General features: G+C 33.0%; 10 protein-coding genes and 1 non-coding gene across 17 annotated transcripts; 3 read left to right on the top strand and 8 right to left on the bottom strand.

Moving 5' to 3' along the window:
* Positions 1–4,403: 4,403 nt before the first annotated feature.
* On the bottom strand, positions 4,404–9,782 carry LOC133291176 (uncharacterized). Of its 2 annotated transcripts, none has more exons than XM_061489389.1 (8): positions 9,590–9,782; positions 8,148–9,243; positions 7,607–7,725; positions 5,732–6,637; positions 5,342–5,651; positions 5,056–5,221; positions 4,812–4,917; positions 4,404–4,725 (listed from the first exon to the last, which is right to left on the bottom strand). In XM_061489389.1, the coding sequence occupies exons 2-8, from the start codon at positions 8,982–8,984 to the stop codon at positions 4,608–4,610; spliced, it is 2,562 nt and encodes an 853-aa protein (XP_061345373.1). In that variant the 5' UTR covers positions 8,985–9,243; positions 9,590–9,782; the 3' UTR covers positions 4,404–4,607. The 2 variants fall into 2 exon arrangements, with proteins under 2 accessions (XP_061345373.1, XP_061345374.1); XM_061489390.1 differs by having other exon boundaries at positions 8,148–9,147.
* A 21,066-nt stretch (positions 9,783–30,848) lies between these two features.
* On the top strand, positions 30,849–38,617 carry LOC133291167 (uncharacterized). The gene is made up of 19 exons (XM_061489373.1): positions 30,849–30,876; positions 31,065–32,002; positions 32,101–32,191; positions 32,285–32,485; positions 32,590–32,821; positions 33,251–33,361; positions 33,513–33,594; positions 33,676–33,735; positions 33,839–33,891; positions 34,543–34,709; positions 36,300–36,510; positions 36,740–36,794; positions 36,899–36,955; positions 37,040–37,288; positions 37,474–37,538; positions 37,630–37,686; positions 37,769–37,862; positions 37,998–38,138; positions 38,220–38,617. The coding sequence occupies exons 2-19, from the start codon at positions 31,124–31,126 to the stop codon at positions 38,298–38,300; spliced, it is 2,886 nt and encodes a 961-aa protein (XP_061345357.1). The 5' UTR covers positions 30,849–30,876; positions 31,065–31,123; the 3' UTR covers positions 38,301–38,617.
* Positions 38,618–39,570: 953 nt separating this feature from the next.
* On the top strand, positions 39,571–40,207 carry LOC133291214 (cyclin-dependent kinases regulatory subunit 1-like). Its single transcript, XM_061489440.1, has 4 exons — positions 39,571–39,616; positions 39,727–39,826; positions 39,916–39,976; positions 40,073–40,207. Exons 2-4 carry the CDS (start codon positions 39,774–39,776, stop codon positions 40,205–40,207), a joined length of 249 nt encoding a protein of 82 aa, XP_061345424.1. The 5' UTR covers positions 39,571–39,616; positions 39,727–39,773.
* A 375-nt stretch (positions 40,208–40,582) lies between these two features.
* On the bottom strand, positions 40,583–41,148 carry LOC133291181 (histone H2B.3). Its single transcript, XM_061489402.1, has one exon. It carries the CDS (start codon positions 41,102–41,104, stop codon positions 40,679–40,681), a length of 426 nt encoding a protein of 141 aa, XP_061345386.1. The 5' UTR covers positions 41,105–41,148; the 3' UTR covers positions 40,583–40,678.
* Positions 41,149–67,385: 26,237 nt separating this feature from the next.
* LOC133291152 (protein SENSITIVE TO PROTON RHIZOTOXICITY 2-like) lies at positions 67,386–68,612 on the bottom strand. The gene has a single exon (XM_061489360.1). It carries the CDS (start codon positions 68,610–68,612, stop codon positions 67,386–67,388), a length of 1,227 nt encoding a protein of 408 aa, XP_061345344.1.
* A 7,319-nt stretch (positions 68,613–75,931) lies between these two features.
* Positions 75,932–76,004, bottom strand: TRNAV-UAC (transfer RNA valine (anticodon UAC)). Its single transcript has one exon. It is a non-coding gene; the product is annotated as a tRNA-Val (tRNA).
* Positions 76,005–80,473: 4,469 nt separating this feature from the next.
* On the bottom strand, positions 80,474–81,397 carry LOC133291206 (zinc finger protein ZAT5-like). Its single transcript, XM_061489431.1, has one exon. The coding sequence runs from the start codon at positions 81,360–81,362 to the stop codon at positions 80,511–80,513; it is 852 nt and encodes a 283-aa protein (XP_061345415.1). The 5' UTR covers positions 81,363–81,397; the 3' UTR covers positions 80,474–80,510.
* A 15,579-nt stretch (positions 81,398–96,976) lies between these two features.
* LOC133291192 (superoxide dismutase [Cu-Zn], chloroplastic-like) lies at positions 96,977–102,053 on the bottom strand. Its single transcript, XM_061489414.1, has 8 exons — positions 101,762–102,053; positions 101,434–101,495; positions 101,127–101,166; positions 100,898–100,993; positions 100,778–100,809; positions 100,568–100,643; positions 100,254–100,307; positions 96,977–97,269 (listed from the first exon to the last, which is right to left on the bottom strand). The coding sequence occupies exons 1-8, from the start codon at positions 101,991–101,993 to the stop codon at positions 97,244–97,246; spliced, it is 618 nt and encodes a 205-aa protein (XP_061345398.1). The 5' UTR covers positions 101,994–102,053; the 3' UTR covers positions 96,977–97,243.
* A 2,619-nt stretch (positions 102,054–104,672) lies between these two features.
* Positions 104,673–112,273, top strand: LOC133291191 (uncharacterized). 6 transcript variants are annotated; one of them, XR_009748773.1, is made up of 7 exons: positions 104,673–105,218; positions 105,434–108,313; positions 109,052–109,105; positions 109,575–109,905; positions 110,730–110,865; positions 111,043–111,155; positions 111,762–112,273. XR_009748773.1 is itself a non-coding variant. In XM_061489413.1 (4 exons), the coding sequence occupies exons 1-4, from the start codon at positions 104,745–104,747 to the stop codon at positions 109,830–109,832; spliced, it is 3,666 nt and encodes a 1,221-aa protein (XP_061345397.1). In that variant the 5' UTR covers positions 104,673–104,744; the 3' UTR covers positions 109,833–110,359. The 6 variants fall into 6 exon arrangements, 1 of the variants encoding a protein (XP_061345397.1); XR_009748771.1 differs by having other exon boundaries at positions 110,730–110,898; XR_009748774.1 differs by having other exon boundaries at positions 110,730–110,898; positions 111,751–112,273.
* A 915-nt stretch (positions 112,274–113,188) lies between these two features.
* LOC133291218 (transcription factor FER-LIKE IRON DEFICIENCY-INDUCED TRANSCRIPTION FACTOR) lies at positions 113,189–115,167 on the bottom strand. Its single transcript, XM_061489446.1, has 4 exons — positions 114,646–115,167; positions 113,662–113,859; positions 113,397–113,570; positions 113,189–113,301 (listed from the first exon to the last, which is right to left on the bottom strand). Exons 1-4 carry the CDS (start codon positions 115,165–115,167, stop codon positions 113,197–113,199), a joined length of 999 nt encoding a protein of 332 aa, XP_061345430.1. The 3' UTR covers positions 113,189–113,196.
* Positions 115,168–134,370: 19,203 nt separating this feature from the next.
* On the bottom strand, positions 134,371–138,310 carry LOC133291193 (protein SOSEKI 3-like). Its single transcript, XM_061489415.1, has 5 exons — positions 138,076–138,310; positions 137,908–137,977; positions 137,480–137,595; positions 136,504–137,377; positions 134,371–135,099 (listed from the first exon to the last, which is right to left on the bottom strand). The coding sequence occupies exons 1-5, from the start codon at positions 138,263–138,265 to the stop codon at positions 134,799–134,801; spliced, it is 1,551 nt and encodes a 516-aa protein (XP_061345399.1). The 5' UTR covers positions 138,266–138,310; the 3' UTR covers positions 134,371–134,798.
* Between the last annotated feature and the right edge of the window lie 4,393 nt (positions 138,311–142,703).

Genomic DNA, 142,703 nt, shown 5'->3' with positions numbered 1-142,703 from the left:
TTGTCTTGAAGACATAATTTTTGACGTATTTTCTGATGTAGCTCAGCAACCGTTGAGTTCCGTTTAATACGTGATGGCCTTTTCTCCCCTACAAAAATAACACCACGACGACCTTCTTCTTTCCTACCGTTAAAAATAACACGAATAGTATCAGAATTCGCACTCATTTTTAAAATCAAGATTTAAAAAGATAAAACAAAATATGAGTAAACAAGTGCAAACTATCAGAGAGTTTAAGCATAACAATGAGAGAGTTGTGAAGAGTGTAGGGGGTGAGTGTTTAAATAGACTGCAGTTTAGTCACTCACTCCCAGATTGAGCGTGACCTTCCAGTGGAACACGCCTATGTTGGGCGTGTCTACCATCACAGCTCACGCCCCATAAGAGGTATGTCTCTTTCCTGCCACTCACGCCCTACATTGGACGTGTCCCCTTCAGTAGCTCACGCCCCACATGGGAGAAAAGAGGGCGAGGGACTTACATAATTCTTCAAAACTAATAAACATTTTAGTTCTTTGAATTTGAAGATTTCTGAAGGGGGGACTTAAGTAATCCTTCAAAATTGATAAACATTTTAAACTCTATAAATTTAAAGATTTTGGAGGGTTGTAAACATCCAAAAGAAATCAAGCTTGTTGCTTAACTTCTCTTCTTTCATTTTTCGTTCTCTCGTAACCCTCAAACATATATAATAAAAGGGTTATATTTTCTTTACCAAAAAAAACTTATATTTCTCTTATGTTATATAAGAGAAATAAATTTCCTACACACAAGGATAAATCTCATCTTTATTTTTCTATCTCCTCTTAACTGTGGATCTTATTTATAATTTTATTTTTATTATATAAAATAATTTTTTTCCTACAACATAAGAAAATTATTTCCCATAATAAAATACCATAATGGAATATTAAATATTGAACTTAAAAACTTTTATGGTTTACTTTTGTTATCAACGATTAGGGCGAAATTTTAGAAGGAAAAGATAGATCATGTAGCCCAACTTTCCATCAAAGCGAAATGAATTCAAATTGGATATATTAAAAAAAAGAAATGAGTGAGTAAATATTGGTTTCAACTTAAACTCTGATGCCTAAATTTTTTTTGTTATTACAGAGATACTTATATATGTCGCAACATAAAAACAAGGATATAAACAACAAAACAAAACAATCGATATCTCATCGCCATAGTGCCATCCCATCTCTGGGAGCCCAGGACCAAGACAAAAACCCATGAGAAGAACGAGAGCTTCGTAATAAGCATAGGTTCCTCTTACTCAGTAGGCTAATAGCCTCTCTTTTTTTAGTACATGGCTAATAGCGTTTTAGAATAAGGCTCTTTTAAAAATGAGTTAAAGCAACATTAATTTTTAATTTAATTAAAGTGTATTAAAATCCTAATAAAATTTAAGAATATACACATCCTTAATTTTTCATTTTAAGAATAATATAACACTGGCGGAGTGTTTTTTTTTTTTCCTGACATTTTGGATTTAAACAATGGGTTTTATGAGTATAATATTGTAGGATATAAGAAAATTTTCCTACCCTCACAATAAAGAAGAGAGAGAAAGTGGAATGATGTAAGAGAAAAAAAAATATGGATCTCACCTCTTAATTGTGTGTGTAGGAAAGTTTTATTGGATTATGTAACATGATACTAATAAAACCCTTAAACAATTTGTTTTGTGAATGAAGCCTAATCCAACATGTCCAGCGGACAAAAATGAGGGATCAAAATGATTTACCACTTACCACAGTCTAATCCTATGTAGCACCGATATCGACACGGGACGCGTGACACGATATGACACGACACTCCGACACGTTAATTTTAAAAAATGTTAGATTTCGACACGTTAGGACACGTTTTGATATTAAATAATATTTTTAATTTATGTAGTGTATATTGTATTTAATATTCAATAATTTAACAAAAAAATGAATCTAAACTTATAATATTCATAAATTTTGCAAAAAAACATAAGATATCCCGAATATTTATATTAAACTCAATAAAATAGTAATCGTAATCCAACAAATCTAATAGTTGGAACTAAAAACTCAACGCAACGCAACCTTTAAACCTTTTTTGAATTTCTATAACGCGTGTTGGAGTGTCGGGGAGTGTCGGGAAGTGTCGAACATGACACGTCAGGATTTTTGAAGTGTCGGTGCTTCATAGATCTAATCATCTTAACCAAAAAGTCCACAATTATCAATTAAGATTTTTTATAAGAAAAAAAAAATCAAGAAGAATATTGCAACACGCGACCCTTCTGTTGTTGTTAGGGGTGTGCATGAGTTAGGTCGGGTCAGATTTTTGTGCCGACTCGAGCCAACTTGATTTTTATAGGTAAAGTATTTTGACCCGACCCGACCCGACCCTTGCGAAAAATTTTGATGTAAATATTTTTCGTAATTGTTTTACGTTAAAACTTTTCTTTTAATGTAATTGTGATTTTCTTTTTCTTTTTTTTCACATAATCGGTGTGGGTCAAGTTAGTCAGGTCTAAAACTGACCCAAATAAAAATAGGTCAGTATTTAAACTCAGTTAAAACAAAAACATAAGTATTTATGGATCAAATCAAGAACAGAGCAAGTGAACCAAATTTTTTACACACGCTAGTTGTTGCACAGTGCATACTTAATACAAATTTCAAATATTTTTCCCATAAATTTATCTACGATGAATTTTCCCAATTATATATTACTTCAAATTACTTTTGCCTTTCCATTTTCTGATATTGTCTCTTAATTTCATTTAATTTTCATTTTTCGGGTTAAAATATTTTTCTAATGTAGGTATTATGAGAAATTAAGGCCATGTCTGAATACTCTTTTTTTTTTGCACATGTATTCTCTACGAGGAGAAAGTTTTTGGTGGAATGGAAATATGATGGTCCCCTTCCAAAATAGAAAAAAAAAATAAGAATTGAGAGGGAAAAAATCAAAAAGAAAGGAATAAAAATGGAAGAATTTTTTTCATTTATAAAAAAGGACCACTGAATAAATGGTGGGGCAGGAGCATAATAATTTTTTTTCTCTACGAGAGATAATCCTATTTAGGACAGATACAGGATTAAGACTTTGAACCGTTTCAAATATGATACTAAAGAAGATCGAAACATGCTCTCATTCCAACCTGTTTTTTAAAATATTTTTTTGTTTTCAAAATAAAAAAACTCATTTGATAATCTCTATTTTGTAAAAAAAAATTGTGATTTTTTTATTTGTTTTAAAATTAATTTAGAGAATATGTCTGAGTTGGTTTTATTTTATGTTTTGATTTTTAACTATCAAAATAAAAAATATAAGTTTTCATAACTATTCTACAAAACAGTTTTAAGGGAGAAAAAAATCATAACACAATCAAACTGAGAATATTGGATATTCTTGGAATCATCTTCTCAAGTCACATCAAACATTACAATAAGAAAAATATGCATTTCTTGACATATTTTAATAAATCATATAATCCAATACTAAAAAAAATAAAATCATAAAATACATTCTCCAACAATTCATTCTTCAAGGCTTCAAATATCAACTAGTTTAATAATCTCGCATGACGGTCTATTCTCCAAACAATCTTCTAGTAAATCTCTACCTGTTTTAGGTTATTTGGTAAAAGTAATTCTTTTTCACATATTCCGATTTTGTTGGTAAAATAATATAAAATCATGTTTATAATAGCTATATGTTGGGGTTATTTTGTTTAAAGTCTCTCCCAAATTCTGGATTTATGATGATGACCTAAGTTATGCATATGTTCACTATTAAAAATTAGCATTATTATACACCTATATAATTTTATTTTATTAATTTTTGGTAAATTACACCTATATAATTTAATTATGATAAAATTATAATATTATTGAGTAATTTATTTGAGAAAAAAAATAGAATTGTATTATGAACACATATGTTTTGCAATATTTTATGAGAGGACATAGAATTGCATCATTTTATTCAAAATTATTATGTTTTATGGTGAGAAAAACAAAAATCATTATGAAAGAAAATAAGAGATTTCTTTTTTCGAAGAAAGCGGGAGGTTTTTTTTAATTTAAATATTAAATAAATAATAATAATTTTAATTGAAATGACTGTCTTTAGAAGGACAAATAATTTTCCCATATTGTATAGAGATATCAATTATCCAGGTGTGAAAGTTTTCTGTTTCCAATCGGATAGTATACCAAAACAAAATGTCAATTAGTTATGAAAAAAAAAGTTTTTCCAGATAATATATGACCCGAGTTGAAATAAGCCATCACTTGTCAAGTAAATCTGCTTTTATCTGGGTAGGCTACTACGCTTCATTAAGAAAGGGAATAACATCTCAGTTTACAACATATTTTTTTTGTGAAAGTGAGTGGGTTTCTCAAACACACAAATCAAACAAAATATACTTTTATTCATTTCAGAATCATGGCCCCAAAGTCATCAGGTGTTCCATTGGTGCACTCGACATAAATACAGTAACCCACCCAAGAAACAGGAAAATTTAAAAAAAAGAAGAGAGTACCTGGAAACGTCCAGGAGATATAACTTGTTAGGATCCTGTAATTTGTAATAACTGCGACCCTTTAATGTCAAAATTATTGTATAGAATAAGCACGTATCACTTCCACCACTGGTGCTTGACACATTGGACACTTTCTTCTACCTTGGAGCAAATCATTGGCACATTTTGAGCATGTGCACATGTGCCCACATCTGCAAGATAAACACAACAACATGTAAATGATCAACATCAGGTACAAACTAGCTACTGATGCCGTCAAACTGACACCGAATTGTACCTGTACAACAAAGAATCAATCTTGCTTTCGCAGCATATACAGCAAAGTCCTTTTCTCACACATTCCCATTTAGATTTATCATCTGGTGAATCATGGTCATGCATTCCTGTGATGAATTTAACTTGGTCATCTAAGACTATCAATAGAGAAAAGTTATTTTTCTTAAAGATTAACATCACAGGTCAGGTAGAAAGGCTATGGAAAAAGGATATAAAACATGAAAGGGATAAAAAAAATTGCAGACCTGATGAACCAGTTGAGCGATTGAGGGCTGCAGAAACTTCCTGTCTTATTGAGCGCTGCAACTCAAGCTGCATATCCATACAGGCCTCTAGCATTCTCTGCATATTATTCATCCTTTGCTGTAGCCTAACCATGTCAATTCTCAAGTCATTAACAATATCCCACTCCTGCCAAAAATATCAAATCCGAAAATTATTCAAATAATAAGACGACTAGGGGACAACCTATTGTCAAGACCATAGCACATTAGCTAAGGAAAAGCAGTTATATCATGCAAATGAACATACAATTCCTAGCCGCTGATTATTTAAGTAATTCCGTGACCAGTTGTCATGACGTGAGTGTCGATCCCATAGAGGCTGAGGAGGAGGTGTTGGTGGCAAGGGGAGGTCAAGTGAACTATTAACAGCATCCTCTGGACCCACAATCCGATCCCTACTCTGCTGTTCCAGGTCTCGTTCTGCCAAAGGAGAAGATGGGGTTGTTTCTTGCAGCTCCCATTCAACGTGAGCATGACCTTGCCTTTCAACATATGTTTGTATCAATTGGTCAAGGCTTTCCCGAAAACTACTGTGAAGGAGGTTTGAGACACTTCTCCTGCAAAAGGAAAAGAAATGTTTACTATAATTTCATTTTAAAAGGAGATCTGCCGAAACTCTCTAGTGATGTCTACATACCTACTCAGCAGTTCCCTGAGTTCAACACTGTACACATTGTCATCTTCTGGAAAATAAAATCCATGAATTCTACCAACTGGAGCTACATCATGGTCAGAAGGTCCTCCCAACCAAATTTCCACAGCCTCTTGAAAGCCACCATCTTCCTGCCACATTTCGGGGCCTTCTTGCTCTTGCGGACGAGAATTTTCTCTGTCTTCATTTCCCAAGATATTTTGGGGCCATTCATTTGATGTGCTACTGAGCTGATTATCATCCACATTATCCTGGGTGCTATTTCTCCATTCAACGTTAGTTTGATGCCAATCACTCCCATCATTTTCAATAATAACATCTTCCTGTTGCTCCACATCCAGAGCAACAGTTTCAATCAAAACAACATCATCAACAATATTGCCCTCTCCATGATTGTTATGATTTGATAAGTTGCTTTCGTCATCAGTTATATCACCCAGCTGAGATTGCTGGGTTTGTATCTCACTTAGTTCTTGAATATTGTCATGCTCTGTATCTTCACTTTGCAAGCTTGGTAGGGTCGGATCATTAGCAATATCTACGGTTGGCATCATATCAACATTTTGTCCAGTGCCATCTCTTCTTTTAACCCAGATACTGGAAGACGATTCCCAATAACTTGTTTCTCCAAGAACAGTAGAGGCTTGACAATCTAAATTCTCACAAGTAGTTCCTTGTGAACAATTTTGACCGCCTGATATCCCAAGTCTGTCACTTCCCCTGTTATTAGGCTCTGATTGCTCAGAAGGTTCAGTTGGGAACATTTGTGAACAGCTAGCTCCAGTTTGTTCAGATGTATTAACATCAACATCACTGTCAGATGAGGTATCAGACAGGTTGGTGGTTACTTGACTGCAACCCAAATTGTCCTTTCTAAAAAAGAATCCTTCCCTGTTCAGAAGACAAGTTAATGTCATCAGCATAAAGCATATACATAAAACAACAAAAAAAGATGGAAGGAAAAAGGACCAGCAGCTTTAAGCAGTAAAGCTAGAGCAACAAAGAACAGTTACACTTCATTTGGTTTAAGGGAAAATAAGAGAGAGAACATTATTTCAACAATTTGGATGCATTTGACATAACATTAATTTTAAAATGATCCTCAAGCAGTGGTTGTCTTAAACCACCAATCGGTCATTTCCCAACAAAATACACACTATAAAATGTCGTAGTTTGTTTTTCAACTACAACAAATAAAACCTTCTTCCAGTGAACTGAAAAAGATATATGGACGAATACGAAACTTTCATGAAGCAAGGTCATGAGCAAACCTGAAGAAAATAAACATGAAAAAATTATTTTTGATATAAAAAGGATTCACCTCCTTCATTTCAATGCTTTATTGTCTTTCTTAGAAGAAGTTTTATAATCGCGTTAATATGTTTTAGATGATAATGTTATCTTATAACAATATTCGTGCTTTAATGTCTCATTTAGCAAAAATATGAATATGATAACACAAGTTATATCTTTTGTTGCAGCAAATTGAAGTGACCACATGCTTGAACAAATACAACAGATGTGTACCCATATGTCATTATACTTCAGGTTAGAAAGTGTAATATATATATATATATATATATATATATATATATATATCAAAAATAATTGAAACAACTCATTAGACATTCAAAAGATGGACAATTTAGCAGAATCTCAGTGCATGTCAGCTATAGATCTAAAATAGAAGAGAAAGTCAGCTGATGATGTTTGACCTATTTAAGCGAAAAACAAGGAAATTGGGAAAGTAATAAAGGTCACAAATATAAAAGTTGGGAGAGAAATAAATAAATCCAGAAGATTTCACATAAAAATAAAAATTAGTTTCTTCTCAACTTAATGGCAATATGAACTGCATACCTTAGACCTGATACAGTCTGCTTTTGCCTCAATAAGCCTAATTCACTTTCTGCAATGGACATGGACCTGTTATTATCAATCGATCTATCATTTCTCAAGAATCTGCCTCTAAGCAAGGCCTGAAAATATTTTAAACAAATAATCGTCAATTACAAGAGCAAAGCTTGTATTCAAATGAAGTCCTACATTTTAAATTCTTAGTTCAAATGGATTCAGATTCTTTCTTCTTTCTTAGGTTTTCTAAATTATTTGAATTTCAGATTATAGGAATGTTTCTTTTTATAATGTACATACTACAATTCTCTGTTTACTATGCGTACAATAAAATTGTTTTGCTTCAACTTCCCCTACAAATGAGCTTAAAAGATAAAACCAAAATGTTCACTTATGGTTGCTTTCTAACACTCTAACTCAACTAAAGCAAATATTTTACTCATCACATGGAAAAAAAAAGGTCCAACATCCACATTATATACCCATATTGTACATAAAAAGTAAATAAATATTATCAAAAAAGATATCAATCATTTAATGGACAAACCTGAATGCGATTGCGATGAGGAAAATGAGATACTGCCTGATGGTCCAACAATTCCTTAACTTCTCTTTGCCTTTCCATCTCAGCCTTCTTAAGCATATCAAGCAGAACCTGCCGGCCACATAATTTACGGATCCCCCTCCGTGTATGCTCAGTTTGGCCCTCATTCTGATTAACTACAAATCCATCACTAACACATTCGATTTGGGTACCAATTTCAGAAGACTGTTCTTCTCTATTTTCCCCAGAAGAAACACCTCTGTGCTCGCTACTCATCTGTACCCACTCCCTTATGATACTCACTCTTTCCTGCTCAGTTTCCCCAAGCCATTCTCCCCTTGAACCACTATTTCCTCGGGAAATATTTGATGCATGACCCCTAGAACCACTATTCATCCATTCCCTGAAAATTTGCCTCACTCTTTCCCTTTCAACTTCTCCTAAATCAGAAGAGTTTTCGAAGCTAGAATTGTTTAGTTCCTCCGGTTCATCATGGGACTCATTCTGACTTTGTGACTGTGACCACGCTTCAGATTCATTCTCACCCAAAACTGCATCTTCTATCATATGCCCTTCCCTTTGGTGGCTATCTGGCAAATTTTCCTGTGAGAGGTCTGCAACCAACCCATCACTCCTTTGTTGGGGTAACACTTCTCCAGGTCTTCCTTGAACTCGTCTCACCACATGCTCATCTTCAATCTCTCGCCACATTTGCAAGAGTGAAGATGACCGGGTGCCTCCCCTCCCTCGATCTCCTTGCCTCCCAGATGACTGAGAATGGGAATCCCCAAGGAAAGTAGATTCAAGCACAGCCACATTGTGAAGACCAGCAACAGCCATTTCTATATTAGTTTTCTTCTAACAAACATACAGATCTTTCCAACCCATCTGATTCAAATGCACTAAAATTTGCACAGCAGGTGGGGAAATCAAAGGGACTCAGAAACAGGCCATTTTACATTTCCATGGATTTGAATCACATTTTCCATCAACATTGCTCTCCCTGCTATCATCATCGTCAGTATTAGCCCCATCAAGGAAGGGAATCACAAGCATTTTCAAAATTTGCAATTGAAGATATTGCTGCTAAAGTGTTAGCCTGCCAAAATAATAATAATAATAATAACAACAATAATATTAATAATAAAGTTTTATTCAATTTTTATCTACAACAAAAATATAAGCTAAAATTTTCAGAGACTGTCTAAATAAATAGCTAAGCTACGCTAAAATTCTCAAGAGACAGGGAATCTCAAAATTTAAAGAAAATAGCAAAACGGCAACAAATCTGCATTGCAGATCATTCAATTTTCGGATAGCAAAAAAGTAAACAAAGAAAAAGAAAAAAGAATCCACACGAATCAGTAAAACACGGCAATTCAGTATCACATGCAAATTCAACATTGAAGCGCGAGACTGAGAGTGAAACATGAAAAGGAACGTACCAGAGGGAGTTCAGCTTTTGGTTTCGAAGTAAAGGAAAAGAAACCCTATCTCTGAACAAAAATCTGAGAGAGAGAGAGAGAGAAACAATGAAAATGGAAGACTCAATAGAGAGAGAGAGAGAGAGAGAGAGAGAGAGAGAGAGAGCGGCGAATTTACGAAGAATAAATGTGAACACGTCAGCGTCTGTGAGACTTTTCCATACAAGCAATCGTGACAGACACTAAAGTCTATGTTTTTTGTTTTTTTTTTTTGAAGCGGTTATCATTCCGGCGACACGCGGCGATCTCTCTTGTGTTCCGGACAATTGACGAAACGTTCCGAGTCTTAAACCGAACGTGAAGTTTGAGAGAAGGCAAAACAAACGGAGTTTAAATGACGTCGTTCCTGTATATTAATTCACGAACGACGATTTTCCTGTTAAAACTAAGATTATATTTATAATTTTTTTTTTTTATAACTTCTTACAACTTATATCTTAACTGTTGATTTTTGTCCATCAACGGTTAAGATTTTTAGAAATTAAATTTATTAATTAATTATTAATTTATAATAAATCTTAACCGTTGATTGTCAGAAATCAACGGTGTTAAGATATGGTTATAAGAGGTTGTAAGTATAACCTTCCTCTAAAACCAATCTATTTTTTGTCTCGTTTTCCCCACCAAACACAAACAATAGTGAAAATGGGAAAGGTAACGGTAATCACCTCCTACAGAATTAAATTATCTGTTTATTTTATAAAATGCACAGAATCTAGATTAACATTTGCTGATCAGTTCATTTTAAGGAAGAAATTTATAGTTTTTCTATAAGTAAAACTTTAGGGGACGTTTGGTACAGGAGAAATTTTTATTTGTCCGGGAATCTCAATTTTTAAAAATATAATTTTTACATTTAATTTATGATAATATCTGAAAATTTAAAATTTAAAAAATTTCAATTTCTCGAAAATCCGGAAAAAATCCGTGTACCAAATGGCCCCTTTAAGAAAATTAGATATTATCCTTTTTTATGGTTAAAGTATTACAATCGTACATGTAAATAATTTATCGCTTAAAACTTACGTAAATATTATTATTTTTTTCAGAATACTTTTTTATAGCTTCTCATTTTTAGGAAATGGACTCTCATGTGTTATTTAATATCACCATATCATGTAAGATAATTCTAATCATTCATAAGAAAAAATGTTAAAATGAGAAATAACAAAAAAAAAATCTTTAATTAAATTAGAAAGAATTAAAATTATTTCACATAATATAATTATATTAAATACCACATGAAATAATTTGTTTTGAATATGTTTATTATAATATATCTTCAATTATTTTATTTATTTACCACCATTGAATTAATATTAGTCAAGGAAAGTAGGCACTATAATTGGTGAGGGGCTAGGTTAGGTATCAATCGACTAGAATTTCCCTGGTAAAATAATTATAAAAAAAATCCAGGTGTAAAAAAAGAAATGTTATACAAGCTGAATTAGAGGAAAAGCTGAATCAACTAACTTTCAAACAGTATAAAATTATTGTCAATCATGAAGAGAGCTAAACTTAAATTATTTCCAATAATATATTGATTAGATAATTGCTGTAATCATGGGGTCATTCTTTATGTAACGCATCCAATTCTACAACTACTTCTCTCTTTATTGACAATATTGAGCATAACTAAAAAAGTTAGGCAAATTAATTATCAATGAGGGTAGCTACAGGTATGTAAATTTGATGCCTCGTCTCTTTCTCTTTTTTAATAAAAGTATGTTTGGATGAGTTTTTTTTTGAAAAAAAAATATCAATTATTTTTTAATATATCATATAAAAATTAGAATTATTTTATATTTGTATCAAAATTTAAAAAATATTTTTAAGTAAAAAATAAGGAAAAAGTATTTATCACTTTAAATGATATAATTTTGTGTCATTTTAAGTAAAATTACTGTGTTAGAGAGTTTTTTACATTATTTATCCTCCATAAAATCAGAAGGAGAAACAAGAAGAAAATATCGTGGAAGAGAGATAAGGTAAAAATCCATCAAAACACAATAGTTTCACTTAAAATGACACAAAATTGTGTTCTTTAAAATGATAAATATTTTTTCCAAAAGTAATATTATAGTTTTTTTAAGGTAGAAATCTTGGATTCCAAAAATAAAAGCATATCCTTATTTTTATTTTTTGACTTTTGTTTTTTTAATTCATATAAACATACATAAGAAATGAAAAATACTTTTATTTTTAAAATAATAACATATTAGGGAAAAAATCATCCAAACACAATACAATAAAAAAAAAAAAAAAATCATCCAAACAGACCCTAAATACTTAGTGTGACCCATTCTCATTAAGTTAGGGTTACATTGTATACAAAGAAGGAACTATAAATTTAGTGTGAGAAATTAAAACATGATAGGATTTTTTTTTAAATTTTCTTTTATTTTAACAAATATATTTTGAATGATAATATGAATTATATTATCTTTATAACTTTTTAAGGACCAAAAAATACTATATAAAAATTTAATTCATGTTATGGAAGTTATTAACTAAATATATAAAGTATTATATGACTAAAATTACTAAAGTTGTGGTCATCATTAAGTACACAAAAAGACTGCCTCCAACACATGGACATTTTTTTTTTTTTTTTAAATATTTCAATCGGTTCATTGTTTCGCAACTAATTCGATTCGGAGCGGGTCCAGGATTAAGGCTTTAAACCCCTCCCAAAGGTGGTACTGGGGAGATTCGAACATATGCTCTCATCTCCATCTGCTTAGCTTCCATGCGCCAACTGAGCTACCACCATTTGGTCACATGGACACTTTTGTGGACTCATATCTCTCTTTGGTCATTAATTGGTTCATTTAAGTTCCTAAAATCCACGGATAGATTTGGATATGTGTTAATATACACACCAAGTATAACTTGTTGAAGAAAAACTTTAAAAAAGATCAAGATAATATTCTCAAAAACATGTCTATCTAAAGGTGCTTCAACTTAATCATCAGCTTGCTTTATGTATAACATATACAGCATATGCCTCATTAACTTTATGACTTTTATCTTGCGCATTCACTCTTCTTTGAAACTAAAACAAATCCCAAAATCATTTTTGTTTGGCTCAATTTTTGCAGCCCCATCACCTACGCTTCTTTTTTGCTTTTGTTTATCCTCTAGTTTAGCCTATTTTAAATCTTTTTATCGAATTAATACAAATCCAAACAAAATGTATCAAAATAATGTGGTAAAATATATATGAAATCACGTGTGTTTAAGTTGTGCAGGGGACAAATTAGCATTTGTTGCAGAACACAATTTATAAGGAAATTAAAATAGAGGTATATTTATCTTATCTTGTAGAAAAATGGTTATCTCATATTATAAACAGAAAAATATTTATGCAGTTAATGCAGATAAGTTATCTGCATTTACTTCTAAAACGACGTCGTTTTGGGATTGAAAAATTAAAAAATTATAATTATAAAGACTATAATAACCCTAAAATAAATTAAAATTACAAAAACACCATAATTTTCGCCCCAAAACGATGTTGTATTGAGCTTACTGAATATAACTTATCTGCAGTAACTGCAGAAAAAGCGAATCCTATTATAAAAACAAAATTATAAGTGTGACTCATATATAAGAGGAGAAAGAAAAATAAATACAAAATCCATCTTCACTTTATGTGTGTAGAAAACTTATTTATTTTATCCAACATAACATAAATATAACCCATTAAAATAAGGAAAATATTAATTTCATGTTACACGAGACAACAACTCTCTCCTACACACTCAAAAAGACATGGGTCTCGCTTCAATTTTTTTCCTTTTTTTCGTGCAATGAGACTCACACAAAATTGTGAGTGCAATATAAGATAAATATCTCCTATTGCATAAGAAAATATAATCCCTTCAAATAATGCAAGTCGCATACGTTTTCATGCGCAATTTTAACAATCACACCCTCGTGTGTTGCAGCGTATGCCACGTCACAGACATAGATTTGTTCCTTGCGCAAACTTGCACCCATCCCCAGCTGGTCTCACCATATGATTTTGTTAAAATCTTTTGAACTACATCAATCCAATACAAAGTTTCAAATTTTACATTAAATGAATGAAAAGAGCTCTAGTACATTGGCTGAACATTCGTGGTTTAACCCATAAAATATCTACCCACTTCCCCTTCCCCCATTAAACTATGGTCCCCTGTCTCAGCCCCACCTTTTTGCCTCTGTTTTATGTTTGTCTTTCTGAAGTTACAAATTTCGGAACACATTGCATGTATACCCCAAAAAGCGCGGAATGATCAGGTTCCTCTGTCTCAATGTATCACTATCACTACTCAATGAGTAACTGCATGTAATGTATCATGTATGGGTAAACTCATAATTTTGGGAGAAAAAATTTGTGATTTTAAAGTAGGGAAAAGTGTCTATACTTTTAAATTACACAACTTACATCCTTTCACTCTCACAAAGAGGTGGGACCCACAACTTTATTTTTTTTTGTCAACTCTCTCTCCTCCTTTATCTATCTCTTTCTCTCTCTTAAAATGACACAACTTTACATCCTTCAAAATTATACACACTTTTCCCTTTAAAGTATGGTAATTTTAGTTAAAATTAATATTTTTTATTTAAAATTTAAATTAAAAAAATTACTCTCTTTCTTTTCCTGTGATTTTCATTGCGTATCCCTTTTTTTTCACTTAGTGCCTATTTGGTAGGTTTTTTTTTTTTAATTTCTAAATCTCCTTATTGTAGAAGCTAGGTCAAAGAAATCTTTACGAAAGTTATTATAATAAAAATAATTTTTTTATATAATAAAAAAAAAATTAAAAGCCAAAAGTTCATAACAAGAATTTTTTAAAAATTGTATCAGCTTTTTTTGAAATGTGTGTTTTTAAATAACAACTTTTAAATAATTTTTAAACTAAAAATTTTATACAATCAACAAACAGCTTGTAACTTTATTTTTAAAACTCTTTTTTTTAGCTTTAACTTGAAAGTAGTTTTTAACTTAAAAAATAAAGGTGTCAAAGAGGCTGTTAAAATGACACAGCTCTATGTCATTTAAAAAAATAAACACCAAATCCCACAATTTTATAGGCTTGAATTTTATTTCTTTGCAACTAAATTTAAAATAAAATAAATATCATTATCAATCTCTTTACTTTGATGTGCACGGACAATCTACCAGTTGCAAAATTAGAAGAATGGATTAGTGCATGAACAACCTACCAATGACCAAATTAGAAAAATGGATTAATGCATGCAAACTAATTCAGACATCAACTGACAGTAATGCCAAAAGAAAATGTGTTGTGGGTCTGTGGAATGCTCCAGTTTTTATTCACTCGTATTTCCTTCCATTGGATGCTGATAAATTTTTCAAAATAAATAAGATTTTGTAACATGAAATCATCTCGCTAAAGTGTAACTACCAACATTTTCCAGATCTAAATTCAATTTAGCATTTCAAATATAGGAAGTAAGATCAATTTAGCTTTGTAAAGAAAAAAATACCAACCCCCCAATAATAAAAAATAAGAATAATAATTTAAACCCTTAACCATTTGAAATTCACATCCATTTAATTTAGTAATAAAAAAAAAAAATGGCATCAATTTAGTTCTAATTTCGCGATTTGTAAAAAATAAACTTTTTTCTTAAGAAAAACTTCAGTTTCACTCATTGTGATTACAATAATTATCACTTATACCCTCGTGATTTCAAGCTTATCACCCAGACCCATAATGGCTATAGAATGAATCATTTAGCCCCTCAAATGTAGAAAATGTCTTTATTATATAAAATATTGATAATACCCTTAATAAATTACATTTTAAATTACAATTTTTTACAAAAAATAAATTCTGATTACAAATATCTAATTTTTTTACACTTAATTTTAATCTTAACCATTTTACTTAATTTGATTCGATGGTTGTAAATAAACACACTATATAATCAATAATTGAAAAAGAGTTACCTCCTAGATGAAAAGATGGACCAATAGTAAAATAATTGTACACATTAACATTCAATATTTTTTGAATAAGGAACAACCCTTCTTTTACCATGCTCACAAGTTTAGTAACTCCTGAAAACTAATCAAATATAGATTATTGATGTCACAATTGTTCATTATCAATCTAATGCATTTTGAATATAGAACCACCTTTCATTTAAAATGTCTCTTGACTTTGGACAATATATGTTACTGTCATTTGTGCATTCTCTAAAATTTGTCCTTCTCACGAAGTTGTAGCTTGGTGCTGCTTCTATTTGCTGAAGAGTTGTTTGTTCAATTTTTTAGTATAACATGGGCTTTGGCTTCCGAGTATGATATATGTCTTAGCTCTAATATAGAACTATCGCAACCCCAACTTCATTTAGTACATAATTATTCCATCCCTTTTGGCATTCCACTTAGTAGATAACTCAATATGATTATTTGAAGTCTCTAAATCATAGGACACTGGTTGAGGGTCATTGATATGCCTTCAGTATATAGGTTTTTCAGAGCAAAAAGAACAAGGATTTAACAGTAATTCATTGATAAAAAGTTGTATTTCTAATGAATCCTTGATAATTTTCCTTCAGACAAGCTTTCACGCTATTTATATGTTTTTACAGGAGAAAAGCATGAAAGCAAGTTAGGTTTCAGACAACTGACTCACGCGAATAGCATGAAGATCACGCTAATCGCGCCACAATCCAGGAAGGAAGGGAAAAATCCACTGTGGTCACGCTAACCGCGCCAGAAAGAGAAGTTTTCTTCTGGATCACTGCGCGATTAGCGTGGATCTGGCGCTAATCGCGCGGCAATGGGCCTTGCGTTTTCAGCGTGCAGATTTGGACGAAAACTGAAATGAAATCAAATCTTTTGAAGAGATTGTGACCTGATTTAGTCTTGGGTTATAAAAAGAGTCAGAAACCTAAGGAAAAAGACACTTTTACACAGAGAAGAACACGGAGGCAGAGATCAAAGCAAGCGTTTGGAGTGAAGATTGAAGCTTTCTTCTTCTCTCAATTTTCTGGCTATTAGTTGTATTATGAATTCTTTTCAACACTTTGTTTTGTCAGACATGAATATGTCTGGCTAGTCTTTTAAAATTGTGGTAAGGATCACAACTTTTGATGTGAACCCCTTGTAGGTTGGTTAATTTTAGATTTAATAATTTCATTTGCATTTATTGTATCCTGCTCTTCATCTATAATTCTTTTAGAATTGGCCACTCTATTAGGATTGCGAGGGTTAGGGTTTTCAATAGGAATATTGGGATTCTAGTTCCTGACAAAAGGGTAAAATAACAGTTCATGTATGCACTAGGGATAGGTTACATGAACTACAAACGTGGCAAATTCACTAGTTTAAAGGATTAACTTGAAAAAGGATTTCTAAGGGATTAGAATTCTAATAGGGTTAATAAAGTTAAGATCACTAAGGAATTAGGGCTTAACTAATTGATTAATAGATGGTGAATTGTTTGATCAATTGGGTAATTAAATGTAAACATTAATTAATATTACAAGGTGGGGATCGGAAAGGTGTTGGCGTCCTTTACTGCAATAGTTTTTTAAAATATTTTCTCAAAAACCTTTTATTCTAAGTTTTCAAATTTCTCTCTGAATTGTTCACAAAATATTGAATAGATCACAATTGTTACAAACACCATTACTCTCAAACCAACTCTTGTTCATCCAATAAGAAAGGAAAATTTAAAGTAAACTCGGTGCCTCAATCCTCGTGGGACGATATTCTTACTCATCTTTTATTACTTGGTACGATCGGTGCACTTGCCGATTTTACGCAACAGTCATCATTGTGCATATAATCTTATCCCCAATTTTTACTTGGAGTAATGCTTCCAATGCTTATTTCCTGACAATAGTTAAGGCAGAGTTCATGATTGTAATGCTTCCATTGCTTATTTCTTGGCAATAATTAAGGCAAAGTTTATGGAGATAATGCTTCCCCTCCTTATTTCTGCAACAACTAAAGTAAAAATTGAAGAATTATATAGATCACATATTTCAGATATTGAGTTTTTTCATGAACATGGATGTTTATGTCAAATGCCTAGAAGTAGATATAAAATATTTGAACAAGAGTTAACAATATATATATAATTCTAAAATTTGGACACCACAATAAATTAAACTTTAATCACTTATCTTGAACACTTATTCTCTCACAAATCAGTTTACCATTATCCTCGCAAATTGGGGTTTATGGAGAATTATTTTTTAATTCCTCTTCCATCCAAGAAAACATTGCACAACAACATGGGTAATTTTTCAATCAACATATTAGAGTATCAAAATTAGAAACAACTATGTTTTGTAAGTTGTTGAAAATATAGATTAAAAGGATGGATGGGGTACCTAAATGCAATTGTCATCACAATCGTAGCCAATGATGACAACTTCTTACTTAGAGAGAATAGCCTAATCCACTTGGTAGCAAGAATATAATAACCCTAATAATTAAATCATATTAAGCAGGGATTAATGTGTAATTAAAAGGTTAATTAGGTAAAAGGCCTAATTTACAACTAAAATCACTTTTCGGAACAAAGTGTAAATAATGAAAAGTGTAGGGTTAAAGTGAAACTTATGCACCATGGGTGAGATCTAAAATAATTGAATGTGTAGAATATTCACTTAAACCCATAAGATTAAAAGACTTCATTTAATTGACATTATTGGTAGAATGACAAAAGGAGAAAGGAGTAAAGGGCAAAATGATAAGTAACCAATTGAGATATTTTACAAAATAAACACATTTTCTTCCATCCATACTCTCTTTTCTTTCCCATCAATACATTCCCTCATCCCTCTCTAAGAAAAACCAAACTTTCCCCTCTTCCTCTTCTTGATCGGCCACCCCATTGGAGACAAAAAGAGAGCTTTTGCTCATTGAATCTTCATAAGACCATCATCTCTTTAATAACTATCTAGCATTTTCATCACTTAAACCCTCACGAAATTAACAAAGTAAAGAACCTTTTTTCCTTGCCTTGGGGCGCCATTTTAGGAAGGGAAAATAAGAGGATTCTCCACTCTTAGAGCTTGATTTTTCGTATCTCACTTGAGTTGAGAGCCTTTGAGGTAAGTTCCATGAAATTTGTTATGAAATGGGTTATTAAGGTTCTTATGGAAATTTGGGGATTTTGAGGTTAATGTATTGATAGTGAAAGTAACACTTAAATCCCATGACTATATTGTAGGAGTGTAGTTGAATGTATTGGATTTGAGTTAGAGCAACCTTTGAGCCAAGGTTGAGTGTTTTTGATATTTCAAGGACAAGGGTAAGTCCCAAAAACCATGACTTTGAGATATTGAATGTGTTGGCTAGATGAGACTAAAGGTTGTGGTTGATTTCATTATGTATATATGTGTTGATAATTGAAAATCCACCCATTGGTATAGGTAGGACTAGTGTGGATTGGTGTGGATTGCTTGAAATTCGCTTGTTTTGGCCAAAAGGAGCTAAAGAATAAAGCTTTGGAAGGTAAACTGTTGGACCTTGGGATTAATCTCCTTTGTCGTTCCACCATACTCCATGAGGAGTAATGGTTTTATGGATTGATATGCATTATGTGTTAAATTGAGTAGTGGTGCATAATATGATAATATATGCTTTGTATGAATGCATGATTAAGGAAGTTCTCTTGCCCCGAGAATATAAGATATGGACTTCCCTTGGAGCCAGAGTTGCGTGAATAAAACTCCTTGTAGTTAAAACCTAAGAGGATGAGCCCATTGGGACTTCTCTCAGAAGTGCCATATGAGCATTCTTGTATTTGGCAAGCTGGCTAATGGAATGACTTTAGTGCTATGTATATAGATATGTATATATGCTTTGATGAGTTATATTGTATCATGCTTGTTTAATGTCTGTATATCATTAAAGTGAACTTAAGAGTGGAGTAATCTCCAAGGACCCATAGTTTTCTGATATTGTATCTCACCCCGTGTGGAGAACTATATTTTAGGTACATCAAGTGATGTAGATAAGATCTCCCTTGGCAAGAGGCTAGCTTAGGGATTGGATGGCTTGACATTTTGATTTTGATCTTTTTTGACATATGAACATGATGGGATCATATTTTGAGATGTATCTTGCATTTTGTGTATTAAGAGAACTTGTAAAATGGATCATGGGTTTGCCTTTGTGAAAAGGAGTGCCAAATGGTTTTGTATTGTAATTCTGAGCGCAATGTAACATGAAAACATGATTATATATAAATTTATATTTTGATTGCTTACTTGTGTTAAGCATTGGTGAAAAGAACACATTGCAATGATATGATGGCTTGGAGCCAAGGATGATGAATGCATAAATAAATTGTGTATACTACTACTATGTATCTTTCATAAAAGATTGTTATATAGCTCATTAGGTACTTTGAGAAGTATGTAAATAACATGAAAAGGATGCAATTGATGTATATTGGTAATCATTTGAAGAGTAATGTAATGAGTTAATGATTAATGTCAAAGTTGGATAGCTAGGTTTATGCATTGTATATGAGGAAATGTCTATTAGGTGGTGGAGTAAAGTGAATGGTTAATATTAATGCCTAGAACACAAAATGAAACCATGTGTTGCTATTAAGGTGCATTAAAACGAGCTATATGAACGTTTTAATGTGCATAACAAGGGAAGAGTTTTGGCCACTGCCCTAGAGCGTTAAAACGCTATAGGAAGGTCATTTTAACACGCTAAAAGGGCGTTAAAACGCTCATATAGGGCGTTTTAATGCGCCACCCTTGCATCTTAAATTCATGTTTTACCCTTGTTGGCGTATGTAGACCACTTGTTATGGGATTGTACACTAATGTAGGATACTCCTAGCTAATATATAATTAATAATTAAGGGAATAAGCATCATTGAACACGAAACGAATTTATTTAGAAAAGGAAAATTTTATTCATGATTTTTCGCAATATTGTATAAAATTTAGCTACGCTTGATGCCATAATTAATAATAATATATCAGGTGCAGATGAGGTGATACAAAGGACGATATACATCTTTTCTAGTATCTTCATTCTTGATTCAGATATTATTTTTTGAATTTTTTAATTAGGGTTATTTTTTATATTTCAAATGTAATTTGTTATTTTTTTGAATAAAGGTATTATGGATATTTTATATAATAAGGATATTTTAGACATTTGAGGGGCTAAATGATACATTCTATAATCACAATGGGTCTAAGTGATAAATTTGAAACTATGGGAGCTATGTCATAATTATTGTAACCACACTGGTTGAAACTAAAGTTTTTCCTTTTTTTAATATTACTTGTTGAACTATATTGATGTATATATTTTCTGTGCTTAAATGACATCAACTCAACTTATAATAATGTATCACACTGTTTTACTTAATCTATACAAAAATATGAAATCCAACCACAAACAAAAAATTTCTGCAATGAGATAGAAAGGCAGTGTTCAAAGGTTAGTTTTTTTTATCACCAAGCTGGTGGATCAACTGATAAGGGTTGTTTTAGCTTAATCAATGATTTCAACTTCTAGTCCTTGGGAACACAAATGTTTTAAAATTTGATAGGGATAACTTTTCCGCTCATGTGATATTACTTGGCTCGAATCGAACTAATCAAGTAATCTACGAATTAAAGAATAATATATGGGCAATGTTTTTCTCATGTTGCATAAGAAAACATCCCTTGAGCCCAAAATGACATCGTTTTGGGATGAAAGTCAAAGTATTTTTGTAATTATAATTTATTTCAGGGTTATAATAGCTTTTATCATTATAATTTTTTAATCTTTCAACCCAAAATGATGTTGTTTTGGGAGTGAATGTAAATAACTTATCTACATTTACTGTATAAATAAATATATATATGTTAGGATCATTTTACACCAGTGTAAGTTACGCTTTTAGTCTTGACCATTGATCCCACATAAATCTAACGGCTCTAATCTTTTAGTAACGTGAACCATTGGATAAAAGTAGATCAATTGTCAGAATTGAGTGTAAGACTTCTTATTCTTACATTGGTGTAAGAATATTCTGCCTCATATGTGTGTATATATATATATATATATATATATATATATATGGCAAGATCAACTTACACCGGTGTAAGAATAATAAGTCTTACACCAAATCATAACCATTGATTTCCATGCATCTAATAATTGTAATTTATTGGGTCACACTAATTAATTAATTATTAATTTCCAATAAATTACAACCATTAGATGTACGGAAATCAATGACTAAGATTTAGTGTAAGACTTCTTACTCTTTGTAAGTTGATACTATCTATATATATATATATATATATATATATATATATATATATATATATAGGGATAGGATCCTTTGACACCAAATCCTAACCTTTGATTTCCGTCAATCAACAGTTATCATTTATTGGAAATTAATGATTAATTAATAAGTTTGATTCCCAATAAATGATAACCGTTGATTGGCGAAAATCAACGGTTAGGATTTGCTGTCAAATTTAAAAAGTTTGACACCGGTGTCAAAAGATCTTGTCCCGTATATATATATATAGGGTCAGGATCATTTTACACCAGTGTAAGTTACACTCTCAATCTTGTCCGTTGATCCCACTTATATCTAAGAGCTCTAATTTTTTAGTAATATGAGCCATTGGATACAAGTGGATCAATGATCAAGATTGAGTGTAAGACTTCTAACTCTTACACCGGTGTAAGAATATCTTGCCTCATATATATATAGGGACAAGATATTCTTACACGGTGTAAGAGTTAGAAGTCTTACACTCAATATTGACAATGGATCTACTTGTATCCAATGACTCACATTACTAAATAAATGGGATTAACGGACAAAATTAAGAGTGTAACTTACACCGGTGTAAAATGATTCTGATCCATATATATTTATATATGATTTCGATTTTCTCATGCGGTATGAGAAAATTTTCTCATGCTGCAGACACCTATGTTGCACGCACCGACACCGACACGGGATACGACACGACACGATAGTCCGACACGTTAATTCTAAAAGATGTTAAATTTCGACACGTTAAGACACGTTTTGATATTATATAATTTTTTTAATTTATGTAGTGTATATTGTATTTAGTATTGAATAATTTAACAAAAAAATAAAGCTAAATTTATAATACCCATCAATTTTTCAAAGAAACATAAAATATCCCAAATGTTTATATTAAACTTAATAAAATTATAATCATAATCTAATGAATCTATTAGTTAGAACTCAAAATGCAACACAACGTAACCTTTTGAGTCTTTGCAACGAGTATTAGAGTGTCGGAAAATGTCAGAATATCGCTGAGTGTCGAGAAGTGTTGAACACGACATCTTATGTGAAACCCGCATCTATTAAAAATAAATAAAAAACAAAAGAATATATTGCACGAAAATAAAAAAGTGACTAATAAGAAAAAATAACTATCCTACCACATGAAAAAATGCTTTCATTAGCTTTCTTTCGATTCAGTATTTTCTTATTATCTAATCGGGATCGGTCGAATGTGATAAGTAACGAAAAGATAAGTGATTGAAGAAACAGTGACTTTACTCTTGCAAGTCACCAATAACATGCCAAATTTTCCATATTGTATATTATCTGGATGTGAAATGATGTAGGCCATGGAGCCGAACCATCACTTTGGTTATGCTTGCTTTTAAGTTAGTGAGAGTTTGACATCATTGTCTCACTCTTCTGATAACAGAGTCCCCTTCCTCCCCTTCTTTGTTTTTTCTTTTGCTGATTGGAGAGATACCCCATCTAAAACCAAGGTTCGAAATTTTACGTCGGTAAATTTTTTGGGTGAATAAGTGTATATACAAGATATATATTATATCTCGTATTCTTTATTATTCACACATCTATATTATCATAATTGTGCCTTCAAATATACAAAAACAATAAAACAACAATCAAATGGAATTGCTTACATGAATTAGTTTATGTTATTACTTATTAGACTTTATCGTGATCAACGACGGAGGCAGAAAAATTTATAATTAAATGATGTTAACATCTTTCACAAAATCTATTAAATTAAGGGAAAATATTTATTCTGTAACATGAGATAAAATTATCTCTTATCATCCAAAAATATGTTATTTTGAGAGTTTGAGAATTAATGAAGTATATTTTAAGAATTTTATTTATTTTTTTATTGAGGAATGTTATACTTACATTTTTTTTTTACAACCTCTTACAATCATATCTTAACACCGTTTATTTTCGCCAATCAACGGTTATCATTTATTGTGAATTAATAATTAATTAATGAGTTTAATTTGCGAAAATCATAATCGTTGATTGGCGGAAATCAACGGTGTTAAGATATGATTGTAAAAGGTTATAAAAAAAAAAGTTGTAAGTATAACTTCCTTTTTTTTATTATATAAATTTTACCGAAACATCATTCATTAAGTTTCTCAATCCTCAAAACGACATAATTTTTGGTTGCTAAAGATAACTTTCATATCTCATTGCGACGGGAGAAACAATAAATCCTTAAATTAATACCTAATTAGATTTGAAGAATTCTCAAAATTTTCTTACTATATTAAGAATAATAAGTTCAAAGGCGATTGGCCTTCCCTGACTCCACCATTGATTGTGATTGGGGACAACAAAAGGGGTTACAACATACATAAAACCCTGTTAGGGGATGCCAAAGAGTCATTTTCCTTGAGGTAATTAGTATTGCTTTGCTTGCGAGACCTGTTTCCTCTCATCATTACTTGAAAACTTGGTAGAATTCAAAGAATTAGTTGCCACGGCCCACCACCAACTACATTTCGCCAGCAATGGATACAAACCACCATAATAATGAGGTTTTATGTTTCCAAGGCATTTATGAGAGCCTAGATCTAGATTTGGATTATTCTTCATGGATCACATTTTAACAATCAGCAAATGGATTCAGCCCAGATATTTGTACTTCCAATCGAAGCCCAGAAACATAAAATATAAAAAGTTTTCTTTATTGGAAAAAATGTTTCTGCAGTTAATGCAGATAAGTTATCTGTATTTATTCTCAAAACAACGTCGTTTTGGTATTGAAATTTTAAAAAATTATAAATATAAAGACTATTATAACCCTGAAATAAATTAAAATTACAAAATACCATGATTTCTGTTCCAAAACGATGTCGTATTGGACTTACTGCAGTAACTGCAGAAAAAAGCGAATCCTTCTTTATTTGGTCTGCATTGTTGTATGTCTTAGACCTTTGTTTCAAGGATCCGTTGACGGGAAAAAAAAAATTGCTAAAGGTTTCATTAGATGAACGAAAATTAAATATGATATTAAAGAAATCAAACCATCTAACCTCTAAGAATTGAAATTGAAGATGGATATGAAATTGCTGAAAAGGAAAGAAAAGAAATTGAATAGCATATTTAGCTGAAGTTCTAGCTAGCTCTGGCTAAGGTCTGAGTTATAAAGCATGGTGAAAGCATTGTAGTTTATGATTAGCAATAATCCTAAATACGCGAAACCACGATGTATGAGATAATTAATCCAAAACAAATACGCACCGAGTATATACCTTATAAGGTTCTTGGTATCTGCTTGTAATGTTAATGCATGACCTAAATCACTATCGCACCCATATATTCCATCCGTATATTTGATGACTCTCACATGTCAATCCAACTCCTACAAATCTTTCTTTATCAAATTATTTTACACCATTTTATAATCAGAACGTGGGGCGAAACTTCTTCTTAAACCACCCTTTTCACCTTTTTTTGAACTTTTAACAATTTTTTTATGGATTGCGAAAAGATACTGCTTTAGTTTAATACTAATGGAGAAAAGAAGTAAGGTTTAAGGTTTTATTCCAAGAAGCATATACCACATGCGCACCGAATTGTACGTGTTGTCTGTACCTAGATGCTGCTTAGAGATGCCCTTAAACCCTCTTTCAAATTTATATATTGCTATAGTTTTCAATGATTGTCATTTATGTTGCTTTTTATTAGAGAATAATATAAACCATTAAAAAGATCCTCATCCAACACCTTAAGATGGGTAGAAGTGGTTCTTTACAAAGTAAGAGAGTTTAAGTGACCACAAGGTCACAAGTTTGATCCTCACTGCCTCGCTTTATGGTGGAATTAAAATAAAAGCACAACAGGTAAACCAAAAATTGACCGTGTGCAATATCCACGCTTCAAGCCCAAAACCTCTTGCGTGAGGGGATGTGTTAGAGAATAATATAAACCATTGAAAAAGACATTCACCCAATGCCTTAAGGTTTTGGGCTTCTTCTTATATTCTTCTATTGTATATTAAATTTATGATTTCGATTGGTGCAAACCCAATCACTTTAATTGGCAATTTAAGATGAGAAAGACTTCCCTATTGGTAGCAAACAGTTATCCATTAAGCGGGGAAAATCATACTTCACTTAAAAAGTGGAAAAATTATACCGTTTCTTTTGCAAGAACAGAATGGTATCAGAGCCTCAGTGATCACAAAGTCACGAGTTCGATCCTCACTGCCCCCACTTTCTAGTGGAATTAAAATAAACACAAGTAAACCAAAAATTGAACCTGTGTAATATCCAGGTTTCGAGCCCAAATGGCTCTTGCGTGAGTGAGTGTGTTAGAGAATAATATAAATCATTAAAAGGTCCTCACCCAATACCTTAAGATTTTATGTTGAAGTGGTTCTTTACACTTTTGATCATATATATATATATATATATATATATATATATATATATATATATATGAAGATATTTTAATCTGTTTATCGCTTCGTGACTAGTACAATTCGGGGCGAGTCCCCAGATTAAGGTTTTAAACTTCTCCCAAAAATGATACTGGGGAGGATTGAATACATGCTCTCACCTCACCTTGACGCCGACTGAACTACCATCATTTAGTGCTTTTGATCATTTTACATATAAATAGAAATCGCCCCTTTCAACTTCACACAAGTCTTTAATTATGAATATCATCTATGTTTTTTTGGTCATAAATATAATTATAACTAATCAGGAATATTACACTTTCAATTTTGCCCCATCCAAAAAAAAATTTCGTGATAAGTATGTAAATTGAACTGTGTAGGATTATAACAAAAGAGAGAGAGAGAGAGAGAAAAGATTTTAATTTGGGGAAAAAGTAATGAAAAGGAGGGGTCCTCAAGTGTGTGGAGCAATGAAGTTGGTCGTCGCATATCCTATGGAAGATGCTGATATTTCAGTTACAAACCCTTTTGGATATACTAATCTCTTCTCTTCCTTTTAAACCCCTCCTACTGCTTCATGGCCTTCATATCCCGCTCTAACATCAGGTCCTTTACCAATAGTTTGAAGTTCAGCTAATTTTCTCTCTCTTGATTAGCACCTTCAAACTATGTCATCCCCACCACCCAATTTGGTTGTTTTATGGCTTAGTGTTTGTTGGGAGGTGTGGGATGGTGTTGGAGGTGGCTAGAAGTAACGGGATTAGTGGGTTTCAATTACCACCCTATCTCAATGTCTCTCTCAGGGCAACTTAGATCCTTTGGCATTTACCTCTTTCATCAACCTTTTCTTTGGTCTGTATATTCAGGTTTTGATGTATGACTTGAAGTTAGAACTCTTTTTATTTACTATAATCAGTATTGTCTACAACGTGGCAAATTTTATGTAGTTTGGATTGGTTTTGTGGATCAATCTGCTATTTGCATTAGTCTTCTGGCTATCATTAACACCACTAAATATGCAACCTCATCATATATGTATATTATGCTTAGAATTGATGTAGTAGATGTATTAATCGCATGTATTGGAAATTTGGAATCATAATACTATAAATCTTGAATGATATACGGTGCCTTTTAAAAAAAAAATTAAAAAAAATATTCCAATTGTTTTATCACTTTGTGATTTGTCTGATTTGGGTCTGATCCTAGAATTAAGACTTTAAATTTCTTATAAAAATAATACTGAAAAGGATCAAATACATATTTTTACTTTCGTTTATTTAGTTTACTGGCATCAACTGAGCTATCATAATTAGGGGTGTAAATGGGCTAAGTCAGCCGCCGGCCTAGCTTATATTAAGCCAGGCTTGACCTACTACAAATAGTTAAATAGAACAGGCCTAAGCTTTTAAAAAAAACCTATTTAAAAAACAGGCCATAGACTTTTATGTAAATGTCGGGCCTATAAGCCTACAGGCCGACCTATATCATATTATTTATTTTTTTAAAAATAAAATTATTATTTTAATAATTTTAAATAATAAAATAATATTATTTTAATTATTTTTTTAATTATTGAATGTTTAATAAGCTTAAACAAGCCAAGATTTTTAGTTTTTAAATATAAGTCAGGCCAGATTTGTAATTTGGGGCCTACACATGCTAACAGGTTAGGCCAGACACAACATTTTTTCACACAGACATAATTTATTTAAGTCAAAGCCTAGCCTAACTCAGCCTATTTACACCACTAATCATCATTTAATTGCAAGATTATTTTTAAATAGTACGCTTCCAATCAGTAAAATGGATTATTCATTGCTACTGCGCATAACCGTTGAATCAAATCAGGTATTGGTTGTGAATCAAATCCCCCTATGTCCGACACATGGCTATTGCAGGTTAAAAGAACAAAACAACAATTGTAATTAAGTCGAACAAGTTGTTCAACTACCAATCAATCTCTTTATATGACTTCGTAATACGGAAATTTCAACTTACAACAATACCGATCCGCGCCCTTTCATTCCGCGCTCGAATTTCAATTAATAAATTTTGCTTCTTTTGAGGCCAGCATAGCAATCCAGATAGTTTTATATTTCTTTAAGTTTGATCAATTCGTCACTACATCACTTAATTCACAAGTAGTTTAATTTAGTTTTAGTTAGAATCGGTTTGATTTGCTTAAAAACAAATTACTTATTGATATTTTTTCCCACAGCACAATATATTATTGTTTATTTATTAAATTTATAATCCAAAAATATGCCTCGCATATTTAAAGAAACCTTAATTCAAAATCAACTAGATTTCAATCAAAACCCGATTTAAATAAAGAAAAATAATTTTCTTATTTTATAAAAGAAAATTTTTTCATATGCTACTCACATAATTAAAAGATGGGTTCATATTATTTTTTTGTCTTCTTATTTTTTTTGTGAACCTCACTCATGCAGAGGCGGACCGGTGTTGTTGCCTGTGTCTGCACATGCAGACACAAAAATTTGAGAATTATTTTTTTAAAGGAGTGGGTGATTTAGATCAAGTAAAAAAAAATTAAGAAGATTGAAAAAAATAAAATAAAAATAGACCCAAGCCCAACCCATATAATTAAAAGCTTAAAGCTTAAACCCTACCCTATTGCTTTGTCTCTTTTTCTTTTTTTGAAACATAAACTTTATTAGCTCCAAACCTTAATGGATATCAATGATTCATGAAATTCAATCTTCATCAAGTGGAGGAGAATCGCATGGGATTTTTCACGTTTTTTTGTGAAGCAAAAGTAGTCAACTTTGGATCAAATAGACATCGATAGAGGTTGGTTTTTGATCAATTAACCACTACAATTAATACATTTAAAAAATTTCTTAAAAAAAATCTTCAAGGGCGTTGCCCCCGAACCCCCACCTTGAATGTGCACACATAAATTTTTTCTAAGTCTGCCACTGCACTTATGTATTGTGTGTAATGTAACACATAAATTTTTTTTATGTAAAATGAAAAAATTAATCTCCTTAAATAAAGTAGTAAATTTGATAGTCATTTGTTTGCAATGTATATATAGGGTCAAGATTATTTTATACCAATGTAAGTTACACTTTTAATTTTGTCTATTGTTCTTATTTATATTTAACGACTATGATTTATTAGATGTGCGTGAGCTATTAGATGTAAGCAAATTAATGACAGAGACTGAGCATAAAACTTCTTACTCTTATACCGATATAATAATATTAACTCAAATTTTGGCTTTTTTTTTTGGGGCTAGGGTTTAAGATTTGTTTTGAGCTTGAAATTATTGAGTAACCGATTGATTTAATTGTAATCAATTATCTTTATTTTTATAAATTTTTCGTGTTTTTAAAACACGGTAATCCTTATGTTTATAAACTTTTCTTTATTTTTTAGGATTTTAAATTTTGGGTTTAGTGTTTCTCGTGTGACGGATGATAAAATTATCCTATGTATGCAAGTTTCATATTAGAGTTGCTCGTCGAATTTCAGTATTTGGTATTAGGGGCTCGTGTTTTTTTTTTCTATTGGATTTTCTACTTAAAAACTATTGTGTCAATATCGTTCTATCCTTATCTTGAATTATTGTTTTGAACTAATTTTTAAGTGAAAAGTATTTCTGCAGTTATAGGAGATAAAGTTATCTTCAGTGAGCTCAAAACGACGTCGTTTTAGGTTATAAGATTAAAAAATTATAATGACAAAGACTAATATAACCCTGCAGTATATTATAATTACAAAAATACCTTGATTTCCACTCCAAAACAACGTCGTTTTGAGCTCATTGGAAATAACTTTATCTCTGGTGACTGAAGAAATCCTTTATCCAATTTTTAACTAGCAAATTATTTTTATAAAACTCAATTCATCATCTTTTGAGTTCATATGGGACCAACATTTTACTTATTTCTCTCATATTATAATATTAAATATTTGTATCGTATGTTTCTTTGTAAAATTTATGAGTATTATAAGTTTAATTGCATAAATTAAAAATATTATTTAATATCATAATGTGTCCTAATATACCAGAATTTAATATATTTTTTTAGAATTAACGTAACGGAATATGTGCGTATCCGGTGCAACATAATTTGCCTGTTGCATGAGACAACATAAGAAACATATTTAGCTAAGTATTTCATGATATAAAAAAAAAGGGAAATATTATTCTTATGCAACATAAGATAACATCTTTTTCCTACACACCCATTGATTTCCGTGTAGTTTAATTTGTAATTTTTTATTTTTTATAAGTGAGTGGACCCCACCTATAATTGTGTCTATGGTAGGAGATAACACTCTCCTACAACATGAGATTACTAAATCCCAAAAAAAAAATTCCTAAATTAACTTATAATAAAAAAATGGAAAATGGTGTATCAAACCCCTAAAACAAGAGAAATTTATGAGTAATACTTTAAACAGATTATTATGGGGTGTATAAATAAAGAAGGCAGAAACTAGAAATACACGAAACACAAGGAGAAATGGAAAAACTGGAGAAACCGTATCGCCATCATCGCAGGGTTAGTTTTGGCATTGGAGAAAAGAACAGGCTCTCGCCCTTCTTCAAGGAAACCCACCCCACACACCAAATCCCATCCCCTCCTATCTTTTTTTCCTTTACCCCTAATCCCAAATCAATTCTTCCTTATGTTTTTTTGAAAGCCCTAATTTTTACCTTCTTTAAATTCTAACCCCTCTTCTTATTCAGTTTTCTGTTAAAGTTTCTTCAAATTCAAGCGAACGAAGCTGTGGTGATTGAATCGATCTATGGCGAAAGGTGCGGATTCGGATGAGTTTTTGCTTCTTTCTAGGGTTCGGACGGGTCTCAAGAGGGAGTTTGCATTCGCCATGAAGGCTCAATCCGAGATCTGTGGTGGTTCTTTGGGTCGAACCAGGGCCAGTAAGAACCGGAATGGAGTTGTTCCGGTTCAGACCGCTCCGGCCGGCAAGAGGTCCAGGAAGTCCGGTTCTTTCGAGGGAGCGCTGGAAAATTCGGAGGATGTGGTTGATGCAACGAGCGAGGAGGAAGCTAAAAGCGACGTCGTTGATGTCACGAGCGACGACGAACCCAAGAACCAAGTGGGAGAATCCGCTGCAATGCCCGTATGCGAAGAGGAGCCGAAGAATGATGTTGTGGAAACTGTGATCAACGAAGAGGAGCCGAAGAATGATGTTGTGGAAACTGTGATCAACGAAGAGCCTCGTACGGTTGAATCTTTGAAGGAAGAAGAGGTTATGGATGGCATGGTGGTGCCAGTTTGCGATACCGTGGTCAAAGAGGAACAATGCACTATTGAGACAACCCCTGTTTCGGTTATTGTTGTTGCTGCTGATGATGATGATAAGGGGAAGAAAGTGTGTATGGAGAAGCCGCTGAGGCGGTTTACACGGTCAGCATTGAAGCAAAAATCTGATGAAACAGAGGTAATAACTTATGGGGAAAATGCTAATGCTGATGCTAGTGCTCTAGCTGTTGGAATTGATGATAATGTTAAAAGGGAAACTGAGCCTGCCCTTTTAAGAACCGTTCCAACGCCAATAAAAATGACCAAGACTACCTCGAAGAAGTTCCCTACAAAGCTAAAGGATCTTTTGGCGACAGGGATTCTTGAGGGGCTGCCAGTGAAGTATGTCAGGGGAATGAAGGTATTATACTATTATCTGATTTTCTTATTTCTTTCAGTGTTGATATTTGCGAATTTCTGCTTCGGGTGTGAGTTTTATGCATTTGAGAAAACTTGTAGGCACGAAGACCTGGTGAAACAGGCCTCCGAGGAGTGATTAGTGGCGCTGGGATTTTGTGCTATTGTGAGATTTGTAAGGGGGTTGAGGTAGGTAACATAAATTACGGTCATGTTTTGGTATCGTCTAACGTTTCATAGATTAGTAATGTGGTTTTTCTTTTTGTTTTTTGCTGAGAGTAGGTAGTCACACCCACTGTGTTTGAGCTGCATGCTGGTAGTTCAAACAAACGTCCCCCAGAGTATATTTACCTTGAGAATGGTAATACCCTCCGCGAAGTCATAAATGCCTGTTGGAGTGTTCCATTGGATACCTTGGAGGAAGCCATACAAAAGGTCCTCGTTGGCTTCACTATGAAAAAATCTATCACCTGTTTTGGCTGCAGAGGTTTGAAATGCATATGTTTGATTTCCTACCCTTCGCTCAACGAGTTTGCAATTTTACATTACTTATTTTCACGCTATGTTACAAGTAATTTTGATCATTTGCAGGGTCTATTTCTGATGCATGCAATGCTGTCTCAAGACTAGCATGTGATTCATGCGTGGGATTGAAAGACTCTCAACCTAGCCCCCCTCAAACAGCTGTGGCAAGCAGTAAAAGTGCTTCACCAGCAGTTCAACCTAGGTATCAGTTCAACCTAGGATTGAAAGACTCTCAACCTAGCCCCCCTCAAACAGCTGCAGCAAGCAGTAAAAGTGCTTCACCAGCAGTTCAACCTAGGTATCTTTTATTTTTTATTTTTTATAAAAGCATAATGAGTACATCCTAGTACCTGAATTTAGGATAAGCATGTGCTTCATCAAGGCAACTTTGCTTACCTTAAAATTTATGCAAAATCTTTGCAACACTTTTGCAGTATTTGTCGACCTTTTTACACCCTTCTGCATTTTACCTATGCTAAAAAACGGAGAGCTTATTATTATTTATTATAGTTTTTAATCCTTTCGTTAGTAAATAGTATCAGATGACAAGTGGTTTTATTTAATGTCACTTTACTTTTGTAGACTAGGCATCAGGTCATGTGCACCAAACTACTAATTAATAATTTAATACATTGCATGCCTGTATTTGAGTACACATACTTATTAAAGTTCACTAAAATTTCTCCACATATCATTATCTAATGCTTGCATGTTCCAACTATTTCAGATCACCAGAACCAGTTGTGGTTTCAAAACCAGTTGTCGTTCCAAAGTCATTAAACAATGGGATGAAGCACAGTACATCTCGTGGTAAGAGTCAAGGAAGACTAACTAGAAAGTAAGTGTTTGTAAAGGACTTATCTAAAACATTTGTTTAGGTTAGAATTTAGAAGTACATATTTTTTCATGTATTAACATATCATGTTATATCCAATCAGGGATTTAATTTTTGCCCATTTTTTTATTTTTTATTTTTAAAATTTTGAAAGGGATTTACGGTTGCACAAGTTGGTATTTGAAGAAGATGTGTTGCCCGATGGAACTGAAGTAGCCTACTATGCTCATGGAAAGGTTGTTTTGATTGAGATGTGTTCTGCTCTACTTGTTTTTATGACTTTTATCTTTTCTGAGTTTCTTTTGTTGTGTGGTCAGAAACTATTGCTTGGTTACAAAAAGGGATTTGGAATTTTTTGTACCTGCTGCAACTCCGAGGTGCTTTTTCTTATGATGTAGTATATATTGTGCGAAATTTTGGGCTTCATATCGATATTTGACTCCAGTGCTTTTTTATTTTAATTTTTTTTTGGATCTGCAGGTCAGTGCCTCTCAGTTTGAAGCTCATGCTGGCTGGGCATCTCGACGCAAGCCGTGAGTTCTTTTTTTAAAATTTATTATTGGATCTAGGGTCTATCTGCATTGTCTATCTAGCTTTGCATTATATTATAGATAAGTTTACTTATGATATACCATCAGATTGTATTGGCTGACTGCTAGTGTTATCCGAGTGTACTGCTGTATTGTTACTACTGTATAGCATGTTCTATAGAATCATAGATCTGACTCTGTTAGACTGATTAGTTATAGGAGTTATACTTTTTATATGACTCAAAATGACTATTTTTTTGAGAGAAAAAAGCAGCTTTTTTTAGAAAAAAAAAACCCCATCTAAACACCCACTTAGTGTTCTGTTGTCCAGCTCTATAAACAGAGCGTAGTCTATCTGATCAATTGTAATCAGTATGATAACCTTCAACATGAAGTTTTCTTACTGATTTTCTCTCCATAATTTTCTTTCACTTTCCTCCATTTTTGCACCACTTGTTTTTACATTAATCGCTCATCATACAATGAGTATTATCTTTTGTTTTATTACTTCTTTCTTTCTGCCCTTTTTCCATTTTTTGTTTAATTTTACAATTTCTAAGGTCTCCGTGGTTTTGCCACCATGAATTGAAGTGCGGTGTTTGTAAAAGTTACCATCATTTCCTTCCTGTTTAATGCTGATTTATTGTATTGCAGTTACCTTCACATATACACATCTAATGGAGTCTCACTCCATGAGTTGTCTATCTCTTTATCAAAAGATCGGAGATTTTCTAGCAATGATAATGATGACCTCTGCAGCATATGTCAAGATGGAGGGGATCTTTTGTGTTGTGATGGATGCCCAAGAGCATTTCACATAGGTGAAGTGTTTTTTGCTTTTTCGCTGTGTAAATTAGTTCTGGATTAATGTGTGTTGTTTTACCCCATCTTGTAATGCAAGATGGTACCTGATTACGCTGAAAAATGATGCTATTGTCAAATTGCTTGTTTTTTTATTTGAGTGGGATTAGTTTCTAGAATGGTTGTTAAAATACCTTTCGATACTCTGACTGGGAAGGACTATTATGTAAATTCTTAATCTTATTAATTGTAAGATTTAATAAACAAAGTAATTAATAACTTGTAATTGAAGGAAAGCTAGATGGATACCATTAACGAAATGTCTGATTATCAAATTTTGAATTTTCTCATCATTTTTTGAATTCTAATGTTGAATTTTTTCTTTGTTTGATTTTTTTCTTGATTCTAGCTTTGTTAAATTAATTTATGTACTGTTGAAGTTTAGGAAAAATTCAAGTATGTGTGATAGGAACCAAAACAACAGAACCAGAAAATATGAATGAAACGTATTTTATATCAAACTGCAGAATTACAAACTATATTGGAAAGGAAAGTGTAAGAAAATACAAGAAAATGAAGGAAACTATAAGCTAGAGCATTCGAGAGGCTCTAGTCTCTCCCAAATCACCCAAGAGGTGCCCAAAAGTTCCAAGTCCCAAAGATCCCCTATCCCCTCCTCCTCTACCTATTTATAACAGACTGGTAACAACCCCTTGCTGTCATTTCTGTTCACGTGACCACTCTAACCAATTCATCCTTCCACTGCTGACTCATCACAATTAATTAATAGAGATCGTGTCAATGTGGTTTAGTTTTTCCTCCCCGTTCTTCAAATTGTGGGATGAGTGACATACAAGCATTAAGTAAGATGAACAGAACATCTACAAGCAACTTGATACAACTAACGGGCAAGTTGGCTATGACTTTTTGCTACTCTAAAAAGAATAAAAAGAAGAGAGCAAAGAGCATCATAGTACACAGCCCTTTCTTAAACATCAAATGGGAGTAGACAGTTAACTGAGAATAGAAAAGGGATACAGGGATACGGGTCTCTACAGAATTTTACAGTTATGGTCTTAGAGTAATTCAAGGCAAGCTTGATGCTACCATATATAAATATGTGATATTCAATTTTTTCATCATCTTTGTGAATATCCCATATTGATTTCTTTCCTTATGAATTTCTTCCGTTCCTTTTTTCTTCTTATTTTATTTGTTTCTTGGTTCTAGTTTGATTATGTTATCTCATGTCTATTCTTAATAGCTTGAAACATAGAAAAGTTAACCAATAATCAAAAAGCTGAGGAACTTGTATACTTGCATTAAGTTAGATGAACAGAACATCATAACAAGCAGCTTGATATAGAAAAAGAACTGGCCAACGGTTGACAACAGCTTTTAGCCACCCAAAAAGGAAAACAGAGCACAGCAAAGAACACGTGCTTTGTATAAATTCTAATTTAATGCCTATAAACAAAATGTTTCTGGTTGATCTCATGATTTCTTTTTATTTTTTTATGTGCTTTATATAAATATATTTATATTTCTCTGCCATATTGAACTAGAAGCTGGAGTTGTATGTCTCATTGTTTTATGTTTGCCAATTCCAGATTGTGTTCCTCTTCCTTGCATTCCAAGTGGTACTTGGTATTGTAAGTATTGCCAGAATCTTTTCCAAAATGACAAACATGGGGAAAACAATTTGAATGCTCTGGCAGCTGGAAGGATCGCAGGAACTGATCCTTTAGAACAGATAAACCGAAGATGCATTCGTGTTGTCAAAACTGTAGCTGTTGACCATGGTGGATGTGCCTTGTGCAGGTAATGTTGTGTTATTTTTTCTGCAAGTTTTATAGTGATTTTACACACAATGTCTACAATCTTTTCTCCTTCTTCTTTGATATGATGGACATGTGACAGTTATCTCTTGCTCTGGCTTATGACATAAGTCTTTGCACTTGAATCTGTGTTTCTTCTTAAAGATGGCCATATAAAAGCTATATTTAAGAACATTATTCTCAGCCTCCTGATGCTTTGATGTGATGTACAGATGTCATGATTTCAGTAAAAGCTTTGGTCCTCGGACGGTAATTATTTGTGATCAGGTATTGCTTTATGTTAATTATAAATTGCCAAGCCTTAATATTCTGTTACTTTTAGTGATATCACAATGGGTTTGTTTAAAGCACTCATTGATGTGTTCTTGCAGTGTGAGAAGGAATATCATGTAGGGTGTTTGAAGGATCATAACATGCAGAACCTTGAGGTAACATAATTTATTTTTTCCTCTGATTGAAATTTCATTTGCCTTTTGTATTACATTCATTTTTTGACTGAGGTTATTTACCAGGAATTGCCAGAAGGAAATTGGTTCTGCAGTACAAACTGCAATCAAATTCATTCTACTCTAATGAATTTGGTGGCTTGTGGTGAGAAGAATCTCTCAGATTCCCTTCAAAGTTTGATTAAAAAGAAGCTTGAAGAAAAAGGTTTAGACAATGGGGTTGGTCTTGATATTAAATGGAGGGTTCTCAACTGGAAATTATCTGCTTCTGTTGAAACTAGGCAATTGCTTTCGAAGGCTGTTTCCATCTTCCATGTGAGTATATTAGTGTTTGTGTATTATTCAGTTTTGATTTTTGTTCAGTTACTTTGTCAGTATTGAAATTGAGAGCTAATTACAGTTGGCAATTGGATTTTTGAAGGCTTACCTTTAAGTTTATCATATGTTTAGCTTGAGCGATGTGCAATTTCATTCAGTGTTGGAATATTTTCTTTTTCCAGGAAAGGTTTGATCCGATAGTTGATTCTACTTCTGGTCGTGATTTTATTCCAACAATGCTGTATGGGTAAGCATTATTTGTTTCTCTGTTTTGGTCTTTTGTTTTGATAGTTATGGATGAGAATGATTTTTCCCTCTTGTTGGTTTGATTTCCACAGAAGGAACATCCGGGGTCAAGATTTTGGTGGAATGTACTGTGTGCTGCTCACTGTCAAGTAAGGATGAGTGTGGAATGATTTTTTTTTTCCAAGTGCATATTTGGCTTGAAGAGATTTATATTTTTTTATTATTTTGCAGTCAAGTTGTCGTGTCTGCTGGAATATTTCGTGTCTTTGGGCCAGAAGTAGCAGAGCTTCCGTTAGTGGCTACAGTTGCTGATTACCAAGGACAGGTTGTTTGATTTGCTTCAGTGATAAATATACCCAGCTCTCTAGTGTTTTTTAATTTGATTAATTATTTAAGTAAATGAAGATTTTGTGAATGTCAGCAAATATTTTTAACTTTAAATGATTTCTTTTTTATTTAGGGCTATTTTCAGTGCCTGTTTTCTTGCGTTGAGGGACTACTTGGATCTTTAAATGTGAGAAACCTTGTACTACCGGCTGCTGATGAAGCTGAATCAATATGGACCAGCAAATTTGGGTTTACAAAGCTAGACCAAGAAGAGGTGTGTAACTTCTTATGTTGTTTGCTTTTAGAGTTTCATTGGTTGCCTACTCATTAGACTAACTACTGTCCTCATTAACAGATAAACAATTATAAGAAATTTTATCACATGATGATATTTCAAGGGACCTCGGTACTACAGAAGCCTGTTGCTGCACTCTGAAGTGCTTTTTGCCACTCTGGAGTCTGTGTAAAGTTTTTTGGAAGTCTCCATGTGAAATGGCCTTTGTTTTTGGTTGGTTTGCTGGGTGCTGAACACACTCGTTTAGTATGTACAGGGTTATGCCTTTTTTGGTGTACAGAAAAACAGAGCACTTTCTCTGGCTGTTATTAATTTTTTTTTTTGTAGCAAAGAAATGAAACGAGTTTAGGGTTTAAAATACAGGAAACCGGGACAAGGGATTTTGAGAAACTTGCCAAAATTTTGGTTTATGTTAAATTCATTTATTAGTCGCCATAGAGCGGTTTCAACGTGATTCTGTTGGCAATCTAATAATCTGGATTTTTTTTATATTATTTATCGTTTAATTAGAGGCACGTCTCGGTATCATTTTGTATATTGTTCTCAATTTCCTTAGTTTCATGCTTAATCTGCTGTAATACATAAATTGGCAAGTATTAAACCTTGGTTTAGAATACTGAAACTCATTTTTATTTTTATTTTGAAAATACATTTTTGAAGTAATCAATTCGTGTTATATTCGTATCTGAATTGTACCGTGCTTATTTAAACAAGATTTTTTTTTCTAACTTTGGAAAACATAATTATGTTAAGGTACACCTAAATCTAGTGGATGTGTTAATACTTTTTATACTTTGCTTTAAGGAAAAATAGGATTTTAATTTTTTGACTTCTGTTTGTTTTTAAAACAAACATTTAAATATCTATTTAGAGTGAGAAACACTTCTTAAAAAAAGTAGTTTCGGGAAGAGTAAAACCCATCGAAGGAATCTAATTCCGTTAAGTTTATCACCCTTGTAAGTGCCAAGCATTAAATTAAATATTGGTTTAGATAATAAATTTTTTTGCGAAAATGCTTGTTTGAAGTAGGCAGGAATCTGTATATGCATCCTTGCTTAACCTAATTAGGGATTTTAAATTTTTTTAAAGGACGTATATATTATCCTAGTTTAAATATCTGTATATGCATCCGTAAGTTACATTATTTATGAAATGATTATCCCAGTCTTTTATATAGGGAAAGAACAAGTTTTTAATGTTGTAATGTGTTAATACGTAATACCTAACTTCGGTTGCGTACAAAATTCCGCGTTAAATGAAGCGGAAAGTCAAGCAATTTGAAATTTAAAAAAATAAGCATGTCCTAGAACTAGCCGTTAAAAACTTTTTGATTGTATATGCTGGCATTATTAGGGTACAATCGTTTTATTATAAAAGCTGTTACCGTCCATATATCTAATATCTATTCCCCCAAATCTCCATTTCGTCTCTCTGCGACACGCTCTCTGATCTCTCAGGTAAGCACTGGCGATGCAGCGCAATCAGATCTTAATTACTTGTTTTCTTTCTCTGAATTCAAAGTTTTCATACATCAAAGATTTTCACCTGCGAATATTGTGGTGGACAGGATAACCAGATCGAATTGAATCGAATCGAATCGAGCCCTTGTTAGTGATGGGTCAGATCCAGTATTCTGATAAGTACTTCGACGATACTTACGAGTACAGGTAACTTATCCACATCCACATCCACAATTCCTCCTTTTCCTTCATTTTTATTCATTAACCCTAACATCTTTTTTTTTCCTTCTGTTCAGGCATGTGGTTCTGCCTCCTGAAGTTGCCAAACTGCTTCCCAAGAATCGCCTTCTCACTGAAGTACGTAATGATTTTCTAATTCACATTCAATTTTTTTATGATTTTTTTTTTGTTTTGAAATTGAAATTCACAAAATATGTATGTTTTGTGATGCAGAACGAATGGCGTGCGATTGGAGTTCAACAAAGCCGAGGGTGGGTTCATTATGCAATTCACAGCCCCGAGCCACACATAATGCTTTTCAGGAGGACTTTAAACTTTCAACAGCACCACGAAAATCTTGCCAAGTGATTATTTATTTATTTTCTATGAGAGTGGATCCCCTCACGTGAAAAAGTACTTATGTGATTATGTTATTTGATCACAACCACTTATTAATGATAAGATAATAGAGAAAAAATGTGTATGATTTTTAAATAAATAGTTATGATCAAATAACATAACCACGTAACCATTGTTTCACATGAGAATGAGAAGATTCACTCCCTTTTCCATTCAAAGTGTTATATAATCTGTTGTTGGTGTACGTTTCCTTGTCACGTGCTCTGTTTCAAGTGTTTGCTCTCTTTTCGTTTTTGAAATAATGATCATGAGTTTGGTTTACTGGTTATTTATTAACTAGTCCTTAATTCCAGTAATTTATAAATTTCATTGACTAGCCAAAATCATAATTTTCATTACCAAGACGAGTCTTTACAAGAAGTAAAAATTCGAGAGACACTAAAATAAAACACACAGGAACGGAAAGAGAAACCCTAAACCCTAAGAACTAGTGAACTTTGTAACGGCCTTTGTCCCTTCAGAAACAGCGTGCTTTGCGAGTTCGCCAGGGAGGACCAACCTCACGGCGGTTTGGATCTCCCTTGAGGTTATGGTTGGCTTCTTGTTGTAGCGAGCGAGACGAGATGATTCCTGTGCAAGCTTCTCGAATATGTCGTTGATGAAACTGTTCATGATTCCCATGGCTTTGCTTGAGATTCCAATGTCAGGGTGCACCTGCTTCAGCACCTTGAATATGTATATCTTGTATGTCTCCACGTTTTTCTTCGATCTCTTCTTCTTCTTGTTTTCGCCGCCGGCACCGCCTTCCTTTGGAATCTTCTTCTCCGCTCTCGGCTTCTTCTCCGCCGGTGCTTTCTCCGCCACCGGCTTCTTCTCTGCGGGCTTCTTCTCCGACGCCTTCGCCATTTTCAGAGCTTGATTTGCAGCGATGGAAGTTGAATATATCGAATGAGTTGTGAATTGTGAATTGGGAATTGAGAAGTATAACCGATATATATAGGTTGTTTAGATGAGATTTAATTGGTTGAAGGGGATGGGGTGCGGATCGATGACGTGGACCGTTGGATCTTTGTTTAGTGAGTTTGGACGGTGTGGAATCTTTTCGCAATGAGCGGGTCGTGTTTTGCTTTCTCTCGTTTGCGCGCTCTCGGAAAATTTTAAAAGATCACAAAATGTTGTTCCCCCCGAATGAAATGTAACCGAGAGAGAGGGAAAGTAATTCTTAGTAGCATTTAAATAACTTTTATCCCCGAATAAGTTTTAATAATTGTGCTAACAATCTTGAAAAGTTTTTGGGAAAAATATTGATATATAATTGTGTAAGAGAAAAATATAACTTAATATTTTTTATATAAAATTTAAATTTAGAAAGAAAATCACTCATTTTTTGTTCCATTATTTTTATTAATTATCTTTTTTTTTCATTTAAAATAACTTAATTTTATATCTTTTAAAAATGCAAACACTGAATCCAAAGTTTTTTGTTATTTATATTGCCTAAAAGAAAAAAAAATCTCATTAAATATGTGAAATTTGAATAAATCTTGTTATGAAATACACGCTATTTTCGTCACATCTCAAATTTATTATAGGTATATTGGTGTCACTTTAGTATCCTTGTGGCTTTTTTATGGTAAAAAGTTTTAAATTTATATCGTTACGGTGAATCTCAAATTGTGTTTCTGTTGCCATGCAACAACAATTGATAAACAGGCTACATTAATCCACTCTATGTAATTAATTCATTGAATTAAAATAATTAAAATTTATTCGACATTAATGATAATAGGCATAACATTAATGTTATTATCATAAGATTAATATAATAAAAAATATGTCTATTATCATAAGATTATATATACTCAATCATGTGCATAAACTAATAATGGTTATTTTATTGGTGGTTCAGCCTACTTGAACAGTATAATCGATTAATTGAAGAATTGGTTGAAATTTTTAAAAGAAAAATAATTTAAAAATGATTATTTTTCAAATGATTCTAAATTTTTATTCTCACATTTTAGTATAGCCCACAATTTTCTATTTATTCACATATTTTATCCTTTTTATTAAAAAAAAAGTAAAATGACAATTTAGGGTTCTTTTCATATTTTTCATGTTTAAATTTAAATTTGTATACAAAAGCTAGAAGCATATCAACCAATGTTTTAAAATTCAATTACATTAAATTACTTAGCTATTCATATTTTTAAAGTATTAAAGTATAAATTATATGAAAAATAATGACATTTCGTATTAAAGTATTTTATGTTAATAGCCACGTTTATTATCATATTTATCGAAATTCAATCACATTAACTTATTTACAAAGTGAAGAAATACTCATACGATTTATAGAATAATATCGAATTAGCATCACTGATGAATTGTTTAAGAAAGTTTTAATCACGTGAATTAATCACTTGAACCAATGTTTTAAAATTCAATTACATTAAATTACTTAGCTATTCATATTTTTAAAGTATTGAAGTATAAATTATATGAAAAATAATGACATTTTCGTATTAAAGTATTTTATGTTAGTAGCCACGTTTACAATCATATTTATCAAAATTCAATCAATTAACTTATTTACAAAATGAAGAAATACTCGTACGATTTATAGAATAATATCGAAATAGCATCAATGATGAATTGTTTAAGAAAGTTTTAATCACGTGAATTAATTATGTGAGGTGAATTAATGATAAATCAAATTTAATTTTAATAAAATAGAAAGGTGTTGCAATGCAACCACTTACCACATACATGCTTAAGGAGATAGCGTAATTTCGTTACAAATATATATAAATAACTTATTTAGTTAATTAGGGGTGTAAATGAATTAGGTTGGCGTACGGCCTAACTTATATTAGGTCAGGTTTGTCCTATTACATATAATCAAATATAACAGGTCTAGGCTTTTGACAAAATCTATTTAAAAGGTATGCCATATGTTTTTTTTTTGGGTAATACTTCTCTCATTTAACATGAGAGAAGTTTTTTTTCCTACACTAATAAGAAATGTGGAGCCCACAAGTTAAAGAAAAATAAAAAAGAAAAGAAATTGCAAGCACGTCTTTTTATGTCTCCTGACATGAGATAATTATCTCCTGCAGTTGGAGAAAACTATTTCTCTTTTTTTTTACATGTTAAGCGTATGCCTACAGGTCGGCTTATATTATATTATTTATTTTAAATAAAATAAAATTTTAATAATTTTTAATAATAAGTAATATTATTTTAATTATTGAATATTTAATTTTGCTCTGATACCATGTAAAGAACTACTTCAACCCAAAATCTTAAAGTGTTAGGTGAAGGCCCCTTTAATGATTTATATTAATCTCTAACATACCCCCTCACACAAGAGCCTTTTGGACTTGAAGTGTGGATATTGCACATGTCCGATCTTTGATTTACCTTTTTGTGTTTTTTGTTTTTAATTCCACTTTAAAGTGGGGCGCTGAGGATCGAATCCTCGAACTTGTGACCTTGTAGTCACTCAAGCTCTGATACCATGTCAAAACAATGATGCCATATTATGAATATTTCTACATGTTTATTCTTCCTCTACTGGGATAATTATATACATAAATGAGGACTATTTCTCCTGAATCTCCTGTTTTTTATTCTAATATTATTTCCTCTCATGATTTGTCTATTTCTTCTGATATCTCTAATGACTTACCCATTGCTTCTACTTCTGATGACTTACCTATTGCTCTTAGAAAAGGAAAAAGATCTTGTCACAAGAAAACTTGTTCCTCCTGTCCCTCTTGTACTCAATACCCTATCTCCCACTTTGTTTCCTCTGCTAATCTTTCTGTGCAGCACAAAAGCTTTGTTTCAGCACTAGATTCTATTGCAATCCCAAAATCAGTACATGAAGCCTTGAAAGATAGGAATTGGGCTCAAGCCATGCAAGAGGAGATGAATGCTTTGGAGAAAAATAAAACATGGGAGGTTATTGATAGACCCAACGGAAAGAAAGCAGTAGGGTGCAGATGGGTTTATGCCCTGAAATATAATTCTGATGGCACTCTTGAGAGATATAAGGCTCGATTAGTGGCCAAAGGTTACACTCAAACCTATGGCATTGATTATGAAGAAACCTTGCTCCAGTTGCAAAGATGAATACAGTGAGAATCTTGTTATCCCTTGCTGCCCATTACAATTGGGATATAAATCAATTTGATGTGAAAAATGTTTTCCTCAATGGTGAGTTAGAAGAAGAAGCCTACATGGAAATCTCGCCTGGTTTTGATTCTGTGAAGTGGGAAAATAAAGTTTGTAGATTAAAAAAGGCCTTGTATGGATTGAAGCAGTCACCTCGTGCTTGGTTTGGAAGATTTACTAAGGTTATGATGACCTTAGGATACAGACAGAGCCAAGGAGATCACACTCTTTTCTTCAAGCACTCCCAAAATGGGAAGCTTATTGTGCTCCTTGTATATGTTGATGCTATTATTATCACAGGTGATGATTTTGTGGAGAGACAGATTCTGCAAGCACGGCTTGCCTCTGAGTTTGAAATCAAAGACCTTGGGAAACTGAGATATTTCCTAGGGATAGAAGTAGCTCATTCAAGCAAAGGAATTTTTATCAGCCAGAGGAAATATGTTCTTGATCTTCTCAAAGAAGCAGGAAAGCTCGGGTGTAAACCCTCTAATACTCCTATTGAGCAGAATCACAAGATGGGCTATGAAGAAGAGAGTCCTCCAGTTGATAAAGGACAATATCAACGGCTAGTTGGGAAATTGATATATCTGGCCCTTACTAGACCAGACCTAGCTTATGTTGTTAGTGTTGTCAGTCAGTTTATGCACGATCCAAAAGAAAAACACATGCAGGCAGTAGAGAGAATTCTTTAGTATCTTAAAGGTACTCCTGGTAAAGGATTGTTATTCCGACGTGATGGCAATCTATCTTTAGAAGTCTACACAGATGCTGATTATGCTGGATCCGTGACTGACCGTCGTTCTACCACTGGTTATTGCATGTTTCTTTGCGGTAACTTGGTGACATGGAGAAGTAAGAAACAAGATGTGGTTGCCAGATCAAGTGCAGAAGCTGAATTTCGAGCTATGGCTCAAGGCATTTGTGAGTTACTGTGGCTGAAAATTGTACTTGATGATCTCAAAATAAAATGTGAGGGACTTATGAAGCTGCTATGTGATAATAAGTCCGCTATTTGTATAGCTCATAATCCAGTCCAACATGATCGGACTAAACATATTGAGGTTGACCGCCATTTCATCAAAGAGAAACTTGATAGCGGGTTGATTACCACTCCATACATTCCCACTGGGCGTCAATTAGCTGATCTATTAACAAAGGGGCTTCCTTTAGACAGATTTCAAGAACTTACTAGCAAGCTGGGAATGATAAATATCTATTCCTCAGCTTGAGGGGGAGTGTTGTAAATAATAATTATTTAGTTATTATTTAGTCATTTATTTGTTGTATTGGGCCAAGCCCATTAGGTTAAAATTAGGTCAAATATTCTCTATAAATAGAGAACCCTTTGTACAGATTATTTACAATTCGATAATATATTAGAATACCCTTTTTCAAGTACAGTATTGTTCACCAAAATTACTTGACATTTTGTCTGGGTTCCAAAGTATTGTAGATTTAAGCAAATTAATAAACAGAATAAATGGATGGCCAGATGGGCATGTTGCTCTTAAACCTTGAGTTGACCATCTCTTTTTTCTTTTTTAACGTTTAATCTTTTTTTCTTTTTCTTTTTCTTTTTCTGTTTCATCATCGAGTAATTTTATAATTTGTCTGATTATTATAGCTGTAGGAAATCTTAGATTTATGCGGAAGCGGTTTAGGACCTAGTACATTGGTATGCTTACCGAATCATCCTTGTTTCACAATTACCTCTCGGTGCGCAGGTCTCGTGTAGAATCTTCCCTTCTAGGATTCCTCTTCACGAACAGCTCACCTCAGCGCCGCAGCACGAACAACCTCCTTGAAGCTGGACTGTGGCAGATCTTCCAAACTATCTCTCGAGGAGGAAGGGGAAGTGTGTGGGCACTGATTAGATTCTGAGCTTGCCTCTTTTTCACAAAAAAGACCTTGGAGGCTGATGACTTAAGATGTACTATTTATATGGGTTCCAAGAAACCCTAGCTCATTGGGCTCTAGGTTCCTTGGGCTCTTCTCATACTAATAACTCATTTGGGCTTTAGTAAAAAAGCAAACCCAACAATCTCCCACTTGCTCTTTTGGATACAAACTTGAGTCGTAAAACTCAAGATCATGTAACCCATAAGTTATCATCTATCCGAAAAATACCTCATCCCTTGTCTCAAGCTAGCTTGGGGATCTACCATCTGTTATTAATCAAGGCTCCTGATAATCAACGAATGATTATCTAATTCGGTGCTACTCCACTAAAAGCCCGAACTTGAACTCCAAGATTAACAACACTTATAACATGAATATGCATCGCCCCTTTGTAGAATGTCTATAATTGATTGACAAGTTTTCTGCAACTCAATCAATTATTTATTCCCTTGACTATGATAGTTTCTCTAATGGATTACATGCACTGGCCAGTGTCTTTAATATCCAAGTACCGAAACATATCAATGGGACATATCCTACAAATTCCATGTTATTTATCTCATAAATACCGATAATCAAATAATCTCACTCCCAAAATACCGAGTTATTGGCCGTCAATAGATCGAACCTCACCCGTTGGTAAATCAAAGAATGAAAACTATTTGATTACCTATTTATAATAAACTCAGGATTAAGAGCAATCATATAACTATAGTTAACTGGAGATTTGATACCTTATGACAGAAAAACAACCTTAATCAAATCTCTCCTTGATCCTTTCAATGTGAATGTTAATTCACACCAATATTTTACAATGATTCGGACAAAATCATTTCATAAAATATTGCAGCCTGAATAAAGTGCCCAACTTTATTTAACGGCTGTGACTCCATTCATCAATTATGAGATCCTATGATCATGTCCTCCATGAACGTATCCATATGATCATATACTCCACAATTTGATCCGGACCTTTATGTTTGTAAATAGTGCGCAAAATAAATAAATAAAACCTTATTTATGAAATTCAGAAAATGATTTTATTGTTTCATCGTCTTATTCCAAGAGCACAATAAAACCAATAACTCCCACTTGCTTAATGCAAGTCTGGGATCCTCCTAAGACCCAAAGAAGTAACATGCCTCTCGAACACAAGTTCAGGCAAACTCTTAGTAACTGGGTCTGCAAGATCCACCTCTAATGCTATCTGAGTTTAGTGAAAAACTCATAGCTCGAGGTTGATTTTCTTGAGTCAATATCCACTTGAAATAACTGAATTTTTGAAAACTCAGCTTTTCAAGACTCCCACTAGAATATACCAGCATATAATCTCCCGTTCTCCAAATATACTTGAGTACATGCTTAACAATAATCTAGTATTCCTCTAGGTTCAAAATGGTACTATCTCACTACTCCCACTACGTGACAGATGTCTGGTTTAACGCCCAACATGATATGCGTAAGTCTACCTTTGCCAAAGCATAAGATATCTTGCTCATGCATTCTTCCTTCTTAGAAGTCTTTGGTCACTCCTTAGGAAGATGAATTCCACATCTGAGAATTATAATTCTTCTCTTAGAATTCTCATGTTGAATTTTGGGTTTTGTCAATGTAAGTAGCCTGAGGTGATGCCAACAACTTATTCTTCTGGCCTCATAAGAGTTTTATACCAAGAATATAATTGGCTTCCCCAGTACTTCCATACCAAAACACTAACTTAGCCAACTCTTTATGCTTGATATTACCTCCACATTGTTTCTAATAAGGAGCATATCATCTACATAAAGTACCAGAAAAGCTACTGTCTTCCGTTGTATTCTTTACATACTCTTATAACAAGAAAACAGAACCCAGAACTGAACAAATCTTCTATTGATTCAAAATTAGCAAACTCGTACATCACGTTTTCTTAAGAGAAAGCAATACAGAAAAATTACTGAAGAAGGTGAAGTGAGTATGCCACCTATCCACCTAGTATGCTACCTGTCAACCTAACTATAGTTACAATCAGAAAAACAAATTCACTAACCAAGGTTACTACTAACTGTAGTTAGTACAAAAAGTAACTAAATAATAATATGCTTATTACTCCCCCTCAAGATGGACAGTGAATGTTCAACACTGACATCTTGGACATTAAAGAAGACAAGGCAGCAGCAGATAAAGCTTTGGTGAAGAGGTCTGCTAATTGATCTTGAGACTTGATAGGCATCAAGCGGATTTGTCCAGAAGTAACTTTGTCTCTAACAAAGTGACAATCAATTTCGATGTGTTTTGTTCTCTCATGGAAAGCTGGATTAGATGCAATGTGAACAGCAGCTTGGTTGTCACAAAATAACAAGGCTGGAGAAGAAATATGCAGACCAAGATCAATTAGAAGTTGAGATATCCAACTTAATTCAGCTGCAGTGGCAGCCATTGCCCTGTATTCAGCTTCAGCAGAACTTCTTGAAACTGTGGTTTGTTTCTTAGCCTTCCAAGCTATCAAAGAATCTCCAAGAAAAACACAAAAGCCAGTTACTGACTTCCTTGTATCTGGACAACCACCCCAATCGGCATCACTAAAAGCTTTGAACTGAAGAATAGAAGAAGAAGGAAATAAAATACCCTGTCCTGGATGACTCTTTATGTACCTGAGCAAGTGGTGAGCAGCCTGAAGATGAGGAGTCCGTGGCTGAGACACAAACTGACTTAACTTATGGACAGCATAAGTTATGTCAGGTCTAGACAAGGTCAAGTAGAGGAGCCTGCCAATCAAATTTCTATACTGAGTGGCATTTTCAAGAAGATCCCCATCTGTATTATTCAGATTTAGCTTCGGATCCATAGGCATGGAGACTGGTTTTGAAGCAAGAAAACCAGTATCTTCAAGTAACTGTAATGCACAGTGTCTTTGGGATAAAAAAATACCTTTCTTGGCATGAGCCAGCTCCAATCCCAAGAAGTATTTGAGTTGGCCAAGATCCTTGAGCTTAAAATGAGAATTCAAAAATGATTTAACATTCTGAATTATTTCAAGGGACGGTCCAGCAAGTATGATGTCATCAACATACACTAAAAGAACAATAAAGTTGGAACCTGAGCCTTTAGTAAAAAGGGAATAATCTGACTTTGATTGATTAAAGCCATAATTGATAAGAGCTGCAGAGAGCTTGGAATACCACTGCCTAGAGGCTTGCTTTAGCCCATACAAAGCCTTGTGAAGCTTGCAAACAGGTTTAGGAAATGAAGAGAACTGCTCCCCCTGAACCTTGTAGCCATTAGGTAACTCCATGTATACTTCCTCAAATAGATCACCATTTAGAAATGCATTATTAACATCGAGTTGAAAAAGATGCCACTTTTGCGAAGAAGCAACAGCCAGAAGAGTTTTAACAGTGACCAACTTAGCAACAGGAGAGAAGGTGCCAATGAAGTCTACTCTTTCTTGTTGGGTGTATCCTTTAGCTACAAGCCTGGCTTTGTGCCTTTCCACAGATCCGTCAGCATTGAACTTAATCTTGTATATCCACTTACAGCCTATGGCATGTTTCCCTGCGGGTAATGACACTATGGACCAAGTCTTGTTGTTTTCCAATGCTGAGATTTCAGCATGCATAGCAGCACGCCATTGAGGATATTTGACAGCTTGGTGGTAATACTGAGGCTCAAACTGTGTGGAAATATTGAGAGCAAAATGTTTGTCAGGTGAAGATAGGCTGTCATATGATATAACTGAAGCTAGAGGATGCATAACAGAATGTTGCACTTTGGTGGACTGAGTTAATAAATTGCAATGATAATCCCTGAGATATGAAGGAGGTTTAGAGGCTCTTGATGAATGTCTTAAAGGAGCAACATGATGTTGATGCCGAGGTTGATTATTAATATCAAGAGCTTCTTGAATATGTGGAGATTCAGAATTATGTGATTCTGAAGTAGAAATATAATTGTCTTGATTTGATGAAATTAAAGGAGGGGGCTGTGTGGACTGACGGGTGAGTAAGTGATCATCATGAGTTGAAGTAGATAAGCTATTGTAGGGTAGGACCAAATCTGGAAATGGGTTGAAATCAGAGTGTGCTTGTCCATGACAGTATGGAAAAATATCCTCATGAAAAATAGCATCTCTGGAGGCAAAAACTTGTCCATTATCAAGATCAAAGAATTTGTATGCCTTCATCCCCGGAGGGTATCCCAAAAAGATACAACGACGAGCTCTAGGTTCAAATTTGGTTCTATGAGCAGCAAGTGTAGAAGCAAAGCTGAGACAACCAAATACCCGAAAAGATGAATAGTCTACCTCCTTTTGGTAAAGAACTGAGTAGGGAGATTGGTAGCCAAGAAGATGAGATGTTGTCCTGTTGATGATAAACACAGCAGTGGAAACACAATCAGACCAGAAGTTGATGGGAATCCTTGATTGAAAATATAAGGCCCGAGCAACATTTAGGATGTGTTGATGCTTTCTTTCCACAACTGAATTCTGCTGGGGAGTCTCAACACAGGCATATTGATGAAGTATTCCTTGTGCTTGACAAAAATCAGTGAAGGCCAGCTCTCTTGCACTGTCTGATCGGATCATCTTAATTTTCTTTCCAAATTGATTATGTATCATAGTAAAAAACTTAGGAAAAACTGTATGGACGTCGCTCTTGGCTTTAAGCAAATATATCCAAGTAAATCTAGTGTTATCATCAACCAATGTAAAGAAATATCGAAAACCAGAATAGGAAGGGGTGTGAAAGGGGCCCCAAATATCGCAGTGAATTAAATCAAAAGGAAATTGAGACAAATTATTATGAGAGACAAAAGGAAGACGTTTTTGTTTCGCAATAGGGCAAACAGAACAATACATTTTATTATGTGTTGGCAAACTAGAAAGTTGCAATGAGTTTTTCATATAAGAGAGACATTTATGAGATAAATGGCCTAGTCTATTGTGCCAAGTATGAAATGATACAGAATTTACACAACTAGAATTCATATGAATCATGTTACATGAAGTATCAAGTACATACAGATCTTCAACTCTATCACCCCTGCCAATCATCTTCTGGTGCAAGTCCTGAATAACAAAGGACGTGGAATGGAAACTAATTACAAAACTTGAACTGGCAGTAAGGGCACTGACAGACAAGAGGTTAAAACGAAAACTTGGAACAAACAAAACATTCGTGAGTAAAATATTTGGTGTCAATTGAATGTCACCGACAAAATGAACCGGAATGGTGGAGTGGTCAGGTAGAGTTACCTGAGCGCTAATGACAGAACACAAAGAAAGAAAACTTGGGCGTCAGCACAAATGTGCTGTGACGCTCCGGAATCAAGAATCCATTTAGTAGGTGAGCTACTACTAGAGACAGAGGGAGGAAAAAATATACCTGAATCAGCAACAAGAGAGCTGGTCGCAGCAATAGCTTCTGGAGGTTTGTTGGAAGCCACCATATGAGCAGAAAGAATGGACATAAGCTGAGAACATTTGACCGGGTCAAGATCTTTCAAAACACTTCCCATAGCAAAATCATTTGAAACCTGATGAACAGAAGTATTGTTATTCTTGGTTGTTGTATTCCTCAGCCTGGACTTGTATCCCGGGAGATAGCCATGTAATTTGTAACACTTTTCAATGGTATGGCCATGGAATTGACAATGAGTACAGAAAGGCCTCTCCTTCTGTGAGCTCTTTGCTGGAGTATCAGATTTAACAGCAAATACCAAGTTGTTTGTAGAAGAGGACGAAGTCAGAGACATAGAACCGATTTGTCGTTGTTGTTCTTCTTGAGCGACCAAAGAAAAAACTCTATTTATGGAAGGGAGAGGATCGCTCAAGAGGATTTGAGCCCTAACATTAGAATATGAATCATTTAACCCCATGAGAAAGGCCATAGTATATTCCATCTGACAATAGTCAACAAGCTTCTGAACTCCACCACATGAACAATGACCACAATTACAGGAAGGGCGGAAATTGCTAAGTTCTTCCCAAATCGATTTTAATTTTGTGAAATACGCACTTACAGAAAGCTGATCTTGGGTAAGAGTTGTCAAATTGCGACGTAACTGAAAAATTCTTGGGCCATTGCTTCGTTGAAATCGATCTTGAAGATCAACCCAAATTGAGTGAGCAGAGTTTGAGTAAATGATGCTACCTGAAATTTCTTTGGAGACTGAATTAAGGATCCAAGATATAACAATGTCATTGTTGCGGGACCAGCAACGTTGTAGATTAGGCTCAGTATCAGCAGGCTTGACGATTGACCCATCGATGAACCCTAGCTTGTTCTTGACGGAGAGGGCAATTTTCATGGCTCGGCTCCATGAACTATAGTTATCGTCGGTCAAAGGTTGAGAAACTAAGACCAAACCAGGGCTGTCAGAATGGTGAATGAAGAAGGGACTCGAAGAATCGTCCACTGCTGAAGCCATGAGAAAAGCTAAAAGCGAGAACAGAAGAACGAGCGGAATGAAACACAAATCTCAAATTTCTCTTTGATACCATCTTATAACAAGAAAACAGAACCCAGAACTGAACAAATCTTCTATTGATTCAAAATTAGCAAACTCGTACATCACGTTTTCTTAAGAGAAAGCAATACAGAAAAATTACTGAAGAAGGTGAAGTGAGTATGCCACCTATCCACCTAGTATGCTACCTGTCAACCTAACTATAGTTACAATCAGAAAAACAAATTCACTAACCAAGGTTACTACTAGCTGTAGTTAGTACAAAAAGTAACTAAATAATAATATGCTTATTATACAAATACATATCATTCATCAAGGTTCTCTCAAAATCAAAATTTTGATAACCTGATCAAAACTGATGTTTCAAGACCTGGATGCTTGCTTATGTCTATGAAATAGACTTTTACAACTTGCATACCGTGTGTTCCTACTCATTTGCTATAAACCCTTTTGGTTGTTGTATGTAGATATCCTGACATCCAACTCCCAAAATGAAATCTCATAATTGAGACTTATAGCAACTAAGAGAATCTGGATAGACTCAAGCATGGCGTCTGGCAAAAAATGCCTCCAAGCTAGCTTTGAAGGTTTTCACCTTTCTGTCCATCCTCTCTTTGCCTTTTATGTCCACATGCACCTTGTGGGTTTTACCCCTCTTGGTGTCTTTACTAGGATCGAACGAAGTTGAAATACAAGTATTTCATCTCATTGTTCATAGCTTGAGCAACACTTGATCAACAACACCTTCTAGTGCATTATCGTAACTAGTAGGATCAATATCACTCAACAAGAGACAACTTGAGAGTTAACAAGGTTCTCTCCCACTACGAATGTACTGCACTAGACCTTGTGTATTTATAGGTAAAACAAAGAGTGGGTCAAATGATGGATCTTCAATTTCTTGAGGATCCGTTTATCCTTGATATTGTTCCTTTACATGTGATACTAATATTTCTACTAGTTTCACTTATATATTATCATGTTGAATTTCTAATCATGGTTCTCTTGTTTGTTCACTTAGAGATATATCTATCCCCTCTTGAACAATCAAGGGAACAATGGATGAAACTTCTAGAGATTCTGAAAATTCTTGATCTGAGATAAATCTCATCAAGAATAACCTAACTTCAGAGCTTATAATTTCTTATCTAGTCCTCCTTTAAGAAAATCATGTGAGTGCTCACTTAGATTATCTTGTCTTTAAGACTAAATAAGAAATCATCCCTAGTTCTCTTAGGGTAGCCAAAAGATATGCACTCTTCTATACAAGATTCCATCTCATTTGACTATTGTTGTAGGACGCGTGTCGTAGCACCCTAAATCCGAATATGGTTTGATCTGGGCTTGCACCCCTTCCATAATTCTTTAGGTGTCTTTACAACAAACTTTGATGGAACCAAGTTAAGAAGGTAGATTTCCTTCTCTTAGGCATCTCCCTTGAACAACATTGACAAAAATGAATAACTGAACATGATCTTCACCAAGTCTAGAAATGTTTGATTTTTGCATACTGCAACTTCATTCAACTAACGCGTTCTTAGAGTTGACAGTTACAAAAACTATCCCCTCTTAAATCAGGTAAGACCTGAACTTACCAGACAGGTAGCCAACACTTTAGTCAGACCAAAGTGTTTTTGATTTGAACACCTACATGCTTTTCTGCCTCAGACTTAAACCTGTTGAAAATTTCCAAAAGCCTTAGACTTATAGCGCACTTGGTTCATCTGTCCAAATCCAGAGTAAACATTCATATAATGAAGTACTCATCACCTCTTCTGGTCTGAACGCTAAGTGGTCCACATACTTTAGTATGTACCAGTTCCAGTTGAATAGTTGTGCAAACCTTTTTGGTCCTTGTAGGATTGCTTGGCCACTTTACCTTCCAAATAGGACTAACATGTAGCTGTTAGTTAAAAGATTCTTGAACTTTCAGTCCCTCTTTTAACTAAAACATGTTTCCTACTTGAGATAATGTGACTCAATCACAAAGGCCAAAGTTATGTTTCATTTGAAACTTTTATTTCTTTGGTGAAAATCCTTGTTCATCATCATTTCCATTCAACACAAAAAAATTTAGGGGGGTATAAGACAAAGGTAATAAAGACTATTTAAACAATGTACCAGAACAAACAAGGCGAAGATGAACTTCAAAATGTAACCGAGGAATCAATTGCATTGTCAACCCATGTTTTAATCAAAACAACTAACAATAATTGAATTCCTCTTGAAATCTGGAACAAATAAACAGTCACCCAAAACCATAGTCTTATAAATAACTTGTCCTACTGCAAATGCAGACACAAGTTCCCATTTTCAAGCTTAAAATATCTATGTCCATTGCTGACAGGTATGCCATGTTTGAACTACTACAAAGAGTAACAAACATAATCAGTGATTCCTGAATCAATAATTCATTCACTGATCAGGCCTTGATATGCCCATGTCTGGTTCTTTTCATCACCTCTGGGCAATTTTTCTTTCAGTGTCCCTTTAGTCTGCACTTGAAGAACTTGCCTTGCGGCTTCTTCATAGCAACTGGTTTGACAACTGATAGCCAAGTCATTTTGTTCTAGTTACCACCCTTGGGTTTCCCTTTGGATTTAACAAGACTCTTAGCAAAACCTGCATCGACTGCATTTTGTCTAGCAGAGCTGCTAGACGCAGCAAACATGTCATTAAGAATCTGAAGCATTTCTACTCCACTCTTAATCATGTACACTTGCTTCTGCAAGTATTTGGAAAGACTGACAATAATATAGCAGCGAACTACCATATCTACCTTTTCCTAATCTGAGAAATGCATCTTAGTTTCCTAAGACGCATCCTCTGTAGGTTGCTATGGCCCTCGCATTGTCAGAACAAATTTTAGCTTCCATGTTTTAGAACAATATCAAAAAATTTGCTTTTCACTTATTCATAGTTGGTACCATCTTGAGGTTTTCGACTCAAAATCATTTCTAAGATATTTTCTGAAAAACATATAAAGCACACAATTACAAACAAATAATGCAATAAACAAACGAAGTGCGAGTAGATTCTCATAACTACTCTTGTTTATTGTTAACAATCCTTCAGTTTATCTTTACAAGGCTTACGATGGGCAAGTCACTTGTAAAAACCAAAATTGTTATTTGGGCCTTCAGTGCCATTGCCAGAGCCTCGATGGGAGGGTTAACAATTTTACCAAAGTTGAATGTAATTAACCATTGTTTAATTTCAAAATTATCCTTAGTGTCTAAGCATTGCCGACGATGGGCCGTACAATACTTTACTAAAATTTTGAAATTATTAAGATTTAATCTAGTGAAATCTGATTATCCTTATCCGATGGGGCTTCAGCGATAACATTTCACTAATAAATCCCCAAATGGAGTCCGCAGGTTTTAAAATTAATTAATTTTTAAAACCTTCACCCATTCAACATTTTTGTTTGAGAATTTTCATAAGCCAAGTCGAATTCATTGTTTAATTTCAAAATTATCTTTAATAACTTAGTATTATCGACGATGGGTCGTACAATACTTTATTAGAATTTTGAAATTATTAAGGCCCAATAAAATCCAATCATGCTAATCCGTAAGGGCCTCACATGATTATTTTATTGATAGGCCCACAATGCGCCTGGAGGTTAAATTAATTTCTTAATTTAAATCTCCTCCCATAATTATTTAAGTCCAATCTAATAAAATCCAATCATGCTTATTCGATGGGACTTCACATGATTATTTTATTAATGGTCCTATAATGCGCTTGAAGGTTAAATTAATCTCTTAATTTAAATCTCCTTCCATTCAACATAAGCAACATTTTCTAATTTCCAAGAATTATTTAATTGAGAGTATCCTTTGTTGGATTTCAAAAACTATATAAGTAAGAGCGCCGATAAACGTGCACTAAGCTTAACGTAATTTTGCAAGCATTAAGCTCCTGAAATCCGGTCACTTTACGTCAGCGTGTGCTCCAAACAATCATGATACATGAAGGTTGTATGCAGCGTGTGTTATTCTATGACCATTTCAGAAAACCCACAAATTACTCGCAAAATAAAAGAATTCTCTTAGGAAATTTCCTCTAATTATTTTTCAGGATTTAAATTATCCAAATAGCTGACTTAATTATTAATCTAGATTGCAACAATCATAATAATTATCATTTATGAGGATAATTTGAAATCAAAATAATTTCCATAACGATTATTTGTGTTGATGTTAATTATCCAAAATTAATTAATTCAATTATTAATCTAGATTTTTAATAAAAATCATAATAATAATTAATTAATTTCTTAGGATGATTTAAAATCAAAATAATCCCATAATAACTATAATACTAGTCGCTGAAGACATAATAGCTATTATGCTCATGCAATCATACAAGTTATGCAACAATATGGCATCACCTATTCTATATGGCATGTTATCGCACTAAAGCATGTTATCAATCATATAATTTATACCAATCAATAAAAGCATTAAATAATAAATCATAATTACTTTAATCCATTGCCTTCCTATTTTAAAGAAAATAAAATGAAATTAAATTAAATAATACAACTTTGGAATTCGACTTTCGCCTAGCCCATAGTATCTGTCTCAACTCTCAAGCCCCTTTAGGGTTTCATGGGCCCAAAAGCCCAAAGACCCAATCCTTTGGCGAGAAACTCTAGGACGCGAAAGAGGAACCCTAGCCGTCAGGTCTGCCGCGCCGTCACCCGAAGTCAAATCAGGCTGAAACTCCGGGGGAAGGACCGCCACGTATAGACGAGTGCACCGCCGCCGGAACCACCCAAAAAGGTGGCCGAACGCTCCCTCACTCTCCCATTATTTGCCGGAGAGTGGCGGCCGCTCTCATCCTCTTGTGGAGGCGCGTGGTGGAGTGTGGAGGCTCCGATGGCGGCGATATACCCACTGTTGCGTTCGTCTTTCCGTCCTCTTTCCAACCATATATAGATCTCCCCATTCCGAGATCGGTAAGTCCTCGAAAAGTCTCCGACAGTGCTGACTGCACATCTTCCTCGCGATTTCTCGATCTTGAACTTTTACAAAATATTGAAAAAATACACAGAAATTTCAAAAATAAACAAAAACAGCAAGGAGGAAACCTAATCATATGGGATTAGCCTCCTTGTTACAAATCAAGAAATACACGAGAGACCCTAACCATGGATTAAAGCATTTTTACCGATTAAAATTTAAACTTTTATGAAAATGAATTATAAAACACACATGCTAGATTCGTACCATAATCCTAGAACCCTAGGTGCCACATTTCAAGAAGCAAAACTAATTACATGAATAGTGAAACTAGATTCACATACCAATGTACAGCCAAGGCTCTGATACCAATTGTAGGAAATCTTAGATTTATGCGGAAGCGGTTTAGGACCTAGTACATTGGTATGCTTACCGAATCATCCTTGTTTCACAATTACCTCTCGGTGCGCAGGTCTCGTGTAGAATCTTCCCTTCTAGGATTCCTCTTCACGAACAGCTCACCTCAGCACCGCAGCACGAACAACCTCCTTGAAGCTGGACTGTGGCAGATCTTCCAAACTATCTCTCGAGGAGGAAGGGGAAGTGTGTGGGCACTGATTAGATTCTGAGCTTGCCTCTTTTTCACAAAAAAGACCTTGGAGGCTGATGACTTAAGAGGTACTATTTATATGGGTTCCAAGAAACCCTAGCTCATTGGGCTCTAGGTTCCTTGGGCTCTTCTCATACTAATAACCCATTTGGGCTTTAGTAAAAGAGCAAACCCAACAATAGCTTGATCTCATTTGTGCAACCAAGGGGACTGAGGCTTGGCTTAAGAGACTCAAGTAAGTAACTCCCTATACTATTTATGCAACCCTCAAGGTTGGTGAAAGCGAACATGAGTGGGTATTACTGTATTTTCCAATTATTTATTTATTTATTTATTTTATTTTAATTTTTGGGTTAATTTGTGTAGATGGGAAGGGCTTCCAAATTTCTTGGGGAAAGACAGAGACCCCATCTACTGTGGAAGTGACAAAACGACCAAAGGCTTTTAGGTGGTGTTTGGTTTGAAGTTTTTTACAACTTTCCTGTGCAAATGTGCTGAGGCTTCTTGAAATGTCGTGTTTGGTGAAGGGTGATATACTCAGAAACCCGTTCATCTAAGATGCATTGGTTTTTTAATTTTGGAACCGAAAGACAGCTTTATGTACTGTTTGGAAAGCTTTTTCGGAGATAGTTTTTTGTTAAAAAGCTGGTAATCTCATTGTTCACTCAAATTTTTTACTATATATTACCTCCAACAAACATACATTTTCTAAAAATTACCTAATTTTTTCAGTAAAGTTTTTCCCCACCAAACTATTTTTTTTAACATTTTCCTATCTATCTCACTTTATCTCACTTTCTTACCATTTCCCTATCAATTCTATTTCTCTAGTATTCAAAAAATTTCTCCTCAACCAAATACCCCTTATAAGTCATACAAAAACCTACATTTCTATTGGATCCTTGGTGCGGGTCATTTTGTAAGTCATGCAGACATAATTATAATATCTAATGGATATGTATCTCCTGCAAGATCAAAGGAAAAACTGTAGGACGTGCAATTCATAATCCAATCATTTGATTTATTGAATTGCAAATTTTTTTAATTTTTTTTTAACAATATTAAAAACATTAAACAATTAAAATTATTTAATGAAAAGTAATAAATGGTTTTTAACTTACTCTCTGATCAACTGAAACTGTATATTGGGCTTTGCCCCAAGACAACTAACTGAAATGAATTGAAGTTAAATATTATATTTATTTTGTGTTTTTAAAACACTCCTGGGAACCTTGGAATGGATCCGAAGGTGGTGAAAATAAGTAAGAGGATAAAATTACAATTGATGGTGTTTATCAATGAAGGTACCACCACACATGTCAGGTTAAATTGGAATGATGTTCCAGGTTGTTACTTGTATCAGTTGTATGGGATACATTAGTCTCCGAGTCCGAATTATAAAATTCAAACTCAACGAGTCTACGTAAAAAAAAATTCAGATGTCTATTTTGGATGCATTTGAAATCTGTTTTAAAAGATAATTTTTTTTAATTTTTAGATTAAAAAAATAAAATTATTTAATAATACTCGTTTGATAAAAATAATTTTAAAAATTGTTTATTTTTAATTTTTAGATTTAAATTTGGAGAATATATTTTAGTTATTTTTATTTTGTGTTTTGATTTTTAACTTTAAAAAGACATGAAAAACAATCACTTTATTAATTTCTCTATAAAATACTTAAAAAAAACAGAATAATATCAAACAAATTCAAAACAATATATGTATAAAAAAAACTTATTTATTTTTCTACTTTTGTCTCAGTAATTGATTAATTTGATTTGGTTACTCATTGCTGCAGGTACCGACTGATCAGCCCTGCGTGGCACTAAACATGGTGGGTGAAATTACAAATTCCCCAGCTGCTTGAAGTTAATATATATATATATATATATATATATATATATATTATATATATATATATATATATAGGGGTAAGATATTTATACTACCAAAATTTTTTACTACCACTCTAAATCTAATCACCATTGGATTCAAAAGTTGTTTTTCTTTTCTCTCTCTTCATTCAACTTTTCCTTTAATCCAACAATGATTAGAGTAGTAATGAAATGGTAGTAAAAATTTTAGTAGTATGAATATCCTACCTCATATATATATATATATATATATATATATATATATAAAATAAATAAGACTCATAAATAGCATGCAAAAAAGAGAATGACAAAAAAGGCAGGACTTTGTAATCGGAGAGAGAAAAGAGCGGAGATCCTTGAAATATTGTAGTCAGCTCTCTCTTACAAATATATGTCCAAACATAATTCGTCTGAAGTTAATCAATGATGATTAAGTATGTTTATATTATACGATTTTATTTCTTTTATATCATATAAAAAAAATCTTGTCTCCTGCACATAGAATAAATGGTGAGACCCACCCAATTTATTTAAAAAAAAAATGAAATAAAACACAAAAATCAAAATAAAAGTAAGAAATTTTTCTTCTTCTTATGTTACATAAGAGGAACAGGTTAATTTCTTATTGGTGAATAAGTTAAAAATATCAACTCATTCCCTTTTGAGATAACTTGACAAGTTAATCCGCTTAAAAAATTAAAAAATTAAAAATATATTTTTCCTAATGTGTCTTTTAATATTAAAAAATATATAAAGAAGTTATAATGCAATCAACACGGATTACATGAGAAGCTGTCGCTGTGTAAATTTTTACACATATTATGAATATAAAATTGTTTTAATGATAGTATTTTGTAAGAAAAGACTTGTCTTTTTGTTTGTTCAGTTTAACCTTAAGTTGTAATGATAATGAATTGACCATTGAAAACAACCATAGATGTTGCAATTTTGCAACAAAACTACAACATTTTCAAATATAAAGTAAAATGTGTTGTATATTATATATAGCACTAAAGTCATGAATATGTTGGTCAACAAATAATATGATATATATAAATAACAAGTGGAGTTGAATTTTTTTTTTTGACCCATGAGTTAACATATCTCGCCCTACTCCTACTCTGTTTGACCCGCCTACATGCGGGATGAGTTTTGCTGGGTTGACGGGTTAAAATATATAATCTATCCGTTTCGTTTTGGAGAATTAGCGGATTGACCCATTAAATTCAAGTCATTTTAATTTCAAAATCTCTCGTCTTCTAAAATATTCCTCAACTAATTATATATTATATGAGTTTTATTATTCTTCTTTTACATTAGATAACTATCTCATGTTGTAGAGAGAAAATGAGTGGGTCTCACCATTGCAAGGAAAAAAAAAGAAAAAAGTGAAGTGCAAAAATCGAAGTGAGAGAATAGAAAAGAAATATCTTATGTAAAAGTAGAATAATATTTCTCATATTATATACATGCAAAAAGGGACCTTCGGTCATTCAGCTATTGTACTACTGCCGTCGTAATTTATTTCACACATACTTTTTCCTTTGTTTTATCATACATAATTACCGCAGACTCATTTTTGAAGAACATCCCATGATCTCAAAGTTTATAGGGTTTTGATGATGTCCAAGGGATTGAATTCAATAGCTATCTCAAGTTGTAGATACAAATGTTGGGAGTTTAGTGTCAAATAGATTAAAAAACATGTATCACCATTTTTACCTTGAAAATGTCATATCCTTGCTCCAATTATTGCATCATATTTTCATCACAATTATGTTTAGTTCAAGTTATATAAATGCATAAGGTATACATAAAAAAATAATGCATGTGTACTGTATCCTAGAAATGTGAAAAATGGTCCATGGGAATTCTGAATAATTAGTGAAAGAGGGTAAGGGCAATTCTGGAAATTTACAGAAAAACAAATTTTAATTTTAATCTAATTTCAGCATCAAGCTTTGGTTTCCTACCGTCATGGCCACTCCAATTTTGATGCCCCATATATATATATATGGGTCAGGATCATTTTACACCAGTGTAAGTTGTATATATATATATATATATATATATTTTAGTGAATTTTATTTATTTTTGTGTATGTACATGAAATAATTTTATCTTATGCAATATCATAAATGTATTACTCTATTTTTAAAAGCTTTTAAACCGTGTGATGGTCATATTCAGCCCTTACTCAAATATAATCTTCAGTTTAAACTAAGCTAAGTTACTTTTTTACGTCACACATTTTGATCTAAGCTCTCCGGGTGCGTGAAAATCTTTCTGAAATTCTCCAAGAAAGAGCATTCTTCTTTGAGCTATATAAATCCTTTGGATAATCTTGTGAAGATCATCATTCCCTCGAAAGTAAAATCTGAACTGCGAGCGCTAAATTCTCCTTCTCATTTTCCTAATATTTGCTTGATTATTTTTCGAATATGACAGTAAAATTAGCCAAGCTTAATGATCTAGTTGAAATTTGTTCATTCTAGAATTGCAAAGATCAAAATTCTCTAGGCCGTTCAAAGCATAAACCTAATTCTTTGAATTAGTGAGTCCATGCATCCCGGTTTTCGCAGCAAATTAATTAATTCTTCCATTGCGTTGAACATTCCGAATCTATTTATTGTTTTTACCTAATATAAAATGTAATATAAAGTAAAGAATAGCCCGCGAGTTTCACAGACCATATACTAATTATTTTCAAATTTCTCATAATCATTCTGTTATAGCATGTTGATTTTTAATGTCAGTTTTTTTTACATATACCAAATAACGAAGAACAACCCGACATGAGTGGCTATCTTTGACTGAAGTGGATAAAGGAAAATGCATGCGAGTTAACCTCATCGAATGGTATAGTATTATATGTTTCTCATATTATAAAATTATTAATAATATTAATTTTTGTTTTGGACTCACATTTCTTCATGCCCTAGAAGATAAGGGCTCAAGCCAATCGTAATTCAAAATACAAATTATACATCATGGACCTGGCTTATCCATTAAAGAGTTTGAATCCTATCCAAATTCTCTTACCTTCACGTAAATCTTGTCTATAAACAAAGGGTTAAACACCATATGTATATATTTCTGAAACCCTATTTTTCACTGTCATTATGCATAGACCTACTCTCTGACTTCAGGCCCCTTGTTTGTACATAATGATTTGCCATTAATATTTGCTCCTATATCTTTTCTATAAATACCATTAATCTCGACAATTAACATATCGACCAGGAATGTAATACCACTAATCTCAAATCCTATATTAAATAGAATACTCTTATATTTAACTTTGGTGCTTGGAAATCGAATCAACAACCACAATTTATAAAATTATGCTGTGGACTGTGGTAATTTGTTATATGATAAGCCAAAGGGTAGCTCAGTTGGCAGCTGAGCTTCCAAGGGATTGCTTGGTGCAGGGATCAAACTCTGCCTCAAGCAGTTTCTTGAAAAATTTTTGGGGATCAAAAGATAAGTCAAAAAATCTTCGGTTGGGGGATTAGTCCCTTTCTCCGGTTGCGAAGCTTAGTGCACCCACTGCTACAATGAGGGGCTAGCCCAAACTGGCCGTACGTACCCCCGAGGGCATGGTGTCCGGAGAAGGTTGAATAGAGATACCTCATGGAAATGTACCAAAAAAAAAATAAAAAATAAAAATAGAAAATACTTACTAACAAAATGTTCGCTGTTTGAGCTCAGAAGTACCAGAATTCTCGTTTTATGCATTTAATTTTAATAAATTATATAGAAATATATGTAATAACACAGGTATAAATTTATTTCACTGGTGATGATGATACCACAAAAAATGAAACTGATCTATAATCCAAGAGTATCCAGATCTTACGAGTTAAGAACGAAACAAGAAATATCTACGAACCATGAAAAATGATTAAAAAATGAAAATATATATAAAAGTAGGTACATAATTTATCATGATTATAATTTATTACTATTATAAAGAAATATACAGCCAACATAATGGACAATGGTTAGTATCATTGGATAATATAAGTTGGACAATGGTTACTAATTGACAAAAGCTGAAGTCGTCACAGACAGAGGTGATATAACTAGGCGGTGGCGTTGATGTGAAATTAGATGTGTTTGCATCCATGGGTGGTAATTTGGATTGACCCACTTTGCTACCAACTCGCCAAAAACGGAGCTGAGTGAGTTGATCTGTCAAAAAATATGAGTTAAAAAAATAAATTCATCCCGTTTTATAGTGGGTTGGCGGGTCAATCCACCAACCCGTCAATTAAAAAAATTAATTAAAATTCAAAAATAAATTATATTTTATGAATTTTTCTAATATTATTTTATTTCATTTCACACTTCTCTGTATTATTTTAGTCTCAATCTTAAATGTATACTAATATTTGTCAAATATTCTTTAGGAATTTATATATAAATAATATTTGTCATAAATAAAATTGTTATTTTTTATTTTTTCTAGGAAGTACTAAGATAAAAAAAAATTTGGATATCACAAAAATTTAAGGACTAATGAAATACTATCTAATTATAAAAAAAAATTATAACTTAGCGGGTCAACCTGTCTCGCGACGGGTTGAACCCGTTTTGACCCACTTCTAGGCGGGGCGGGTTGAGGTGGGTTGGTGGGTTGAAAACTTCAACCCACCCGCCCCATTTTGATGGATTGGTAAATTGACTCGCCGAGCTCAATCCATATTGCCACCTCTAGTTGCATCCCTTTTAATTGATAATAGAAGGATGGTTTAGAAAGGGACAGTCATTAACTATTTGTTTAATGAGCATTAGATCCGCCAAGGTAGTAGTTATGGACAACAATAAGGCTGCAACTAATTAATGACGGTGAGAATATAAAATATTAGTATTAATTACCCATAGTTCAGTTGGCCATATAAATTGAGTATGTTGGGAGAAAATTTAAATTCAATTCCAATCAAATATATCTTTAGGGAGGGGTGAAAATTTTTAGTTATAACTAAGTCTCAAATCGAGATTAATTTTATAATCGGCTTAAAGAGTTGAAATTTGTGAAGATATCTGAAAAATTGACTCGTCTCAAAGAAATAATCATGATAGTATACCAAAAACAAAATATTAACATTAAATTTTCTTTTTAAGAAATCTCCACCCATTTATTGATTAATCCAATCGAACTGAACATAATCACAAGGATAATAAAGCTCTTCCAATCAAATTTTTAACACAATTTAAAATCACTTCCTCAATTAAACTCAACTAGTTGATCAAAAATTGATAATTACTTTATCCCACACAAATCGTTTACTCGTAACAATCCAATATCCTTATGAAAAAATAATCATATCAAATCATTTTCAAGATCCATTCAATTTTGAATTTGATAAATGCATTGCTTGTGAAGTATGTGTTCGTATATGTACTATATATAGACATACCCGTTGTTGATTGAAAACTTGAAGCTCATATTCGAAAGAAACAATTGTTTAATTATAGTATTGATTTTGGAATATGTATATTTTGTGAGAATTATATTAAGTATTATCCAACAAATTGTTTATCAACGAATGAAGTGTGAGGTGAAGTCAATTCTTGTAGAGAATCTTACATTTACAAATAATTATAAAAAGATTATTTTCCAAATTAGAACCATAATCTTTCGGTCACAAAAAAAATAATTTCACCATTGTTCTAGTTTAACACAATTACGTAATTAAAATTTAAATTAAAACAACTTGGTGGTTAATTTTTCTTTTTCTAGGTAACCGTGGCACTTCGCATCAAAAGAATAACAAGAAAGAGACCAACTCAGTTAGGATAGGTGACCTGTGAGATGTCATCGAAACTGCGAACGCATTGGCTTTCGTTTAATTGCGTATAAAATACAGTTTACAATCTATATAGTCCTTCTTTAACCATCTCCAAATCTTATCGATAGATAAGACTAGCAATATTACCGGGGATTAAATTGTTTTAGTCAGCATCTGCACCATAAAAAAAAGGGTCCAAACCTTCTAAAATTACAGTGCCAGACAAGTTTGAGGCTTAAACCCTAAAACAATTACAGTCCCATCTGCTTATATACAAACTTCGTATACAACTTTATTTATTAATCCCATGGACACAGTAATAAATGTTCCATATGCAGGATACAATGTTAGACATCACCAACTAATTTAGAAAAAGTTATTTTAAAGTGAGTTTGTCTGTAAAATAAATAAATAAGTGTGTTTTTATCTTTAATTTAATGTAAAGTATATCATGATCCGCTAAAAATTAAAGGTAAATACACACTTATTTCCTCACTTTAAAATATTATTTTCCAATAATTTTACACTATACTTACAAAGTAATTAGTAAAAAACACCAACCGAAAAAGAGAAGATATATAACAAGAGAATGCTTAGTGACCTAAGTTTTAGATCCATTAAAGAAATACCCTCAGGAAGTGCAAGACAAAATACTTTCCATTCCATGATCCCGAAGTGCCATGCCAGCGCCACAAACTGTTGGAGCAAACTATATGCAGCGAGACCACAATTCAACAAAACAAGGCATGAACAATCCCAAATGTTCATATACAAATACTGAAGCTGCTGCACCTAGAGTTATATATGGAGATGAAAATTTGAATTAATACATGCGCTCTAGAAAGGAGCAATATTGGAAAAAATTTACTTTCCACAACTCCAAAATGAAGTCATTTTGTGATTTAAAAAAAAATTACAGGGCATTTTGAGAATTTTAATTCTCCATTGCAACAAGAATTTTCTCATAATGCTATGCATTTTTTTTTTCAAACCTCAAAATGTATTTTATACATGGAAAAAGTATTTCTACATCCACTTTAAATAACATTATCTACAACTACTCCTTTTTAATCAAGTCTGACTTAGTTATAACAATAAAATTGTTCTTTTTTCTTTCTTCTCAAACATTGTTAGCTGACGTGGTAGAGAGAAAAAAAAAACAATTTTTATATCTTACTGGTCAGACTTAGTTAAAAAAGTAGCTGCAGACAATCTTATATAAAGTGGCTGTAGAAATGTTTAACCCTTTATATATATATATACAAAATAAAGTTTGAAAAATGCCTATTACTAATAGTATGTAAATTAAATCATCAAAGACATAAACATTAGGAGATAATAGTTTTGGAGTGAAGTTGGGAGAGCACCTATTCATGATCAATTACCATGAAGACATAAATATGATCATGTTGAACTACCATCGATCTGCATTTGCAATGGCTGCTGCTCTAATTTGCTTGAGTATGATAAGCCAGTGATAGCTGGGTGGTGTCCAACGAACAAACCAACATGACCCATAAGCTTGTCTTTTCTGGAAAATGTAGTGCCACACGAGCACTGCCACTTGAGATCCCCACAATGCTTCTCATGGGTCCTCAGATCAGAAAGCACCGAGAACTGCTTCTGGTTGCACCTCTTGCACACGTACATTTTGGGGCAATGGCTTCTCTTGTAATGATTCTTAGCACAAATCATGGACTTCAATGGCTGAAACTTGGCATGCTTTTGGTTCCACCTACACCCTTCTTGGGGACATGAATATTTCTTGGGTTTCATACTCACCAAACAATCTAAGTTCCCTCTATTCTTGATTGGGTTACTCAAGGCAGCACTAGTCTTATACTCATCCCCATGAGCTCTCATGTGCATCCTCAAATTCGCATCACGCTTAAACCCTTTGCCACATACTTGACAATAATGAGTGTACTTTGCCAACAAATCCTCAGCATCCAATTCAATTATATCTGAATTCTTTGGTGAAATCCCTCTATAACCTTCATTAGTTTCATCCCCTTTACACAATCCTCCCCTACTTTTATTGGTTTTTCTATCATCATCCTTCAGCTTATATTTAATATTACTATTACAACTAATATTATTTTTATTATTATTATTATAGCTTTCACCAAACCAATCCAATGCCTCTGAATCAGTACTAGAAAATAAACTCTGACCTCTAATATCTGTGCCTATGTTACTAAGCACACCCCTATTATTGCCTAAATTTGAGTGTGGCAACTTGTCATGATGATGAGATTGTTGCTGGTGCAATTCATTGTTGATGATGCAAGTGGTAGTAGTACCTGGAGGGAAACTGAGAGCCATCTGTTGGCAGGTGAACATCATTGAAGTGGCAGTTACTATGATTTCTTGGATTGTTGAGTTCATGCTTGATATGGCTATGGAAGTTGACTCGGGTAGGCTTTGATCAGGGGAGAGAATAACACCAACCAGGGTCTGCACCTGATGAAGCTTGTCTTTGAGAACAGAGAGATTGAAGAGTAGGGAACTAGAGGGTGAACCTGAGCCAGAGTTTACCTCCACAGATTGTGACACCATATCTTCAGTGACAGGAAACATCTCAAGCCCTTGATGGACACTTTGGAAGCCAGAGTTGGCCCTTGAAATCATTGTTGGTATATGTTCTTCCAATAATAATACAAAGTGGATTTGGTTTGTAGCAAGCCGTTCTTTGTTCTGAATTTTTAGGTTATAAGAAAGATATTATATATTGAGAGCATATATGCTTAGTTTTTTTTTCTTTTATGTGATAATATTGCAGAAGCAAACCCACACCCAAACAAATTAAAACATATTAATATATAAGAAAAACTATTCTCATGCTACATCAAATAAGTTTTCTCTTCTACACATCTTTCGATAATTGTGTTATTTTTTTATTTTATTTTTTCAGATGGTAGAACCCACAAATTTATCTCTATGACATAAGATAACTTATCTTCTTTAACATAAGATTAATAAAACCATTAATATATATGATACTGTGAGAATTAATAGAGGGAGATAGAAAAGTCAACTGAGAGGTATAACTTGAAGTTCATCCCCACTTACGACCTCCCTTGCATGTACCCAATCTCAAAGTGGGGCCTCATATAAAATTGAAAAGATATTGCAAGTGACAGACATAAACCAGATGGGGGTATAACTTTATTGGATTGCCCAACATTAATTTTTATGTTGAATATTATAATTAGTTGATTGAATATTTAACAATTAATGGTTGTGTCCGTCTTATATATTTCATCGTCCTTGTTTATTCTTTTTAAGTTTGTATAGTCAATCTATGCGCATGGTTTGAAATATTCGGAATTCGTATGGACAATCTTTACTCAAAAAAAGTGTCAACATGCATGTTGTTTTTTTTTTGGCTTGGAAAATGCAACAAAGATTATGGTGGCATAATGACGTAACTTGACCCCGGCCCACAACAAAACAGTCCAAAACTCATGCGGCCTTCTTGCGTTGCCAATCAGCCCAGCCAATTATTCATTTAAGTGATTCAGTCCAATCCATGCCATCTTTTTTTTTTTGATAAACAAATCCATATTCCATGCCATCTTTTCTTCGATATCAGCTTGGTTTTTTTTTTTGGTAACAATATCAGCTTGGTTTTAAAGTATTGTAAAGTATACTTTTTTTATTACATTCATATATCATATTATTTTATTAATATGATTAAATTTATTAGATAAAAATCTTGGATGATAAGGAACTTGTTCTTCTTAAAGAGACGTCTCTAATTCGAGTTATGAGAATGGAGAAAATAATCTCAAAGAGCTCTTTTTATTCAACCAAATTCAAATCACATTAGTCGGATAATTGATGTATCGGTGAAAAAATTAAAAAAATAAATAATAATAGAAAAAACTTTCATAGACATGTATCAAAATTAAACTCCAGATAAACACAAATATTCTCAAATTCGTGGGTGGGAATTTATTTATTTTATTTAACATTAATTTTTTTTTCTGGAGACTCATTTTAAAATTTTAACATTAATTGGTTCCTTACATACACATGGCACCATCGTCCACTGGTCAAATGAATTAGAGAAATGATAAGAGGCATTGATTTTGACATCTCTCAAAAACATAAATTGAATTTCTTTTGAACTTGTCATGATTCAACCCAATTTGATGACAATGAGTCACGCACCTTGTATTAATTTAACAAGTATAAGGAAGCCTCGCTAAAGTTGTTTTTCAAACAAATGCGCAAGGGGAATGAATGCAGATAGACACAAAAATTTCATATGACCAGGACGTGCGAAATTTTAACATGAAAGGATTCATTCCTATTGAAAAGAGAGAGAGAGTAATGTAAGGGTAGTTATTAATTATTACACAAATATTTTTAAATTTAGATAAAATCTAAAAAATATAAATTAAAAGAAAAATATATAAGAGAAAAAATCTCTGTAATTATAAAAAATATATGCATTATTAATTCAGGTAGAATTCACAAAATATAGATCAGAAGAGAAAAAGGTTTAAAATTGTACATAAAATATGTACAACTAATTTAAGATAATTTAAATTCAAAATAAAAAAAAAGAAATTAACAGTGATCTTTTAATGGGTTTTATTTTTCTTATGTTGCATGAGACAAGTTGTCTTATGCAACACACAAAAAATGAATGAGACCCACTAAAAAGGAAGAGAGAGAAAATAAAAAAGTGGGTCCCACCGACTTTTTGTGTGTTGCATGAGACAACTTGTCTCATGCAACATAAGAAAAATAAAACCCTTTTTTAATATGCATAAAAGAAAATAATCTCCGTTAACATTCGCTTTAACATTCGCATATTCCTGCGTCTATATGTAATTTTGTTTTTTCTTCATTTAATAAGTCCATCTTCCAAAAATTGATCACAAAGAAGGAAATTATAATCTAATCCACAATGTGCATTTCAAGATCTCCATCGTGCATGAGTCATTCCTCGCCAATCACTCACATTTAAGCGGGAAATCTAGCCAATTCTCAACCATGTAAATTTATATTAATGTTTCATACATCAAGGTGTTTGTTTAGTTTAGGACCCCATTTTGGTTGAATTTTTAAAAGACTAGGTTGACGCATCTCTCACGCTTGAACAAATTATTAAAAAAGCAGGGCCAAAATAACCGTAGCTAAGTTGAAAAGATAAAATTTAATGATTGGCATTCACCACTGATAGTTAGGTACCTATCTCTAATTAACGCAAAAAATCCTTGAACTTGTTCACTTATATTTGAATTGATTCTTTCTTGCATTCACTTAACTTTCTTATCTTTTGTGTGAGTTAAGGTGGGTGCCGGGAGGAGAAGAAAAACAAGAGGTTATAACTTTTAAGTGAAAAAATTATGATTTTATAATAAAAAAATGCATTCATAATTTATTTATTTATTTTAATCATAGTTAATAGAAGTAAGAAAGTTATGTAAACAAACATTTTCAGCCATGGATGACTAGATGAGAATCTCAAACTTGAAGGATTATTTTATGAGGCCTTTGAGTTACTTAGAATATTAACTAAATTAATTGTTTGTGAAGCTAGCTGAGTTGAGATTGTGACTTGTGTGTTGGTTCAGATAATTTAAAATTAACTCAGTCATTCTCACTGAGTTGGGATTGTCACTTGTGTGTTGCTTTACAATAATGTATGGTGTAAAATCCTGACGATTGAACGGTTAGTAGAAGCGCTAATATATAATTGAATATATGATTACTGGAAGAGTTAGCATATCCAGCGGAAGAGATTATAAATAAATCGAATCAACGTCTGAAAGAGAGAAATTTCATAGATTATGTTGGCATTGGACGGTATAGTTGGAGATAATTTATAAAAATTAATTTGTAGTATCTATACTAACAAGATGTATCTACTTTTCGGTAGCCCGAAAAGGAAGAACTTCATAGTTAAACGTGTTTAACTTGGAACAATTATGTAATGGTGACACCCTGTGAAGTTTTTTCAAAAAATTTGTGAGTGAGAATAAAAGATACTAAAAATCTCATATAATTCATGAGAATAGTCATTGATCTTTCAAGCGACCGAAGTATTATGTAATACCCACTCTCTCGTATAGTTGTTCTTAGTTGCTTCAAAACTCGAACGAAGACTTTTTTTTTTTTTTTTTTAAGTAGATAACTCGAACGAAGACTTTAAGTTTGTTGAAAATAGGACAGATTTTTTGGTTTTCGCTAATTAAAATGGAGGCTAAGAAAATTAGATAGGTCTAGGACTCTAGTGCTCAATTATTATATAATTAAGCCAGGCAAATTGCCACTACTTTGCATTGATATGATCATTGGAAAGAGTGATAATATAAAATGTTAATGTAAACCTTGCATCAAGAATCCTAACAACTAGTTTATCACGCGTGTGATGTACGGAGAAAAAAAAAATTAATCTGTTTGTCATATAAAAGTTAAAGTAAATTTTAAATAAATTTCATAATTTTTTTTTAGGACACAATTATTAAAGAAATAATTAAAAGATAAAATAAATAAGAGATTTGCTACTTAATATTAAATGACGTTTATAATAAATTATAAGAAATATTACGTTAGTGACTCCAAAACTCTGCAATAATAAATCTTTTGAAAGAGATTTCATGAACATATGTCTCTTTTTCTCAATCATTTCTCGTTTTGCAGAAAACGAAAAAATTAGCCATTGTAAAAAGATTAAGGAAAAAAATAGAATATTAAAAGATTTCAGAAAATTATCAGGATCAAAAGATCAACATGTAGTTTATAAAAAAACAAAAAAAAAATAAACTTTGAGATACATATAAATTAAAAGAAGTCGGTTGAAGTATACCCATACGAATAATAAAAAATTTAATGACAAATATAATTTTATGATGCAGAGTATGTCTCTATGTTTTTTTTTTAATTTTTAATTGAAGATAGTTTATCATAAATATATATATGGAGAGAGATCATTTGACTCCAGACTAAGACTTATAATTCTTACTCCTCATCCTAGCCATTGATTCCTGTCTATCCAACGGTTGTAATTTAAGAAGTTATATTAATTAATTAATTATTAATTACACTATAAATGACAACCATTGATTTTCGTTCATCAACGGCTGAGATGGAGAGTAAGACATAAAAGTCTTACTCTGGAGTCAAAAAAACCCTCCCATATATATATATATATATATATATATATATATATATATATATATTTGGTAATCATTTATATTATTATATATATGATATTACCAAGCTTTCGAACAATGGCTGTATTTTACCAAGAATCGTAACGATGAGTTTGATATTACACAATGTACATTCCTTTCAATGGTTAATGTATCATTTTTTCTTTTCTTTTTTTACTTTCAACAGTCAAAGCAAATTTACAAATCTTTTCAAGCTTCATTTAATTTCTTCTAGAGTTGTGTACCTGGCCTTTTAGTGTCTTTGTGCATGTAACGCCTGGCCCCTTCAAGAATCAACGACTATCCCCATATACTAACATGAGACTTTTCAGTGTGCTTTTTCCTCACTCGCACACTTCTTGGGCAAATTTCTCAGGAGGTCACCCATCCCATAATTGCTACAAGTCAAGTACGCTTAATTGTAGAGTTCTTCCAATCTGGATTACCGAAAAGCAAATGCATCTTGTTGTTAGTATAGGTAGTACCAATTAATTCTTATAAGCTATCTCAAACTGTGCAGTCTCATACCTGCACAGTCTTTGAAATTCCTCTCTTTCGGGTGTCGATTCGATTCATTCATACATGTAAGCCCCCACTGGAAGCCCTGTTGGGAGCCGCTCATTGTCCGTGCCTCTTTGCATCGGCGATCACTCCCCGCCCTCGTCAGTGCTCGGGATGTTACAATGCAGGTAAAAGAAGAGGCATGGCAACTAGCTCTTATTTTTAAAACTGTTGGGGTTGGGGCTTTCAAGGTGATCGTAAAGGCGGTAAAGGAAAACAAATTTTTGGAAAAACCTCGCTGCCCCCCACTTTCTTTCCGGTGGAATTTCTTTCTTCGCACAGGTAGGTGGACCTGTGCATTGTCCACTCTTCAAGCCCAATGAGCTCTCGTGTGAAGAGACATGTTGAGATTTATAAAGCCTTGATCACTTCTACCATTTGAGCTAGCTTTTAGGGTGATGTATCTCAAAGTTCTTTAGAGCAATATTTGTCCAGTGCAATTATAAACAACTCAAATTTATGCCCATGTTAGGCCTTTTATGTATGAAGGATGCTTGTGTTTCATTGTTACAGCTCAATATCTTGTTAACGTAATCAAGGTTCAGCTTCAAAGCTAACCATCCTCTGGGTACATTAAGAGTTATTTGATTGAATACAATCCTAAAATGTTTCAATTTATGCTTTCTTTTATGCGGGTAATATACACTTTTTATTTCTAAAGTTTGAGACAAATTTCACTCTAGTCCCAAGTAGCTATATGCTTAATGTAAATGATCATTTTTTCCCCTGACTTTGGAGCTTTCTTACTTAGGAGAAAGTTTAATGTTACATATTTTACGCCAAAATAATGCAGTGTTGTTTTCAATTGATTATTTGATCATGCAGTTTTAGCTAATTGCTAAATTACTAATATAACACATCAACAAGTACTTATTATAAGGTTTGGGCTAAGGGTCATAATTATAAAAGGACCAAAAGGGTTAAGCTGGCAGCCCTTGATGGTAAAATACACCTCTGAGGTCCTTCGTGGGCCCTGGGCCTTGGTGAACATATTTGAACTTGTTTTCCAACATGGGTAGTTTTTCGTTCAAGCATTGATAATGAGGGACCTATGTTTGTTTCAATTGAGACTAAAGTTTAACTGCCTCCTTGTCCTAGCTTAACCTAGTTCCTACTACTTGTGCTAATTATGTTTTGGGAACGCACCTTGCAGCTCTTGTTGCTGTTTGGTGCAATAAAAAATTGAAAACATACAGGAGTCTAGTGACATTTTGACGTTCCTCATCTCAGTCTTCACTTGATAGAACCCCTGAATCCAACCACATTTATATTGATTATCTCCATATACATTATGTGTTCATTCTCATTAACAATGTTGTCAAATTTTTGTATTGCATTTTTAATTCGTGATTATTTCTGCTGTACTTTACCTAACTAGATCTCGAGCATGCAAGATTGACCACGTTACCTTAATTGAACTGATGGAAGCATAATCACGGATTTAAAGCAAATTGTGAGGCATGTTGGAGTGTGAAATGTATGGAAAAATTGTCAAAAAAATTCACGTCAAATGGAACTTATAGCTATCAAAACGGCAGTGATGCAAACTTGAGTCTTATGTCTTAACAATGTGGAGGCTGAAATATCCCGAAAACCAAGAACAAAAAAAAGAGAGTTATTGGAGGATATGACGACCAATGATTAACGAGTGGAGGAAAAATTAATCATCACGTGCAAACATGAGTAACAAGGGTAGTAACTAGGGGTGTAAATGAGCCAGGCGGGCCTACAAGAGCCTATGGCTTGGCCTACGAAAAGTCTGGCCTGCCCTGGCCTACGAGGTTAGTAGAACAAGTTAAGGCTTGTAGATGAGCCTGTTTATAAACAAGGCCGTAAGCTACAAATAAAATGCATGGCCTTTTAGCCTGTAGGCCGACCTTTTTAATATTTAAATAAAAAAATTATATATTTATTTATTCTAAGTAAGAGGAAGATAAGAAGACTCACTAGAAGATTGTGACATGCCAAGAAAAATTCAATCTTTATTGTCATGAATTTTTATAATCTGTGTTCTTGTTAGAAAATCTGTTGTAAAATTTTAATAATTTGGACCCATGCTAGAAATATTGTTTAATGAATGAGATATTTCATTTTTTTTAAATTTAATTTGCAATATGGTAGGCCTAAAAGGCTTTTTATTTTTTAATATCAGGACAAACTTGACCTGAGTAGAAGTTAGAATTGAACAGGTAAATGTATATAAAAAAGTAGAATCTTTGTTGCTGCCCAGGATCGAACTGGAGACCTTCAGTGTGTAAGACTGACGTGATAACCACTACACCACAGCAACACTTGTTATCGTTGTCATTTGAATTTATAATATTTCTTTCTAATCTTCATGTTTATACATTTTCTAGTAGGTCTGAAAAGTATTTTCTTAGTCAACTATAATAAACCTTTAACGGAGTGAAAAATTTAAATAAGTTGTCGAGAACAATTTTTAATGGGACATAATATTCTTACATCAAATATTGATTATTGATTTGCTTCAATTTAATGGCTCAAATATTTAATAAATCAGAATCGTTAAATATAATAAGATTATCGTTCAAAATTGAGATGTAACTTATGCCAATATAAAATGATCCTAGCCCTTTTGTAATAGAATAAAAATAAAAACAAAACAAAATAAATTTAAGTACATCATTTTCTTAAAGAAAATCCTTATTCAAACATTTTTTTGGGGGGAGGGAATTGATTTCTTTTTACTGAAAATATATTTTTCTTTTAAGTTCATATTTTTCATGAAGATTTTATTTTTATTTTTCCCATAGCTTCGTACAAAACCAGCATGTGTGGCATATTATCTGTAACCAGCTAATTAGATAAGTAAAAATGGATTTATACCAATGTATCAGGTACGTAATTAGTTGCAGTTTAGACAATTCTCGGCCAACTAATTTGTAACTATCTGAACCAACCACATATTTAACCAAAAAAAAAAAAAAAACATGTATGAATCTCAAAGGTTAATTAAGTTATCCTTGGCGTAACTTGAACGTTAGACTATTGCCACATTAAATTTCTAAAGATTCCAGCCAGCCGCTACAGCTCACTATGCCTCTAACAAATTTGAACTTAATCTTGATAATGGTTTGCAAAAGATAGGGTGTGCACGAGTTGAACCAAATTGAATTTTTTGAAAAATCGAATCGAATTGGTTTAAATGATTCGGTTAAAAAATGATTCGGTTCGGTTCAAAATTAATTTGGTTCGGTTCGATTTGAACTGGTTCGGGTCGATCCTATTCTGAAGAAAAAAAAAGTTAAAAATAAAAAAAATAAAAAAATAAAAATCAGTTTGGTTTGGTTCGGTTCGGAAATGGTTCGGTTCGGTTAAAAAACGATTCGGTTCTTGAACTGGTTCTAAAAATTGGTTTGGTTCATGAACTGTTTCTTTAAAAACAAGTTCGGTTCATGAATTGATTTTTAAAAATCAATTATTTTAAGTGCAGTTCAGTTCGATTCAATTTTTTGGTTATTTTGCAGAACCCTAACAAAAAGGCATAGCCAAATTCGTTACTAGTGCTACTCCACAAACAATACCACACCATTTGTTAATCACTATATCCACAATTTGTGTGAGCAACGTTAAATTTTACTCAGCACTCGATCCACAATTATTTTCAATGAGTAACTACCATATATAGCATTGGAAATGCCAACCAAACCCAAACCAGTGAAGTAGATCTTAGGTAGCCACATTCCACCAAACTAGGAACTACCACTAAAATAATGAAAAAGATATGGAAAATTGTATCCACATTCATTCTTCTGTCGCCAGATACCAAACCCAATTAGTAAGAATGAATGGTTTGGTTATGATATTCCGGAACCAAATCCTTTGTTAATGGTCAATAATTTAATTAATAGAGGAATAAGCAAGTGAAACAGCTCATTTGTTGAATAGAAATTCGTTCAACACTAATAGCACAAATAGTAAGTGAAGGCCGGCCAATACCCACTTTTTTGGTCATGGGCTAGCTTACAAGTAGAGGCAATAAGCCACACGATAAACCAGCTCATGCATTTGAGGCATTTGTCTGTATCCCCAAACCGTAAACCAATACTACCATAATACACCTTGTGGAAGCAAAACGGATAATAACAACTACACATTAATGCATGCTTCAGAATATGCTCCAAAAGCTAATTCAATCTCAGCCATTCAGCTTGTTGAGGTTGGAAGGCACGGCAAAACACTTTTAAGATAGGAAAATTCTTTCATGTGGAAATCAGATTGTGATACGTGCATGGTAGAATAATTAATTGTGAATTACTATATTTAAATCATTGAGCGTAATACTTTAAATTTACCCAACAAGAGAAAATATCAAAAACTAACGTAGTATACAAGCAAGGCTCTTGTTTGGGTTCAATCTCACATAATGGGCAGAAAAATTCGGTTTATGTTCTTCTTTGAAAAATGATACAAATTGATATTGGGCGTGTCTAGGGGTGCTAAACGAGCCAGGGGCCTTTGGCTCGGCTCATGAAAGCCTGAGCTTACATGTTTAAAATTGATTGTTGGAACCAGACTTGAAATTGTATAAAAGCTCGTTTAATAAAAAGGCCTCAGACTCTAATTCAAAAGCTCAGCCTTAGAGCCTCTCAGGCTGACCTAATATATTAATTTTTATTTTATATTTTTTATACTACTTGTGATAGCCATCTCTCTCTCCTCAATCCATTTCATCCCATTTTATTAATTAAATAGACTTTTTGAATGATTTTGTTTTATATTATGCTTTTTGGATATACATTAAATTTATGAATATTTATGAAATCACTAGTGCTGTTGATTTTATATTTTGTTTGGATAAATTTTTATTGTCTTATTTTTTTTAAACAGGCTAACATGCTAAATCAGACTTTTATTTTTTGTAAATAAGACAGGTCACAGGCTGAAATTATATTCATAACAGGTAACAGACTTGGTCAGACTGATACATTTAAATACAGACTTAACCTTTTAAGACCAAAGTTCGGCTCGACTCGGCTCGTTAACACCCCTAGGTGTGTCCTCATATTATGGCGAAGTTCATGGCATTATTGCTGAGATATATAATTGAAGAGATGTTTAAGTTCATATTACAGAGAGTTGAGTGACCAGAAATTAGGATAGACCTAACAAAACAAGGAAAGCAATGATTTATTATTATTAATTTTATAGTATTAGGGTACAAGTTTCCTTTTGATTAATTATAATAAGAATATATTATAATTAATATGAAGGAGAATATGTAATGGGAGGTTACACGACATGGAAGGAACTTCCCAACCTACATGTGCTAATGTCAATGAGTAATCACCTCTCTCCCATTTCTTATGCATTCGGACACCTCACGCAATGTACGTGTCCACATGCTTCGCTTCCCAGCATTCCCCAAAACGTGCACATAACTAACTTTAGATAAGTGGCCAGTGTAAGTGACTTAAAAGTCTTCCATCTCTTCCTCTCTCTCTCTTGCTTAATCAAAGTTTGATCTCTCACTATACAATACATGTTGACATATATGCCCTCGTTTTAGGCTAAGACAAATTAATACCATTTATGTTATCTAAATTCTCATTTTGTTATTTTTCATGAAGAGAAAAAAGAAGAAGAAAAAAGATCGAAATGTTGTCATTGGAACTGTCCCTTTCTCGCCTTCATTCTGTGAACTACATAAATAAGACCGAAGCTTAAAACTAGAAACTAAAAAGACAGATAAAGAGTATGGTTGATGGGTCCAAATAGTGGACCATAGTATAGCTCCTAATTAAATGTTTGTGGTCTGAGAGTCATCAGTATCTTTCTTGGGAGCATCAACTTTGTATGGGCTGGAACTTCCATGAGATAATCTCAAAGCTAGTTATTTATTCAATTTTATTCATATAAATAAAGTATTAATAAATTATCAAATTTAACCAGGTTTAATTAATTAATTTATTAACTTGCAAAAGTAAGAACAAAACAGTTGGTTAATTAGGTGAAACTGTTGAGCTTAAAAAGCTAAAAGAAAGGATTATATATTAAGGGGGGAGGGGGGTGAACCAGGAAATAAATTAACACTTAGCTTATTAGTGGATTTTAAATAATAGTTAGATATATTCATAGCCAGTGACATTTTTAAATAATTGGGTGTATGTGCTAATGGCACAGTCACATTTTCCAAACTAATCCTTTATTCTAGACAATAAACGAAACAGAGTGAGTGTGGTAGCTAGAGTGAGTGAGAACTGTGAAAGATAGGGACTGAAAGGAAAGGAAAAGGAAAACTTTTGAGCTTTATTAAAATAATAATAATAATAAAAAAAACCCACACAAAGGAAGCCTATTCCGTAACTTTTGGTTGTGGTGGTGGTGCAACCAAACCCTAAGACATGTCGATCCATATGTCACTGCTCTATCTATTTATCCCAGCTCTTACACAATCGTTCTCCCTTTAGAAGAAACAGCCAAACTAGAACTAGATAATGACTCAAAACATTAAAATTAAAAAGAGAATAAAAAGAAAAAAGAAATAAAGATGCCCCTATTATATGACTCCAGCACTTTTCGTGAATGAAAGGCAACCATGAACACTAACCAATTACTTAAAAAAAGTGTATTCCAAAACTTCAACAAGTAGATAATCCAAATGGTGAAATGCTTAATTAAATCCAAAACCAAAAAATAATCCCAAAAGAATCGATAATTACGAATAATTGTAAATTAAAATAAAGCTAATAATTCACATTGATCATTGATCAAAAGAATATAATTTTTTTTGTCCCTCCTTTGATCCAATTCCAAATTCCCCACCCTGGCTGGCCTAATAATGGCAACCCACCAAAGCCGGAGCAGCAGACAGCGCTAAAGATTTTTGGGTCGCCGGAAACTGAAACTTCGAATCCCGGAGATCATCCTCCGGCGCCGGAAGGTTAAGATCCAAATCTAGAACATTCCGAGGCTTAATTTCCACACAAGTTGTCTGAGCAGATGCTCTGTGCCTCCTCATATGTCCACCCAATGCTTGTCCAGATGTGAATTCAGAACCACAAATGGAACACTCATGAATCTTGGGCTTGTGATTTCCATGGAAATTACCTCTGTTATTATTATTATTATTATTATTACTATTACCGCACCCTAACTGAAGGGAAACCAAAGGGCTAATCTTCACATGGGTTGGCTTTGCTTCTTCAAACTCACAACTCGTGATTGGTTGCACCACCAGCGGCGGCGGTTGCGGTGGTTTCTTTTCCTCCGGCGGCGGCGTCAACTTTGGCTTCTTATGACTTGCCCTGTGACCACCCAGTGCTTGAAAAGAAGGGAATGTTCTGTTGCAAGTTTTGCACTCATAAATATAGAAACCAATTTTGGTACCAATCTCTGTTGTCTTATCTTCTTCAGTTTGGTGCTTATGATGATGAAGATTTTCTCTTTCTCTTTCTCTTCCTCTTCCTTGGGCAAGGAGAATCAAGCAATTAGCCATGTCTTCTTCTTCCTCAAAGGTGTTGGATGAAAACGAGCCATAGTCGCCGCCGCCGCCGCCACCGGAAGCACTTGAGCAGCTAGAAGTCATGGCAGCAACGGCACAAGGCGACAAAGGCCTCAGACGCCGCTTTGTGCGCTTCCCCTTTGCGATGTCGTTATTACACGACATGTCCATTTCAGACAACATCCTCAATAAAACAGTGTCTGAATATGAATAATAACAGAGAGGAAGAAAGAGAGGGAGGAGTGTGTATGTATGTGTGTGTGTGTGTGAAATGGTTTATATATATTGGGAGTGAATGGGCAACAAAGAGGTTTTGTTACAGAATAGTCAGCCACCCAAAATCTTCTTTGCTTTTCCAACCTTGGAAGTGTTCCTAACAAGGAAAAGTTCTTTTTTTTTTCTTTTTTTTTTTCACGCGCCTTTCACTGCACTCGCTCTACGCTTCAATCATGACCACACTTTTGGCCTCTCTTTCTGTTTTACTGCTCAGGTTGTCACTTTTTTTTATGAAGGAATATTTTATTTTATTTTTCCCGCAAAGTTTGTGCCGAGCACACTATGTTGACATGGAGTGCATGTACTGCATGCGTATAATTCATCAAAGATTAAACATGCTTTGTATTTTGCAATTTATGTTCAAATTTAATGAGTTGGAATGTCTCGGTTAGTGTGTGTTTTTTAACTAGCGAGTGGAGTGGCCAAGATTAAATTCGATTTTATGTGTAACTGTTAAAATGGAAAATGGTAAAATGGGCTTAAAGTGTTGAAGAAAGAAAGGTTGTTGTTAAATGTTAACGTTCTGAATCGGTTTCACTGTCTTTGGTTAGACGATTATTTAGGCCAAACTTATACAAACCCATTAAAGCAAAGATTGCACGTTAAAAGCATGTCATCCCGTCATTCAGTTCAGTTTTAAAGAAAAGTACTAATCCATATGGAGGAGTGATAAGAGATTCGGGTGACTTTCAAGCAAACGCCCCCACCCCTTTTTATTTTTTTCTTTTATATATATTTTATTTATAAGTGAGCATTCCAACAAGAAAAGAAAAGGACATAAGTGGCATGTGATTAAGTATAGGATTCGGTTAAGGACTAAGGAGTAAGGTGGGTATATGTAGCATACAAGTATATGACCTAAGCACTTTAGGACGGTTCCTACTTTGAATAAATACCGCTTATTCCTTTTAATTCCTTGGTTAGATTTAATCTTCTGCTTAAAGGTACGTCCAGGACTTGAGACTGCAGATAATATGTCATAATAAACAATTATTGCTAATTCAATGTTGATGATTTCATGTTCTTATATATAGGACTTTTGAAATTTAATCAAGTCATTGGTTTAATTTGGCTTGTAAAGAAGCCTTTGTTTCATTATCAAAGAATGTGCCTTACGGAATATCGTTATATAGTGAAATAATGCGCTTCTAGTATTTGTTTTTTTCTTACTCTATATTTTTTTTTAATAAGTGTTCTAATTCCTTATATGACATATGTATCTCAACGATTAAGGGGGCGTTTGGTTGAGGAGAAATTTTTTGAATACTAGAAAAATGTAATTACTAGGGAAATGGTTGGAAAGTGAATTTGGTAGGAAACTATAAAAAATGTTGTTTGGTTGAAAAAAAATTTACCGAAAAAATTTGGTAACATGAGGGTATTTTGGTATGGGTTAGCTTTCACCTTTTGCTATTTACCCATCTAACCAAGGAAAACCACCTCTAAGAAAGCTTTCTAAACAGTGACAATTCCTCCATTTCAACGGCCAAATCTGGATAGCTATGCAATATGAATAGGTGGGGAAATTTTAAGAAACTCTCTACCAAACAAGGAAATCAACAATGGCCAACTTGATTTGATGGGAAAATTTTAAGAAACCCCCAACCAAACAGCACCTAAGTTTAATCTTGTTCGTCAGTTAAGTCATCCCTTTTGAGTTTTTTTGTTCTTGTCTGTGTGATAATTAATCAAGCATATTATTCAACTTTAATTTAGATCATATAATATATAAATAAATAGATAAATTATTAATCAGATAATATTGTGTAAGGAGCAAGATCTTTTGACATCAGTGTCAAATTTTAAAATTTGACACCAAATCCTATCCGTTGATTTCTGCCAATCAACGGTTATCATTTATTGGGAATCAAATTTATTAATTAATATTAATTATCAATAAATGATAACCATCGATTGGCGAAAAATCAACTGATAAAATTTGGTGTCAAATTTCAAAGTTTGACACCGATGTCAAGGATCCTATCCCATTGTGTAATATTCAAATAAAGAGATTGAAGCATTTGACTCTCATGGAGTGGTACTGTATTGGTTTACTAAAATGTTAGTTACTGGTTAAGTAGATCTCAAATCATTGACTTAATCGTCTATACTAAGACAAGGTCCACTAGTGGGTGAGCAATATTATTTACCCATTGATGTGTAGTACCATTCAAAAGAAGAACAACATACACCACTAACAGTGAAAGGAAAAAGGTTTTTGTCGTCGGTAGATGTTGTTCACTGAAATCGGAATCATCAAATCATTGCATTTGGTGTATCTAATATAAGTCAATAGTTATATATGTTTCATGGCAACTAATAATATTGTCTATTGTTGTCTAGTGGCATCGTATCGAGAGGGCCTCTGTTTCACTCCACATTATTACCACTGTACTAGCTACCATCTTTCATTTGGTGTGATCAGGATTAGTTTGTTGGCTTAGATCTAAAGTAGTTCATTATCAGGTTCATGTACCGTTGACCCACATCTTATGATGCTATAGCTTATCATCATTCTATTAATTAATTTGAAGTTATTCAAAACTCAAGCAAGTTGGTTGGTCCATATATAAATCCCTTAATTTATAAATATATTTAAGTTCTATTGAATTTAGATTTTCTCCAGTTGCCGAATAACAGAAGAGTATTCTTTTAAAGAGATAAAGACACAATTTTGAATCTAACTAATAGTTTGCCTTAATAGGTCTCTATATAATAAAAAATGTGTCCGCATCATATCTCTCCCGAATAAGATATTCGTGTGATGGTTTGAATCTTCATATTTGTGTTTGATTGACTACTCATGCTCATGTAATTAGGAGATCATTAATAGTTGTGTGGAAGAGAATAATTGAGAGTAATAGATCAGGACATGCTAATAGGTAACATCATAGAGCTTGGAAACCAAGTCAACAATTAAGTTACTATTAAAAATGTAATAACTCTTTGCCACGTTCTTTTGTTAGAATCTTTGCACGGATGAATCTGTAAGCTACTACCTTATTTCTTAGTAGCGATATGCAATTGTTGTGATTACGGCAAGTATACGGATCGTTTCAAGTAATAAAGTAGTGAGAAAAGTATCGTCCCACGAGGATTAAAGCATCAACTACTATCATAACTATTCACTTTAATTTGGACAATTCGATTTGGTTTGAAAAAAGATTTTGAATTAAAATAAAAGTAATTAAAATTTATTGCAGTAAAAATCAAGAACATTCAAGAATATTCAAGAACGCAAAGAATATTAAACTTTAATGACAAACTGTAGTCAAGGTTTACTTCACCTTTGATCCTCCTATATAAATCTGAATTAATCCTATAATTACTTAACACAACAGTTCAAACAATTCATCTTCTTTAAATCAGTTAGTTAAATCCTAATGTCTTAGTGTATTTAACTCTTTAACCCATTAGAACCCTAGTGTCCTAGTGATCCTTTTTGAATTAAGCATTAAGTTGGATGATTATAAAGTTTGCAATTTATACAAGCCTATGTCTAGATCATGCACAAATTGTTATTTTACCCTTGTCAAGATTAAAATTCCAATATGCCTATAGCGAGCTCTAAGCCTCAAAACCCTATAAAATTGATCAGATCTCATAAGGCTATATAAAAATAATGTAAAGTAAAATAAAACTAATTGAATTAAAATAATTATAAAAACAACTCAAAATTCATAAAGGATTCACATCGGATCCATAACCTTAACTACAAAAGAAATCTAGCCAGACATATCTGACTTAAACAAAATAAAGAAATAAAAAGTAGAGTAAACACCCTTTTTAGTCTCTGTCAATATCTACGAAGTCCTTTTTAGTCCCTGGCAATAAAAAAGGACCAAATTGGTCCCTGAAATTACAAAAAAGGGGCCATGTTAGTCCTTATGTCAACTCCCAAATATGTAGAGTGGCCATTTTCTTGTACTTTCAGGGGACCAATTTGGTCCTTTTTTATTGCCAGGGACTGAAAAGGACTTCGTAGATATTGCCAGGGACTAAAAAGGGTGTTTACTCTAAAAAGTATTCATCAAGAAGAAGAAAAGAAGAAGAAGAAGAATCAGAGGTCTTCAATCTTCAATTTCTCTGAAATCCCGATCTCCAGCGTATGCCTCCAAGAGTTCTCTCAACTTCTTAATCTCTCCAAAAGTCTCTAGCCAAAGATCATGAATCAGGGTTTACAACCCCTTTTTTTATAGTTTAATGTAGAATCCAACCAAATCTTGATCAAATCTTTGAGGTAGAATCCTCCTTAAACTGTGATTGAATCTATTTAAAAATTGGTCATGTGCTTCCCGCGCTACTAGTGCAGATCCCACGCTGCTAGCGCGGTAAAAATAACAAAGGTAGCTAAATCCCGTGCTACTAGTGCGGATCCCGCGCTTGTGCGCTTGTAGCGCGACACTTTTGCATTGTGAAAATTTTCCCGCGCTACTAGCGCAGATCTCGCGCTTATAACGCGGCAACTCTACCTTTTGCTTTTTCTTGTGCTTAAAACACGTTCTTTTCTAATACTTTTTCCTACAAAAACCACAGAAATTCAGTGAGAGAAAAATTGAGCATGATTTATCAACTTTATAACAAATTTAAGCATTTTTCTTTCCAAGTGATTTAAATCCTTGCTCTTTTTAACTTTGAAAACTATATATGGTGGAGGCATATCAGCAATGTAGATACGTTAATTAGTACATGAGTTTAATGTATTTTATATTGTAGAAGATAAAATTATTCCCTATGCATAAAAAAAGTGTGTGGGAACCATACTTTCTTTTCCTCTCTCTTCTCTTCACATAACCTCATACACTTTTATATGTGTATATAGAAGATAATTTTATCTCATACAATATGAGAAACATCAAATCCTGTATATATTTACCACAACAAGGACATGAGGTCTAGATATAAAATCGACTAGTAAAGGAGGATTAAGCACGATGTTAGGCCTTCTAATCACGATAGTGTTTAAAGGATTAATTTCTGATCGATTCGAGAGGATTGAGAATGTCCAACTAGAAATTGATACTTGTATCTTGGATCAAAACGCTCGCGGGAGTCTATGGAAAAGACACCGCAAGGGGTAGTAGATCGTGTGTACTATGTTAACAATTTTCAACCTTATATTCACATTTTCTTTTTGATAATTTTGCATACTATGTTAATAATTACATAAAATAAACATCAAATTAAAGTTATTAAATAAAGTCTCAACACACAAGTTGAGCGGGATTAAGGCTTTGTTTGAGAGTTTGGAGGGAAAGGAAAGGAAGGGGATCTAACAGGGAGGGAGGGGAAAGAAGAGAAGGGTATTCCCTTACCTTGTTTGAGAGTTAAAAATATAGTGATGAAGAAAAATGAAGGGTTAATGAGATATTTTCGTAATTTTACCCTGTTTAAAAAAATTAATATAATTATTATATTTTACGAGTAAAATTAAATTTAAAATTTCTAAAAAAATTATCTATGTACTTTTCACACTACTATAAAAGATCATATTTTAAATGGAATTTTTTTGTTGCAAACGAAAAAAATTTAGACAAAATGTGCTTTGTCCAAAGCGATAGAATTTAGTATTCGTCGAAATTTTTGATGGAAATAAATTTACATCAAAAATTTCTACAAAAAACAATCCATAGAAAATCTTGCTTTTTCGTCAAAAAATAAAGCATTAACATAATATTTATTTAATAAATTCCTTCAAATATTTTCACACGGATTAATGAAATTGGGTGAGGTTTCACACGGATTAATGACATTTTTTTTTTTGAAATTTTTGTCGAAAAAACTTCTCTAAGAAAATTTCGATTGAAAAGTAAAATCCATAACAAATTTTTTGAAGGAAAACAAATTTCGTCAAAAAATTTCAGGCAAATTGATGATATGAGGTGAGGTTTCACATGAATTAATGACATATTCTTTTCCGAATTTTTGAAGAAAAAATTCCGTCGAAAAATTTTGACTGAAAAACAAATTCCATCAAAAAATTTCACACAGATTGATGATATTTTTTTTTCAAAAATTTTCGATCCGAAATTTTCAACGAAAAAAAATTCTGGTAAAAAAATTTCAAAGGAAAAAATTTTTGTTGAAAATTTTCATGCAGATTGATGACGTGAAATTTTACGTCGAAATTTCTTCAAAAATTCATAAAAGAATATGTCATTAATTCGTGTGAAACCTCACCTCATATCATCAATATGCCTGAAATTTTTTGACGAAATTTGTTTTCCTTCAAAAAATTTGTTTTGGATTTTATTTTTCAATCGAAATTTTCTTAGAGAAGTTTTTTCGACAAAAATTTCAAAAAAAAAATATGTCATTAATCCGTGTGAAACCTCACCCAATATCATTAATCCGTGTTTTGCCTTTTTTTTCAAAAATTTTGACAAAAAAAATATTACGTCGAAATTTTTTATAGAATTTAATTTCTGTCAAAAATTTTGACAAAAATGATTTCTTAAATATTTTCGATAGAAAAAAAGTCCATCAAAAGTTTTGACAGAAAAAATATTCCGTGAAAAATTATCAACGGAAAAAATAATTTTGTTGGAAAGGGAATCAAAAATTTTGATGAAAATGTTTTTCGTCCAAACTTTCGACAGAATCTAGATTATGTTAAAAATTTCGACGAAATTTTTGTCCATCGATAATTTGGGTGAGTGATTATGACCAAATTTTGTTCCGTCTTTATTTTTGAGGGAATGTGATTTCCATAAAAAATTCCATCACTATTGTTGGCGAAATATTTTTCGTCGATAAATTCTGTCGGTATTTGAAACTTTTCTAGTAGTTTCACATTTAAAAAATGATTAACATTTATGTTGTTTTTACATTTTAATGCTAAGAGAAAATAAATAATTCTTATATCCCCCCCCCACCCCCCCAAAATCCTCCAACCCATATTTTAAGGGTGAGAAGGGTTTTGGAGGATTATACAAAAATCCTCAATTCCTTTTCTCAATTTTTTAAAACTCAAAATAGGGGAATATATGAATAAAACCCTCATTTTTCTTTCCTTTCCTTTCTAAAAGTGACTCCCAAATAAGGGTCCAATCCAATAACAACCCAAAGATTCAATAATAAAGACTTAAAGAGTAAGGAAGTGCGTTTATCCCGCGTATACATAATCCTACAAACTCCCAGATGGATTGATAACAACACAAAATTCATAGACCTTCTTAGAGCCAATGATTGAACGACAAACATTAGCTTCTAGCAAAACTTATATATCATAACCTACCAATAGACATCTCGCATACGAGATAAACTGAGACCACCTCAACCCACCAATGGGAATGAATCTCGTCAAACTAAAACGACACAAGTAAGTCAAGTTGATGCTGTATAAAGGAGGTTTAAAGCTTAGGTGTAATTATCTTCTCCATTATAACTTCAGCTTATTAATTAAACAATGACTTAAGCGTGGAAATGTCTCGCATTTATCTCCATCTGTCCCAGTCAAGCAAAGATTTCCAACTTCAGAGCAACCATGGAATCATCTTGTGCCGCTGCCCATCAAATCCCGTTGAAGTATCACTTCAAGTACCATTTAGACTAGGCTCATCCGTGTGTAATCAGATTAAAATATTCTTGGACTGATTAGTTTTTATTTAAAAAAAAAAAATTGTAAAAGGGGAATGATGGAGATAGACTGGGTTGATGTGAGAAAGGCCGCAGAGACTTGATGAGCTTTTAATTTGTTCTCTATTTATGTAATAAGGAGTTTAATTAAAAATTAAAATAAAATCCTTGTATACCTATTATTATGCATGTATAGGTAGAGTCATTTAATTATATTTATCGTAGTTGAAATGGCATTCAAAACTTATTCCCCATTGTATTTGATATTCTAATACCAATTAATATTTCCGATACATTTCCCTTTCTTTTTTTATGAAGTTTTTCTGATACATTTGTAATACCAATTAGATTCAAGCACATGCGCCATCGGAGAATCAGCTTCCGTATAGAGTGATGCATAGGTAAGTGACATGCTTTGCAGCAGTCAGTAGAAGGTTCAATGTACAGTGAAGTTTTCTGAATAATAATAAGAAAAAATTTACTCTTATGCTACATGTGATAAGTTTCTTTCCTACACACTCTTCGATAATTGTATCATATTTTTCTTTTCTTTTCTTTTTATTTTTCAAGTGGTGGAATCCACAAGTTTGTCTCTATGACATCCTGTGGGGGGGCTAAAAATTAAATATTTATTTCTCTCTTCAAACATAATATATGATAGGCCAAAATACGAAAAATTAAATGTTTATACCTGTTTGGATCTTCTTCTTTTTTAAGCTAGCAGCTACTTATAAGCATAAGCTAGGCTAAACAAGTTTTGAAAAAAAAAAATTATAATAAAAAGCTCTTTTTTTTAAGCTCTTATATGTTTTTTTTGAATTGTGTTTTTTTTTAAATGAACAGTTATAAAGACAAATAGAGAGATAATTTTCTTGAAATATGTGCTTTTAAGCTAAAAAATTTATGTAATTATTAAGCAGCTTTTAACTTTTTTTTAGCTTTAGCTTATTTCGTTAACTTTATTGGAGAGAGAAAAAATGCACTCAGAGTTAGAGGAATTTCAATAGATATAGGACTTGAGAATACAAAGAGGCTCTAAAAACTCTGTTGTGGGAGAAAAGTACTTCACATTAATGGAGAGGAAAAATGGAGGTTTCTTGCATTATACTTATGTTACAATTTTTTTTTCAAATTTTGAAGGGCGGCCGCCAACCCTAGCACCCCTGGGTTTGTCCCTGTATGACATGAGATGACTTATCTCATTTAACATGAGATTAGTAAAATGCTAATAATAATAAAAATAATAATAATGGAAATTATGAGGCAAAACGACGGCAGATTCTTAGCGTAGCAAATTCAATGTGTTAAGTTGTGGTGTCTGAGGCACGTAACGTCAGGATTGGATGCTGCCATAACCTGCTAGTGACATATCGGGATATAATTGCTCTGCTCTGCCTTTTCCTCCACCATTTCCTTTTGAGAAAGAAAGAAAAAATATATTAATGGAAAATAAATAAAAAAGAATGAGATTAGAAAAGGAAGGGGCGGTGTGGTTCAGAAAGTACAGCATTCTTCCACATCCCTATTGCACTCCAAGCAGCCTTTTGCAACTAAGACCATGCTGCAATATTTAATTTTTTCAACTTCTCCGCGTAATTTGAAATTTTTTGGTGAGTAAATGTCAGAGATAAGTTATAATTATAAAATTTTTATTTATGAATTATATTATGTACTTTAAATAATATATACTCAAATAATATATATTATTCATAATACATAATATAATTCATAAGAGTTTATAAATAATTTTTTTTTAAATATAATCTTGCTATAAATGCTACGTTTATTCTTCTTACAAACTAAATGCACGTTTTATGTGTCATCACATACCAAAAGACGAAAAAAGCGGTCAAATTTTTATCATATGTGTGATATCATTTTTTTTTAATATCGATCTTAATTATTTTTTGAGACAAGTCGATCCTCGATAATTTCATAAATTTTAACTATTTGAGTCAATTATAAAATTAATTCTGATAATCGCTCCTTAAAAATATATTTAATAAGAATCGAAGTGAAATTTTTTCTACCTCTACTCATTCTTACTCTACTCGTTGAGTTGTTATTCTTCTTTTTACCTAATGGGATGATAAGGACTGCTTAATTGTCAAAGAGTGAGTTCTTAATTTCAGAGCTAGAGAACGAGAATAAAAAAGTGACATCTAATGCTGCACTTCGATTGACCGATATTTAATATATATATATATATATATATATATATATATATATATTTATAGATATTTCAATTAATTCATCGTTTTGTGACTAATTTGATTCGGAGCAGATCATGAAATTAATGACTTAAACCTTTTTGAAAGATGATATTGGAAAGAATCAAACACATCTCTCATTTCCAACTACTCAATTCCTGATACCAACTGAACTACCATCGTTTAATCCGATATTTAATATTTTTATATACGGTTAAGTGGTTAAAAGAAAATCATTGCTTGATTTGTAACCAAAGTAGACAAGAATAGTTGGGGTACTGTTGAACACACTAGACAATGCACACATCAACAATTAGCACAAAGACACTGAAATTAGTGGACATAATACTCCAACTCCACTTTAACAGTTCACATGTCGTTGAGGGAGAGAAGCTTGTGAACCACTCGTAAGAACAAACAAGTTAGTTGTAGCTAAAGCACATCATATAAATATTATACTTTTTACTTTATTCATGTGTATCACATTTTCCTAAAACATTTTTGTTTTTCTTTATTTTTCTTTGGTCAGGAGTGAATGAACTGTCTTTCGGAAACGAAAATTTTCGCATTATCCATACAACATCAACCATGGCAAACGCATACGACCCAAGACGGTGACATGATGCAGTACTTCATTTTTATTTTTATTTATTTTTTGTTGGAAAAATTCCCACTTCACGAGCATAGTTTTCCTTTTTCCTCTGGGATAACAAGAAAGATGCCTTTGTTGCTAGTTGGAGAATGGTCTTAAAATAATTCTGAGCATTATGTTCCCTCATATGAAAGATGCTAGCTCCAATTATTTCTTCTTCTTCTTCTTAATTTCACACTGCAGAAATACTAATACTAATAAATTGCTTCTTCTTTTTTGGGAGAATAATGCTAATAAATTGCTAGGTTGTGGATATGTGTATGATGATCTGCAGATAGATTAATGTATTGTGAGAGACTAAATATTTGAAAAAGAATAAGAAAAAGGAAAAGCACTAGTAAAAAGAAATGAATTAAAGCTTACACAATAAAGGGGGAAACTAAAATAGTTAAGCTACCTTAATATCAATGCCATATATATATATATATACACAAATTTTTTATTTACAAATTTTCACAAACTACATTATTTCTGACCGGTCATACTGCAATCAAGAGTATATGACCGATCAGACTTAGTATAATTTGTAAAAAAAATTATAAACGGATTCTTCTCATATATATATGTGTGTATATATATATGGGAAATCATTTTCTTATGTTGTTGAAAATTATTTTCTCATGTTGTGAGGTATCAAAATTCGTGTTATCTTTTTTTTTTTTTAACAAGTGGTGGGACCTACCATTTGTTGTGTCTATAGCATGAGAGATGTTATATGATGTGAGACACAATAAACTTAGGTTTATATATATATATAGGGTTTGTTTTTTCTGATGTTACTTTAGATAATTTTATCTAATGTTCATCAAAACGACGTCATTTTGGGACGAAAATCATGGTATTTTTATAATTTTAATTTATTTCAGGGTTATAATAGTCTTTATCGCTTTAATTTTTTAATTTTTCAACCCCAAAACGACGTCGTTTCGATGAACATTAAATAAAGTTATCTAAAGTAACATCGAAAACTTTTTTCCCATATATATATATATATATATATATATATATATATATATATAATACTTCAAGAATAAAAATTGGTTTCTCGCGGACACAATAAACTAGTAGGGTCCACGAGTTAGTTTTTCTTTCTCCTCAATTCAGATTCTTTCTCCTTGTTATTATCTCTTCTGGAAACTTTTATTTCATCCTGTAACATTATTGTTGTATTTCCGGTAAAAGAGTGAGACTGCGAGCAAATATTTTTTTCACCTTTGTGCACACACAATTTTAAATCTTACGTAAATGATCAAAAATAATTTTACTAAAGTAAAGCGTTCACACAATACAAATGGTTGTTACTTTTACCAATAAAGGTGATGGACATGGTTCAACTCCTGTGGAACTCATTTGAACTACTAATTAGCAGCCGTTAAATAACTATCACAAAAAAAGAGGTTAAGGTATTCATTGTACAAAGGGTACTTGTTAGGCACTACTAGTTTAGGAGCAAGTGCAATTAATTAGCTTGGCATTGCTTATCTCAAAAGTCATGAGGAAGGAAAACCAGTAAACCTAATACTCACTCCACCTCGTGGAGGTGAAGACAAGGTAGTTTGTTACAACTAGGCATGCAACACCACGCATTTACACTATAACAAACAAAGACTCTATCTACTCATTCATCACTTTGTTTTTATTCAATATTATTTTTTTTGAAAATATTTCAATCGGTTCATTGCTTCGCAATTAATCCGATTCAGGACGAGTTCAGGATTAAAGCTTTAAATCCCTCCCAAAAGTGATATTGAGGAGATTCGAACACATGCTCTTGCCCCACCTGCTTAGCTCTCATGCGCCAACTGAGCTACCACCATTTGATTTTTATTCAACATTATTGTTTTTTAGTGAATGAACAGGCTTTGACAAAACAATTTTAATTTAAGAGGTTCTTGATTCGCATATCTGTAGAATATACATCACCCTATGATCTGCCTAAACAATTATAAAAAGAAATGAAAAAGTAAAATAATAATCTCCGGTCTAATAAGAAAGGGGGTTTCTTAGATTTGATACTCACTTTTAAAGGCCTAAAAATCACAATGCAATCATTTACTAAAAGTTTAAGGTAATTTTATGAAATTAAAACATATGATTTTATGAAAAGAAATGAAAAAGTAAAATAATAATCTCCGGTCTAATAAGAAAGGGGGTTTCTTAGATTTGATACTCACTTTTAAAGGCCTAAAAATCACAATGCAATCATTTACTAAAAGTGATTAAGGTAATTTTATGAAATTAAAACATATGATTTTATGAGTTACCTTTTTTGAGTAATTATGTAAAAATAATTAATATAATTAAATACAACTTTATAAAATAAATATTTTCTTTTTTCTAATTATATTATTTCAATGGCCATCTTTACATTGTCGAGAATGAAAAACATTAAACTGAGTTATTACTTTAGAAAATAAAAATAAAAAGTCTCCATATTTATCAATAATTGATTCAAGTGGAAAGCAATTTATTTTTATTAATCATAAATTTTAGAGTTTAAAAGTTTTAAGAATGGAGAAATTTAGTATTGGAAGAGCCATCTCAATATGAACCCAAAAATCCTTGAATTGGATTAAATCGGCTAGATATAAAAAAATATTAAAAAATTATATCTATCTTTGTTAAAAATCAACTATTAGTATTATAATCTACATTCATTACAAATTATAAATTTATTATAATTATTTTCCTACTAAGAGATTGATAATACTTTTAATTTTCTTTTTAAAGTGAATAACCACTTTACAGGAGTCAAATTTGAATAACTATATGTAGTATTTCACTTGACGAAAACAATATTTTTAGTTGTCAATGTTGGCAAGTAAAGAAATTTCTAAATAACGCAATGATTATTCCAATTTTTTTTTTTCCGTTTCTACATTGAGTTTTTTTTAATGAAAATCTTCAAGCATAATTTTATTTTTTACAAAAGAAGAAAATCTTAAACGTTACCCTTTTCTTCTTTTCCCATTCCCGGGACACCAACTAGTAGTTGGCAGAACTTGGGTAATTGTTTAAAAATTAATTTTCTGGTCTCATAATTGACAACACATAATTGAGATATATACACACGAAAAAGTGGAAAAATAAAAAATTGCATATATAATTTAACAGAAAAATATTTCTGCAGTTAATGCAGATAAGTTATCTGCATTTACTTCTAAAACGAAGTCGTTTTAGGATTGAAAGATTAAAAAATTATAATTATAAAGACTATAATAATCCTGAAATAATTTAAAATTACAAAAACACCATGATTTCCGTCCAAAACGACGTCGTATTGAGCTTAACTGCAGAAAAAGCGAACCCATAATTTAATAAGTCTACACGTTAATCATAATTTTCAAAAGAATCTTTCTAACATTATTTCATTAAATTATGAGCCGCTATTAAAATTAAACTTTCTTAAAATTACCTTCTCTTTTTTCTTTTCCCCTTAGCTAGTATGTACTTCACTTTACTTTATTTCACTCCCTTAGCTAGTATGTACTTCACTTTATTTTCTCTCGCCTCCCTCGTGAGGAAACTTTTCCATCAAAATTACACATCTTACTGCAAGTGCAAACCAATAGCCAAACTCGTAAGAGCATAACATAAGTATTAGCATTTCAAGTGTAAAAAGTAAAAACTACCATACCAAATGACACCCTTAAATTGTTGCTATGTATAAAGTACATTTGAAGTTAGGTGGTGTCATATGAATTTGTTCTTTTTAAACTTGAATGAATTATCATCCTTGAACAAATGAGTTATTATGGCTCATTTTTCTCAACGGTTACCATTCACCGGTACATGCCTAATTGCAAGTTGCTTCCATTCTAAGCCGAACTGCTAACTACAAAAAGTTGTTGCTTGCGAAAGTAGTCGTGACTCATAATTAATAATGGATAAAGGAGTTAGCTGACCCTTTCAATGCCACCTTATTTCATTATGCTCACAGAAGCATTCTTAAGCCACACAAAAAATCCACAGTTCTTTAGCTTAAGTATCATAATAATAATTTAGAACGAGTATATTCCACGTATATATACATAATAGGTACAGAGAAAGTTAGGTGGGGAGATACATAATATATCAAATCAAAATTAATTTTGTCTTATTTCTCCATTTTCATGCAAGCACAATCCCTAGCTAGAGGGGAGATACATAATGTATCAAATCAAAATAATTTCTAAAGAATTGGCCATGGCAACATCATAATTAGAGAAGTTTCTGTATTAGTATAAACTAGTCTATATTGTGATTAGAACCATACAGTGAGCAAGGTACCGCCCCATATGACCTTAGTAACACTAACAAATTCTTCTGTTTTTTATGGGCTTAGAAGTTTATTTGATGGAGGTCTGTTTGTTTCATGAAAGCCAGCCCACTAGGCTACGACTAAGGTCCCTCAAGGAGTTATCTGTCTACCCACACATTTGAAGGCTTGAAGCAAACTCTTTTTGGGATGTTTGGTATGGGAAAAAAAATTTATTACAAGAAAAAAAAAATTATCGAAATGTGATGAGTAATTTTTTTTAACCCGGATAAGTTACAAAAATGTGTTTGCTATGGAAAAAAATTGCCAGGAAAGTTGGTTTATTTTTACTTATGTTATGTTTGGTTGATAGTGAAATATTGATGAGAATGTGTTATGAAATTACGAAATTATCCATATTGATGGTGAAATAATGTTAAAATATTAGAATGACTGCTAGCAAACATATGTTTTAGAACATTGGTACATTTTAGCACTCCATTGTAGTTTTCAAAAATTTACATCACTTCTATTATTGTTCAGAAATTGTACTTGATATAGACTTTTTGAAGACATTTTTGTCCACAAATCGTAAAATGAGTTTCTCCATTACTCAAATTAAAAAAATACCACACTTCATATTGCAAAATTTTTTTTCCATTGCCCAGTTGAAAACGAAATGCATGGGAGGAATATTATACTGGTATTCTCTAACTTGAAGACATACCAAACGTGGTTAATATATTTTATCTACCCCACTTATCCTACATTCTTATCATATTCTCCCTACCAAACACTCCCTTTAAAGTCCAAAACTCAAACCGTTTAAGCAAAAAAAAAGTCTTGTACTCCAACTGGTCAAAAGAAAATTTACACACAAGTGAGCAGTGAAAAGCGAATAAGTAACAATCTGTTAGGGGCTCTCCTAGAGTTTAGGCACATCCGTGCATGGTTTAAAGCCTCTTTTGCATCATTATAGCTATGTTCTCATACAAGCAAAATGCTAGAGGCATATAGTCTATACACGCAATATAATATCATGTTGAATCATAGCTTACACGGGTAATATTAGAAAGCAAACAACAGATAAAACAAGTTGCATGAGTTGCATTTACGCTGGAGTCAAACCAACCACACCTGCAAACAAAGCAAGCACAACAGAGATGTTAATACAAACGAGAAACATAAAGTTTATGATACAGAGATATTGAAGTATAACATTGCAACAATTGCAGATACATAAACTAAGCAGCAGCTTTTCAGAATCAGACTATGAAATTAGATTATCGATGCTGGACCGGCCACACAAGCTGGGTCCATTAAGGCCCATATAAGTAGTCACACCACTGCATAAAGTGAGACAATTACCCTCTCACCACAATGAATTTCACTCCCCATGCACCAAAGTAAGAATGATTGCATCACACCTAGTGGGGTCCACAGGGCCAAAATGGTTACTACTCCCAGTCACTTATCATTGGAGAGTTTTCTATGCTTATATATTCCCTTCTTTTACCATTTTTATTTTTTTTTAGTATATCAAAGGGGCAAAGACCAAAAGAAAACTACAAAAGGATAGAATCAGAGTCTAGACAAAGACTCAGCTCCTGAGGAGCATCAAACAGAATAACAAAGTCCTCTGTTGCAGAAGAAGCTAGCTTAGCAAGGGTGTCAGCACAACTACTGTTGTCCCTTTTGACATGGTTGAACATGACATTCCAATCCCTGGTACTCCAGCTTCTAATGCTTTCCACAAGTTGCATAGAGACACAGCTATCCTGATTCCCATTGATCGCTTGAATGGCTAGAAGACAATCACTTTCTATCACCAGCTGAGCAATTCGATTAGACCAGGCAACTCTAATCCCCATGTAAATGGCCCACAGTTCAGCTATGAGGGGAGAACAAATGCCAATTTTATACAAAAAACCCCATAACCAGTTACCATTGGCATCTCTAAACAGGCCTCCACACGCTGCTAGCTTCGAGTTAGGCTTGATAGATGCATCCACGTTGAGCTTGACCTAGCCGAAGGGAGGGGCTTTCCACGACTCAACCGAGTTGACTTGCAAAGGAACCTGCTGTTGCTTAGAAATATTCCAACTAGACCTGATGTCTCTGATAAACTTTGAGATAACTATAACTGGCTGGTCTGGTCTAGAGAAATGAGGATCATGGACCTCACTATTCCGCCATTTCCATAGGTGCCAAGTAGTGGAAGCAAATATGTCTATCCAGTTCAGTCATTGTAGGTTCGACCACCCCTGGTTGAGATTCTTTTGGAGCCACCCAGCTAGCGGCAGATTGAAGAAGTCAGCAGGTGGGGACCCTTGAAACCAAGCCACCCAGATAGAAGTTGCGTTGGGGCAATCCCTGAGCACGTGGATAATGGTTTCCGTCGCCATGGCACATAATGGGCAGGCTGAGGAGCCACTCCATCTTGCCGAGTAATCATTAGTAAGGAGCCGACCATGGTACACTGTCCACATGAAGGCATAAATTCGCTGGGGGCCTTTCCATTTCCAGATGGCTTTCCAAATAGGGTCCTCACATGAGGGATCAAAGTTCATGAGGCCGTTGTAAGCTTCTCGGATCAAGTTTTTATGGTTACTCGGATTACTCCACACTAGGCTATCTTCCCTCCCATTGCAAACAGGGGGAATTATGGGGCGAATTGCTTGGACCACTTCCAGAGGAAGGTACAGACTCAGGATGACCAGCTTCCACTGCCCTGAGTTGTTGTCCACCCAATCAGCCACCCTGTTGTTGAATTCACTGTGATCTAGATCAGTAATGACATAGTCAATCAGAGGCTTCTCCCATTGGGTCCATCTATGCAGCCAGAAGTCAACTTCTCTCCCATTACCAACGTTCCACCTTAAGGACTCCAGGAAAGCCGACCAGATTTTGCTCAGGCTTTTCCATAGGATTGAATCAGCTTGACCGGATTTGATTTGTCTTCTAAGGTCTAAGTTTCGGCCATATTTACTAGTGAGCACTCTCACCCACAAAGTCTCTCTATTGCTGATAATCCTCCAAGCCACCTTGTGGAGGAACCTTTAGCACACATATTCACCTAGTTGTTACTCTACTAAAATACAGCCTCAGTCAAGATCTACAGTGTCCAACACTTCCCCCTGATTCTTAGCCTTACATAAGACTCACTCGCGGTTACTCTCTTGTTGAGTTTAGATTCATACCTTTGCTTCACTAGATCACTGTTACATCGACACACTACACCCCTAGAGGGAAACAGACCTATTTACGCCACACAAACAGTTCGCATACTTTAGAGGCGATGATCAATGGTAAAAGTTGATAACGATTTTTCATACCAAATCTTAGGTTTGAAGACTCTCTGCAAAAGTTAATTGATAAATAAGTCAAAAAAAAAATTTCAATATCCAATGAGCAACATAAAAGGAATCTAAAATATATTACTCATTGCTTTTATTGGACAATTCCAAGACTTTATCATCTCTGCAGCCTACAGGTCTCTAATATCATATATAGATTTTCTATCTAGACCTCCAGTCACCACTCTCTATATCCAATATGAGCATGCACCAATACTTTGCTATGTATATAATGTCAATAAAGCATGTCTCTGATCAACGTAGCTGTGGATGGTAATCATCAGTTATAGGAATAAATCTGGGGTACGGTGCTCCTTCTTTCTAAAAAGGGGAAACTTTTATCCCATTTAAACCACCATCTTCATTTTTATTTCTCTCCAAATCCCAATTTTTTACTCTTTTTAGAAAAGATGTACCTACAGCAGTAGTACACAAGATTTGTTCCAGTTATAGATCAAGGACCCAGCTTATTCAGCGGAGTTACATACACAATTTTGAAAATTACATATAGAGTGTGTTTCTTTCTTCTTTTTTTGTGTTTCTGAACTATATCGACACAGCATTATTTTTTTTGGAACCATTTTATGAGAAAGAGTTTTGGGCATTTTACGAAAGAAATAAAAGTAATCACAAAGTTAAAGAAAATTAGTAATTTTTTGAATATCAAAGCAAAAACTGAATCAAATAACATATAATCACGTCAGAATGGATGGATTGATGAATTTGGAAAGAATATAATTGTTTTAGTTCATTTTTTTTCCATACCACATGCCAATCTTCCACCAGCATTTCCAGTGCTCAAACTAAGTTCTTGCCCACCTAAAAAAGTGGAAGTAAAAGAAAATGAGACTAAAACTAAAAATGCTCCAATTATGATTGGGCATGAATCTTAATATACAAGTCCACTATTGCAATATAAGAAAAATATTAGCATGAGGAAGAAAAGCCAATCTCATGTTCTATGTCATGACATTCCTTTCATGTTCTGAGAGAAAAATTCTGAAGCTTGTAACAGTAATTTCCTATACAGCACAGAGTTGTGAAGCAAATATAAACAAATGTATAAGGTATGACTTTACCCTTTCCAAGGTCATCCTCAAGCTCATGAACCACTAAGGCTCTTCCAACTACTGAATTGGGGCCATTGAGTGGTATCTGCACGTTTAAGGCCAAACACAACAATTAGCTACTATCAAAAAGAAACTACAGGTCAATTCAAACCCACCGACATAAGGAGCAAAGGTTGCAAACCATATTAAAAGACAATTATATGAAAAAACAAAGAACACCTGATTGTCCACAATTGTTGCTTCTGCAACCCCTGTGTTTCAAAAAATGATAAAATGAGTACATAAATAAATGGGATTCAAAAGCAGAGGGAAATGAAAGAGATTGAAAACATGCATTACCATCGGCATTAGCAACTATGTTTCCCAGGTCACCCGCATGGCGCATTTCATCCTTTGGAGCACCATGTTTCAGTTTATTAGGATTAAAATGTGCTCCTAAACATGCCATTCAATTCAAGTAGCAAACACTTTTGACTTCATCAACTGAACCATATAAAAAAAAAAAGAAAAAAAAAAAGAAAAGTAAAGAAAACCCAAGGTAAAAATATAAACTAAGGTTACGCCTTACCAGTTGATACACACCCATTTGTGGTGTCACCATACTCATGCTACATTAGAAAATATTACAAGTTAGAAAATGATTTAAAAACAAAAAAAAGATGACAAAGCAAAATGCCTCAAAGACCAAATTTGTTAAAATCTAAATTTTAAGTAAAATCGAAAGGGGTTAAAAAATCATAAAATGTAAAATCGTAATATTAAAAAAAATAGTAAAAAACATAAAAGCGTTTGTAATATTGGTATAATCATTTTAATGAAAAAAAAATTATAAAATCATAGTAATAAATCGAGAATTTAACTACTCAGAGACTCACTAGGTGAAAACCATGAGGCCCTGGAGTAAGACCAGAAACACGAACATTAACAGTTGTTGGGCCTACACACACCACATAGGTAATTAGCACGCTGAGAACTAAAGCCACAAAGAGGAGTTCTCAGCTACAGAATGTAACAAAGGAACTTCACGCGCAGTTCCAGCCATTTTTACAAGTGAAGAAGGGAATGGTTCAAAGTTGAAACCTTTGATGGAGTTTTCATTATGGGTCTCCTTATATTGAAATGGAAGTTTTTAAAGGAATTGGTAGAGTGGCAGGTGAAATAAGCAAAAGCAAACAAGAGGGGGAAGAATGGAAGAGAAGGAACCATTGTCTTGTTGGGTTATCTTGACAACGCCTTCCACGGCGGAATTTCCCTTGAGGACTGCGACGGCTTTCTTGGTAGCGGCGCCGGCGACGAGGGTGAAGGGTTTAGAGGGAGTGGCGGCGACGGTTACGGATTGGGGAGGGAGGTTGAAAATGATGGGGAAGGAAGAAAATGGAGTTGGTTGGAATGAAAGAATGGTGTGAGCAGCCATGGCTGCGAACGCTGCTTCCATTGGTAATTTGGTAGTATAGTCTATGCTCAATGCCACTCTATCTGTTCTTGAATCTTTTCTTTTTTGCGTGGCTGTTGTTAAATTTAAATGTACACCCTCAACTTTTACGTATTTACAACGAGAATAATGTATTTATAAATTTTCTGTTTATAAATTTTTACAAATTATATTATATCTGACCGATCAGATATTTTTAAATAAAATATTATCGGTTAAACATAATATAATTTATAAATTGATAAAAAAAAAATTATTAATATAATTCTACTCATTTATCAATACGGCATTTTAATTTTCTAAACAATTCAAACATTTTAAAATAAATAACATACTCACCGTACCACTTTTTTAAAATTGAATATAAATAAAATTATAAGTGATATTTATAGCTGTATAAGTTGTGTACTGAGGCAATGGAGCCCCTACCCTTGTGTAATTTCTTGTAAGGGATTCTTGTACACTCCAGTCTCATCCTAAAAAAATTGAGTGTGATAAATATAAGGACAAAAAGCTACTAAGGCTTCAATGTGGATATATACACATATTAACAATAGCGATTGAATCCGTTTATAAATTTATTTTTGTAATTACACAATAATTATAAAGCCTAATCTAAACTCCTTTAGAGATGAGGGTGTGTGTACATATACATCGGTGAAAACATAGTAGTAGCACATGATAGTGTTCCTACAAGATTTGTTTGGACGGCCTTAAAAAAAAATTATGACTTGTTTTTTTTTTAAATTATTTTTAAATTATTTTATGTTTGGATAAAATATATAAAAATTATTTTTTAATAAAAAGGTTATATGGATATTAAAAAAGATTAACGACTCTAATTTGTAAGCATGTGACAGATCTTTTTTTAATTTAATGGCTCTGGTGTCAAATTTCAAATTTGACACTGATGTCAAAGGATCCTACTTCATATATATATATATATATATATATATATATATATATATATGGGATTAAGATTATTTTACACCAGTGTAAGTTACACTCTCAATCTTGATAATTGATCTTACTTATATCTACGGGTTCTAATTTTTTAGTTATGTAAGCTATTAGATACAAGTGGATCAATGCTCAAGATTGAATGTAAGACTTCAAACTTTTACATTAATGTAAGAATATACTGCTCCATATATATATATATATATATATATATATATATATATATGAAAATAATAATGATAACGAAGTGGAGTGATTGGAGTTAGGTTGAGGTAAGATTGGTTTTTCAAGAAAAATATTTGATTTTTCACTTTTTTTTTTTTTTAAGGAATCCTGACTTAAAATAAAAGCACTATATTAATTTTTTTAAAAAGTTGATATCTAAATATATAAAATTACTCAAAAAGACTTTTTTTAATAAAAAAAAACTTACTCTTACATTAATGTAAGAATATACTGCTCCATATATATATATATATATGAAAATAATAATGATAACGAAGTGGAGAGATTGGAGTTAGGTTGAGGTAAGATTGGTTTTTCAAGAAAAATATTTGATTTTTCAAATTTTTTTTTTTTTTTTTTAAGGAATCCTGACTTAAAATAAAAGCACTATATTAATTTTTTTTAAAAAGTTGATATCTAAATATATAAAATTACTCAAAAAGACTTTTTTTAATAAAAAAAAACTTTTCTAAAAAAAAAAAAAAAACTTATCCAAACGCACACCGTATATACATTTAAAAGTGGGATGTTGTTACCAAAAAAAAGAAAAAAAAAAGTGGGATGAGAAACTGGAGAAAGTAGGTATCAATTAGTTGACTCCAATTGCCAAGCCTAACGACTCTAATCCTAATTTAAAAACATACACTACAACATTCTTTGCATTTAATTGCATAATTTACTATCTTGCAAAGTAAACTTGTATTGACAATGTTACAAAAGAATTATAAATTGTGCAAAAATGGAATGAACGATAAAGTTTTTCATAAAGATTTTAAAAGCCAAATAATTCTCCCATATAATAAGCAAGATGCACGTGAAGACTCCGAACTATTTAACACAAAATGGTGTATTGGATTGGAATTTTAAAGAATTTTAATGGATTATTTTTAGACAAAAAAATTCATTGGTATTCAATAAGGATTTTAATAGATAAAAAAAATTCATATGACATTCGATTAGGATTTTAAAATATTATTTTAGAATCCGTCCAAATCCGTTGATATTCAATCAAAATTTTAAACAATGGAAAAATAACATTGTGTATTAAAAAATATAATGATTTTAATGACTTTTCTTATTCTATTGGCGTGAATTTGGTAAGACTTTTCAATAAGTACGACACAATAAATATTATTAATTACTAATAAATTATGACCGTTAGAATAAAAGAAATGAACAATAATTAAATTATGTCATTTAAAATGACAAACACTAAACCTTTAAATTAATTGTAAAAATGATAAACTACTTTTTTTGACTTTTTTTTGGTGATAAATGAATGTGTTCCCATGCCTACTTTATCTATTCTTCTTCTATACTTTGGATTACAATCTTATCCTTATTATTATTATTATTATTATTATTATTATTTGGAATTTTGAGTTTAACAGTTTGGACTTTAGACCGAACTCGAACTAGAAAGTCCACGTTACAAATGGGGAAGAAGTGCAAAGTGCGAAGTGCTAAAAGTAAAAAAAAAAACAAAAAACAAAAAAGAAGAAATTGAGAGATGAGAATGGGATGAAGGTGAAATCCATACAAATCTAGAAAAAGCAAAAGAAGGCGTTAATGGAACCACGAAACCCCTCTCCCTCTCCCTCTCCCTCTTCCTCTTCAGTTCGAGTACTCATTCGCCCTACTCAATCTTCTTCTTCTTCTTCTTCTTCAACCTCCGATCATCCCTCAGCTCCACCTCACTCCTCCTCCTCCGAAGGCGTTGTGGTTGTCGGTTTCATTGCTCGGCGACACGACGATTCCGCTCACCTCATTAACCGAGTCATCGACTCCAACGTTTTCGCCTCTGGCAATCTCGACAAGCCGTTATTCGTCGACGACGATGAAGCCAGGGACTGGTTCAAGCGCAGGAGAATCAGTTATTTCCACGACCACGATAAGGGGATTCTGTTCCTCCAGTTTTGTTCCACTCTCTGTCCCGCCATTCACGGCAGCGGCGGCGGCGGCCCGGAAACCGCGCCGGGATTCGACTCCGTCGTGGAAGAGCACGACTTCGGCGACCTCCAGGGAATGCTCTTCATGTTCTTTGTAAGTCATTTTCTTCACTGTTATAACCGTCTTAATGTAAATATATTACAATATCATGACTGTGAGATAAGACCATGTCACAGCCTCCAACGGATTAGGAACCTAATTTTGTTGTTTTAGTTAGTTTCTTGATATAGCAGGGTGTGTGTGTGTGTGTGTGTACTTTCAATTATAAATTGTGCATAATTGGTGTAATTGACAACTTAGAAATGCAGGTTTGCCATGTTATCATATACGTTCAGGAGGGTTCACACTTCAGTACTAGGATTTTAAGGAATTTTCGTGTGCTACAAGCAGCCAAGCATGCTATGGCTCCCTTTTTTAGATCCCAAACTACACCACCCTTGCCGTCTAGATCGCATTCTTCTTCGTTGTCGTCGCGACCTACATCTTCGGCTAGCAATTCTTCTCCAGGTAGAGGTGGTGGTAACTTGAGTCGCAATGCGTCGGCCATATCTCTCATGTCGGGTTTAGGTTCTTATACTTCTTTGTTTCCAGGACAGTGCATACCTGTCACATTGTTTGTTTTTGTCGATGACTTCTCCAATTTACTGAATTCCAACACAAATGGGGAGGACACTTCTTCGGATGTTTCTTCACTTAATCAGTCTTCTAGTTTGAGTAGTGTAGCCAAGACAAACTTGCCTGCTAAAGGTTCTGGTTCAGTAGTTGTGCTGGCACGACCTGCAAGTCGATCTGAAGGTGGATTTAGGAAGAAATTACAGTCATCTCTTGAAGCACAAATTCGATTCCTGGTTAAGAAATGCCGTACATTATCGGGTTCTGAGATAACTCATTCTGGTGTGAGAACTGGGGGTAACTCAAGTTCTGCACCTTTGTTTTCACTTGATGCATCAAGGGCAGTTGTCTTGTTGGATCGGCTTTCAAATCAAAAAGGTGAGTCTCTTGAGTTTGCCACTGGACTTGTTGAAGATGTCTTAAATGGGAAAGCTACCTCAGATTCCCTTCTGCTTGAGAGCCATGGTCAAAGTGCAAACAAAGAAGATTTAATATCTGTTAAGGAGTTCATTTACAGGCAATCTGATATTTTGAGAGGGAGAGGTGGACTAGTTAATACCAACAGTGGCTCAGCTGCTGGTGTCGGTATGGTTGCTGTTGCAGCAGCGGCTGCTGCTGCCTCAGCTGCATCTGGGAAAACATTTACTACTCCTGATCTTCCAAATTTTGAAGTTTGGTTAACTTCTAGTCATCATATCTTGAGTAGAGTTCTCTGTGCAAAAGTGGGTTGCTTGGATGAATTTGAAATTATTAAAAGAAAACCTCGTCCAAGGAACACTGTTTCACCAGCAGTAGAAGGATCTTTGAAGAGTACAAATCCTTTAGATGTTGCAGTATCTTGGTTGCAAAGTGGTAGAGGGCTGAACACTAAGTTTTCAACTTTGTGGTGCCAAAAAGCCATTCCAGCTGCAAAGGAGATTTATTTGAAAGATTTGCCCACATGTTATCCTACTTCACAACACGAAGCCCATTTAGATAAGGCTTTGCATGCATTTCGCTCAATGGTAAAAGGACCTGCAGTGCAACTTTTTGCAAAAAAGTTGGAAGAGGAATGCACTTCTATTTGGAAATCAGGAAGGCAACTATGTGATGCTGTTAGTTTGACGGGCAAACCATGCATGCATCAAAGGCATGATGTTGAGACCAGTAAATCAGACTTAGGAGCTTCGGCCAAGCCACATTCCAGTGGCTATTTTTTTCTTCATGCCTGTGCTTGTGGTCGTTCCCGACAGTTACAGTCTGATCCCTTTGATTTCGAATCAGCTAATGCTAGTTGCTTCTCTGACTGTGATAAGCAACTTCCTGCAGTCAAACTACCAGAAATAGAAGTTGCAGGACCTGTTCAATCTTCCCCTTGGAGTTTGCTTCGTATTGGGGGTGCAAGATACTATGAATCTTCTAAAGGTTTACTTCAAAGTGGATTTTGTGCCACTCAGAAATTTCTTCTAAAATGGACAATATACCTAGAAAAACAGAGGAGATCAAATGGTTCAATAGAGAGTATAGTGAAACAAGGCTCTGTAATTAGGCCACCCAAGGCTGAATACATTGCAGATGCTAAGAAAACTGGTGTTAGACAACCCCACCCTGCTGTGCAGAATGGAGTGGAAGACCAAAGAACATCTTTAGATACAAACAAGGCTGATGATAAAAAGATAAGTTTTGGTAGAGGTTTTCCTATTTTCAAAATGAGAAAACCTTTTTCTGAGGTTGTTGCTGGATCAGTGGCTGCTGACTCAGGATTCCCTCCACTTCAGCAAAGGAAATTGCCTACATCTGGTTCAGAAAAGGGTACGAAGCAAAGCAGGCCAAGTAGTCAGAATTCAGAGTGGGTTAATGCAGCCGTTGATCATCAAGTATCTCAAAAATCTCAAGATATATCATTTACTCAGGGACTTGTTGATGGTAATGGCAATAATAGCTGCAGGGATGGTGACCCCTTTTTGAGGATAGGTAGCAATGTAGTGCCTGTATACTTGAATGGTAGTGAAAGGAGCAAATCTCATTCTTCTTTGAAACATGTAATAGTATATGTTGGATTCGAGCACGAGTGCCCCCATGGCCACCGTTTCCTGTTAAATGCTGAACATCTCGCTGAACTTGGATCTTCATACTCATTATCTGAAGAATCTCATATATCTTCTCTGGAGTCTGCTGGCAAAAATCAGGCCTATCATACTAAAGTAAGCAAGAATGCTTCCTGGGCCAAAGTCCATCGAAGTGCAAATGAAATTCTTTCTGCATCTATAAATAAGGAAAGAGATGTGAACAAATCAAATGAAATGATCCCTAATGGTGATTTGAATTCAGATGGATTAATATATACTTCCATTCCACTGAAGGAACAAAATTTTCCCTCTATGAATGTATTATCAAAAACCCCCAATCTTATGAAAGATCTTGGAGGGGATTTTCAAGCTATTGGCATGGATGGTGATGATCTTGCATTCTCCATGTTGAATCGAAACTTGCCTATCTACATGATCTGTCCTCACTGCAGGCATTCTAGGAATAAGAAAGATACTTCAAAAGTTAAGTTTGCCAGTGGTATCTCACAGCTGAAAAGGATTTTTCTGGTATGAGTTGCTGCTGATATAAGCATTTTACTAAGTCTCAGTTAGCATCATTGATTTTTTTTTTTTTTCCTGTTAATATAATGCATGTTGTTACTCAAACATGTTCTGTCATTTACATAATTTTTTATTGTAAAAAATATGAGGATTGCACAAATTTCCTTTCATTGTTTGTAATTTACACCGTGAACAACACTTTTTGCACATTTGCTTTATGTAAAAGACAAATGAGCTATCACTTTCTAGGCTACTAAACTTTTGCTTTCATCTCGATTAACTTATATCATTTTCTTTTTTATTGGTTAAGATAAACTAACATTTCATTGGATGCACTTCAAGGTAAGGAATGACTGATTGATAGGGTACCAGTTTCTATAACATATTGCTTGTGATGCTTTTAAAGAAAGGCACCATGTGAATTATGAAATATTTTCAACTTGTGATGTAAATACAGACTTTCTTCTTTAAAACAAAATCTTACAAACCGCCCATTACTCTTTAGGGAGTTATGTTTTACCATTTGGCATCTTCAAGGTTGAATTAACTGGTGAAAATGAGGGGTTTATCATTAATTCTTGTTTGTTGGGCATTAACCCTGGGGTTTGAAAACTCTGTTTTTTTTTGCTAGTGTATGTATTGGTTGCTACATGATATGGATGTTGGATTTCCTTTTGTGTCAGGATAATAATTTTCTCATAATTATTATCAGATTAGCAACCTAATCTTTAGACATTTCTGTAGGTGACCCCTGCTTTTCCTGTGATACTAGCAACATGTCCTGTCGTACAATTTGAGGTATATCTTTCTTCTTTCGTTATGTAAAATAACAATAGTTCTCATATTTAAAATGCAAGGGCTTTAGGTAGATAAGAGTCGAAATTATCGAGAAATGGCTGTTTTAGGATGGGAGAGAACAACCTTCAGTTATGTATTGTAGGCCCAAGTTGCGTTGCTATGTGTTGTATTTGTCGAATGCATTGTTTCATCTTTGTAATTGCTGGAATTACCAAAGCGATGAACAAAGAACAGAGAACTGGAAAGCATTTAGAGTTACCTGTGATTTATTAGCTACTATCTCTGAATGGGTTTCAAGATTGGAGTTAAATTTAGAGGGCTGGGATGTTTGATTAAATCCAATTTTTTTGCATGCTTTTTTGTTCTTTTCCCAGCATTGTTGTTCGGACTTCTAAAATAAAATTAAGATTTTTGTACTTTTTATTATTCTGGTCAATCCTATAATATTCTAGCTATTTTGTCCTTGTAGACATCATGCCTGCCTTCATCAGTTCCAGATCGTGAACGAAAATTGCAGTTTAGCCTTGGATGTCAAGTGGTCTTACCTCCAGAGAGTTTCCTCACTCTTAAATTACCATTTGTGTATGGCGTGCATCTTGAAGATGGAAACAAGCATCCTCTTAACCCCTTCGAACAACAACCAGAAATGACTGCCTGGATCACCAAGGGCACGGTACTGCAGATCTTGTCCAAGGAGAGGAATGATGAGGGATATCAAACACAATAAAAGCTTACTAAATCTTGGAGTGGCCTTGCTAGAGTGAAAAGAAAAGTATGTCGATAGCTTCTCCAAAACTCAGGTAAAGTTCACCCTCCCTCCCTTCCTTTTAGCTGACATGTGAAAATTTATTGGGCAAAAGTATGCACCTTACAAAAATCATATGATTACAGAAACCAGATTATATGTTCTTCTCTACCTTCATAAGAAGAGGCAGTAGTAGACGGCTACAAAATGCTAACATCATTTTCTGTTTTATTATTGGCCTTTTGAGATATATTGATTTTATAACTCTACAATGTACAAAGATGCTAAAATCTAAACAGAAGGGTTCTACATGAAGTTAAACTTGGTTTATTGTGTCCCTTTCGAGGTTCCATTGTCTCTTTCATTAAAGGAAAGTGATAGTTAAAGATTAAAAGGTATATATCATAGGAAGCAACTTGCAAGAGGATATTATTGCAGGGTCCCATCTAGGGGAAGGCTTGTGCAAGAATGTCTTGATAATCAGGCTTCCACATATGTCGTATCTACCATGAAGGACTAGTACAAACTTTGTCATAAGTGCGTTGTTTCTTTTGGCTTCATTCGTTCCTGACAGAGTGTATATAAGTTGTGATTAAACTTTTAGTTGTTGGCCCTAAAACAATGTATGTAGTTTTCTGCTTTCTTTTTGGGCTAAATTACATGAAAATTTGTGCTTTTAGAGATTATATGTCTGAAATTTGAAGGTTAAGAACTGAGTGATTAATGTTTCATTTCAAACATTGGGCCATTAATATTGATTGAATTGATGCATTTAATTGCTGTCACATAAAATAATTGTGTTTGTGGCTATGCTGGGTATTTTTTTGAAGCTGGGTGCACTTTGTTATATTATTTGAATTATAGTTTTTTTTTATACAGTTGCTAGGTCATATGTATAAAGTTGTGATTGGAGATTCAGGACAAGGAACTTTATGGATGATGAGTATGGTCCAGAATGAAATTACTAAGCTATAATGGAAACACATGGAGTAAATCATCATCCAGGCATGAACTGGTAACATGGATTTACCTGCTTAATCGTAGTAAGGTCTGATAATGTGAATTGATTATACTTACTTGCCACCCTTTTTATTGGGTGCAATTTTGGACCTCTTGGTTACTTACAGCCCTGTGGGGGCTTTGTAGCTCGCTCATCTGCTCTTGTATAATAATCTCATGTGGATAAATGCAGACCCATAGTTCAATCGATTTGGATGATACTGCCCTTTACAAATGAATGTATTCTACGATTGGGGGGAATCTATGTGCATCAATAACTACAGAATTAGAATGATCCTAGTAATGGTACGTGTTGTTAGATGCAGTCCTTATTTTTTATACTTATGTTCTCAACGGCCGGCTCTCAAAAGAATTTCATTTGTTATTGTAAGATTTGCTCTTTGGCCTTCCTGACAATGAATTTGTTGTGTGTTTTGCTAGGATATTCATCTGTAGCTTGTTAGCAATCTGACTAATTAAGATGTTCTATCAACGTTGTGTAGTTTGTTGTAACAAAATAAATAAGCAAATAAAAGTGCAGTTTGATGGATCATGCAGTTTAGGAGAAATGTTGATTGATGGCTTATTATTTGCATCTGTCCTGGCTAAATTGGATGAGCAACTCTTGAATTTAGAGTGGAACCGATTAATTGATTTGTTGCCAAAATAAGATGTCAAGGAATAACTCTTGATTTACTAATACAAGAACCCATTATTTGGTCTCATGTGATTCTTGGGCTCGTTAAGAATTATTGTCCCGATAATATTTAGGATGCTTCGGAGACCTTGTTAATGTCATATTATTATTTTCTAGTATGCTGGTTGTTTATGTTCATACGAATGCCACTAGATCTTCCTATTATCGAAATTCAACTGCCACGGACTTACTGTGAAGGTGAAGTTTGCTTGCAGGTGAATCTCCTCAAAGTTGCATTTGATGAAAGGGTGGATGGCGTCATCTACATAGAAGATCATGTAGCCAAGATACTGAATATTGTCTGTTATGATTTGATCTTATTCTTCAACATGAAGCACAACAATAAATGAGCAATGACATTGATCCTATGCATTTCAATATTATACCGAAAGGGTAAAAGGGTGAAGCAGGAGCTAGCTAGGAAAAACTAGGCGCATTGCTGTTTCTTGATTTTTACTTGATTTCCAGGGGAATGGGCATTTAGTGCCGTAGTTTTGTTTGAGGCAATACGATGAGTGTTATGCGTGATGTTAAATTCGTCGTTGTGTTTTTAGTTCTTAGTTTGGTGTAAGCTTGCTGATCATCAAGGTGATAAAAAATCGTTTGACTGCAGCCTATGAATGGTCATTGTGAAAGACTTTTATTGTATTTTCTTTAGGTAATGTTGAAACTTTGTTTAGGCCCTTACGTTCTCAGCCAACAAACACTGGAGGGGAACAAACAAACTATGTCGTTATTTTGTATCCTCTTATACGTAAATTACTCCTAAATGTCTTAAGCTAAATTACTTCGATTTTCCTTATGAAATGATAATGAACTTAATATGATAATTTGGATGTCCATCAGTTCATTAGTTTTAACATAAATTTATTTTTGATACATTAGAAATTGTCGTCACGATTTTGATTTCAAATCTTTTTATTTTCCCACGAGAAAACGAGTGACGCTGCTTAAATAGAGGTTTCTGTGTTACGTTACAGGTGAAGAATTTTTATGATTCTTCTTGTAATAGAAAAATCCCGGTTTTGTTGGTTTCCAATTACTCTAGTCACAGTTGAAGGAAATTCTTTTGCCCGTACATAAACTTTTAAGGGCAGTTTATATAAACATGCAGATGCCTTATGCCCGAACATAAGTAGCAGCAACGGTTGTGTATATAATATGTGAAACTGTTATTATACGTGAATGGATTTTCTTTTTTAACCACGTCGTTTGTAATATCTTAACCATTCACTCATAAATTAGATTTTACGATTCGAATGGTAATACTAGTAGAAGAGAAAGTGATTATATTAAGAGTTTTATAAGAGTTACGTTGTAGGAAAAGTGATTGTGTAATGTTATAGAGATTCGTTTTGCGTGTCTGTAATTTTCTTTTTTTCTTTTTTCTTCAAAAAGTGTGAGCCCCACAAAATGTTGTGTGTGTAGGAAAGTTTGTTGTATCATGTTAAATGACAAATGCAAACCCCTTGTATTAATCACTGACCATTGATATAATATGAATTAATAAATGAAGTGAGATTTTTCACATAATAAACAAGAGACAACCATTCCTTATTATATAGAAGGTGATGGGGGCTCAAACTTGTGTCAATACCAATCATAATCATTCTAATGCAACCTTCACGTCACACACTTTCATGCGGTGAGTCAAACATGAAAGGATGCCATGAATTCAAAGCCTTGGTTCAGAAGAGCCCCAGTCACCCATAGCTTCAAATTTGGCAGGTTAATTTCTGATTCAGACCCTTTTACCTGTTTTCAACACATCAATGACCAAATCCATAAGCAAAACGAAGACTCATTTCAACAAATTAGAAAGATTAAATAGGAAGGAGAGTATAGCTTACATTCAAAGTAAACGTAAGTAGAAAACTGTCACAAACTGTAACCAAGTTTGAATTCTGAACATTGAAACCTGCAAGAGACTCAAGAGCACCGTATAGAGAGGCAGCTACCCCTTCTCCTTTATTGCACACTATTTTGGCATAATACCCTCTTTCCTCTACTTGAAACATGTCCATCTACAAAGCAGCATACACAAATGTTGTTACAAACTAAAAACTTATGGAGTTGAAAGGATTTTTAATTTTTAATTTTTATTGTCAAACAAACCTGCATGATCTTCTTGCTGATTGGAGCCCTGTTGTGGGTGACTTGAACCTTTACGGGGTTGTTAGTTGGTTCTTGATAATTTTCGGACACTAACAAGGATGCTTCAAGTCCTGCAACCTCAGCCTTCAGCTTCTTAGCTTGTGCTTGAAGCTCATGTACGTATGATACTGCATCTCCAATTATAGAGGCCTTATCCATCTGTGGATAAAATAATATACATATATATAAGTTACATTTCAATCTCAAATATAAAGCTTGTCAGATTTAATTAAACTTTTTAATACATCCCCAGTAAGTTTGTTTTTAATTATATGACATTTAACAGAGCTAGCCATTTCAATTATTTTTTTTTTATACAAAAAGTTTAAGTGAGGTTAGATATCGGTATTCCTAAGATCAGAAAAGATTCCTAAACCTCTTTGAGGATTTCGGAAGGGATTACATATCACCCATCAATAAAGTCCTCACATCAGTCAACAGGTTTGAATTCACACCCTTAAGGGATATGGACCAAACCCTTAGCCAACTGTATCCACCTTTGTTCACCTAGCAGTCTCAACGATGAACCTAACTTTTTGCAAGAAAAACTATACATATTAATTAAATGACAATATTATCTTTGCAACATGACATGGTATAGAGAGGTTTATGAAACTAATGTGAGCCATAGTATTTTTTTTTTTTTATACATATCTATATGACCCAAAAATAGGGATGATATTACCAATTCAAGACTTCAATAAAATTGAAGGGGATAATCACTATTCCTATGAAGAAAGAAAAAAACTAAAACAATGTATAAATTTGAAGGGGGCGATCTTCATCCCTCCCTCCATCACTGGATGTGAGATCTTTGTAATTTCTAGCAATTAGTATGCGAAATCTTTTTATGACCCATCATTTGGCCTTCATTAAGAAAAGATAAAGGACTTCAAATAACAATTTTACTTGCTTAACTAATCTAATTGAAATGGGGACACATACCTTAGTTATGTTGGGAACCAAAGAACGCAAAGCATAAAGCTTCTCCTTCATTCGGCCTCTCCTCCTCCTCTCAGAAATGAGAGTCTTGGCCCTATCAGATTTTAGCCTTGTTTTGGCATCACCACCGGTTCCAGTTGCCGTGGTGGTGGTAGTGGTGGTGGTGGTAGTGGTTGCAGAAGAATCCTCTTCATCATTTTCTTCTTCATCTTCTTCTTCTCCTTCTCCCTTAACATCATCATCAAAACATGAGAAGGAGTTAAATGTAGAGCTGGGATCATAGGCACTCACAGCATTACTACTGTTTTGATCAAAAGGGTTTCCAGGACATGAAAGGGGATATTGATTATCAACGAAGCAATCATTGATAAGGTCAGAATTGAAGTTAGAAATGGAACTTTCATTGCCCCCTCGAATCAAATTGATAAACTGATGATCAAAGTTGGGATCGGCAATGAAGTTGTGTAGCTCAAAATCATTCATGTTCACTTGTGTGTCTTGGTGGTGAACATCCATTGCGTACATGATTGGAACTTGGTTAGTTAGAGATCTGATTGCAATTTATAGAAGGAAGGTTGACATTATTATTAATATAATAATAGTTTTGGTGGGAATAGAATAAGATGAGTTTCTGATAGTTAATTAACTAGAGTAGACATTTATTATATATATATTTCTAGTTAGTCAGGTTTATAACTACGCGGGATGACCATGACCCATATTTGATTACTATATATGTGTCCAAGGTTTGGTAAAAGATGTGACCAACTTGGGCAAAAAAATTAACTAATTGCATTTTAAATAAAGAATTATGAATTTATTATGGTTTTGAAATTATCTACGCGTATATTGCAGTGTGTTACGTTTGGATTGGGCGTCACTAGTCACGCCTAAGTTAGGCGTCACTCATGTAGTGTTGACACATGTCACAAAAAATTAACATTTTAACAGTAAAACTTCAAAAGGCCATAACTTTTGACTCGGGTATCCAAATCAGGTAATTCTTTTTTTGATTCCATATAACTTTTTGAGAGTTACACAATGACACCTCATTTGGTATATTTTATCTCTCACAAACATAATTTGAATTTGTAACAAAGAGACTTTATCTTGTAAGACGTGGTCTGAAATTAATGATGGCACCAAAGTGGATTAGTCTATCTATAAATAAGAATACTTAATGTCATAGTAAAATATATATTTTATACCAAATGTTTGAAAAAAAATAGTGTATAATATTGTCAGAAAAGAAAGTACAATAATATAAAAGTGTGAGAGAGATTGGTGAATTTTTGAATTCGTAAATATCGAAAAATTTTCGAAAATTTTCCAGTGCGTAGATATCGAAAAGTTATGTGGAATAAAAAAATCACCTGCTTCGGACTTCCAAGCCAAAAAAATTACATAGGTCTTCTTTGAATTTTTGAAGGACCACGATTTCAATTAATTGGGTTTATTTTGAATTTATGAGGGACCTTAAGTCGACTTTTTTTTAATGGATTAAAATGAGGGATAGGATATTGTAACAACCAATTAGTGTTACTACCAATCAATTTCACCGTTAGATCGATTATGCTGATCCAACGGTTATACTTATTTCCATCTTTGTATGGTTATGATTCCCTATATTTAATGTGAAAGAATTATATATGGAAAATCATAACCATACAAAGGTGGAAATAAATATAAAATATTAAATATGAAAAATCCTAACTATATAAAGATGGAAATAAATATAACTGTTGGATCCACATAATCGATCTAACGGTGAAATTGATTGGTAGTAATACTAATTGGTTGTTACAATATCTTTTCCCTTAAAATGGACCCTGTGTTTTTTCTTGAGGATGAAAAAATGTACTTACTCTTTTTAAAAAGAAGATTGCGTTTGGTGTTGGTTCCAAAATAACTCTAAGGCTTCTGGATTTAAATGCTCTTATAGTACCATTGTTGCAAATTCGAATTGTGTTTATGAGAGATAAAATATATCAAATAAGATGTCATTGCGTAGATATCATAAAGTTATGTGGAATTAAAAAAAATTACTTGATTCGGATACCTGAGTCAAAAGTTATGACCTTTAGAAGTTTTACGGTTAAAATGTTAATTTTTTGTGACACATGTTAACACCACATGAGTGACGCCTAACTTAGGCGTGACTTCCTCATGGGTGACGCCTAACTTAGGCGTGACTGGTGACGCCCAATCCGGGCGTGACATTGTGCAATAAATGCGTAATTATTTTCGAAACTATAATAAATTCTTAATTTTTTATTTAAATACAATATATTAATTTTTTTGCTGACCAACTTGTTAATAAATGTTGTGTCTCGGAGCCCTGCAATTCTTAGCTCGGCCTCATATTCAATTAGCCCGGTCTTTTTCAAGTCGGCTTGTGGAAACGACAATGAACAATAACAGCAAATTAAAAATAGAGATAAGAAGGAAGAGAACACCAAAAATTTTAACGTGGAAAAAACCTTTTCGATGTGAAAAGTAAAAACCACATGACCAAGTCCAGAAAATTGTCCATTATGAACAATGAAATTTACAAAAGATTCTCTCTGACTTAATAACTAGAGGACTTCACCTTCTAAAGGATGGATCTACTCACAAGTGCTTCACACAAGTGTTTCTCTCTGTAAAGGGGATAGAGAATCCTACTCAACAGGGTATTCTTCTTCTTCTTCAGCGGTGGCCGCTGAGTTTCTTTCTCAAAGAATTTTTGTCTTTGACTTGTGCTTTACTCTTGAACGTTTCTCTTTCTCTTTCTTTTTCTTCTTTTTCAGCATCTAAGCATATCTTATAAACAAGCAAAAAAAATTTAATTATTGCATTTTAATTAAATAATTACGCATTTATTACAGTTTTGGAAATAATTACGGATCCATTGCACAATGTGACGCCTTTTTTGGGAGTCACATGTGACGCCTCATTTAGGCGTCTCTCACCTCAGGGGAGACGCCCCAATGGGGTGTCTCTCACCTAAGGTTGACACGTGTTTTTTTTTTTTTTCTAAAAAAAAAATAATTTAATCATAAAACTTTTGAAGGCCATAACTTTTGACTCGGGTATCCAATTCAGGTAATTCTTTTTTTTATTCCACATAACTTTTCGAGATCTACGCAATGACATCTCATTTGATATATTTTATTTCTCACAAACATAATTTAAATTTAAATTAGGTAATCCTTCTTCCTTAGAGATTTAGAATATTTATTTAATTATTTCCTTTATTAGTACAGATTTTTCAAATTGGTTTTTGAGTTTAAATTACAAATCAAATCTTTATTTTGTTTTCCTTATTAATAATAATTGTTACTTTTAATTTAAATCAGAAACCAAATTTTTTTATAATAAAAATAAAAAAATTTATTTTTTAAATTAAATCACACATCAAATCTTAATTTATTTTTTATATTAAATCACAAACGCATAACTCAAAGGCTTCTGAGTTTAAAAATATGACACGTGTCAACACTTGACACGTCACCAATCACGTCTAAATTGGGTTTCAATCAAGAGGCAATCACGCCTAATTTAAGTAATTTTATTTTTGAAAAACATTCATAATCCATCATTAATTTCAGACCACGAATAATAATCCAGAAGCTTATAGCATTTATCATTAATTTCAAAAATAATATCCTTCTTCCTTAGAGATTTAGAATATTTCTATAATTATTTTCTTTATTTCTACAGATTTTTCGAATTGATTTTTTTGTTTAAATCACAAATCAAATCTTTATTTTGTTTTCCTTATTAATAATAATTTTTATTAAATCATAAACCAAAATTTTGTTATAATAAAAAAAGTATTATAAAAAAAATTAAATCACAAATCAAAATTTTATTTATTTTTTTATTTTAAATCACAAACCCAGAACTCAGAGGCTTCTTGATTTAACTGCTCTTATAATACCATTCTTACAAATTAAAATTGTGTTTGTGAGAAATAAAATATATCAAATTAGATGTCATTGCGTAGATCTCGAAAATTTATGTGGAATCAAAAAAAGAATTACTTGAATTGGATACCCGAGTCAAAAGTTATGGCCTTCAGAAGTTTTATGATTAAATTATTATTTTTTTTGAAAAAAAAATGACACGTGTCAACCTTAGGTGAGAGACGCCCCACTGGGACGTCTTCTTTCAGGTGAGAGACGCCTAAATGAGGCGTCACATGTGACGCCGAAATGAGGCGTCACATTGTGCAATAGATCCGTAATTATTTCCAAAGCTGCAATAAATGCACAATTATTTAATTAAAATACAATAATTAAATTTTTTTTGCCCTTATAAATAAGAGATTATGGCATCCATTAATTTGGGCCGGATCCATCATGGGCGACAAACCCAACAATAAATTCATACAAGATATAGATCTTCTTGAAGCTAGTTTTAAAGAACTTTAGTAACCAAAGGGGATTAGTTCAAGTGGTACGTACTTGATTATGCTTAACTAAGGTTTTAGTGAATGAAAAAAAAAACTTTAGTATTAGAGTTCCATTGGGTTTTTACAATTAAATTGAATTCGGAGAAGAAATTTACCTTTTGAATTCTTTTTTTTCTTTTTGGAGGAAAATATCAACAGAAATCAACCTTGTTGCAGCCATTCTCGACTTTCAACTTTTACATAATGTAATGAAATAGATTATGGCAATTGTCAATTTGATTAGAAAAATGCAAATCAGCACTAGGTTAGAAAATTGTATGTTCAATGAATGATAGAAGCAGTTTTAAATAACCCCTCGTCACTTTCATATCCTGGGGGTTAGCATTAGTATTACTATTATATGCTGTTTTAAAAGTGGTTCAAATGAAGGCAAACTGTCCAGCATGTGCATGCGCGTTTCTCGACTTGTATTTTAATGGAATAGCTCATTGGTACAAGGTCACTATCTAATAATGCGCACTGCAATTTATTGTTCGGTATAAATGACATACGTCGTCTTTCTATACTATTATTGTGTGAAGGAATCAAGCAGAAAATTAATAACTTCCTCACAAATTTTAGATTTTATAAAACAAAAGGGAAGTAAGTAATGTGACGGGAGGATATTTCGCGCCTACAAAATATTTTCCGCATGGGAGTGGATTTTCCTAGATTACATGATCTCAGATCATGTGAAATAATATCATTTATTTATAAATAATTTGACACTGAAGAGAGATTAATGGTATGGGAGAATTATCATTGATTGGCTAAACATTAATTCACCATGGATCTCACATCACATTTCAACTAAAATCTTGTGGTTCTCAATTTTCTCAGTTTTAATTAATCTGAAATTTTATTACTAGCATTTGAATTTTCAATATTTTCATTGAAATTTAATTACACTCATCATTGCCTCTGATACCACTGCTAAATAAAGAGAGGAGTTCATGATAGAAGAGAACTATAAATTAATGGTGGGTTGCAGCTTACTCTATTTGGTAGTTCTCCACTATTATGAACTTTCATTCTTACCCAACAAAATCACTAATATTATTGACCGTGGTGGGTCCACCAATAATGAGTTAAGTTACATCAATCGTAGTAAGTGGATTTGACATTATGTCTCAACCAAAAATCTCAAGACATTAGATTCATTGGTCCTCCCATTTATATTCACTTCACTTAACTCATTACCAACTAATGTGTGACTCATCACATCAATCACCAGGCTAGTCCAAGCCCAACTCGGCTCTAATACCATTGTCAGGTGGGTTCAAGGAGAGCCCGTGACAGGAATAAATCTTTGGTGCATCCCACCAATGAAAATATTACATGTTAGTTAAATTATTTTTTTTGTCAGAATTTTTCTCTCTCTTCTGATGTGTAATGCTTTCATTGATGAGATGCACTGAATCTAGGTACAACAATAGTACCAAATATTTATTCTCGTGACAGGGGACCACCACCAATGGTTAATGCTACACCACCATATCAAGTGAGTCTGACGTCATGTCTCAACCCAAACCTTAAGGTATTACTCACCACCACCAATGGTTAAGGCTACACCACCATATCAGAATTTTTTTGTACATGTCGGGTCTATAAGCCTACATACTGGCTTATATCAAATAAAATTATTATTTTAATAATTTTGAATAATAACGTAATATTATTTTAGTTATTTTTTAATTATTGAATGTTTAATAAGCTTAAACAGGCTAACAGGCCTAGGCCAAGACTTGTAATTTCGGTCTACTCAGGCTAACAGGTCAAACCAGGCTAAAAGATTTTTTACACAGGTCTAACCTATTTAAGTCAAAGCCTAGCCTAGCCTATTTAGACCCTAGTGAAATTCAACATTAGTGTGTTCTCCCTCAACCGAGTACCCCAGACCCAAGTATTCAACTCGCCTCTAGTCAATTACCAAGTTAGCTCGAGCCCAACTTGAATCTGATACCACTATCATGCGGGTCCAATAGGAGCTCGTGACGGAAGACCACCACCAATAAGTTAAAATAAATCAATCATATTAAGTGGGTCTGACACCATATCACAATCCAAAACAGTAAGGCATTGAGTTCATGATCCTCTTCTTTATATGCAGTTCACTTAATCCAATACCAACCAATATGTGACTCATTATATTTGAATAACCCAATAATTATATTTTCCGATAAAGACATATATGAGGCGAAGATGTATTCCCTCCTAATCTAGACTTAAAAAGAGACTAATGGGTTTTGAATATGACTAATCAATTTATATATGTTCAAGCGTGCTAGACTAATTATCTTGTGAATTTTTTAATTATTGACTTACTGTTACTGAAAGATACATATGCATATATGAACTCCAAAACTGTTAAGAAGTAATGGGAGAGTAAATGATTGAGCCTGCATTACTGATGCAGCGATGTTGTTGGCATCGTTGACCTTAATGGAATTGTTGAAGCTTATGATCCTTGACCCTTTTTTAGGGAATCTAAACTGACATGAAAGACCACTGCTTTGGTCCCAAACTCAATTTTTATTTTCTCCCAACTAACGGGGTCTTAGCAAAGAGAGGAAGGAACACAAAGCTGACTGCACTTTTTTTAATTATATTTACTATTATTGTTGTACAATACTTAAAATTAGGAGTAATAATGAGTTGTGTTGGGACAAAAAAGTAACATGAAACTAATTTAATTTAATTAAGTTGAGTAAGAATTGAAACTTTTTTAATTTAACCAATTGGTTTGAGTTAGATGATCGAGTTAATATTAATTTAAATTAAAATATGTTAAAAAAGAAAATATTTATAATTATTGATTTGATTTGAGTGTGATCCTGTAAAAAATAAATAAATAAAGTGATTGATGTTAAATTAGTTTGAATTTAACAAAAAATAATCCAACTTTTTTTTTTTTATAGATTGGCTTAAATTCTATCACCATTCATAATTAAAATAAAATAAATAAATAAATACTTCAAGTGATACGGAAATAATATTAGGAAAAATTTGACTGAATTCAAATCGAATTAATTTATGAGTAAATATCTTTTGCGGTCCTCAGCAAATTTTATGATACACGCTTTAGTCCCTAGCAAATAAAAAGATTATTCGTAGTCCCTAAAAAATTTAAAGTGAATCCATTTTAGTCTTTTTGAGAGACTAATACGAGTCTTTTTTGAATTTGTTCGGATCACAATTTTAACTAAATGAGTTCATTTTGAATTTTATTTTTTAGGAACCACGAATAGCCTTTTTATTTGCTAAAGACTAAAGCAGGAATCGTAAAATTTGCTGAGGACCAAAAATGATATTTAATCTTAATTTAATTTTCTATCATTCATAAAAAAAAATTAATTTTCTATGAATTTCATAAAATAATAAAAAATAAGAATATAAATGACACGCGAAGGAGCGTGTGAGACAGCAGGTTGAGCTAAGCGTACACGTACCATGGCACATTATCTAAATTTTATTCCCAAAAATCTTTTTTTCTCTTGTATAAAATTCCCAAAAATCTCAGTCAAATAACATAACAAGACCATATATACAATAGGAAGTAAGAGTGCTATTTCTAGAACCAGTAGGCTGCTGGCATATTCTACATAACATAAATAAAATAATAAGGTCATACATTTTTTTATTTTATCCAATTTTCTTAATTTCATGTGACGTAGTATGCAGCATCATCCCTAAACTAAGTCAACCCGTGCATTATGTTCCAGACTCAAATACTATATAGTCAAGTAGGCCACTCCGGGAAAAAATAAGGTACCCCACTATACATACATGACTCTACCTCCGAACTTGAGAGAATAGGTGTAACAAATTTTTTCTTACTAATATTATTCTAGACTTGCAATAATAAGGGAAAGAGAACCTTTGTATGCAATCTTATCGTTATGTATTTATCAAATCATTATTTCTTGAATTTGAAAACTTCACGAAGCTACATACTGAAGTTGTTATAAGCCTTCATAAAATCTTAAAGATAATTTGTGCTTTGAATACTATGAATAACTAACACTTCAAAGACCTTAACGTGTTGTGTCCGACACTTTCTGACACTCTCCGACACTTCGACACTCTCCGACACTCCAACACGCATTGTAGAAACTCAAAAAATGGTTCAAAGGTTGCATTGTGTTGTATTTTTAGTTCCAACTAGGGGTGTTCATCAACTGATCCAAACCGATTCAAACCGCGGTGACCGAACCGAAAAACTGATAACCGAATAAATCGAAAACCGAAAAACTGAAAACTGATTAAAAACAGCAAATTTTAATTGGATTGGATCGATTTTTGGATGGGTTGATGAAAATCGATCCAATCCAAACCGATCTAATATATTGATTTTCCTCTACCTACTTGGGTCTTTTCCTAATCACAGCCTAAAAATTTCTAAACTCAAGACTCATTAATCCATCAACTAAACCCAAGAAAAAATCTAGTCACATCTCATCAACAAAATTTTATCTTTATAGAGCTTCTTATCTCATTGCCAAAAAAAATTTATATTATAGTTTATTAATGTTTTGTATTTCAAAAAAAAATACATTTATGAAGCCAATATATACAAAAGATATTATTTGAACAATAATCATGAAATAAATTTTAGGATTTTCCAAAAATCGAAAACCGATCCAATCCAAACCGAAAAAATTGGATTGGATTGGATCGGATTTGAAAAAAAATCAAAACCGAATGGATGATTATATGATCAAACCGAAAGGATTGGATTAGATGATTTTTGCTTCCAATCCAGACCGCGAACACCCCTAGTTCCAACTAATAGATTCGTTAGATTACGATTATAATTTTATTGAGTTTAATATAAATATTTGGAATATCTTATGTTTCTTTGCAAAATTGATGGATATTATAAGTTTAACTTCATTTTTTGTTAAATTATTAAATATTAAATATAATATACACTACATAAATAAAAATTATTATTTAATATCACAACGTGTCCTAACGTGTCAAAATCTAACAGTTTTTAGAATTAACGTGTCAGAGTGTCGTATCGTGTCGTGTCACGTGTCTCGTGTCGGTATCGGTGCTACATAGTTTGAATATGTGTTTAGTATATTTTATATTTTCACATTATATATTGTTTCTTGTGCAATAAAAGATTGATCTTTGTCAGTGGCAGAGCCAGGCTCTAATTTGAGCTCATACCAAAAAATTATATGTGTATTTATTTTTTTAATTTTAGTTAGTTCATATTATAATATATTTAAATTATATTAAATACAAAGCACCTGGGCAGGAAGCACCAAGAAGAGTTATAATTTTATTAAATATTTTTAATTTTACTAAAAAAATATGGGAGAGGTTGTAGTTACTACCTCCTTTTCTTATTACCTCTTTCTACCAAATCTTAATTGTTGATTTCCACCAATCTAACGGTTATAATTTATTAGAAATTAATAATTAATTAATAAGTATGACCCAATAAATTACAACCGTTAGATTGAAGAAAATCAACGGTTAAGATTTAGTAGTAAGAGGTAGTAAGAAAAAGAGGTAGTAACTATAACCTATGTAGCACCGATACGACACGCGACACGTGACACGACACGACACGACACGACACTCCGACACGTCAATCCTAAAAAAATATGGATTTCGACACGTTGGGACATGTTTTAATATTAAATAATATTTTTAATTTATATAGTGTATATTTCATTTAATATTTAATAATTTAACAAAAAAATGAAACTAAATTAATAATACCCATCAACGCGTTATAAAGATGGAAGCTTTAATAAAAAAAATAAGAACTGGGATGAGAGAAAGATATACTATCAGATAGAGAGATCAAATCATATTAGAGAGAGATCAGAGACAAGGAGATACAATAAGAGCGTGATAAGAATTGACAACAATGATGCTGAGATGATCTCTTATCTACTTAAGGGGGAAAAAGACAAAAAATTAAAATTGATATAATCAGGTGGAAGCTTTATTAATATATTTTAATTACTAAAAAATAAATTTTTTTTAAAAAAAAGTTAAAAAAAATTACGAAAATTCCATTTGACCGTGTCGGACACGGTCAAATTCGCGTGTCGAAATGGTTAACGTGTCGGAAAAAGTTGACCGCGTGTCCGACACCGTGTCGGAGCGTGTCGCCGTGTCGGACACGACTCTCCCTGTTTTTACAAGTCTCCGTGCTTCCTTGACTATAACCTTCCCCAAATTTTTTTTTTATACAAGTGCAAATTTAACACATAACCTAATATAACTTACTCAAATCTCTCACCAAATATTTTTTTTTCAAATAGGGTCAAATTACAAATTGTAGCCTGAGGCAAATTATAATTTTAACTCGGGCCAAATTATAATTAATTATATAATTATATATAATAAGTATAATTTGTTAAAATTTAGCCCGGACCGAGGCCACCCCACGTTCTATGTGGCTCTGCCACTGCTCTTTGTGATTGATTGAAGTTTCTGATTGTGTAACAGAAATGACTTCGACAAGTACAAGTTTGGTTACTCCAAATAATTATGTTTCGACTCCTACTTAAAAGCCTGAAAAATTCTATGGGATTGATTTCAAGCTTTGGCAACAGAAAATGTTGTTCTACTTGACAACCCTGAGTCTTGCACGGTTTCTCAAGGAAGATGCTCCTAAGTTGGAAGAAGGAGAACAACATGATAAGGAGAAGGTTGTTGCTGTTGACGCATGGAAGCACTCTAATATCCTCTGCCAAAACTATATCATCAATGGTCTAGATAATTCCTTGTATAATGTGTATAGCACTTTGACCACCAGTAAGGAATTGTGGAAAAGTCTAGGCAAGAAGTATAAAACAGAGGATGCCGGCTTGAAAAAGTTCATAGTCGGTAGATTTTTGGACTTCAAAATGGATGTCTTTAAGAATGTGACGAGACAAGTTGAAGAACTTCAAGCACTAGTGCATGAAATTCATGCTGAAGGGATGACCTTAAGTGAATCATTCTAGGTTGCTGCGTTTATTGAAAAATTGTCACCATCCTGGAAGGATTTTAAGAATTATATCAAGTATAAGCGCAAGGATGTGTCACTTGAAGATCTGATTATGAGGTTAAGGATAGAATTAGATAACAAGATTGCTGAAAAGAAATTTGGCAACAATCTTGTGGTCTCTAGGGTCAATGTTGTTGAAGAGGGATCAAGGTCGAAGAAGCAAAAACATTCTGAAACTGAAGGAAATGCTAAACAAGGCAAAAGAAAAAAGTTCAAGGGCAATTGTTACAATTGCGGTAATCCTAGCCATCATGCAAAAGATTGTAAGAAGGATCAAAAGAAGCCATATAAATCCAAAATGAAGAAGATCATTCAAGCCAACTTGGTTAATATCGCTGAAAAGGTTGAAGATCTGAACTTGTCGACGGTGGTGTTGGAGAGTAACCTAGTGGGAGACACTAAGGAGTGGTGGGTGGACAGTGGTGCCCCCAGGCATGTCTGTTTAAAAAAGTGGATGTTCTCCTTCTACACTCATGAGAAGAATGATGAGAAACTCTATATGGATAATTAATCTACTTCAAAGGTTGAAGGTGTTGGGAAGATAGTTTTGAAGATGACTTCTGGAAAGATAGTGACACTCAATGATGTGCTTTATGTGCCTGATATTCACAAGAACTTAGTGTCTGGATCTCTTATGAGCAAGAATAGTTTTAAACTTGTATTTATTTCTGAGAAGTTTGTACTTTCTAAGAATGGGAAAGAGCTACCTTAGTGAGGGCCTTTTCAAACTGAATGTGATGACTGTAACCAATGATAATAATATTAATGATAATGTTACTTCTATTTATTTTCTTTAGCCTTCTAATTTATGTCATAATAGATTAGGACATGTTAATTTTAAGTAAATTAAAATTTTAATTATTTAGATTTATTTTCTAAATTTGAATGTTTAAATAATAAATGTCAAGTGTGTATTGAATCAAAATTTCCAAAATTACCTTTTACTTCTATTGAAAGATCAACTGAATTGTTAGATTTAATGCATATTGATATGTGTTATGAAATATGTACCATCTAGAGGTAATAAGAAATATTTTATTATTTTTATTGATGATTGCAGCAGATACTGTTATGTTTACTTACTTAATAGTAAAGATGAAGCTATTATAGCTTTTAAACAATACAAAAGTAAAGTTGAAAATCAACTTAACAAGAAAATTAAAGTAGTACGGAGCGATCGTAGGGGAGAATATGATGGCCCCTTCGACGAATTATGTATAGAGTCTGGTATTATACACCAGACAACTGCTCCGTATACACCGCAATCAAATGGGATTTCAAAAAGGAAAAATCGAACGTTGAAGGAAATGATGAATGCTATGTTAATCACGTCTGGTTTACCATAGAACTTGTGGGGGAAGTCATTTTGAAGGCTAACTATATTATTAATAGAGTACCCCACAAGAAGACAAGAAGCATATCATACGAAGTATGGAAAGGAAAGAAATCATCCTTGAAATACTTGAGAGTGAGGAGGTGCTTGGCTAAGGTTGCGATTCCTAAACCTAAAAGGTTGAAAATCGGACCTAAAATCATGGATTGTGTATTCATTGGTTATGCACTTAATAATAGTGAATATCGGTTTCTGGTTTATAAATCCGATGTCTCATATATACATGTTAATACGGTTATTGAGTCAAGGGATGTTACGTTCTTTGAAAACGTATTTCTATATAACAAGGTATATGAATCAAGTGGTAATAATGATAATAACGTTGTAAGACCTCAGGCAATTACGACTTGTGTCGATCTTGTAGAGGATGAACCTAGACATAGTAAGAGGCAAATGATTGCCACATTCTTTGGACCTGATATTCTGACATATGTGTTAAAAAATGAGCCTCGAACGTATAAAGAGGCTATAACGTTCCGGGAAGCACCATTCTGGGAAGAAGCTATCAATAGTGAAATTGATTTATCCTATCAAACCACACTTGGGAATTAATAGACCTTCATCCTGGCAATAAGCCTCTAAGAAGTAAGCGGATCTTCAAAAGAAAGATGACACTATTGATAAATATAAAGCTAGGCTTGTGGTAAAAGGATACAGGCAACATGAAGATCTCGACTATTTTGATACTTATCCACTTGTTACAAGGATTACGTCCATTAGAGTGTTGATCGCGGTAGCGACATTGAATGGGTTAAAAATACATCAAATGGATGTTAAGACCATCTTCTCGAATGATGACTTAGAAGAAGAGATAAAATTAGAACAACTTGAAGGCTTGTTGTCCCAGGACAAGAATGGAAAGTTTGTCACTTGAAAAAATCCCTTTATGGGTTAAAACAAGCTCCAAAGCAATGGCATGCAAAATTTGATAAAGTCATGTTATCGAATGGTTTCCATATTAATGAATGTTACAAGTGTGTCTATATTTGAAATATAGAGAAAGGGTTTGCCATAATCTCTCTTTATGTGGACGACATGTTAATAATGGGTAGTAATAATCAAATGATTAAAGCTACTAAGCAATTGCTTACTAGTAAATTTGACATGAAAGATATAGGGATAACAGACAATATCTTGGGTATTAATTCCATGGAACATCTGGAGGGTTGGCTTTGTCATAAGCTTATATTACTAAAATTCTTGAGAAACTCAAGAGTTTGAATATAGCTCATGTGAAGAATCTCGTAGATTCTAATCTTAAACTAAAGAAGAACACGGGTAAAGCTGAAGCACAAAAAGAGTATGCTCAAGTGTTAGACAATCTTATGTATGTTATGAACTGCACCAGACCTGATATTGCTTATTCAGTGAGCATGTTAAGTCGTTTTACTAGTAATCCAAATAAGTATCATTGGAAAGCTATGGTAAGAGTTTTGGGATACTTGAAGCGCACTCAAAACTTTGATTTGCTTTACGAGAAGTACCCTCCAGCAATAGAAGGGTATTGTGAGGCAAATTGGATCACCAGCTCTAATGACACTAAATCCACAAGTGGATTTGTATAACCCTTGGTGGGAATGTTGTGCCTTGAAAATCGTCCAAGCAGACTTGCATTGCAATATCAACTATGGAAGCAGAATTTATTGCTTTAGATAAAGACGGTGAGGAAGCCAAATAACTTTGTAATTTTATTGAGGATGTTCCTAATTGGCCAAAGCTGGTACCAGCCGTATGCTTACATTGTGATAGCCAAGCTGCTATTGGAAGGGCTAGGAATGTCATGTATAACGGTAAGTCTAGACATATATGTCATAGACATGATACCATGAGAAAACTACTCTCGAGTGGAATCATTACAATTGACTGTATGGAGTCTAAAGAGAATATAGCGGATCCGTTGATCAAAGGGATTCCAAGAGAGTTGGTTGAAATTTTGTCGAAAGGAGTAGGTTTAAGGCCTATCATTTGTTGATTATTGCAGTAACTCTACCTTGATGAGTGGAGATCCCACAAATTAGGTTCAAAGAGACAACTAAGTGATGATCAAATGTTAACACTGTGGAGTTTCTAAACTCATACTCATTCCTATGGCAAAGCAGTGTATATGTGAGGGTAAGCATTTACGCTTTTAATGATTTCTTAATCTGATGTGTTCATATGATGTATATTGAGTTACATAACAAGAAATCACCTATGTGAGTGTAAAGTGAGAGACACTTCTATGAGAAATTATAAAGGTCGATTCTCTAGAATCCTCACAAAACCAGGCAGGCGTCCAAGGAAAAAATGGGCACAACAATGTTAGGGAAGCAATTGTGAGACTCCTATTGTCTTGGTATACACAAAAGGTCGACGGTTCAAGTCATCCTGACCACCGATTGACTGAGTACACCCGATAGGTTTCATTAGAGAAGGTTCAAAGGTGACCCCTCCCTATCGCGATGCAATTGTTTCTCACCGAGGAATCACACTTTGCATTCATGTTCATTTGCATTTTGTCACGATGAATTGACTTTTTATTCATGTGGGGGTGAGGGTGAGAGTATCTGGTCGATCTTCCCAAGTGTCGTCTTTGGAAGGGGTTCAAAGTCTTATTCTCAGGACCCGCCTCAATCGGACTAGTCGCGAAGCGATGAACCGATTAGAATATCACAAAAAAAATGTGTATGTGGGTAGAAGTCCCACATTGGACAAAGAGTGAGAAATGGAAGGGTTTATAAGCCTCCACCTCACCTCTCTAGTTTTTCCCTTGGGGCACTTCACTTTTATGGAGGAGGGAGAACCACTGTTGTCGTCCATCTCGGCACGGCCGGTCGATCGTGTGTGAGATAAAAATAATATTTTTTATTTTTTCGTCCAAACAGTACCTGCTATTTTGAACCGAATCAGTTCTTCTTTTTTGTTTTTGTTTTTGAACTGAAATGGTGCGTTCGATTAATTTTGAACCGAACCGGTCGTAATGGTTCACCGTCGTTAGTCGCAACGATTCGCCGGCGACGATTCATCATGACCTATCGTTGTCTATTTATACATGTTCACACCATACAAAATATATCCAGAAATTTTTTTATGTCGTCACTCTGGATTCATGCATCATTCATCCATACCATAGTATTAGAAAGTGTGATTTTCTCAAGCATTTGGTTGTGTTTCTGGGGGCTCCTGATTGATAGTGCCATCATTCTAGAGACGCACAATTCGTTCTATTCTAGGAGGTAATTGTTCATCAACATTCGACATCAATAAATGGAACAAATTATCTTAAGAAGAAAACATAGTCGGACTCGAATTTTTTCTGCATGCAAGCATTCTTTCCAACATTTTGTGAGTTTTATAATACTTCTTTATTGTAATGTGATTGTATAGTTAATTAATATATTTGATATCATACACAGATTCAAATCTCTCGGTAATGTTATATTTCATCCAATTTCTTCAACAACAACTTACAAAGGATAAGAAAAATAAAAAATAAGCAAACATCAGGTTTTGTATATTTTAAAGAATAATACGACCGGCAGTGACAGCTTTTATAATAAATATAGGCATGGTATATCCAAATTAAGGGCATTGGGGTTGGTGTGTGCGTCATTGATGACAACACAAAGACATTTAAAAAAGAAAAGAAAATGAAGGAGAGAGAACCAAATATAGGTCCTTAACAATGCTGTTTTATTTGAATAGTCCATAGCAGTTATGTTAATCGAAAGAGATTTTTCGAATATGATAACAGTTCTGTTTAGTCAGAGTTGAAGAATTGAAAATAAAGTCATAACATATTCAAGTTGGAGAGATGTGTAATTTAATAATTATATTAAAAAATAAAGCATCTCATATATCTAAATTGGAGATAAAGAAAAAAAAATGAGGGTATGAGATTAAATAAAAGTAATATATTTCTATTATATTTTATTTAATTTTAAAAAATATAAACAATAACAACTAATGTTATTTTATTTTCTTTGGTTCCATCGTTTACCATCAATCTAAACTTAGTCTAAAAAAAAAATAGTCTGAATATCTTTCTTCCGTCTTTTAATAACATGCTTCCAAGTGTCATCCCCACATTGCAAGTAGCTAGCTTGACATAGTTAGAAATAATTACACATTAAAAGAGTACCATGTATGATTGAGCTAATTTATTTAATGTTTTCACGTCATTCTTCTGACTCATCACCTGATTATATATTTGTCATTTTTAAAAAAGATTGAGATAATAAATGCATAAAATGTCAAAACATAAATAAATAGCGACAGCCATACAGACTACAACCAACTCTAAGGCAAACCCCATAAACCCAGCTCTTAGTATGTGTCTATGTGATAGGCGTAAGAGTGGAAGCATTGAACATGTAAAAAACAAAGCCTCAAATTAATCATCCGGAAAACCAAAACCAAAATAATGATTATTAATAAGGAATTCATAATTACGCAAATTATGAGAATTATGAACACAATTTATTCCATTAAAAAAGTTATACTAATAAATGACCTGTCCCGAAATATGTAAGAAAGTGTAACTATACATTTGTGTACTCACAATTATAATTAATAGAGTCTTAATCAGAAGGGTTTGACATTTGTGAAAGAATTAAAAAAACTAAAATATTTACTAAAAAAGTATAATATTCAATATATTTAGAACATAATTTCTTTTTTCTTTTAAACAAATGTGATAAGGACGTATGGTAGCATTTGCCTTATTTAATACTCAAAAGTAACAGAACGTAAATCACTCTTAAAAATTTTAAAAACCTAAAAGATTGTTACAAGGCATAATTCCTTAATGTGAAAGTTAAACCCAAGATTTGTTAATTCAATTAGTTTGGTCCTGAAGATCTCAATGGCCAGACAAAAAGCATTCTGACAGGGCCTATATGAAAGTTTGGGTGAGAGTCCCTTTTTCTCTCCATCAAAACCTTCGAATAAAGCTGTCTCATTCGAATATTATACACTTTTGGAATAAAATTGTCCCAGTAGCATTAAGATTCCTACTATTTTTGGTTTTACGCCTGGTTACATGTCCTACGAAGAGAGATGTCTAATCAAGAGATTATGTTGATCTTAAATCTAGATGTTCTCTAGATATCTATGAGTTAGATATCTTTAAGTTTAGCATATCACTATATATTGAAAATAATGGTATTTGTCAAAGGAGTTGTGTGCATGCACAGTAATAGCATAACAGTGAATAGAGGTGAAATTGGGCCGGACCGGCCTATAGGAGCCTACGACTCGGCTTACGTCAGGCTAGACCTAACCTAGTATATTTCGTAAAATAGGCCAAGTTTAGGCCTTGAAAAAACTTGTTTAATAAAAAGGTCGTATGCCCGCTTTCACAAGGCCTGATCTATAAGCTTACAGGCCGACCTATATTATACAATTTATTTTAAATAAAATAAAATAGAATAAGTATGTCTTAAAGAAAAAACAAAAGATATAGATTTAATCAATTGCAATTATTTATAACTTAATTATATTTTCATAAAAAGCTGACTTTATTTCTTATGTAGGAGGAATCAACATCTTAGCATGTTAGATTGTGCAGATGAATATTTAAAATATTTTTGGGAGAGATTATACTTACTACAAGCATTATGATATGTTTGTTGGATTAATGTAGTTATTTTAATTTACATAGTATGGATTTGTTTGTTGGATCTGATGAAATATATGTTATTTAGTCTAAGCATTTTTCTTTTTAAAGTGACTTAAATGCAGATTGTATGAGTTTTGTTGTGATTCATGATTCTGTTTGGACGTTGAAATTATGATTTTTGGTTTAGCAACATAATTTGAGTATTTTGTAAAGTTGATTCATGGTTATCCTTGGAAGTTAAAAATTAACAGGCTAATGGGCTAGGCTAGACCATTTGTTTTTTATAAACGGGCTAGGCTAGACCATTTGTTTTTTATAAACGGGCCAAGCTAGACTAACAGTTAAACTCTTACTAGGCTTGGGCCAGCCCAAATTAAAATTTTTTGACGTAGGCTTGGACTTTTCGGGACAAAGCTTAGCCCAGCCCAGCTCACTTTCACCCCCTAATAGTGAAGAGAAAAAAAGTGTCCATCATGTAAATTTTGCCTCTTATTTATAAAATTTACCGATGGATAATGAAATTATGAACCTTTAATATCTTCTTTGAATATGAGATTGATATTTTCTTTATGGGTTTGTTTTTTCTAAAGTTACTTTAGATAACTTTATCTAATGTTCATCGAAACGACGTCGTTTTGGGACAGAAATCATGATATTTTTGTAATTTTAATTTATTTCAGGATTATAATAGTCTTTATCATTCTAATTTTTTAATTTTTCAATCTTAAAACGACGTCGTTTCGATGAACATTAGACAAAATTGTCTAAAGTAACATCAGAAACTTTTTTCTCTTTCTTTATATTATATTAATTTCTTCTTTTCATTGCCTACTATTGGGCTTTATATAATATAGACCTCTCATATAGATCCATAACACATAGAAATCCCAAGTTTGAATGGTACTGCCATCAATTTAAAACCAACAATATTTCAAACCACTTTTTAAAACTTGACTTGCCCTTTGGAAGGCCGTAGGGATAAAAGAGTCGATGAAATTTAAAATGATACAAGCTTATACATAGATCATATTATTTTTATACTCTATAGCTTTTTTATTTGTAACGTTTAAAAATGTACTACTGGCTGGGAATCTAACTTAAGGTTAAATACAAGTTCATCCAATGTCAAGTTCAATCTCACGTTTAAAAACCCACCACTTTCTTTTGGGCACCTTTTAGCCTTGGAGGTGAAAACAAAGTAGCAGGTACTAATTTGAAACAAAAAAAAAGCATCAGGTGCAAAAGGGTATAGTATATGTAGTTACAAAAAATTTGAGGAATCATTTCATTTCAGTTAGCAGTCCCCTATAACCAGAACATTAGATTTACAGGAAGAGTAATGGATCATTGGGACCACACCTGCACTATTAGCCCCCCTTTGAAGTGAGTAATCTGTCATAACATTTGTAGATTTACAGAAATGTCACGTGAAACCACATAGATATATACCATCATGTTACATTGTTGCATTCAAACAGAAGCTGAAAACTAGCAGTTTTGCTAGTTGCCTAATCTCTGAAACATAATTTTTTTTAAGAGTTGTTAGATTCTGTGTCGCAAAATTGTTTAGATTGGATTATAACCCGAGCTCCTGAAGCAAGCCTGTTGAGTTAAAATCAAACTTGTTAATCAATGAAAGAAAAGTGAAAGGACATACCCTTTTAACATTTTTTAAGAACATCAGTTGAAACAAAGATAAAATCATCACTTAACTTTCTTCAATCTTGAACACCTTCTCCTCTTCTCTAAATGAGTCTATCCTCTTAGAATGCTTTTTCCCTGATGAAGGTTCAGTGATTCTTTTGCTGCTACCGTTAGATGTTACTGGGGATATGCATGAGCCATCAATTCTATCCATGGAGTTTCTTGATCCATCAGATACAGGAGATCTCATGGATTCCCTGGTTGGCTGCTTGGTCAATGAAGCCTTAAGTGACAGTGGAATGCATTTTGAATTTCCGGAGGATGATGATTCCTCTATGCCTTGAAACTTCAACTCTTTACATGTCCTGCACATTTGTGTACATATTTTGTTACTTCAACTCTACATTTAGGATGTGATGACTACTGTGTTCGTATCAGATGCCAATCAAATGAATTACAAAAAACTTTAAAACTTGAAACCACAAAGGTAGCCATAATAATTATTGATCCCAAGCCATTTTCAGCAACATGTGACATAAGATAAGTCTTTAACTATGGACCAATTTTGTAATAATGCAACGACACATACTTTTAATTTAAAGGCTGGACACACTATTGAGAGAAAGAATTCCTTAAAGTGCAATATTTATTTAGCAACACTATAAAAGAGACCTAATGGTTACTAATTACTCTCATGAGGTATCAATAGCAACTCCTTATAGTGCGGATTATTTTCCTAGCATTGTTTAAAAAAGATAGCTATAAAACCTGATGATAAATGTTAATCTTCTTTATTCTTCCACAGAACCTTTAAGTGTTTCACATGATAGGACACAAAAAAAAATCACAAGACAATCCAAATTCCCATTTGTCCTGCCTTTTGCTTTTGCTTCTTCTTTTTTTCCCTGGTGGAGGATGCCTAATATTGGAAGTTCAAATGATATCTTTTTTTCTCCTTAGAATAATAACTTTACAAAAAGCAATGAAGCCCCCTTCTTTTGGGCCATTGAAGCTTTCACTTCCTTGAGACATCTTGCCATACAATCATAAATAAAGATCTAAACAAGCATGTGAGAGCACTTACATTCCATTAAATATTGTTTAGCTTTAAAAAGCAACTTTCAAAAGAAATACAAGGGTAAAATTTTATTCAGAACTGAGAGTAATAAGAGGGACAGAAGATTTCAATGAATTTTTTTATCCAAAAAATTGTTAAAGGTGATATTATTTAAATTTTAAAAGAAGTGCAAGCATAAGCAGAATGTGGTAGTAGAGCAGAAGAGTTTAGTCATTGCATCTGAGTTTTGAATTGGTAATAACGAGCAACTCAGTGGATTGTTTTTGTGCATATAATAATGAAATCATTCATTTGATAAGAGACTTGGAAATTGGCTCAATCTAGACAAATATGATAGAAAATCAAAGCAGCATAAGCATTCTAATACCAGATTCAAGCATTTTCCATCTTCGTACTATTGCACAACCTATCTGGTTATTTAGCCTAATCTAGCATTATTCCTTATTTAAAGAATGACTATATGCCAAAATTGAGTGCAGCCCATATTTCACTTCCTCAGCTTTGAACAAATGTTCTCTGAAGCTATGATAAGTGCAGCCCTTGTACAACCAACCAAACAACATGTAACGCAACATCCAGCCGCGAATTGATTTGCCAGTACCATAATTTTTGGGAAAGGAAGTAGTAACTCTTCCTAATTCTACATTGTTATGTTGCAAGAAAAGACTTGAAACTCAAAAGCAAAACCTACCTCTCAGCATTGAATGAAGAAGAGCTTTTCAGAACATTAGGTCCATCTTCTTCCATCAGTATTTTAGACTCAACTATGCTCCCACTAAAATATTCTTTGTCTTCCAATCTGAGGCCCATCACCTTTGGATTCTCTGCTATGCAATCAATTTCCCTCAACATAACAGAAGTTGAGAACAATGGGGATGGGAATTTTGAATAAGGAAACCTAGCCTTGTAGGAAGGAATAAGGCCAACACTATGGTTTTTCACTGACATAGACCCACAAGAGATCAGTTGCATCAGAAGATTTGAGGCCTTCATCCTTGTATTGGTTTGCATTCGAATGCCATAATCTTCCGGGGTCCTAAAGCTGTTCATTTTACTCACGTCAGCTCTAATAAGGGATTCCAAAGTTTCAGTGTTCCCTCCAGAAGATGATGGAGCAGAAGTTGAGATAGGAGGAGAAATAGTATCCCTACAGATTTCTTGATTATCTTTCACTTGTGGCACTTGTATTTCACATATTTCATGACATTCAGGTTCTAATGACCTATCTTCTGTTGATACACCCCTGGTACAAGTTTTCTGGGTTTTGGGTCTGCTAACATTTTCTTCTGTCTGAGTTGAAGCATCTGCCAATCCATCAGTCTTGTAGATTTTGCACTGTGTCAATGGTAAGCTTAGAGAACCACTCTTTCCATCCCTAGAATCTGGAGAAACATCAGAGGAACCAGTATGTTGTTCTGGGGAAAGTTCATCTTCTTGGGAGTTTCTTGTCTCTTTCCCATTCATGCTAGAAGAGGTGGAAGCTTCATCATGGCTCCTACAAGAAACTGGCTCTGGTAACTGCTTCAGGCTATGTATTTTGACATTGCTAATGGGGCTGAAACGATCTGTAAAGCAAAATTCACAATGATTAAGATTTCAGTCAGGAACTAAGAAAACACAACATGATGAAGATGAACAAAACAAACACATGATTTTATTTTTTTTACCTGAATTCGATTCGTAAAATAACTCCGAACCTTTGAGGACATACTCATTTCCATGTGCAGGTAGAATTAGATCATCTTCAAAGAGATCATGCCACACAAATCCGTTCTTGTAGCTTCTGAATTAATTACACAATAAACAAACATACACGGTGAAAACTGAATACAAACAATTTGTCCATATTGTGAAAAAACACATAGCTTAACAATCTTGATTGCTTCATCTAACTAAAATTTAAAAACTTTAAGCTACATTGACTTTCCTAAAATCAAAAGAGAAAAAAGGGGCAAGGACAAACTCACACACCCAATCAAGTCTCAGTATTAATCTTTTTTATTCTCTCTCTCTCTATATAAATATATATATATTTGTTTCTCACCATACAAACTGAAACACCAAGAGGAGATAGTAAATAAAATAACTTCCTCACCTTTTACAAGACCATGAATACAAGGAAGCCATGCCTCTACCTCTCAAAGCATTAAGTCTTTCAATAACATCTGCACACAAACAATACATAAAAAAAACAAAAAAAAACACCCCACAAACAAAAACACACATTAAAAAGTGTTGGTTTGAAGTTTTTTCCTTATTGTACCTCTCAAGTATAACCCATCAGGGGATGAAAGTGGAACCTCCATGAAATGAGGGTGCTCAAGTTGCCTGTTCCGACAAAGATAGTAAATCACCGGCACCTTTCGGTTCTGATGGTACTTTGGGGACTTCTCCGTCCACACTTTCGCCCTCTCAGGACTCACTTGCCGGTACTTCTTCATTCTTGCTTCCATTCCCACATTCAGAACCCTGTCACTAGTAAAAACGCAAACTTTCTACACAACTTCAATATTATATGCTTATTGAAGCTTAAAACTTTTAATGATAAAAATGTAATAATAAATAATAAAGGAAAGATCTTTAAGAAGAAGAAAAATAGTTGGTGTAAATATCGTAAGCGAAACGTATTTATCCTTTTAAATCACACAACTTATATCTTTTCACTTTCAAAAAGAGTGGGACCTGCACTTTTATATTTTTGTGTCCACTCTCTCTCCTCTTTTATTTTATTTTTTCTCTCACTTAAAATGACACAATTTTACATTCTTTAAAATGACACACACTTTTCTCATATTGTAATTATATCTAATTAATATTATAATCATATGCAATTATTTTATTTTTTATTTTTTTTGGATTTGGATAAAAAAATTTGGGTAGATAAATAGGAGATATTCCCAGGACTCTTAAAGCTAACTTTTCATTGAAACAGATGATGTATTAAATTATTATTAATAGAGGAAGAATGAGCTTAATCCCTTGACAGGAAAACTGTTTAAGGGAAAAATAGTTGTTCTTTAAAATAGTTGTCCTTTTAAAATATATAACTTTGTGTTATTTTCAGTTTTAATCGTTCATTTTTCGTCAATTAACAGTTATGATTTAGGGCTTAGATATTTTAATAGTGAATGTACATAAGTTATCTATATTTACTCCCTAAACGACGTCATTTTGGGTTAAAAGATTAAAAAATTATAATGAGAAAAACTATTATAATCCTGAAATAAATTATAATTGCAAAAATATCTTGATTTTCGTTCTGAAGTTACGTTGTTTTGGACTAAATGTAAATAACTTATTTATATCGACGGTAGAAAAAAGAACCCATAATTATTGAGTCAAACTTATTGATTAATTAATAATTCATAATAAATTATAATAATTAATTGATAAAAATCAACATTTAAGATATAAAATGACATAAAATTATATTCTTTAAAATGACAAAAAAATTTCAGAGTGTTTAATGTAGGAAAAAAAAAACGGTTAGACAAAAAGAAAACAACACAATTGTAGCAAGTAATCTAGATATCTCAAACAGTGATAAAAAGGTCAAAACTGATCGAAAGAGACCTGAGTGAATAAATTTTTTTTATTTTAACGATGAAAGAAAAAACCCACACCCAAATAATATTTAATTAAGGAGATAAGAGCAAAATCTAAATTTAGGAGGGAGAATGTTATAACTATTGTAATTATCTCTAAATTTTTTCTAATTAATATTATAATTATATATAATTATTTATCTCCTAATTGTATTAGGATTTGAATTTATGCCATTAAACACATTAATTTATGAGATTTATTTTTTTCATGTTTTATAAGATTAGTCATCTTATGTCATAAAAACAAAAAATATGTAAAACCCGTATGTTAAAAAAAACATGCGTGAGACCATGTCAAAACAAAATTCTCATTCTTAGTTTATATATAGGGAAATATAAGAATCATGTTGCAGGAATGGCACTGTTCATTCCTGCAACAAGGATACGGCGTCGTATCTTAAGGATACGGCGTCGTATCCTGACTTTGGTCTGATTTTTTTTTTTAAGCGTGGGACCCACACTTGATTTGTGTGTGTGTAGGAAAGTGCTCTTGTCATGTCAAATGACAAAAAGGGAACCCTTATATATATTGTAACTTTTAAAACATTTTCTTTACAATAATAATATTTTCTTTTCAAGTGTACCCAAGTAGAAGCTCGTACAAGAATCTATGGAGCCAACTCAGCCAATCAGTTACAAATTATGAGAGGCTCAGCTTAGAAGAACGTGAAGTTTTACAAAATATAAAACTTTGGGAAAGAGACAGAGAGTGTGTTGGGAGAGGTTGAAGAGCGAAGAAGACTAATGAAACAGAGACAAGACAGGAAGTGAAGTGAATTTTCCTGGCAATCTTTTGGCTGATTTGATGTACTAATGCTCGTTATGTTCACTCACACTCGTACCGTCCTTATGCTTTTGAGTTTGACCACTTTTCTATTACTTTTTTTAAGTGTCTCTCACTCCGTCTTTTCTTCAACTACCATCTTTGCCCTTCAGTTCAAGCGCGGTTATATTCAAAGAGTAACGGTGTTTGGTAAATCTGGCTAAAATTCATCTAGCCGGTGTTTGGTAAAAAAAAAAAAAAAAATTATCTAGAAAATAATTATTACCAAAATGTAGCAAAAAATATATTTTATTAAAATATTAATAAAAATTTATTTAGTAGATTCATATTTTCTCGAAAAAAATGAAATTAATTTTACTGAGTTTGTGTTTAGTTAGTTATGAAATATTAGTAGGAATATGAAGTTATTTTATCAAAATAATCTCATCTTTTACCTTTTGCTTAGATCATATCTATAGACCGTACAAACATGGGGTCATTCTTGTCAACTTTTTCACGCTTTACTTTTGTTTTCTTCGGGCTGCAAACAATTCCACAAAATTTTGCGCTATCTGATTTTTGCATCTGTATTTGAGTTAACACATGAAAGCATTTTCTCAGAAAAACACGTGGCTCAGAAAATTTTGCAAATTTCACATACCAAATGTTGCTTAATTTTTTCTCCTTCTCAGCTTCCCTGAGATTTCTCAGATAAGTCGCGTACCAAACGCTTTCCCAGTTCAATGACTGAGTTTAAGAACAACAAAAAAAGGACAAAATCAATTACACTTATGACACAATTTCAAATAATTGTGCTGCAAATTTTAAAGTAGTTTTACTCTTTAAATTCAACAATTTCTGATTTGGATAAAAGAATAAATGTTTTGGAAGTGAGAAACAAAGACGATTATCATGTAAAGATGTGCAAAATAATTAAAAAACTGAACTGTCCTTAAAATAACTGATTTTTAAAAATTGGTTCATAAAGCGAAATAGTTTTTAAAACCAGTTTAAAAATTGAATCATTTTCGAACAAAATCGAACTGATTTTTATTACTTTATTTCTTTAGTTTTTAATTCTTTTTCTTTTCAGAGTAGGGTCGATTCAAGCTGGTTCCGAACCAAATCATTTCAAATTGAACCAAATTATTTTCAACCAAACTGATTTTGAACTGAACCAAATTATTTTCGAACCGAACCGTTTAAATCAGTTCTATTCAATTTTTCAAAAATGACACAAAGGATTTTACATGGAATAGAGATGCTTCTGTTATATTGGGTTGCCTTTCTACATGGCTGCTTAATACAACCAATGATTTTTCCTAAAATTTTATGTAATTTTTAAGAGTTTAACTTTAATGTTGTGTAACTATACAAATTTATACTGTTATTCAATGATTTGATATTACATTGTTTTTTTTTTAATTCTGACTATTTATGAGATGCAAAAAATATTTATCCTTTTAAAATAACATATAATTGTGTCATTTTAATTAAAATTATTGTGTTTTAAGGTGAAAAATAATTACACAATGGAAAATCATGATGGAAGCGAGTGGAAAGTTATTGAGAGATCTTTTTTTTAATTTAAATATTTATTAAAATACTACTATTTTACTTAAAATAACAAAATTCAATGTTCTTTAAAAGTATAAATACTTTTTTCATAGGAGATATTAAACTAATTAAATAATGTGACAATACATAATTAAATAATAATGTTAAAAAAATTATACAGAAAATATATTCAAATTAAATTTATTTTTTAAACCACGAAGAGCATCTAGAATAATTTAATTTAAATATCAATGGTTCAACATGTTTCTATCACCCTTTGGTTCAAATATGTACATGTAGAAAAAAGTAATAATAATAAACTTTATGCAATTAGGAACCCACGGTACTGTAATACCCCATATTTTTATTAACTTTAACCTTATGCCTTTTAGTTAATTTGAGGAGCTCAAACTTCTAAGTTTCGAGGACGAAACTTCTTTTAAGGAGGGTAGAATGTAATATTCCATATTTTCTTTTAATAAAATAATAATAATAATATAATAATAATAAATATTTTTGGATAATAATGATATTTAGTATTTTTGTAATTAATAATATTGGTATTTTTAATTAATGAGTTAATAATAGTTAAAATAATTAGAGGTAAGATAATAATAGTAATATTATTTGATTTATGTGATAATATATAATTATATATATATATATATATATTAGATGATAAATTATGATTAATTGATTTATTAATTGATTGATGATTTATGTATTTATGTTTGATTAGTTATGATTGATTAGTAATTTGTTTAGATATGATGAGTCAACAAACATAAATTGTTTAGATATGATGAGTCAGCATTGAGTCAGTAATGTGTAAGCCCTAAACTTCAACTATAAATAGAGGTCTAGCCTAACCAAACCAATTCACTCTTCAACATTTCTCTTCTACTATTCTCTCTTCTTAGTTCAAAAACTTAGTTTAATTTATTTTATATTCTTCTGATTACCAAC

The sequence above is a fragment of the Gastrolobium bilobum genome, unplaced genomic scaffold, assembly GCF_033153095.1.
Source record: "Gastrolobium bilobum isolate Gb01-03AN ecotype WA unplaced genomic scaffold, APGP_CSIRO_Gbil_v1 utg1383, whole genome shotgun sequence".
Lineage (NCBI taxonomy): Eukaryota > Viridiplantae > Streptophyta > Magnoliopsida > Fabales > Fabaceae > Gastrolobium > Gastrolobium bilobum.
Note: the sequence above shows the minus strand (reverse complement) of the source record. Positions and strands in the feature narration are given on the sequence as shown.

Bases quoted from the DNA above. Each gene is read 5' to 3' on its own strand.
- LOC133291218 (XM_061489446.1), bottom strand. From the start codon at position 115,167: ATGTACGCAATGGATGTTCACCACCAAGACACACAAGTGAACATGAAT. The intron at 113,571-113,661 runs GTTTGTTTGACA...GCTGCTTTGTAG, and splicing joins TCAGCAAGAAGATCATGCAG to ATGGACATGTTTCAAGTAGA. The intron at 113,302-113,396 runs GTAAGCTATACT...TGTTGAAAACAG, and splicing joins TACTTACGTTTACTTTGAAT to GTAAAAGGGTCTGAATCAGA.
- LOC133291181 (XM_061489402.1), bottom strand. From the start codon at position 41,104: ATGGCGAAGGCGTCGGAGAAGAAGCCCGCAGAGAAGAAGCCGGTGGCG.
- LOC133291193 (XM_061489415.1), bottom strand. From the start codon at position 138,265: ATGGAAGCAAGAATGAAGAAGTACCGGCAAGTGAGTCCTGAGAGGGCG. The intron at 137,978-138,075 runs GTACAATAAGGA...GTTTGTGTGCAG, and splicing joins TGATGGGTTATACTTGAGAG to ATGTTATTGAAAGACTTAAT. The intron at 135,100-136,503 runs GTAGGTTTTGCT...ACAAATGTGCAG, and splicing joins TCTTCATTCAATGCTGAGAG to GACATGTAAAGAGTTGAAGT.
- LOC133291206 (XM_061489431.1), bottom strand. From the start codon at position 81,362: ATGTTGTCTGAAATGGACATGTCGTGTAATAACGACATCGCAAAGGGG.
- LOC133291191 (XM_061489413.1), top strand. From the start codon at position 104,745: ATGGAACCACGAAACCCCTCTCCCTCTCCCTCTCCCTCTTCCTCTTCA. The intron at 105,219-105,433 runs GTAAGTCATTTT...TTAGAAATGCAG, and splicing joins GAATGCTCTTCATGTTCTTT to GTTTGCCATGTTATCATATA. The intron at 108,314-109,051 runs GTATGAGTTGCT...ACATTTCTGTAG, and splicing joins AGCTGAAAAGGATTTTTCTG to GTGACCCCTGCTTTTCCTGT.
- LOC133291152 (XM_061489360.1), bottom strand. From the start codon at position 68,612: ATGATTTCAAGGGCCAACTCTGGCTTCCAAAGTGTCCATCAAGGGCTT.
- LOC133291192 (XM_061489414.1), bottom strand. From the start codon at position 101,993: ATGGAAGCAGCGTTCGCAGCCATGGCTGCTCACACCATTCTTTCATTC. The intron at 101,167-101,433 runs GTGAGTCTCTGA...TTTCTAATGTAG, and splicing joins GGCCTCATGGTTTTCACCTA to CATGAGTATGGTGACACCAC. The intron at 100,994-101,126 runs GTAAGGCGTAAC...TGGCATGTTTAG, and splicing joins AAATGGGTGTGTATCAACTG to GAGCACATTTTAATCCTAAT.
- LOC133291167 (XM_061489373.1), top strand. From the start codon at position 31,124: ATGGCGAAAGGTGCGGATTCGGATGAGTTTTTGCTTCTTTCTAGGGTT. The intron at 32,003-32,100 runs GTATTATACTAT...GAAAACTTGTAG, and splicing joins AGTATGTCAGGGGAATGAAG to GCACGAAGACCTGGTGAAAC. The intron at 33,362-33,512 runs GTAAGTGTTTGT...AAATTTTGAAAG, and splicing joins CAAGGAAGACTAACTAGAAA to GGATTTACGGTTGCACAAGT.
- LOC133291214 (XM_061489440.1), top strand. From the start codon at position 39,774: ATGGGTCAGATCCAGTATTCTGATAAGTACTTCGACGATACTTACGAG. The intron at 39,827-39,915 runs GTAACTTATCCA...CCTTCTGTTCAG, and splicing joins GACGATACTTACGAGTACAG to GCATGTGGTTCTGCCTCCTG. The intron at 39,977-40,072 runs GTACGTAATGAT...TTTGTGATGCAG, and splicing joins AGAATCGCCTTCTCACTGAA to AACGAATGGCGTGCGATTGG.
- LOC133291176 (XM_061489389.1), bottom strand. From the start codon at position 8,984: ATGGCTGTTGCTGGTCTTCACAATGTGGCTGTGCTTGAATCTACTTTC. The intron at 6,638-7,606 runs GTATGCAGTTCA...TCTTCTGAACAG, and splicing joins CAGACTGTATCAGGTCTAAG to GGAAGGATTCTTTTTTAGAA. The intron at 5,222-5,341 runs GTATGTTCATTT...TATTTTTGGCAG, and splicing joins ATAATCAGCGGCTAGGAATT to GAGTGGGATATTGTTAATGA.